Raw genomic sequence first — 129,782 nt, forward strand, 5'->3', positions numbered from 1 at the left:
AACTCATACAGGAGAGCTCCAGCTGGCATCAGGTTGGTGCCCATCTGGGATGAAGCTTCCAGAGGAAGAAGCAGGCAGCAATCTTTACTGTTCTGCAGCCTCCACTGGTGATACTCAGGCAAACAGGATCTGGGGTCTGTGGTGGACTTCCAGCAAACTGCAGTAGACTTACAGAAGCTGGCCCTGACTGTTAGAAGAAAAACTGACAGAAAGTAACAACATCAACATCAACAAAAAGGACCCCCACACGAAAACCCCACCAAAAGGTCATCAGCCTTACAGATCAAAAGTAGATAAATCCATAAATATGAGGAAAAAGCAGCACAAAAGTGCTGAAAATTCCAGAATGCCTCTTTTCCTCCAAATGATCCCAACTCCTCTCCAGCAAGGGCGCAAAACTGGACAGAGTGAGACTGATGAATGGACAGAAGCAGGCTTCAGAAGGTGGGTAAAAACAAACTCCTCTGAGCTAAAGGAGCATGTTCTAACCCAATGCAAGGAAGCTAAAAACCTTGATAAAAGGTTACAGGAACTGCTAACTAGAATAACCAGTTTAGAGAGGAACCTAAATGACCTGATGGAGCTGAAAAACACAGCACAAGAACTTCATGAAGCATAAATAAGTATCAATAGCCAAATGGATCAAGCAGAAGAAAGAATATCAGAGATTGAAGATCAACTTACTGAAATAAGGCATGTAGACAAGATTAGAGGAAAAAGAATGAAAAGCCTCCAAGAAATAAGGGACTATATGAAAAGACCAAACCCACAATTGATTAGTGTACCTGAAAGTGATGAGGAGAATGGAACCAAGTTGGAAAACACACTTCAGGATATTATCCAGGAGAACTTCCCCAACCTAGCAAGACAGACCAACATTCAAATTCAGGAAACACAGAGAACACCACTAAGATACCCCTCAAGAAGAACAACCATAAGACACACGATCGTCAGATTCTCCAAGATTGAAAGGAAGAAAAAAATGTTAAGAACAGCCAGAGAGAAAGGTTAGGTTACCTATAAACTGAAACCCATCAGACTAACAGTGAATCTCTCTGCAAAAACTCTACAGAAGACAGTGGGGACCAATATTCAACATTCTTAAAGAAAAGAATTTTCTTTTTTCTTTTTTTTTTGGGGGGGGGGAGTCTCTGTCACCCAGGCTGGAGTGCAGTGGCATGATCTTGGCTTACTGCAAACTTCACCTCCCAGGTTCAAGCTATTCTTCTTCCTTAGTCATCTGAGTGGCTGGGACTACAGGCATGTGCCACCACACTCTGCTAATTTTTGTATTTTTAGAAGAGATGAGGTTTTGCTATGTTGACCAGTCTGGTCTCGAACTCCTGACCTCGTGATCCATCCGCCTCAGCCTCCCAGAGTGCTGGGATTACAGGCATGAGCCACCATGCCTGGCCAAAGAAAAGAATTTTCAACCCAGAATTTCATATCCAACTAAACTAAGCTTCATAATCAAAGAAGAAATAAAATCCTTTACAGACAAGCAAATGCTGAGGGATTTTGTCACCACCAGGCCTTCCTCACAAGAGCTCCTGAAGGAAGCACTAAATATGGAAAGGAAAAACTGGTACCAGCCACTGCAAAACACACCTAAATATAAAGACCAATGACACTATGAAGAAACTACATCAACGAATGTGCAGAATAACCAGCTGGCATCATGATGACAGGATCACACATAACAATATTAACCTTACATGTAAATGAGCTAAATGCCCCAATTAAAAGACACAGACTGGCAAATTGGATAATGAGTCAAGATCCATCGATATGCTGTATTCAGGAGACCCATCTCATGTGCAAAGACACACATAAGCTCAAAATAAAGGGAGGGAGGAATATTTACCAAACAAATGGAAAGCAAAATAGAGCAGGGGTTGCAATCCTAGTCTTTAATAAAACAGACTTTAAACCAACAAAGATCAAAAAAGACAAAGAAGGACATTACATAATGATAAAGGGATTAATGCAACAAGAAGAGCTAACTATCCTAAATATGTATACACCTAATACAGGAGTATCCAGATTCATAAAACAATTTCTTAGAGACCTACAAAGAGACTTAGACTCCTACACAACAATAGTGGGAGACTGTAACACCCCACTGTCAATATTACACAGATCAATGAGACAGAAAATTAACAAAGACATCCAGGACCTGAACTCACCTCTAGACCAAACAGACCTAATGGAAACCTACAGAATTCTCCACCCCAAATAAACAGAATATACATTTTTTTCAGTGTCACACAGTATATATTCTAAAATTGACCACATAATTGAAAGTAAAATGCTCCTCAGCAAATGCAAATGAATGGAAATCATAACAGCCTCTAAGACCACAGTGCAATCAAATTAGAAATCAGGATTAGAAAACTCATTCAGAACCATACAACTACATGGAAATTGAACAACCTGTTTCTGAGTGACTACTAGGTAAATAACAAAATTAAGGCAGAAATAATGAAGTTCTTTGAAACCAATGAGAACAAAGAGACAACATACCAGAATCTCTGGAACACAGCTAAAGCAGTGTTAAGAAGAAAATTTATGGCACTAAATGCTCACATCAGAAAGCTGGAAAGATCTAAAACTGACATGCTAACATCACAGTTAAAAGAACTAGAGAAGCAACAGCAAACAAATTCAAAAGCTAGCAGAAGACAAGAAATAAGATCAGAGCAGAACTGAAGGAGATAGGGCCATGAAAAACCCTTCAAAAAATCAATGAATCCAGGAGCTGTTTTTTTTTTTTTTTTTTTTTTTTTTTTTAAGATTAACAAAATAGACCGCTAGCTAGACTAATAAAGAAGAAAAGAGAGAAGAATCAAATAGATACAATAAAAAATGATAAAGGGGATATCACCACCAATCCCACAGAAATACAAACTACCATCAGAGAATGCTAGAAAAACTCTACACAAATAAACCAGAAAATCTAAAAGAAATGGATAAATTCCTGGGCACATATACCCTCCCAATACTAAACCAGGAAGAATTCAAATCCCTGAATAGACCAATAACAAGTTCTGAAATTGATGCAGTAATTAATAGCCTACCAACCAAAAAAATCCCAGGACCAAGCAGATTCACAGCTGAATTCTACCAGTGGTACAAAGAGGAGCTGGTACCATTCCTTCTGAAACTATTCTAAACAATAGTAACAAAGGGACTCCTCCCTAACTCATTTTATCAGACCAGCATCATCCTGATACCAAAACCTGGAAGAGACACAACAAAAGAAGAAAATTTCAGTCTGATATCCCTGATGAACATCAGTGCAAAAATCCTCAATAAAATACTGGCAAATTGAGTCCCACAGCACATCAAAAAGTTTATCCACCACGATCAAGTCAGCTTCATCCCTGGGATGCAACACTGTTTCAACATATAGATAACAATAAATGTAATTCATCACATAAACAGAACCAATGACAAAAACCACATGATTATCTCAATAGATGCAGAAAAGGCCTTTGATAAAATTCAACATCCCTTCATGCTAAAAACTCCCAATTCACTAGGTATTGATGGAACACATCTCAAAATAATAAGAGGTATTTATGCCAAACCCATAACCAATATCATAGTGAATGGGCCCAACCTGGAAACATTCCCTTTGAAAACTGGCACAAGACAAGGATGCCCTTTCTCAGCACTCCTATTCAACATAGTATTGGAAATTCTGGCCAGGGCAATCAGGCAAGAGAAAGAAATAAAGAGTATTCAAATAGGAAGAAAGGAAGTCAAACTGTCTCTGTTTGCAGATGACATGATTGTATATTTAGAAAACCCCATCATATCAGCTCAAAAACCCCTTAAGCTGGTAAGCAACTTCAGCGAAGACTCAGGATACAAAATCAATTATGCAAAAATCACAAGCATTCCTATATACCAACAATAGACAAACTATCCAAATTATGAGTGAACTCCCATTCACAATTGCTACAAAGAGAAAAAATACCTAGGAATGCAACTTACAAGAGACACGAAGGATCTCTTCAAGGAGAACTACAAACCACTGCTCAAGGAAATAAGAGAGGACACAAACAAATGGAAAAACACTCAATGCTCATGGATAGGAAGAATTAATATCATGAAAATGGCCATACTGCCCAAAGTAACTTATAGATTCAATGCTATGCCCATCAAGCTACCAGTTTCTTTCTTTGCAGAATTAGAAAAAAACTACTTTAAATTTCATATGGATCCAAAAAAGAGCTTGTATAGCCAAGATAATCTTAAGTAAAAAGAACAAAGCTGAAAGCATCATGCTAACTGACTTCAAACTATACTACAAGGCTACAGTAACCAAAACAGCATGGTACTGGTACCAAAACAGATATATAGACCAATGGAACAGAACAGAGGCCTCAGAAGTAATGCCACACATCTACAACCATCTGATCTTCAACAAACCTGACAAAAACAAGCAATGAAGAAAGGATTCCCTATTTAATAAGTGGTGCTAGGACTAGGCAGTTTTATAAGCAAAAATGGGCAGACACTGAGCTAGCTATATGCAGAAAACAGAAACTGGACCCCTTCCTTACACTGTATACAAAAATTAACTCAAGATAGATTAAAGACTTAAATGTAAAACCCCAAACCATAAAAACCCTAGAAGAAAACCTAGGCAATACCATTCAGGACATAGGCATGGGCAAAGACATAATGATGAAAACTCCAAAAGCAATTGCAACAAAAGCCAAAATTGACAAATGGGATCTAATCAAACTAAAGTGCTTCTGCACAGCAAAAGAAACTATCATCAGAGTGAATAGGCAAAACCTAAGGAATGGGGAAAAATTTTTGCAATCTACCCTTCTGACGAAGGTCTAATATCCAGAATCTACAAGGAACTTAAACAAATTTACAAGACAAAAACAAACAACCCCATCAAAAAAGGTGGGCAAAAGATATAAACAGACACTTTTCAAAAGAAGGTACTTATGTGGCCAACAAACATGTAAAAAAAAAAAAAAAAAAAGCTCATCATCACTCATCATTAGAGAAAGACAAATAAAAACCACAATGAGATACCATCTCATGCCAGTTAGAATGGCAATTATTAAAGTCAGGAAACAACAGATGCTGGTGAGGCTGTGTAGAAATAGAAAGGCTTTTACACTGTTAGTGGGAGTGTAAATTAGTTCAACCATTGTAGAAGACAATGTGACAATTCCTCAAGGATCTAGAACCTGAAATACCATTTGGCACAGCAATCCCATTACTGGGTATATAACCAAAGGATTATAAATCATTCTACTATAAAGACGTGTGCACATGTATATTTATTGCAACACTATTTACAATCGCAAAGACTTGGAACCAACCCAAATATCCATTAATGACAGAAAATGTGGCACATATACACCATGGAATACTATGCAGCCATAAAAAAGACTGAGTTCATGTCCTTTGCAGGGAGATGGATGAAGCTGGAAGCCTTCATTCTCAGCAAACTAACACAGGAACAGAAAACCAAACACCACATGTTCTCACTCATAAGTGGGAGTTGAACAGTGAGAACACATGGACACAGGGAGGGGAACATCACACACCGGGGCCTGTTGTGGGGTGGAGGGCAAGGGAAGGGAGAACATTAGGACAAATACCTAATGCATGCAGGGCTTAAAACCTAGATGACGGGTTAATAGGTTCAAGCAAACCACCATGGCACATGTATACCCATGTAACAAACCTGCACATTCTGCACATGTATCCCAGAACTTAAAGTAAAATTATAAAAAAAGAAAATATATATAGCTCAGTCTGCAAGTTTTAAGACGTTTTGTGGTTGGATGAAATTTAAAGTGTGAAGCATCTATGTGAAAAATATGTCTTGTGTTTTATTCCTGTTTGAGCAAAGTGACTTTTTTTTCTACCGAAGATCTTTTATGACAACAGGAATCAAATTTGACTTTTTTTTCTTTTTTGAGACAGAGCCTTGCTCTTCTATCCAGGCTGGAGTGCAGCGGTGTGATCTTGGCTCACTGCAACCTCCGCCTCCTGGGTTCGAGCGATTCTTGTACCTTAGCCTCCCAAGTAGCTGGGATTACACGCATACGCGACCACGCCTGGCGAATTCATATTTGAATATTATCTGCTTTTATGCTTTGTTATTATTTTATATTAAGTTCGAATAGCGTACTTTATTTTAATTGCCAAAAGAAAGTTACTGTTTAGTTTAAAATACTTCCCTTTTTACTTATAAAAAGTCCAGAAACAAATTGACATCTAAATGAGACAAAATTCATTATCTCATTGTTGTCTGGTGATAGAAATGCAAATGAATATGTAAATTTTGTGGTACTTTACCTTTAAAAATGTTTTTTGAGCTTTAGCTCCCTGGCAGACAGATGAGACGTCGCCTCCCTGCTGCAAGACCAATACAACAGAACACTACGTATACGCACATGCCCTCCCTAGCCCAGAAGACACGTGTTCCTTCAGTACTAAGAGTGCTTGCCAAAGGATTTTTTTTTTTTTTTTTTTTTTTTGAGACGGAGTCTCGCTCTGTCGCCCAGGCTGGAGTGCAGTGGCCGGATCTCAGCTCACTGCAAGCTCCGCCTCCCGGGTTCACGCCATTCTCCTGCCTCAGCCTCCCGAGTAGTTGGGACTACAGGCGCCCGCCACCGCGCCCAACTAGTTTTTTGTATTTTTTAGTAGAGACGGGGTTTCACCGTGTTAGCCAGGATGGTCTCGATCTCCTGACCTCGTGATCCGCCCGTCTCGGCCTCCCAAAGTGCTGGGATTACAGGCTTGAGCCACCGCGCCCGGCCTGCCAAAGGATTTTGAGCATACTGAGACTATGGCAACTAAAAACACAAACAAATGAACTGAAAACAATGACAATATTTATCACATAAACCCTTTTCTACTTGTCTTATCAACATCTCTAGCTTAGTTGTCAGAATTCACTTATAGTACACAAGCATTCACATATCAAAAGATCCATTACTGCAGTAAGTGACTTCCTTTTTACTTCTTCATCACATAAAAATGGGGACATTATGTTGCTTTCTTTAAAAGGTTATGTTATCTATGAATTCCACTGGAAGACAGCAAAGGAGCATTACAAAGTATTTGTTACAGTAGGGGTGCTGGCTCTGAGACAGCTGAAGCTCTGTTTATCCATGCCCTGTTCACAGCGTCACTATTCTCAGGTGGTGGGCATTTTTATCAGGAATCTTCTATTTCTAGTGGGAGCAGTTTTGGAAAACAGGACAGAGAGATTCAGGCTGAACAGAAAACTTCTGGGGTCCTTCCGATCCTACACCGCAGACGGCTCCTGGGAAAGGCTGATTAATCAGCCGGGCCCAGACTTCTTAAGTCTGAAATACGATGATTTGAACTCAAGCAAGGGATTAGAACAGTGGTTCTCAGCCATGGAGGTAATTGCGCCCATCTCACATTCTGGGAAGGGAAGGGAAGGGAATCACTCATCCCTGACGGCTTCCTGGGCTGCCCCCGGGCAGAGGCTGTAAGAGCTTGTGTTCTCTGGGCCACACTGCTAAGATCAATAACATGTGTGGACACAGTGCAGGGCCTGTGGGGTTTTTCACTTACTCTCCACCACTGACAGCCTGAGTTCCGTGTCTGAAGACTGTGTGTCACCCTCCCTGAGTCTGAAGAGCCTTGCGCCGGGTTCACAGGCTCCTGGAGACACTGAAGTCTTACCTGGTCTCCAAGCCACTCCCTGAAGGAGCAGAGTGAGCTCGAGCCCCATTGCCCGTTAGCAAATCGAAGTGGGAAACAAAGACAGCTGCTGGGGGACTTGGGCAAACGCCCTGTTTCTGTCCAGTGTAGTCAGGGTGATCACGCACAGTGGCGACTTTCTTTGCCTTAATCAGTCAGTGGAGCCATCGCTGACGTTCTTGCCTTTTCTTTCTTGCAGGACGTTGACAAAGGAACGCACGCTGACACTCCCACATGAACAGCTGGCTGCTTCCCAGCGTTCTACGGGAGAGCTACCGGCTTCTAGGCAGCGCTGCATGTGCTCTGTGGGGGAGTCCTGGCCACTTCTGGAGGTTCCAAGGTCAAAGAAAGGCATTCCGGATGCAACGGATTTGATCTTGGAAAGCTGCTTTGAAGATAGGGTGGTTATTCTCTATTGTTCACTTTAAGGCAAACAATGTATACATTTTTCTGTATCAGGCTCCTCTGTGAAGTTAGTGAAACGATAGCTTAGTTTGCTCCCATCTCCTGGTTTGCCCTGCTGGTTTGTGATTGAGCATCACTGAATTGCCATCAGAAGTCCAGTCCCGACTGCGTGTGTGAGGCTGGGGAGGGAGGTGAGAGGTGACCTCTCGGACACACTCTGTTGTGATCTCTGATTCAGGAGACACTCTCTTTGTTGATGCTCCCTAAGGACTAAAGAGAGACTCCAGCATCACCCTTTCTCCCGGTGCCCTGTCCATAACTAAGCATCCGGGAATGACCTCTGCAGGCATTTTCTCTTCTCATCCTCACAGCAATCCTGTGAAGGAGACGTTTTCTCCATTCTACAGGAGAGGACTGAGATTCAGAAAACTCAAGTCAGAGAACGCGTGAGCTTGGACTCCATTGCCTGACCCGCGTCGGGATGTAGGCTGCTGCTAGAGCTGTGTGGCTTTGGGTACCTGGCCTGGGTGCTATGTGTTCACCAAACACACTTCCCTTCCATCCTGGGTGCAAGGTGAGCTCCAATCCCAGCATCTCCTGTAGGGCTCAGCAATGGAAATGAGCAGTGGGGCCCTGCACTCCATGCAGGCTGGATCCAGAACCTTCCGAGGACTTGAAGCCCTCGGAGGTGGACAGGATGGGGAGACACAGAGACAGCCTGGGAATGAGCTTGTGGGAAGTGGCTTATCCACCAGGAACTGTGGTGCTGAACTTTTTCTAAGCGAAAGTTAACTTCTCTTGGATTAAACCCCTGAAGATTGGGCTTTAACACCTGTTGTGTTAGCTGTACTCACACCAACCAGGGCTCCTTACTCAGCCCTCGGGAGCTTTGGCGTTCTCATGTCTAAAGCAAGAGGAGTTGTGATACTTGCCTTGAGGCATTTGAGCAAAGTTAAATGACCTGAACTATTTGGGTGCTTCTTGACCAATATCTGACTTTGGGAGGTGCTGGATGAATTTTTATTTCTCTACTTTAAGTCCGCCTTTCTACGTTGTTTGTCACTCTTCTCAGCTGCCTTTCTCTGAGTCTTCTTCATCACTCTGTTCATTTGTGTGAGATAAAGATCATTACAACTGCCTTAATATTTCAGTGCAAGAAGCGCCGAGACCTGACATTGCTCTACCCCGCCTCCTGCCATGATCATTCTTTTGTAGCAATATTCCTCTAGCTTCATTTTGTGTAGAGTCACAACACCAGGGTGGCTGAGCCTGTTGATCGAACCTCCACCTGATGACAGACATGCCTGAGTCCCACAATCACAAGGAGGATGAAGCCTTTCCCTGGCTGGACTCAGATCGCAGTCGCTCTCTAAGAGCTCATCATTCTACGCCTCTGCCAGTGCACGTTCAGTCAGAGACAAGCTGTGGCATTGGCTCCCGGAAGCACAGGAGGACTCCTACCAGGGGTGGGTGGCTGGAGTGGCTGCACACAGCCTTTGCTTCCAAGACAAAGCATCTCCACAGGTCCAGGCCTCTCTGGTGGCCCTCAGAGCAGGACCGTCCAACAAGGTGATAGCAGAAGGGAAGAAACACAGAGGTCTGTCTCAGAGATGAGAGCAACCCCGAAGCTGGGTGCCCCGTTTCAAGGGAGAAACGCGGGGTTTCGCATCAGGAACCTGTTGAGGAAGTTCTCATCAGGCCCCGCAACACACCCAGGACCAAACCCCATCATTGATGACTAAAAAGTGTGTGTTGGGGCTGGGCACAGTGGTTCATGCCTGTCGATCCAGCACTTTGGGAGGCCAAGGAGTGAGGCTCACTCTAGCTCAGGAGTTGGAGACCAGCCTAGGCAGCATAGTCAGGACCTATTTCTACAAAATAGTAGTAGTAGTAATAATAATAATAATAATAATAAAGCTGCATGGCCCAAAGAGTCATGTCCAGCTCTGGATAAACTTGTCTAGTTAGTTCAGGTTTCATGGCGGGCCCGACCGTCCAACACTCATTGCTGTCTCCCCAGTTGGCTGTGGCCTGAAACTGCCGGGATTCAGTCAACACTGTTGCCGTGTTGCATCAGCCATTCAGGGGGTGGGTACCCATGGGAGGGCCTCAGCTGGGACAAGAGTCCACTTCTGTCTAATCAGCGTAACTTTGAAAACAACCCTGTTGTGCAGGGACAGAGTAAATAAACTTTAAATGTGAATTTGCATCAACTGAACACTTACAAGTGTGACACTTTTACCTGCTGGGACCAGGACGAGGCAGCTGCAGGGGCCCCGGTATATGACAGAGGAATGTGTGGGCGGCCGTGGCAAGGCTGAGAGGTGAGCAGGCTGAGAAAACCCAGCAAGGTGAGCGTGGCTGGAGGCCGGGGGAATAGGCAGGCTGTGCAGGGCTTACATGGGTGAGTGAGGCGCCCGTTCTGGCCGAAACATTATGGCTCAGTGCTGAGGGAACCATGGTGAGCAACAGCCAGAGACCCAGTCTTGGATCAGGAGCTATAGTGGATACAGTTGAGGGAGTTTTTTGTAGCGCCTCACTGTTCTGATAAGAAGAAAACATGTACAAGCTACAAACTGCAAATTGAGAAATTTTGGTGATTTTGCAAATGAGATAAATGCTCCTATGTTTGCACTTGAAATTGGCATTGCACAAAATAAGTTGACTAATAATTTTTAATTTTCCTTCTTAGAATGACAATGCGGCAAATAAAGGAACCCCATGAAAAGAGGGGAAAGAGACTGCAGAGGGAAGGAAAAAGCGTTGTATTTCAGTACCATAATGGCACTTTTTCCTGCTTTTTGTATAGGAGGCCCTGCATTTGTGTTTTGTCCTGGGCCCCTAAATTCTGCAGCTGGCCCTGGTTGAAAGCTGAGAAGTCAGAACAAAGGACACCTGCCCAGAGGCCGTACGAGGGGGTGGGCGGCGGTGGCGCTCACATGGTCTGGAGCCCCCACCCCACCGTGTTTATATCTGGCATGGTCTGGAGCACCCATGCATCTCTGTTCATGTCTGGCTGTGGCATTTATTGACCATGGGCTCTCCAAGTCACCTAATCATTTTGCATCTCTCTTTTTTCATGTCTAAGACAGGGATAATGACAGCACATACCTGTTAGTGGCTGTTGTGAAGCTCTGTGTCAAGTTCTTAAGACAGAGCTTGTCACAAGTCAGCCAGGCGTCATAATCACCGATGCCATCTCTTAACAAACTGGCCCGAACTATGAGCAGAGGGTGCAATGCCAAGGGCTGTGGGGTGCCCAGAGGTGAACAAGAGGAGTCTGTTGTCAGGGAGCTTTCAGTGGGATAAGGGAGAAGGGCCCCATCATGAAGGACACAGGGGGTCGGGGGTAGGGGGGCCTTCCGGTGTGGGGGATGTGGACAAACCTTCTGAGGAGAAAGGGTTGTGAGTTGAGTTGCGTCCCCTAGAAAGGTATGTTGAAGCCCTAACCTGGTGCCTGTGAACGAGCCCTTGCTTGCAGAACTGATCGAGTTGATCTGGGGTCATTCTGGAGCAGGGTGAGCCTCGAGTTCCATGTGACCAATGTCCTCATAGGAAGAGAGGGGAGCACGGGGAGAAGGTGGCCATGTGAAGATGAAGGCAGAGGTTGGGGTGACGCATCTACAAACAAGGGTTTCCCCGAACACCAGAGCTAAGAGCAAGGCATGGGCGCCTCCCTGCCGTGGAGCCTGTGGAGGGAGCGTGGCCCTGCTGACACCATGAGTGCAGACTCCTGGCCTCCAGGACTGGGAGACAAGAAGTTCCTGTTGTGGTGACCTCAGGAAATGAACACAAAGGGTTATTTGAGCTCAGTTGGTGAGCAAGATACAGGTGTTGCAGGGATGGGCTGCCACGTGGGCAGCAGCCTGGATGGGAAGGATTGTGCCAGGCGTGGGTTCCCACAATGTGTTCCCCCGGCCGGCAACGTCGCCACACCTGGGAATCATTAGGTGACAAATGAGGGAATTGCAATTCTGGGCAGAGCTCAGCTGTGCAGGTTTTAGGATGTTCTTCAGGTGCTTCTGCTGAGGGCCAGAGTTAAGACAGAGCTTAAGACAGAGAACTTCGTCAGGAGGACTGAAGGAAAGGAGCCAGGCTGCAGCCCTCTGCCTGCCCTTCCGTGCCATCATCGCCAGGATAAAGGAAAGGACCATTCAGGAAGCAGCACAGGTGAGACGTGGGATGGGCTCAGCTCCGTGGCTGCCTGTGTCTCCTGCCTTCTGTCTGTCAACTTCTGATTCAAGGAGGTGGCGTGGCCTCTCAGGGCAGTTGTATTTTTGGTTTACAGGCTCATCAGCCCTCCACTTATCTGTCATAAGCGGGACACTCACAGGGGAGGAAAAATTTCCTTTTCCTTCTACTCATCCTAGGTTCTCTGGCTGAGGTCCTATAAATTAGAATGGCAAAAGACAGGTTGACAAAACAGAAACAAACAAGGTTATTAACACGCTCATTATGCATACACATGGGAGCACTCAGCCATGAGTCACTCCAAGGGGTTACTGGAACTTGGGCTGATAGAGCTTCTAAACAAAATAACAACAAATTTTAGAGAAGTGACAATACAAAGGAAAAGACCTTTGAGCTTCTAGGGCAGCAAATGGCAGCCAGCTAAATACACGGGAAATGAATGGAGGATAAGGGCTTAATAGTCCTTAAGAACTATTAATAGTTCTTAATAGTCAAGTTTGCTAAGTAGATTCCTCCAGTGCTGTCCAGGCTGATAAAGCGTAGACTTATCCCAGTGATTGGCTTCTGTCTTTCCTGGTAGAGATGGGAGTGGGGACACCTTCACTAAATTATTTCCTGCTTTTAGGCAAAGAGGGGCAAGAGAGAGAGCTTCTCTTATATCTACATGTTTTAAATTGTCTTCAGCTCAAAATAATCCTTATGCCAAAGAGGTATCTTTGGGGGTGGCTGACTCTGCTGCTCTTCACTTACCTTGAACTCCCACCATCATGGCTGCCTCAGAATCCCACAGAGCATCGAGAATGTTCTATGCAAATAGAGAGGCTAGAAGCAGTGGCAGACGAGCAGGTGGCACAAATCTCTGCCCTCAGGCACGCTCCCAGTCCCAGTGACTTCACGTTTAGAACACACATTCAAAGGTAAGATGATGAATTTCCAGCTGAGCATTAGGCCCAGCAAGGGGCCTGTCGATGAAGAGTCAAACTCTGTAAAATATTTGAAGAGATTTATTCTGAGCCGAGTATGAGTGACCATGGCCTGTGACACAGACCTCAGGAGGTCTGAGAACATGTGCCCAAGGTGGTGGGATGCAGCTTGGTTGTATACATCTTAGGGAGACATGAGACTTCAATCAAATACATTTAAGAAATACATTGGTTTGGTCCAGTAAGGTGGGACAATGTGAAGTGGGGTGGGGAGGTTTGGGGGACCTGTTGCTATTAATAGCTTATAGATAGATTTAAAAATGTTCTGGTTGACAATCAGTTGAGTTTGTCTAAAGACTTGGAACAAATAGAAAGAAATGTCTGGGTTAGGATAAGAGGTTGTGGAGAACAAAGTTCTTGCTTGCAGAGGAAGCCTTCAGGTAGCAGGCTTCAGAGGGAAGAGATCGCAAATGTTTCTTATCAGATGTAAGGTCTATGTTGATGTTAGTGCTGTAGGATATAATGAGGTCTGTCCGGCCCCCACTTCCCGTCACGGCCTGAACCAGACTCTCAGGTTAAATGTTAAGAGTGCCCTGGCAGAGGAGGAGGTTCATTCAGATGGTTGGGGCCCATAGAATTGTATTTTTGGTTTACAGGCTTGTCTGTCTGTGGGCCCCTTTGTGACTGCCCAGGCGAGCCCCTAACACCAACGTGCTTCTCCTACTGCCTCCTTCTAACCCAGGCGACATCAATCACTTACTCTCTTTCTCCTCTTTGCTCTGGTCCCGGGGAAGCAGGTCCTTTCACTCCTTTCCTTCCCGGGCTTGTGCACGCTGGGTCAGGCCCCGTCTCACTGTGACTGCTCATCTTTTCGGGCACCAGAGCCATGAGGAAGCAGGACTCAGGCCCCCGACTCCTAACTCCAGGTGAAGCCCACCCTGAGCTCAGGAGCAGAGCTGCCTCCATTGGGTGTGGAGAGACGGAGCCTCCTCCCGAGCCAGGCCTCCTCAACGGCCCACGGGAGCTGCTGTGGCTCTGACCCCTGTACCTGGTTCTGTCGACTGGAATAGTCAGTGGGCAGCCAGCACGCCTTTGGGTGCCATGTGTGGTGAGATCCTATCCTGACTTGACATTTTAAAAGGTTGTCAATAAAAAGAGCCAAACTCTGTAAAATACTGGAGGAGATTTATTCTGAGCCAAACGTGAGTGACCATGGCCCATGACACAGTCCTCAGGAGACCCAGAGAACATGTGGCCCAGGTGGTCAGGGCACAGCTAGGCTTCCTGTATTCTATGGGGCATAAAGCATCAGTCAGTACATTTCAGGTGTACATCAGTTCAGACCGGAAAGGTGGGACAACTGGAAGCAGGGGCTTCCAGGTCACAGGCGGATTCACAGATTTTCTGACTGGCAGTTGGTTGAGAGTTCATCTAAAGACCTGGAACCAATAGAAAGGAAATGTCTGGGTAGGAGAAGCGGTTGTGGAGACCAAGGTCCTTACTAAGCTGATGCAGCCTCCAGGTGGCAGGCTTAGAGAGAATCGATGGTAAATGTTTATGAGACTTAAAAGGTGCCAGAAACTTAGTGGACTCTGTCCTGGATCAGGAAAAAGGCCTGGAAAGGGAACAGGATTCTCTACAGAATGGACCCTTTTCCCACAAGAAACAGCTTTGCAGGGACATTTCAAGATATGGCCAAGAAACATATTTAGGGTTAAAATATTTTTATTTTCTTCCTTATCTGTCATGTGAAGTTATGCCAGAGTCAGGTTGGAAAGAGCCGCATTACACAGGGTAGGGCCCCTCCGATGAGACTTTGTGGTTTGTAGGGCGACCTCCCCAGGCCCCTTAGGTAGGAATATGGGCAGGAGAAGAAAAAGGTCAAAGTTTAGTCCTCAAGGCACAGACTTATGTTCTTGACCCTCCTTCCATCTGGTGGTACATTCAGGTTAACAGAAAAATCCTGTGTATTCCACAGTCAGTCTGTCCTCCCTTCTCCTGGCTAAAGGGTTCTAGGTGTGTGTAGGATACAGCGGGGATGGTTATTTCTTCAGGAAGCTTCATCCTGTTCTTCTTGTTTATCTTCCTTCTCCTGCTCAAATTTCTGCTTACCACACTGGGGTCCTTTCATGTTTCATTCATACATTAACCCAAGGCCTGGATCCAGAAGGGTGAATCCTGTTAGTGCCTGTAGAGTTGATGTTTTCTCAGTGACACTCTTAGCTGACCGGCAGCTGTCTAGATGAGGGTTCAAATCCAGACTCCATCACTCACCTGCTACGTGATATGGGTACCTTCTTTAGTCTTGCTGAGCTTTGTTTTCTCATCCTTAAAAACAATACCAACGACAACAACAAGACTACCATGCAGAGCTTCTATGCCCTGCACAGAGACTAGCAAGCAATGAAGTAATAATACAGAGACAGCCCCCATTCCCTATGCAATCGACTTCTCCACGGTCCAAGCTCGCAGTGAAATTGTCCCTGCAAAGCTACTTTGATTAGGTTCATTCCTCGACCTTCTAGACAAATATGTCTCAGACAGGGAGAAAAAATAAGTCCTTCATACATCAACTGGTGTTACCAGACGTGGCACTGAGTCCCGGAGTGTGGTTCTAAGATGGACTGAGTTCTGCTTTTCCAATGGCAGCAACACCACGTGGAAGTGTTGAGGGGGCCTCCTCCCATAGGAGCTGACCGTGGCATCTGTGTGCTCAGGTGTCCAGGCAGTTGCACGTAGGAGACGTGGGCTGGTATGTCACTCTTCTTGCTTCACGCTGAGCTGCCTCGTTGCCTGTGAAACTCTGCAGGGACGTCTGGAACGCCCGGTCTTTGGGTTCCTGTTGGACCGGTTCAGGCTGTTGTTCTGCCACCTTCTCCTCTGGCAGGATGACCACTGGCCCACAGTGCACCAGTCCCAATAGCGAGGCAGGTGGCTTCCTCAGTGGCGTTTGGCAGTGTGGCTTTCTGTCTTTTGGAATACAGGTCAGTCCTCTTCACATCCTCCCGTTTCCCTAATGATTCCCAAGGTTGTCCTGAGAATGCAAATCAGTTTCCAGGAGCTGGCACTCCCGGCATTTGGGCTTTCATGATACCTGGTGGTCAGCTCAGCCACCCCCAAGGGCAGTCAGTGGAGGGATCTTCCAGAGGGAACTCTTGGCCATGAGAGCGGTGACTTCCTGATGTGCCTGCATAAACGCAGTGCGTGTGTTCATTGGCAGCATCCTCACACCCGTGCGGCATCAGCAGGCCTGGCTCTGCGTGAGGCACATGTCCCAGCAGGCTGGCTAAACCAGCAGGTTCCGCCTAGTCGAGTTCCCCGCCACACCAAGCACAGACAGGACGCTGTGTCCACACCCTGCTTTCATCCATGTCCAGCTCTGATGCGACCTTGAGATCCTCATGGATTGTGTGCTCTTGAGTATCCAAGAAGTGAGTCTTTTGATTGGACCTGAGCAATCTCTCTCAGATTGGTGAAAGCGCAATGAGAATGGATGCTGTGTATCACTGTAAACTCTGGTTATCCTGCAGTGGCACGGAACACTGGGACTCCTTCCTCCAGCCTACCTGTGATTTTGTGTCCTTTAACATGTCTCTCCCTATCCCTCTCCTCTCCCTACCCCTCCCCTCCCCATTTCCAGCCTCTAGTATCCTCCATTCTACTTTTTAACTCTGAGATCATTTTTTTTCTTTCTTTTTTTTTTTTTAGTTCACACATATGAGTGAGAACGTGTGGTGTTGAACTTTCTGTTCCCAGCTTACAGCACTTAACATCATGTCCCCAGTTCCATTCGTGTGGCCACAGTGAGAGGGTTTATTCCTTTTTATGGCTGAATAGTATTCCATTGTGTATATATACTGCATTCTTCATCCAGTCATCCAGTGGTGGACACCTCTGTTTGTTCCGTATCTTGGCTATGGTGACAGTATCGGGGTGAATGTGGGGATGCAGGTGTCTCTTTGATATACCGACTTCCTTCTCTCTGGATGAACACCCAGGAGTGGGTTAGCTGGCTCATATCATGATTCTATTTGTGGGTTTTTTTGAGGAATCTCCATACTGTTCTTCATAGTAGCTGTAGTAGTTTACATTCCCACCAATCGTTTTACGAATTTCTAAACCTCATGCAATAGTATTATTCTTCCCACTTTACGGGCAAGGATGTGAGACCCAGGCAGTTTAGGTGACCTGCTCAAGGACACACGCTGTGCACAGTAGCTGAGCTTACGCCTGCCACATCCAGGAGACTTCAGAGTCCTCCTGATCCCAGCTGTGCTGTGCTCCTCCTTCCGCTGTGGGATCCAAGGCATGGTTTATTCCAGGACTCCTCTGTGTTTCAGAAATTGTCACAGGACACTGCTGCTGTTATTTCTCCTCCGTTTCTCAAGTCTAAGACCAAAAAAAATGTATTTATGGGTCGCATTCTTTAGAATTTAGACTTGTCAATGATCGGGAAACCCCAGGAGGCCCAGCCGTCCCGATCATCACACCTGGTTTCTGCTTTGACCTTTGGTGCCGATAAACATGAGCAGCTGCTGCCCCGTGCCCAGTCCCCGGGGTGTACCTGCAGCCCACGCTGGCTGTCTTTGCTGTTCTGTGCCCAGGTGAGATGCGCTGCCGGCAGCAGGGAGCCACGCAGACAACACCCACACTCCTGGGACTTGGCAAACCCAAGGCCATGCACAGGCCACTGCAGACTCCCCTGACATGGGCTCAGCAGGGGAGCCAGTGGGTCGGGGACATGTTACGGCCAGTCAGGTGCATTTGTCTCCAGGAGGATCACCCTCTGTGAAGGTTGCAGCTTGCACCTTGTTGACTGGTCACCAGTGACATGGAGTCGGGCTAAGGAGGCATCCTCACCCTGAGAACTGCACCTGTGCCCCCAGTGTCCCCGCCTGGCTCCTGCTCTGTGCCTTCAAAGCTCGGTTTTGTGCTGGCCCCTCTGCCTTCTGGCCTGTGACCTGCCTTGGTGACCTGCCCTTGGCTGGTGGAGCCTTCCAGCTGGCCTCTGACAATGGGGCTCTCCAGGCCCTGAGTCACTGCTGGCCTGACTAATTCAGGTGTCCTGATTTTGCTGCAGGGCTTCTCTCCTGGGTCTCCTGATGGTCCAGCTCTGGGCCCCCCCTCCACAAATGAGTGGCCCTTCCTGCAAAAGCTCTGGTCGGGGCAAATCCAAGGGCAGAAGAGGCAGATTGCAGGTCAGGCACAGAGTGGACGGGCAGCTGCTGGGCCTCTGTCTCCACCACTCTCTGTCTCTCTCTGTCTCTGACTTTCTCTTTCTCTGTCTCCCTCTGTCTCTCTATCTCTCTGTCTCTGTCTCTGTGACTCTCTCTGGCTGTCTGTCTCTCTGTCTCTGTCTGTCTGTCTCTTTGTATCTTTCTGTCTCTTTCGGTCTCTGTGTCTCTGTCTCCCTATTTCTATGTCTATGTTCTTCTCCCTCTGTCTCTGTCTCTGCCCCTCTCTGTCTCTGCCCCTCTCTGTCTCTGTCCCTCTCTGTCTCTGTCCCTCTCTGTCTCTGCCCACGCTCCCTCTCTCTCTGTCTCTGCCCCTCTCTGTCTCTGTCCCTCTGTCTCTGTCTCCTCTCTGTCTCTGTCTGCCCCCTCTGTCTCTGTCCCTCTCTGTCTCTGTGTCTCTGCCCCCTCTGTCTCTGTCTCTGCCCTCTCTCTGTCTCTGCCCTCTGTCTCTGTCTCTGTCCCTCTCTGTCTCTGCCCCTCTCTGTCTCTCTGTCTCTGTCTCTGTCTCCTCTCTGTCTCTGTCTCTGTCTCTGTCTCTGTCTCTGCCCCTCTCTGTCTCTGTCTCTGTCTCTGTCCCCTCTGTCTCTCTCTGTCTCTGTCTCTGTCTCTGTCTCTGTCTCTGTCTCCTCTCTGTCTCTGTCTCTGTCTCTGTCTGTCTCTGTCTCTGTCTCTGTCTGTCTCTGTCTCTGTCTCTGTCTCTGTCTCTGCCCCTCTCTGTCTCTGTCTCTGTCTCTCTCTGTGTCTCTGTCTCTGTCCCTCTGCCCCTCTCTGTCTGTCTCTGTCTCTGTCTCTGTCTCTGCCCCTCTGTCTCTGTCTCTGTCTCTGTCTCTGTCTCTGCCCTCTCTGTCTCCTCTCTCTGTCTCTGTCTCTGTCTCCCTCTCTGTCTCTGTCTCTGTCCCTCCCTCTCTCTGTCTCTCTCTGCCCCCTCTCTGTCTCTCTCTGTCTCTGTCTCTGTCTCTGTCTCTGCCCCTCTCTGTCTCTGTCTCTCTCTGTCTCTGTCTCTGTCTCTGTCCCTCTCTGTCTCTGTCCCTCTCTGTCTCTGTCTCTGTCTCTCTCTGTCTCTGCCCCTCTCTGTCTCTGTCTCTGTCTCTGTCTCTGCCCCTCTCTGTCTCTGTCTCTGTCTCTGTCTCTGTCTCTGTCTCTGTCCCTCTCTGTCTCTGTCTCTGTCTCTGTCTCTGCCCCTCTCTGTCTCTGTCTCTGTCTCTGTCTCTGTCTCTGTCTCTGTCTCTGTCTCTCTCTGCCCTCTCTGTCTCTGTCTCTGTCTCTGTCTCTCTCTCTGTCTCTGCCCCCTCTCTGTCTCTGTCTCTGTCTCTGCCCCTCTGTCTCTGTCTCTGTCTCTGTCTCTGTCTCTGTCTCTGCCCCTCTCTGCCCCTCTCTGTCTCTGTCTCTGTCTCTGTCTCTGTCTCTCTGCCCCTGTCTCTGTCTCTGCCCCTCTGCCCCTCTCTGTCTCTGTCTCTGTCTCTGTCTCTGTCTCTCTGTCTCTGTCCCTCTCTGTCTCTGTCCCCTCTCTGTCTCTGTCTCTGTCTCTGTCTCTGTCTCTGTCTCTGTCTCTGTCTCTGCCCCTCTCTCTCTGTCTCTCTGTCTCTGTCCCTCTCTGTCTCTGCCCCTCTCTGTCTGCCCCTCTCTGTCTGCCCCTCTCTGTCTCTGCCCCTCTGTCTCTGTCTCTGTCTCTCTGTCTCTCTCTGTCTCTGTCTCTGCCCCCTCTGTCTGTCTCTGTCTCTGTCTCTGTCTCTCTCTGTCTCTGTCTCTGTCTCTGTCTCTGTCTCTCTGTCTCTGTCTCTGCCCCTCTCTGTCTCTGTCTCTGTCTCTGTCTCTGCCCCTCTCTGTCTCTGTGCCCCTCTCTGTCTCTGTCTCTGCCCCCTCTCCTGTCTCTGTCTCTGCCCCTCTCTGTCTCTGTCTCTGCCCCCTCTGTCTCTGTCTCTGTGCCCCTCTCTGTCTCTGCCCCCCTGTCTCTGTCTCTGTCTCTGTCTCTGCCCCTCTCTGTCTCTGCCCCTCTCTGTCTCTGTCTCTCTCTCTGTCTCTGTCTCTCTGTCTCTGTCCCTCTCTGTCTCTGTCCTCTGTCTCTGTCTCTGTCTCTGTCTCTGTCTCTGTCCCCTCCTCTCTCTGTCTCTGTCTCTGCCCCTCTCTGTCTCTGTCCTGTCTCTCTCTGTCTCTGCCCCTCTCTGTCTCTGTCTCTGTCTCTGTCTCTGTCTCTGCCCCTCTCTGTCTCTGTCTCTGTCTCTGTCTCTGCCCCTCTCTGTCTCTGTCTCTGTCCCTCTCTGCCTCTGTCTCCCTGTCTTGGTCCCAGCTGGCAGCTGACTTTGCTGTCCTCCCAGGCCCTGGCAGAGCCACCAGGCAAACTCTCGTTCTGTACTGTCCCGGACCCCTCACCCTTGTTGCTGCTCTGGCTCAGAACGCTTTCTTCTTGAAGAATCCTCTACCCACCCCAGGGACCTGAAAACCGGATTTGAAATGCCAAATAGTTTTAAAATTAGGGCTGCAGAATGTCTTCCTTAGAGCCCAGACTTTCCGGGGGGTCCTGTTGGGCACAGACAGGGCTACCACAAAGGAAAAAAGGACACATTAGATTACATGAACCTCAGTCACTTGTTTTCATTGACATTTACCTGAGTGAGGGCAGGAAGCAAGCCCAGGGTTGGGGAAGGTTTGACAACATGGTGTCTAGAATTTACGCCAATTGCAAGTCAGTAGCTGAAGAGGGAAAGCAACAGAGAAGCAGCCAAAGGCCAGCTCGGGCGTCCCCAGGGCCGGTGTGGCCAGCGTGCATGAGACTGGTGCATCAGTTACCATCAGAGCCGCACGCTGGGTGCATGAGGCTGCAGCACCACACCCCTGTGGCCAAAACAGTGCTGCCAGGATCGCGAGGGCCCATGGCCTACCCTCACCTGCCAATCAGGAAGAATTTAGACTTTGTTAGTCTCAAAGAAGAAAATGATTATAAAATCCATACAGCGTTCCACAGCTATCTGACAAGCAAGAACACCAGTAACTTAGTTCATTAGATGCCTTCCAGCAATAACGTGCTGCTTAGACAAGTTCCCCTGAAACTCAGAGCTGCAAGTGTCTTTAGATTGATTGTCTGCAAATGCAGCCATCTGCTTCCTGCTGTGACACTTCATTCCTCTGCCCCGGCTGCACGGCAGACAGATGCTGCGGAGACCTCACCTTCTCAGGGTGGCACTGTGCGGAAGCCAGGACTCACCCGGCTCTGTTCCCACGGGGCGGCAGGTTTTCATTTTAACAGAGTTACAGAACCATCTACACGGATGTCACCCTGAGAGCTGTAATCTCCAGGGAAAGTCGTCATCCATGTGAGGAGCACAGCTTCCTGTGTGTTCTGTTTTGATTTGGGTTTTGATTTTTAATTAACTTTGGTGAAAATCTTTTAATAAAAATGTTTGCTTCGAATTTTGAAAAGGTAGACAGCAACTGCCTACCTTGATGATGATCAGATGATCAATTATCAATTGATCAATTAAAGGAAGTTAAAAATCATCCTTTTCCTGCAGAGTGGTGCAAATTCATTAGTTAAGATATACTGATTAGATATGTTAAAAAGAATGTGTTTCAATGGAAAGCAATAGCACATACTTTTAGGCTGTTCATTGTCTTTGAACTATTTTACAATTCTTTGCAAATTGCAGGTAACTGATGGAGATATATATATAGAGAGAGAGAGAGAGAGAAAGAGAGAGAGACATTCTGTCCTGTTTAGTAGTGATTTTTACTGGCTTCTTTCTCCTGTAAAAAAACAGCTTTCTCTCCATTTGCAATTCATTTCAAAATTCCTTTATTCCATATAAATGTTTTCAATTTTCCTTTGAACAGGTTCTAACATCTGCCTAGTTCCCTCCTATCATATGTGTAAAATAAAATCTTTAACACTTCTGCATTTTAATATCTTAGTACAAGTCATGATCTTACCTTTTTCTGAAAATTATCTTTCAGATGGTATATAGATATAAAGTAAAGAACATGCTGTACTGTTTAGATTTTTAACCCATTGCTTGTATTTTGTTCTATGTGAGTGAGAATGGGCTTCCAGGAATCAGAAAACATATTCTTTCCTTGATTCAGTCGACTATAACCATAGATGAAGTGTGTAATAGTCATGGAATTTTCCACAGAAAAAATGTGTGTATATTTTGCATCAAACAGAGCAGTGCAACAGAAAAATCAAGGACAAAGCTTCTAGTTTGCACACAGTAGAGGATAACAAAGATGCCAGACCCTTATCCTTGGAGAATAAAAAAAGTTGGCATGTACAAAAGAGAGTAGGACTGCCTGACATATGACACTCAGTTGAATTTAGTTTGAATTTCAGTGGAGTCCTGCTGGGAAAATAAGACTGCATGAATTACCTACAAAACATTACCAGGCAATCCACAATTCACTGAGATTGTGTAATAAATGATGTTCTTAAGGAAGTCCACGAGCACAAGAAGATACTTGCTTTGGGAGAATTCCAGAGCCCTTACTTCCTCTTTAGTTCCTATCACTGGCCTCTTATTGATGCGTATTAGTTTGAGATTTCAAAACCGAATCTCATGTTTCAAGGTACAGATGTCACTCTATATTAGATAGTCAAAAGCCAAGGATGAGGTCTCAGGATCAGCAAAGCTGGCCACCTGCCTTGAAAGTGGCTCCTACCCCCTGCAGGCTCCCCCTGAGCTCAGATGGTGCCCTTAGATCCTTTGTAGAGGCTGGGGGAGGGGAGGGAGGAGCACATGTGTTAATGAGGGGGAAAATGCTGTGTGCTTTCAAGGGGAAATGCTAAATTCATTACAACAGCATCCTAATTTGGCTTGCTGTTAAGGCATAGGCACCCTTCATCTAAATAGACCGTCTTTCAAAGCCTTCAATTCGCTATCCTTGAGGTTTCTCTTCAAAGAGGACTGAGCACATTCACCCAGGCACTAGGAGGCCCTGTGCATTTTTTGTCCTGCTGTTTCCATGGATAATTTAAAAAGAATTATGGATATCTCAGTCCTTAGAGAGTCAGACAGAGACCCCGAGTCTGCTCAGTCTTGGTCACCAGGAGAGGCTTCCTTTGTGGGTCCCTGTGCTGGCTGGAACCTGGCCAGAGCTTGCAGGGGACGGCCTCCTGCCTTATAGGTTCCTCAAATGATTATTGTAGAGACCAATGTATAACCTGCTGACACTGGAGAGGGCACTGTTTTTTTAAGATGAGCCGAAGCATGAAGTTTTACTAATTTGTCTTCATGTGGACATTATTAGCCTGCGTGTCATAATCTGTAACTGATTGTGACCTCTGTGTTGCATCCTCCAAAAAAAAGAAGACAACTCATTTAAACTTTCCTACAAAAACCTTTGGCCTTGTGACAGACTCTGGAACACTCTCAACTCCGTGGGTGTGTCTTCCCAGGTCCAACCTCACATTTGACTTTCAAAGAACTTTGATAAAATTATTTTTGCCTCAACAACCTTAATTTCAGCTGACAATCTCAAGTCCACCAGTGACGGGGGAGCAAAGGACACAATTTGCACAGCATCTTATGGCTATAGGAGGAGAAGTGGCTGCCAGCAGGACCCCAGGACAAAGGGAACGTAGTTGGCTTCAGACAAGAGAAAAAACAAGGCTTCTCATGAACATCTCCACTGAGTTAGGTTTATGGGCTGTGAGCAGGTTGGATTTGATAGGAATATTGAGTATGGGCCCATGATTGAGAACCCACAATTGTTAAAAAAAATTATAATGTAAATTTGCTCTGTGTCAAAGTGATATTGCTAGTAAATTGATATCACGTTTTCAGAGTTTAAAAATATAAACCAAACCGGACTCAGTCATCTCTCTCACCGGTGTGTGAATGATAAACAAAGAAAGAACTGGCGTAACAAACAGTGACTCCACAGAGATCCAACAGCACCGCTTCCCAGGACGTCTAAACCAAAAAGCGCCTGAGGCTGGTCCCAATCAGTGTAGAGGTTTATTTTGTCGAGTTTGAGGATGTGCCTGCCAAAAGGGAACACAAAACCTCAGGAACATCTGAATCTGTGCTTTTTCCTAAGAGCATTTTGGCCCTTCAATGTTTAAAGGGGAAAAGTGAGGAGGAGAGGAAAGAGGGAAGGTAGGGTCACGTTCTTGTGGGGGCTTTGAGTAGACTGACTGAATCCACATGTTGTGTGTGAAAAGCAGTGGATGGGGGAACACTCAATTATGTATTCATGTCATGCACAGTAAGTTGGCACTTTATCTAACATAAGGTGACCACAGAGCAGCTGCCTGTGCAGACACCTGGCCTTCTATCTGAGGCTATCTGCTTAGGAAAAAAAGGAAAAGCAGTTTCTTGCATGAATCAGCTTCTGGCCTTAGCTTTCCCCTTTGGCATAGTGAACGGGTTCCTGAGATTTTATATTCTTTTTACAGAAGGAAGCTGATCTCCTCTGGTCTTGCACAGAAAGGAGAATGGCTGCAGGGTCCAGGATGGGATTTTCACCAAGTCCATTTATAGAGGGTGTCCCTGCAGTGGCCCCAAGGCAATGCCCCCTTGTTCTGCACACTGTTCCTACCCCGTTCCCAAAGATGGGCCTCATGGCCACGTTGGGGGCCTCTGAACACCTCCTACCCCAGGTGAATTAGCCTGGGGGGGATATACAACTCAAACTGATCATAATCTGCCTCTTTGTTTCCTAAGAATTGTGCTTTGGAACTGTCAATGAATTGAGGCAGTTTTTCCTCACACATGAAACTAGGGAAAAAATTGTATGCTTCATTGTTAAGAAAAACAGTATTGAATCAGGTAACTGGTTGGATGAAGGTTGATACTGAAAAAACCCATCAGCAGGCCCTTAACTTGAACTTACTGTGTTGGTTACAAAAAGGAGAACAAATTTATCTCTATCACAACTTAGAATCATCTTCAACAGGAAACCCAAGCCATGCTTGTTTCCCTTAGCAAAACAAACAAGCAAATCAACCTATTTTTCGGAGGTTCCTTCTGAAGTTGAAGTTATCATCATTGCCCAGAAGGATGGCCCACCAAGAGGAGCGTAAGGAGGTCATCCCACTGAGGGGAGTCCCAGGAGGTCATCCCACTGAGAGGCGCCTCAGAAGATCATCCCACTGAAAGGAGACCCGGGGGTCATCCCACCAAGAGAAGCCTAAGGAGGTCATCCCACTGAGAGGAGTCCCAGGAGGAGGATGTCCACCAAGGGGAGACTCAGGCCACATCATTAGCAATTCCTCTTACTCCCAAGCTGCCTGTTTATTCTGAGACCAGGAGGTCATACGTGCCCTCCCTGGCCAGGAGAAAGAATGGATTGGAGTTGAGGACAAGATGAGTTGAGCTGAATACTTCTTGTAGATAAAAGGCAGCCAGGAGGTCCAGCAACAGAGCAGGATTCTAACACTCACTTCTTGGCCTGCAGGGCCCCTCAGAAAGGTGAGTTTTAGATGCATGTGAGTAGTAGAGTGTGTGTGCAGGAGCCAGCAACTCCACAAAACTCCCATTAAATATGTATCTTTTACAACGTAGCCTGTGTGTGGTGAGGGGAGATTCAGGCTCCATGACTAAACTCTGAGTGGATCAGGGACTGTCAAAAAGGTGAGAGGGGCTTCTCGCCTCATGGAGTGGGGACTCTTCATTTGCCAGGAGCTGATGTCCACAAGTCAAGCCAAGCAGTAGGCTGTTCAGAAGCTGGCCCATCCCGGCCAGCCAGCAGCAGTGCCCACATCTGCAGGTGGAGCTTGGCCCATGTAGCTGACTCTCAGGCTCACCCCTTGACTTTCCTTTCAGAGGAGATAAGGACTCTGGTTTCTGAATTAAAGAAAGTGAATAAACAACTCCAAGTCATGGTGACATGTAGATGACTGACCTCTTCTTATTTCCTGGGAAAGTGGACTGAGACTTTATAGTCTTTCCTTAGGATTCATACGGAAATACGTGTGTGGTGTGAGAGATAAAAAGCAAACAGACTAGCAGACTGATTTTTATTGTACCAGGGAGAGCCGCCATAGTAGAATCAGTCTTGGTAGGGTGACTTATCTTAGACTTTCCTGGGATGGTAGACAAGTTTCAGACAGGGTGATGTAGAGCTGGGGAATGCCTCTGTCCATCAGCTAACCAAGAAACATTTTCAATGTGTCTGTATCATTCCAGGGGGTCTAGAGGTTCTACTCTCAGCTAGTCAACCATGAGAGAGAGTGGAGGCCTGCAGGGCGTGGGTCTGGCCTTGTCACAGGTAAACAAGAGGTCATCACGCACCTGATGGGGACAAGAAAAAGTGTGCCTAGGGGGGCCCACCCAGGTCTGTGGGGGAGGGTGATTTTTTGTGCTGATTCTTTCCTGGAACAGAAAAAGGTTGGGGGAGATTTGGGAAAATAAGTGGAGGGATTTTATGACTATCATTGTTTTCTTGGAGCTTGGGTTCAGGTTCACCTGAAAACGTTAACAATACAGCACACACAGCCCACCAGCCCCAGACCCCTGGTGGTATCACGCTGTAAGCACAGAACTCTTACTTGCCTTGTAATCCTCTATAATCTTCTCCAGTTCTCAAAACACATCATCAGCTTGATTTTCTCCTCGGCTGAGCCAGCATGAGGCAACCTGTTTCTTCCCATGCCATCTGGGCCTCGGGCCCTGCCAGGTGGTACCACTGCCAAGGGCAGGACTGAGTGGGACACGTAGGTGTGTGGTTACCTGCCCGAGGGAGGGCGGCTGACCACCTGGGACACCATGCCCAGGCGCACTCCCTGCCACGCAGGCCGGCCCTGAACCATGGCGTTTAGGCCAAGGGGAGGGGCTGTGGCTGGCATTTGTCACACGTCTCCCTGTGTCTAATGTGCAGAATTCGGGAAATACTTCTGAAGGCAGGATTGCCATGTGCTCAGCTGTCCGCCAGGGTTCATCCCAGGACCCAACCCCACCATGTGCTTCTTTACAGCTCATCATAAACCGGTCTGGACAAAAGGAGTTGCCCAGCCAGGAGAGAAAGTAAGCTGGAGCCTAAATGATTGGTGATGAGTGGGGACTCACACTGCAGTGCCCACCTATGCCTTGATGGTGGCCCGACTCGCTTGTGGGGCTGGGGGGGATGAGAGTTAGCCTCTGTCGCAAGCACAGGGCTGGGGTGGTAGAAGCGGCTTCCCTGCAGCTGCAGCTGTCTGGGGTGATGGCATCTGGTACCTGAGCTTGCGTTCACAGTTTCTTTATAACCCACTGGGGCGGGGGTTCTGGAGGGTGGCCCTGGGAAGCAGCTCGACCACAAGAATGGGCAGCCTGGAGGGTAGGTGGGGGCTTGGCTTACCTTGTACAGTTCTTTCTACAATTCCTTTATAAAAATATAGTTTTCTTTAAAAATTGTATTCTTCTTAAATTGGATGTTCTTCTTTAAAATATAGAAGTAGTATATAGGTGCATGAACTAAAAAGAGTAAACATGCCCTGTTCCTCCCACCAATTCTATACCCAGTGGAGAGTTAGATTTCTCTCTCTCTCTCTCTCTCTCTCTCTCTATATATATATATATATATACACTCACACACAATGAGCCTATAATACATTTTGTATATATGCATGTCCATATATACATATCTCTATATTCACATATGTATATGTGAATATATAAATATCTACATATTCGCATATGTATATATGGACATGCATATATACAAAATGTGTATATGCATTTTTAGTCAAAACTTAAGCAATAATCTTCAATGCTTGTCTTTACAAGATGTTCTCCCTTCATCATATCAGGTACCTTTCCAGTCTGTCTGTCTGTAGCTTTCCAGCAAATCCTTTCCAAAGACAGTGGAGAAGTTTCCAGCAGGAGCAGCTGCTGAGAGACCCATCCTGCACACACAGGCCTCGCCGCCCGCTGAGCGGGAAGAAGCGACAGAGTGCCTTCTCAAGGGACCACTGAAAAGAGGCGGTCATTGACCCTAGCTGGAAACAAACGGAGAAAATGTCGCAGCCTCACTGGCTGACACTCGTTGAGATTTTGGAAGCCACGTGCTGTGATAGCGGCTGCAGCAAAGGGATCACAAATGGGGCACGCCACCCAGGGTGGCATTTTCTTGCTTGGAGACAAAGTTCAAATATAATGGATGTCTGTAGTTGTTAGAGCAAAGGCACAAAATGGTCTTTGGAGATTTTTGGACATAATTTACCATCACTGTATCTTTGTCTGTATAGACAAAAATAATTGATAGAAAAAATACATAGAAAATTCAAGCATCAGCCAGGCACTGTGGCTCACGCCTTTAATCCCAGCACTTTGGGAGGCGGAGGCGGGTGGATTGCCTGAGCTCAAGAGTTCGTGACCAGCCTGCGCAACACGGTGAAACCCCGTCTCTACTGAAACACAAAAAATTAGCCCGGAGTGGTGGTGGGTGCCTGTAGTCCCAGCTGCTCGGGAGGCTGAGGCAGAATTGCTTGAACCTGGCACGTGGATGTTGCAGTGAGCCAAGATCATGCCACTGCACTCCAGCCTGGGCGACAGAGCAAGACTCCATCTCAAATAAATAAATATCTTTTTAAAAATTCAACATCGGCCGGGCACGGTGGCTCAAGCCTGTAATCCCAGCACTTTGGGAGGCCGAGACGGGCGGATCACGAGGTCAGGAGATCGAGACCATCCTTGCTAACCCGGTGAAACCCCGTCTCTACTAAAAAGTACAAAAAAAACTAGCCAGGCGAGGTGGCGGGCGCCTGTAGTCCCAGCTGCTTGGGAGGCTGAGGCAGGAGAATGGCGTGAACCTGGGAGGCGGAGCTTGCAGTGAGCTGAGATCCGGCCACTGCACTCCAGCCTGGGCGACAGAGCGAAACTCCGTCTCAAAAAAACAAAACAAAACAAAAAAACAAAAAAAAAATTCAACATCATCAGCACTTTCTCATCCAGGCATAGGAGACATACGTAGTTGGCCCTCGGCTATCCAATCACAGCCTCATTTGGCCCTCAGCAGACCAGTCACAGCCCGGTTTCCTCCACTGATCACTGCACTCAGCTAGATCTTTTCCACCCAAAGTGCCACTTGCTCCAGTTTGTGAGGCTCATAGACACGGCTGCTGAGCTGCAGACCTGGTGATGCCTGGGTCCAGCCGAGCTGCTCTCTCCAAATCCAGGCGCTGCTCTGCCACCTGTGTGGAGATGGGGTGTGGATACCGTGTGTACCTGCCCATACTCCCTATCAGCCCTAATTTTGGGATCGCACTTCTTATCTCCATGGGAATTTCAGTTCTCTATTTTGCTTAGTTGTTCACTGTCTGTTTCCTCCACTAGAACTAGGCTTCTATGAGAATGGAGACCCCCGGCCCTTTTATCAGTGTGGTACCCCGGTACCTTAGGAAGCATGCCTGGCCCAGGGTAGACGCTCAATAGTGTGATGACTTTAGAAGTGGGTGCTCTATCCCAGGCTGCATGGGAAAGGAAAAGGACCTATGAACCTGGAAAATACAAAGGGTGTGTGTGTGTGTGTGCATGCATGTGTGCGTGTGTGTGTGTGTGTGCTGTGCACACAAGTGTGTTCTGAACCAGGACCGCCATGATCCCCCTGACTGTGAGAGTGGGACAGGCCAGATTCTCTGTACTCGGGCTCACCTAGCATTACTGCCCTGACAGGGAGACTGGAAGGTGATCAATCACAGCGCTTCCGCTCTCCTTCACTCTGGTGCAAAATGAGGGTGCCTTAGCCCAATCAGATGCTGTTGGTCAGGGGCCCTGCAGACCCTCGACGGTCTTGGCTGGCTAGTCAGGCCACTCAAATGTCCCAGGTGGAGACGTGGCCTGAGAGAAAGACCCAGAATCCCAGGACATCACCAGTAGCTTCAACTGTGCCATGAAGGCTGGGAGGATTCACAAATGGTGTGAGGATGGGAATATTTCCTTCAGACTTGCTTTCCAGACCCCTCAGTGGGTCTGCCCTCTCTGATGAGTAATGGAAATTAGCTAAGGGTCTTGGCTGAGGGCCTGACACAGCCAACTTGCCCCAAAGCTTTTTCTCTGATTGGCTCTCTGGGTTCGCCTTGAGGGAGGAAGAAGCCAGAGCCCCTAATGCTCTGCTCTGCTCAGCTCAGGAGGTGGCCTGTCTAGCCAGGGGAAGGCGGAGTGGTCAGCCCCTGCCAAGATTTAAATGTTTTGGAACATTTGCTAAGAGAAAACACCCTCAAGCCATGGTTGTGCTAACACAAATTGTTCTTCCTTAAACACCCACACACACACACATACACACAGCATGAGTACCTTTATTTCCAAAGTGTGAAATTCCCTAAAGTAGACAAGAACTCGTTCAACTCCCTATAGATACCTTCTTCATCTTTATGCGGATAAAAATGTGTAAGATACATTTGAATTTATTTGGTGTTGCTTTTATTAGCAAAGATTTCGGATGTAATTGTCAAGGAAATTGATATTAATTTGCTTACATGAGTACGTTCCTTAAAAAAGCAAATTATTGATTAGACTTCCCTTAAATTAATCTTCAGCTTCTTGGCAGGAAGTTTGTTGATCTAAAAGGTGATTCCACAGCACGAAGAACCCAAGGAGCCTGCGGTGAACCCAGTGGTAGCAAAACAGTGCCCTCTAGTGGCTGTTGAAGTCCCGGTTCTGTAGAACAGGCGTGCTCTGAAGTCGGCATCCCCCAGGGTATCTGTCATTTTAATGTCCGATGACTACCTGCCGATTCGAGCAGATCTACAGAATCACCTCTTTTCTCAAGCTGATAGTTTTATTTTATCTCAAGCTGATAATTTTAAGGAGTGGAATGGTTATGGCACCTTTTGAATGCTTTACATGTACGTCTTTGGCTTTGGGAGGTCAGCCCAGGCCCAGGTCATGGCTCCAGTGCACAGGCGGCTCATAACGCCAAAACCAGCTCTGGGTTTCTAGAGATTGCATTCTCTTCTCTCAGGCAACTGCATGTCTGCAGGAATGTGTAGGCTGCAGGAAGACAGGCTCAGGGGTTGGGTAACATAAGAGCGTCCCTTTGCTTATGACGAGACCACTGGGCCACCACGTCTAAGACCTGCCCTGGTCACAGGAACACTGGGCGGTGCTGGGAGCTATCTCCTCTAAGAAGCATTTTATTCTGCTACGGAGAAACGGCAGAGAGTGAAATATACTGTTGATTTTTTTTTAATCCCTTTTAACATAGATAAAGGGGAGGAACTGGGAGGAAAGGGGAGAAAAAGCAGATGAAGCCATGGTTTCAGAAATTCAATCCCAGCAGAAGTGCTGGAGGGACAGGGAGGGTGTGGCTCAGAAGGATGGAAACAGACCAGGTTTATTTGTGCACAATGGGAAGCTCCTCAGGAGACACAGGCTGCAGAGGGGGAGGGGAAGAGCAGTCTCTGGAAACAGCCCCCAGAGCCAGAGAACGAGTCTTAGAGGATGGGGCTGGTGAGTTGAAGCAACCAAGGGAAAAAGACCAGCAGACAATGCAATAAAACATCAGGAAGGTCTTCTAATATCAAAACACAGGTCATTCGTGGGAATTACAGACAGGCCAGAATTGAAGTAAAGTCTTGCCAAAAAATAAAAATAAGGTCCAAGTTGATTCATCGATAACACGGTTAGTGTGAAGAAGTCCATGTTATCCTAATTTCTTTACATATTATTCCAATTTGTATTGTCTCTGAAAGTCAAAATATCATCTTAGTCAATTAACATTTATTGGTGATAACATTTATTGGTGAAGCCCAACTATGTATCTTGAAGTTCACATTTATGCAATGTATCAGGGGCTCTTCCAGAGGCTTTCAAAATTATCCAAATCTTGAACTTTTACATCCCTCCTTTTTAAAGAGGAAACAGGTTCAGCGGGTCATTGACCCACCTGAGATCATCTAGCCAAGAAATTAAGGATTAGGATGTGAACTCATGGAGCTCATCTGTTTCCATGCTCAGAATCCCTTTGCTAGACTGTGTGGCTCTCACGTCTATGTAAGCATTGTCAGGCCTCTGAGCCCAAGCTAAGCCATCATGTCCCCCTGTGACCTGCACCTATGCATCCAGAGGGCCTGAAGCAACTGAAGATCCACAAAAGAAGTGAAAATAGCCTTAACTTATGACATTCCACCATTGTGATTTGTTTCTGCCCCACCCTGACTGATCAATGCACTTTGTAATCTCCCCCACCCTTAAGAAGGTTCTTTGTAATTCTCCCCACCCTTGAGGATGTACTTTGTGAGATCCACCCCCTGCCCATAAAACATTGCTCCTAACTCCACCGCCTATCCCCAGACCTATCAGAACTAATGGTAATCACCACCCTTGGATGACTCCTTTTTCGGACTCAGCTCACCTGCACCCCGGTGAAATAAACAGCCTTGTTGCTCACACAAAGCCTGTTGGGTGGTCTCTTCACATGCACTTGTGAGACATTTGGTGCTGAAGACCCAGGTCAGAGGGACTCCTTCGGGAGACCAGTCCCCTGTCCTCACCCTCACTCTGTGAAGAGATCCACCTATGACCTCGGGTCCTCAGACCAACCAGCCAAGGAACATCTCACCAATTTCAAATCGGGTAAACAGTCTTTTCACTCTCTTCTCCAGCCTCTCTTGCTGCCCTTCAGTCTCCCGGTCCTTCCAATTCCAGTTCTTTTTCCTCTCTAGTCGAGACAAAGGAGACACATTTTATCCGTGGACCCAAAACTCCAGTGCCGGTCATGGACTCAGGAAGGCAGCCTTCCCTTGGTGTTTAATCATTGCGGGGACGTCTGCCTGATTATTCACACACATTCCATTGGTGTCTGATCTCTGCGGGGACGCCTGCCTTGGTCATTCACCCACATTCCCTTGGTGGCAAGTCAATGGCAGGGACGCCTGCTTTGGTTGCTCACCCACATTGCAACCCAGGGTTACTCCCCACCCCCTTTTCCGTGTCTCTACCCTTCTCTTTAAACTTGCCTCCTTCACTATGGGCAACCTTCCATCCTGCATTCCTCCTTCTTCTCCCTTAACCTGTGCTCTCAAGAACTTAAAACCTCTTCAACTCTCAGCTGACTTAAAATCTAAGCGTCTTATTTTCTTTTGCAACACTGCTTGACCTCAATACAAACTTGACAGTGGTTCTCAATAGCCAGAAAACGGCTTTGATTTCTCCATCCTATGAGACATAGATAATTTTTGTCAAAAAATGGGCAAATGGTCTGAGGTGCCTGACGTCCAGGCATTCCTTTACACATTGGTCCCTCCCTAGTCTCTGCTCCCAGTGAGACTCATCTCAAATCTTTCATCTGTCCCTCCTGCCTGTTCCTTCAGTCTCCACCCCAAGCTCTGAGTCCTGTGAATCTTCCTTTTCTACTGACCCATCTGACCTCTCACCTCCTCCCCAGACTGCTCCTCCTCAGGTCGCTCCTGGCCAGGCTGAGTCAAGCTCCAACTCTTCTTAAGCCTCTGCTCCCCCACCCTATGACCTTTCTATTACCTCCCCTTCCCACACCCGGTCTGGCTTACAGTTTCGTTCTGTGACTAGCCCTCCCCCACCTGCCCAACGATTCCCTCTTAGAGAGGTGGCTGGAGCTCTCCAAGGTTAATGCTCCTTTTTTCTTTATCCAACCTCTCCCAAATCAGTTAGCATTTAGGCTCTTTTTCATCAAATATAAAAACCCAGCCCTGTTCGTGGCCCATTTAGCAACAACCCTTAGGCTCTTTACCACCCTAGACCCAGAAGGGCCAGAAGGCCGTCTTATTCTCAATATGCATTTTATTACCTGACCCGCTCCCTACATTAGAAAAAGCTCCAAAAATTAGATTCTGGCCCTCAAACCCCACAACAGGACTTAATGAACCTCGCCTTCAAGGTGTACAATAATAGAGAAGAGGCAGCCAAGTAGCAACATATTTCTGAGTTGCAATTACTTGCCTCCACTGTGAGAGAAACCCCAGCCACATCTCCAGCACACAAGAACTTTCAAATGCCTCAACCACAGCAGCCAGGGGTTCCTCCAGGACTACCTCCCCCAGGAGCTTGCTTCAAGTGCTGGAAATCTGGCCACTGGGCCAAGGAACACCCGCAGCCCGGGATTCCTCCTATGTCATGTCCCATCTGTGCGGGACCCACTAGAAATCGGACTGTCCGACTCGCCCGGCAGCCACTCACAGAGTCCCTGGAACTCTGGCCCAAGGCTCTCTGACTGTCTCCTTCCCAGAGCTTCTCAGCTTAGCGGCTGAAGACTGACGCTGCCCGACTGCCTCAGAAGTGCCCTAGACCATCACGGACGCCGAGCTTCAGGTAACTCTTACGGTGGAGGGTAAGTCTGTCCCCTTCTTAATTAATATGGAGGCTACTCCACATTACCTTCTTCTCAAGGGCCTGTTTCCCTTGCCTCCATAACTGTTGTGGGTATTGACAGCCAGGCTTCTAAACCTCTGAAAACTCCCCAACTCTGGTGCCAAGTTGGGCAGTATTCTTTTGTGCACTCCTTTTTAGTTATCCCCACCTGCCCAGCTCCCTTATTAGGTTGAGGCATTTTAACTAAATTATCTGCTTCCCTGACTATTCCTGGGCTACAGCCACACCTCATTGCTGCCTTTTCCTCAGTTCAAAGCCTCCTTCGCATCCTCCCCTTGTATCTCCCCACCTTAAACCACAGGTATAGGATGCCTCTACTCCCTCCTTGGTGACCAATCACACACCACTTACCATCCCATTAAAACCGAATCACACTTACCCCGCTCAATGCCAATATCCCATCCCATAGCATGCTTTAAAAGGATTAAAGCCTGTTATCTCTCTCCTGCTACAGCATGGCCTTTTAAAGCCTATTAACTCTCCTTACAATTCCCCCATTTTACCTGTCCAAAAACCAGATAAGCTTTACAGGTTAGTTCAGGATCTACACCTTATCAACCAAATTGTCTTGCCTATCCACCCCGTGGTGCCAAAGTCATATACTCTCCTATCCTCAGTACCTCCCTCCACAACCCCTCCATAACCCATTATTCTGTTCTGGATCTCAAACTTGCTTTACTATTCCTTTGCACCCTTCATCCCAGCCTCTCTTCATTTCACTTGGACTGACCCTGACACCCATCAGGCTCAGCAAATTACCTGGGCTGTACTGCCGCAAGGCTCCACAGACAGCCCCCATTACTTCAGTGAAGCCCAAATTTCTTCCTCATCTGTTACCTATCTCAGCATAATTCTTCATGAAAACACACGTGCTTTCCCTGCTGATCGTGTCCGGCTAATCTCCCAAATCCCAACCCTTTTTTCATTACACACAGCCAAAGTGCAGGGCTGTGTGGTAGGAATTCTTACACAAGAACTGGGACCATGCTCTGTGGCCTTTTAATCCAAACAACTTGACCTTACTGTTTTAGCCTAGCCCTCATGTCTGCGTGCGGTGGCTGCTGCTGCTTTAATACTATTAGAGGCCCTCAAAATCACAAACTATGTTCAACTCACCCTCTACAGTTCTCATAACTTCCAAAATCTATTTTCTTCCTCAAAGGAGGCTTTGAACTGGGGAAAAGGGCAGCAATGAGGTGTGGCTGTAGCCCAGGAATAGTCAGGGAAGCAGATAATTTAGTTAAAATGCCTTGACCTAATAAGGGAACTGGGCAGGTGGGGATAACTAAGAAGGAGTGCTTAAAAGAGTATTGTCCAAGTTGGCACCAGATTTGGGGAGTTTTCAGAAGTTTAGAAGCCTGGCTGCCAATACCCACAACAGTTATGGAGGCAAAAGCCCTTGAAAAGAAGGTAATGTGGAGTGGGTAGCCTCCATATTGATTAAGAAGGGGACAGACTTACCCTCCACTGAAAGAGTTACCCAAAGCGTCTGTGATGGTCCTTAGGCTTCCGAGGTGATTGGGCAGTGTCAGTCTTCAGCCGCTAAGCCGAGCAGATCTGGGAAGGAGACAGTCAGAGAACCTAGGGCCAGAGTTCCAGGGGCTCTGTGAGTGGCTGCCAGGCGAGTTGGACGGTCCAATTTCTAGTGGGGTCCCGCACAGATGGGACATGACTTAGGAGGAATCTCTGGCTGTGGGCATTCATTGACCCAGTGGCCAGATTTCCAGCACTTGAAGCAAGCTCCTGGGGGAGGCGGTCCTGGAGGAAACCCTGGCCACTGCGGTTGAGGTGTTTGGAAGTTCTTGTGTGCTGGAGATGTGGCTGGGGTTTCTCTCACAGTGGAGGCAAGTAATTGCAACTCGGAAATACGTTTCTACTTGGTTGTCTCTACTCTATTATTGTACATCTTGAAGGCGAGGTTCATTAAGTCCTGTTGTGGGGTTTGAGGGCCGGATTTTAATTTTTGAAGCATTTTTTTAGTGTCAGGAGCTGACTGGGTGATGAAATGCATGTTTAGAATGAGATTGCCTTTTGACCCTTCAGGGTCTAGGGTTGTAAAACGTCTCAGGGTTGCTGCTAAGTGGGCCATGAACTGGGCTGGGTTTTCGTCTTTACCTTGGGTAGTTTATTTAAGCTTGTCATAATTAATAGCTTTGTAAGCTGCCTTTTTAAGCCCTTCAGCTAGGCAGGAAATCATGTGATCTCGCATAGCTATACCTGGGGAATCTGCCTGATAGTTCCATTGGGGATCCTCTTGGGGAACTTCTCTAACGCCTTCCTGGAGGTCTGGCTCGTGAAGCTGGTGGTTGTCAGTGTGATATTGGGCTACAGAAAAAAACTCATTCCCGTTCATCTGGGGACAGGGCAGAGGTCAGGATGACATTAAGTCACTCCAGGTTAAATTGTAGGACAGAGTAACATATTTGAATTCCTGTATATATTTAGTGGGGTCTGATGAGAAAGAGCCTAAATGCTGACTGATCTGAGAGAGGTCTGATAGAGAAAAAGGCACATGTACCCTGACTATGCCTTCAGCTCCAGCCACCTCTCTAAGAGGAAATTGTTGGGCAGGTGGGGAAGAGCTAGTCATGGAACTAAACTGTAAGCCGGACCGGGCGTGAGGAGGGGAGGTGATAGAAGGATTATAGGGTGGAGGAGCGGAGGCTGAGGAAGAATTGAGACCTGACTCGGCCTGGCGACTAACAGCCTGGGGAGGAGGGGAGAGGTCAGATGGGTCTGTAGGAAAGGAAGATTGGAAAGACTCAGTGATGCCTGGGGTTGGGACTGAGAGGACAGGTGGGATGGAGAGAAGGAGGATTTGGGAGGAATTGCATTGGGAACAGAGACTAGGGAGGGAACGAAGTGTGAAAAATGTCTGGATGTAAGGCACCTGAGACCCTTTGCCCATTTTTCGACAAAAATTATTTAGGTCTTGTAGGATGGAGAAATCGAAAGTGCTGTTTTCTGGCCATTTGGAGCCATCGTCAAGTTTGTATTGGGGCCAAATGGTGTTGCAGAAGAAAATAAGGCATTTAGGTTTTAGGTCAGTTGTGAGTTGAAGAGGTTTTAAGTTTTTGAGAACACAGGCTAAGGGAGAAGAGGGAGGAATGGAGGGTGGAAGGTTACCCATAGTGAAGGAGGCAAACCCAGAGAAAAGAGAGGGTAGAGACACGGAGAGAAGGGGTTGGGGGTTCTTGTCCCCCAGAAAAGTGGTACTTGCTGCTAAGGGTGAAGGACCAAGGCAGGCATCCCCGCATGGTCAGACACCTCTGAAACGTGGGTGAATAATCAGGCAGGTGATTAAACACCAAGGGAAGACTGTCTTCCTGAGTCCGTGACCAGCGCCAGAGTTTTGGGTTCACAGATAAAACACATCTCCTTTGCCTCTACCAGAAAAGGAAAGGAACTGAAATTAAGAGAAGGGAGAGATTGAAGTGTGGTGCCAAGATTGAAAGGAGAAAGGTTGAGGGATAGTGAGAGAGGTTGGAGAAGAGAGTAAAGAAAGGCTGCTTTCCGGATTTAAAATTGGTGAGATGTTCCTTGGGCTGGTTGTTCTGAGGACCCGAGGTCATAGATGGATCTTTCTCATAGAACAAAGAGCAGGAGGATGGGATTGATCTCCCAAAGGAGGTCCCCCAGTCCGAGTCACGGCACCAAATTTCACTCACGTTCATGTGAAGAGACCACCAAACAGGCTTTGTGTGAGCAATAAAGCTTTTTAATCACCTGGGTGCAGGGGGGTTGAGTCTGAAAAGAGTCAGTGAAGGCAGATGGGGTGGGGCTGTTTTGTAGGATTTGGGTAGGTAAAGTAAAATTACAGTCAAAGGGGGGTTGTTCTCTGTCGGGCAGGGGTGGAGGTAACAAGGTGCTCAGTGGGGGAGCCTTTGAGCCAGGATGAGCCAGGATGAGCCAGGATGAGCCAGGAGAAGGAATTTCACAATGTAATGTCATCAGTTAAGGTGAGGACTGGCCATTTTCGCTTCTTTTGTGGGGGAACGTCATCAGTTAAGGCAGGAACAGGCCATTTTCACTTCTTTTGTGATTCTTTACCTGCTTTGGGCCATCTGGACGTATATGTGCAGGTCACAGGGGATATGAGGGCTTAGCTTGGGCTCAGAGGCCTGACAACTACCATACTGGACAACACTTCCCCAGACCAAAATGCTAAATCACTTAAGTTTTCCAAGCTCAGTTTCCTGTCTTATAACAGGTCTAATATTTCTAATGATATTAGCATAGCACTGTTGTTGGTAACATGAAATAATGCATGAAATACTTTGCCTATGGTAAAGTACCAGCCTTGTAGCAGGACTGTTGTGGGAAGTCAGGGACCCCAAGTGGAGGGACCAACTGAAGCTGTGGCAGAAGAACATAAATTGTGAAGATTTCATGGACATTTATTAGTTCCCCAAATTAATACTTTTATAATTTCTTACACCTGTCTTCACTGTAATCTCTGAACATAAATTGTGAAGATTTCATGGACACGTCACTTCCCCAATGAATATCTTTGTGATTTCCTATGCCTGTCTTTACTTTAATCTCTTAATCATATCATCTTCTTTGTAAGCTGAGGAGGATGAATGTCACCTCAGGACCCTGTGATTGTATCAACTGCACAAATTGTTTGTAGAGCATGTGAGTTTGAACAATATGAAATCTGGGCATCTTTAAAAAAGAACGGGATAACAGTGATGTTCAGGGAACAATAAAGGTAACTTTGAACTGGCCGCCGGTCAGCCAGACAAAACAGAGCTATATTTCTCCTCTTTCATAAGCAAATAGGAGAAATATTGCTGAATTCTTTTTCTCAGCAAGGAACATCCCTGAGAAAGAGAATGCGCCCTGAAGGTAGGCCTATAGATGGCCCCTTTTTAAGGGGTCCTGTCTTTTACGGTCGAAGCTGAAGGGATGAAATAAGCCCCGATCTCCTATAGTGCTCCCAGGCTTATCAGGTGGAGGAAATTTCCCACCTAATAAATTGTGGTCAGGTAGGTTATCTGCTCTCAAACCCTGTTTCCTGATAGGATGTTATCAATGACAATGCATGCCCGAAACTTCATTAGCAATTTTAATTTCTCCTCATCCAGTGGTCCTGTGATCTCACCCTGCCTCCATTTGCTTTGTGATATTTTATTATCTTGTGAAGTAAGTGATCTCTGTGACCCACACCCTGTTCGTGCACTCCCTCCCCTTTTGAAAATCGCTAATAAAAACTTGCTGGTTTTATGGCTCAGGGAACATCACGGATCCTGTCGACGTGACGTCTCCCCTGGACACCCAGCTTTAAATTTCTCTCTCTTGTGTCCACTGAGACACTTAGGAAATAGAAAAGAACCCATGTTAAACATTGGGAGCAGGTTCTCCCGATACAGGACAAGCCTCAGACAAAACTCCTCAGACACCGAGTTAAAGAAGGAAGGGGTTTATTCAACCAGGGACATCGGCAAGACTTCTGTCTCAAGAGCCAAGCTCCCTGAGTGGACAATTCCTGTCCCTTTTAGGGGCTCACAACTCTAAGGGGGTGCATGTGAGAGGGTCATGATTGATTGAGCAAGCAGGAGGTACGTGACTGGGGGCTGCATGCACCAGTAATTAGATTAGAAAAAAACAAGATAGGGATTTTATAGTGCATTTCTCTACAATGCCTGTAATCTATAGATAACAGAACCAATTAGGTCAGGGGTCGATCTTTAACTACCAGGCCCAGGGTGCGGTGCTGGGCTGTCTGCCTGTGGATTTCAGTTCTGCCTTTTAGTTTTTACTTCTTCTTTCTTTGGAGGTAGAAATTGGGCATACGACGATACGAGGGGTGGTCTCCTCCATTATTCCCCCCTTTTGAGACTCTCACTCATTTTATTAGTAGGAGTTCTCACTTTAATTTTCACTACCCATGTCTTCTTGCAAGACAGATCGATAGTGATTCATATGGTACACTTGTGCATTATGGTGAACTAAGGTGGCGCTGAAGCTTTTTATCATTCGAAGAAGTACAGGTAGCAAACAAGGGAGCAGTAAGTAGGTTCCTGTTACTATTATAACTCTTATTATAGGAATTTTAAATTCTCCTAGTGCTGGGAGCCATTTTCTAAACATGGACCTAGAATCAAATCTATGCCACACTTGCACAGGCACATGGGCCAGTTTTGTCATATCTCTAACCATGTCTTCAACTACTTGCCCTTGATTATCTATGTGTAGGCAGCAATTAGTAAGGTTAAGTTTCCTACAGATCTCTCCTTCAGCTGCTAGCAAGTAGTTGAGAGCTAATCTATTTTGATAGATAGCATTTCTCATCTGAGTTTCTTGCTGGGCCAGAATAGTCAAGACTCTGCCAGTTTTATTAGTGATTATTTTTAAGATAGCTTGTAACTATATGATTCGGTTGATCATGTAAATGGGGGTCTGGTATCCCTGTGAGCCATCTTGTGCTTACCCTGTGAGCCATCTTGTGCCTAAGTAGCAGGCCTATAATATTGTATGATTCTCTCTGGGGGCCATTTATCATTTTTTCAATTTCTTATGGCTATGCTTCTCTTTTCGTGGGAAGCATAGACAGGGAAGCACAGGAGTTCACCTGCTTTTATGGGCAGTAGGAAGAAAGATGGTATAATAGTGCCAATAACACAACTACCTGCCCACTGGTCAGGTAATTTGGCATAAGCTTTATGCCCACATATCCAGTATAATCCACTGGGGAATGTCCAGTCCCAGTGGGACTCTGGGTGGGTCCACATGGTTTGCAACTTGGGGAATTATGACTGTTTTTGTGGTACCATTGTACAGTTTCTGTCTCAGACAACTAAGTCGTCCTACGGGGTGAGTGAGTTCTTTTCTTTCTCTAGCTATGCAATATTGTCCAATAATTGAGGCTTTTAGGACCCAGAAATTATCAGGGTGATTCTTTTGAGCTGGGAATTCATCAGGAACTGGGTCTGTAGGTACTAATTCTCAGGCTTCCTATGGCCATTGTTCTCTTATTACAGTTCTGCCACATACATAACATGAAGTGACATTGAGAGACTGGGCTACATGCTCGGCTAATTGCAAAAACAATTCTTGTTTATCCTGGAATTTCTGGTACTGGCACATTTAGTTCATCATAGAAAGTTTGAAACACTGGCTCAGGAGAGCGTTTGTAAACTTCTCCTCGAACCAAGATATTTATTCGAGGAGCCAGTCTGGCTCCGTCAATTCCTAAGGTCACACACTGCTCTTTTTTTCTAGCAAGGATCAAGGGGATTGGTTATTACTAGCTCTAAGGGGTTACATTGTCCCTTAGTACAGGAAGGGCCATTTTTTCCATTCTGAAGGTGGACTGGATCCTTTTCATTATTTTTTTTTCTTTTATCCAAGTGGCCTAAATGACACAAGACCAGTATTTACATTTATTTCCACACAGTCTTAATTTATGACAGATGTACTTATTTTCTGCCATACACCCTCTTTTCTAATTAAGAAAAACACAACTTATTCCTAACTTATTACTATTAATGACAGCACAGGCATCAAATTTTAAGGTGACTTGTTTGGGCACCCCTTTTTCTTCTGTTTTGGCTAACACTTTACTTGTATCGTTTATGAGCCCCCACCAGTCCTCAGTCCTTAATCTTATTTTAAAAACTGTGGTCATGGGAGGCTCAGATGGGTCATAACACACATCAGGTTGGTCCTTTCCTGGGCTACATACCTTGTATAGAATAAGATTATACAAACAAGTTCTTTTTAGAGTTCCAGTATACTTATAATAACCGTAAAATAATAGGACCGTAGCAACCTTTTGTCCTATCTCAGTGACTTGATGTATACACTGAGAACAGCCCTCAGTCTGAGGAAGGTCAGCTGAAGTCCTTACTGTACAAGTCCAAATTTTAAGGAAAATGAGTCCTGTGATGAGTTTCCTCATGCTTCAGTTGTGTGTGGACCAGTCAGCTTCCGGGTGAGACTGGAGAAGGGCTTGTTGTCTTCTTCAGAGTCACTTGGCAGGGGTTGGTGAAGCTGCTCCCGTCCACATACCGCTCACAGTCTACTGATGTTTAAGGATGGTCTCGGAGGTTGGGCCTGCTAGAAAAAACTGAGTCCAACACCTCTACACAGTTATGTTCAACTGGGCTCTCTGATACCAGGAGCAAGGTGGTAAGGTTTAGGGTTTTGCAAACTTCAGTGGTTATGTGGAGATTTTCACATAGCAAGCTTTGGTACTTGGTTGATCTAACATTTGTTAACCAATGATGTCCTTTGGTATTTATTAAAGTTACCACAGCATGGGGGGCCTTTATATTCAGGTTTTGCCTAAGGGTTAGTTTATCTGCTTCTTGTGCTAACAGGGCCATTACCGCTAGGTCCCTTAGACCTGGGGGCCGACCTTTGGAAACCCTGTCTAGTTGTTTTGGAAGATAGGCCACTGTCCTTGGCCAGGCCCCACAGTCTGGGTTAAAACTCCAACTGCCATTTTTTCTCTTTCTGACACACAGAGTGTGAAGAGTTTTGTCAGGTCAGGTAGCCTCAGGGCTGGGGCCGACATGAGTTTTTCTTTTAACTCATGAAAATCTCATTGCTGTTGGTTATAACAGATGTAGTTTGTCTAATCTACATTTTTATTAACTGTCACCTACTAAAATATTGACTCAAATCCTGCAGCTATTTGATTTCAAGCTTTAAATTGATCTGGTATTCTACGTGGGGCTCCAATTGCATCTAAAGAGACATGAGAGTTGAAAGACCCATAAGGGGCTTCTCTCACTTTATGATGTCTAATTATTTTTTTCCTTCTGGTTGATGAAATGCCAGGGTGAAAGGGATAGTCAATTGGACTGAAGTACAAGTGTCACTCCAGCTATTCAGCAGAGTGCCTAGTAAAGGTCCACCATAATACCACCACACATCCGCTCAGGGATGAACAAGGGCTGACTGATTGATAAGCTCTTAAAAATTCTTAAGCTCATCGCATCCTTTCAGGTCTCCAAGGAACGCTAAGTTTCCTCCCTGCTGTGAGAGACATGAAGTGAACTTAGTGTTGGGAGATGGAAGATGGATGGCCCTCGGGGGCTGACCCGCAGGGACTTTGGGATATAGCAGAGAGAGCTTGGCATGACTTATTACTCCAGGCAGTAGAATCCTGGAAAAGAGCTATCATGCAGCCTACGCCTGGTCGACTGGAGGACCACCTTAGTGGAAGGGGGACAAAATGTGCACAAGCATAACAATTGCTTTTGTTTAATGTGCAGATGGAATATTTGATCCATTTTAACCAGGCATTTGCATCTTGGTATCCTGTCTTAATGGCTAAAGTTTGTTTTAAGTCTTTAACTTCTATGATCCTCTAGTAAAATGAATGTATGGTTTTAGGGAAATTACAAAAACCAGTTGGGGTAGTCCATCCTTGCTCTGTAGTGGTCCACAGAACGTTGGACCAACTAAGGTATGAAAGCTCTACATCGGGGGGCAACACTCCTGGTTGGCATTGGGGTCTTTATCAAAATGTCCCCGGATTAAATTGTCCTAGTTTACTAATGTCTAGTCTGAGGAGAGTCAGGAAGGACAGAAGTACTTTTCTGAAGTAGAAAGCTGTCTTTGACTTGGCAAGTCCTCACAGGGTATAACAAGGCAAGCATTAAATTCAATAGTTTGAGAGGAAATTGACTTGGTTATATTAATAACTAGATGGTCAGCAACAGAACAAGGAAAGAAGAAAGAGTAATAGAACAGATTAAAAGAGTTAAATTTTTCTTAGCTTAGGTTGGTAGGGTTTTCCCTTGGGACTGTGGCCCACGACTCTGGAGTGGGTGGTGCTTCTGGTTGTATTAATAACTAGATGGCCAGCAGTAGAACAAGGAAAGAAGAAAGAGTAATAGAATAGATTAAAAGAGTTAAATTTTTCTTAGCTTTAGTTTGGTAGGGTTTTCCCTTGGGACTATGACCCACGACTCTGGAGGAGGTGGCACTTTCTTGACACAGGTGTGATGAGTCCATCCCTTTTTTGCTGTGTGAACAGCAGTCTTGGTGGTTAGCAGCACAAGGTAAGGTCCTTCCCAGGCTGGCTCAAGTTTTTCTTCTTTCCACCTTTCGATGAGAACGTGATCTTCAGGCTGGTGCTGGTTTACTGGAAATTCTCGGGGTGGTACATGTGCTAAAGACTTCAACTTTTTTTTTTTTTTTTTTTTTTTGCGAGAAAGCAAAGTGGAAGAAAAACCAAGTATATAATTTTTAGAAATTGACCTTTTGTTTTAAATGTGGAGACATTGGCAGTGAACTTTATAGTCTTTAGTGCCTTTTTACTGAGAAATTTCCTTTAGCACCTGTTTTTATTAGTTTTTAAACCAAAGAAAGCCAAGTACCATTTTACATTTAACAATGCTTCTCGTATGATTTTTATACCAGATAAGCTAAATTTTATCTTTATATTAGTGTTATTAATGTTAAACCTAATTTTAATAAAACCTTGTAGACATATTTACTTAATTTTTAACGTTTGACCATAAGGTAAGATTTTATAGAGTCTTTTTAACCTTTTATAATTTTTGCTAAAAAGCAGGTTGGTGCCTTAAGAAAAACCTGTTATGTTTTAATGTCCAGTTCACAGAAAAACTGAATGATACTTCTGTAACTTTAGCCAATATGTTTACACAAAGAATGTTCTTTACCATTAACATTTTAAAACTTGCTTAAACCTTCAAAACAATAATTTTTTTTAACTTTTTAATGTAGGTAAAAAATGTACATTCTTATGCCTCCTTATAATCCTTTCACCAAAGGTATACTTATCTTTTCTTATACCTCTTGCACATAAATTGTTTTTTTTTCAATAGTTTTACATTCAGGAGGCCTAGTTACTTTTAAATTATACAATATTTTTTACATAAATTCTTTTTTTAACACACTTTTTTTTTTTCTCTCATGACTTTTACAGGCAATTTTTTGACATGCCTTAACTTTCTGACTTATTACAAACATTTCTTTCTTTAAATAACCAGTTAATTTATTTCAGGACAAGAATTTACCATATAACACTCTTTCTATATAAATTCCTCCCCCTTTTTTCCCTTTCTTTTTCGAAGATGAGAATCATTTTTTTTTCCAAGGTGAACTTTTTTTGTGTGTGTCTGTGGACTAGACTATCTAAAGGCCACAAGAATAGAATTACTATAATATATGTTACGCTGTTAACTTTTGCCAACTTTACTTTTGTTGAAAACCTTGTAAGTTTGGGATTTTAATTATCCTTTGCTATTCATAAGGCCTTGTTTTTTCCAATTTAGAATTGGTATAATGGCTTTTAAAGGAATAGGGTACACTTTTTTTTTTCTTAACTACTTGTGTATCTCTCTCTCTCTCTTTCTTTCTTTCTCTTTTTGACTTTGTCTCTCTCTCTTTGACTTTCCTTTTGCCTCTGTCTCTTCCTCTCTCTCTCTGCCTCTGTCTTTCTCTCTCTCACTCCTTGACTCCCTCTTTGTCTGTCTCTTCCTCTCTGTCTCTTCGTCTCTCTCTCTCTTTGCCTCTTTTCCTCTCTGTCTCTTTCCTTTCTCTCCCTCTGCTGGTCTTTCCTTGCCTCTGCTGGCCGCTTACGCTGCTGATCTCTCAACCACCGTGTGTTAGGGGCAGGGGATCTAAAACAAGCTGGTCTGGGTTCCCTGGCTTACAGGTTACCTCGTGCCATATCTTCGAAACAAGGGACCTGCCCAGGCTTCCTTCTAATGGCCAACCTACCTCTAATGCTGGCCAGTCTATCTTACACAAAGTTTTAAGTTTTCCTGGTGTCATAGTACTCCATAGTCTCCCTTAAATCCTTTTTTTGAAAATTTTCAACATAGTTCCTAGTGGGGTGGGCTTACTTTGTGCCTCACCCATGTTTCCTCTAGACAAAACACCACGCTCACACCACATGCACACCACAAAACAAAGAATGGGTAAAAAGGGTGCACACACACTTTTGTAGTTTACACCAAACCAAAATCAGAGTATCAAGAAATCCAAACCAGGTCAAAACCAAAACCAAAGTATCAAGCAATCCAAGTCAAGTCAAAAACAAAAACCAAAGTGCCAGTACAGGCACACCATGGGTGATCAGGCCACGCTTCCACTCAAATGGAGTGGGCAAGTTCCCAAGCCCAATCCTGTCAAGCAATTCAAACCAAGTCAAAACCAAAACCCAAGTGCCAATAAAGGCATGCTGTGGGTGATCAGGCCACGCTTCCACTCAAATGGAGTGGGCAAGTTTCAAAGACTAGTCTTACCAAGTTTTAGATGTCCAGACTCCAAATGTGTGTTCCTTCCCGGTGTTCAGCCACTGCGTTGATCCTCCATGGGGGCCTGCCACACACTGCTCTGGCGAGGCGTCCCACTGGGGCAAATGCCTACCGGGGAGCAACTCTCAGGATCCGTGTCACTTGGGCTGGTTGGAGTCCCCCGCAGGGATGTTCCACAGGGCAGGCTTGAGCTGCCTCGACCATCTGCCATTCACCTCGCTTCCCAGTCAGGGAACCAAGAAATGTAGCAGGACAAGCCACAGACAAAACTCCTCGGACACCGAGTTAAAGAAGGAAGGGGTTTATTCAGCTGGGGGCATCGGCAAGACTTCTGTCTCAAGAGCCGAGCTCCTCGGATGAGCAATTCCTGTCCCTTTTAAGAGCTCACAACTCTAAGGGGGTGCGTGTGAGAGGGTTGTGATTGATTGAGCAAACAGGGGATACGTGACTGGGGGCTGCATGCACTGGTAATTAGATCGGAACAAAGCAGGATAGGGATTTTCACAGTGCCTTTCTATGCAATGCCTGTAATCTATAGATAACATAACCAATTAGGTCAGGGGTCAACCTTTAACTACCAGGCCCAGGATGTGGCGCCGGGCTGTCTGCCTGTGGATTTCATTTCTGCCTTTAGGTTTTACTTCTTTCTTTGGAGGCAGAAATTGGGCACAAGATGGTATGAGGGGTGGTCTCCTCCCTTATCCTCATGTAAGTTTTTTTTCTTTTAATAATTGCTGTACAGTGTTGTGAAACCATACAGTCTTTGCAATACGAAGACTTTGGCCCCAGGATCTTATAATCACATTAGCACTTCTTCAGAAGTCGAACTATGTATCTTGAAGTTGACATTTATGCCTTGTTCTTTAAGACTGAAGTTCACATTCTGCACCACTGACAATTTCTGACAGTTTCTTGTACTGTGAAATGTTCTATCTATTCTATACATGTATAAAAAGTGAAATGTATCACTTTACCATCTGGACCATGTCTGTTAGAATTTAACAGGAAAAAAGCACCATTACCTAGAGGCTGGTAAGAGTCATGATCTTTTGCCCCATAGAAAGTGGATGTTGCGGATCACAGAGAAGGTGAATGAGTAGCAGCGCTCCCTTGTGCTTCATGGGGTCAGTGATAACCAAGTTCATTAACGAGTGACAGGCTTAATGACTAACACACCTCTAACATTCTCCTCTAGCTCAGATGAAAGAGAGAATGGGACTTCTTGGTACTGACTGTTTTTCCTGTTCCTCAATTGGTTTCTTTTAGGGAGCTACACATTTACTTGCCCACTGATGATTGATGTTTTCAGCCAGCACGATGGACAGAAGTCTAAGGAACGTCCTTGTTGTTTCCTTTGGGTTCCTGCTTCTCTTTACAGCCTATGGAGGTCTGCAGAGCCTGCAGGTATGTGTCCAGTCAAGTTACCTGAACTTCTTGGCCTCCAAGAATCCCCATGGTCACAGACAATAATGAATTGGAAATTTGAAAAATCTAATTCACCTGGTGTTTCTTTTTCACTGCACACCAAATCCTCTAAAACAAACAGTGGTTCTCAGATGCAGTCCTCCAGTGAGCAGTTCCCACTCTCATCTCAATAGGATGGGACAACAATGAAGTGTGCGTTGCTCTTGGAGAGCTCTGGACAGCAGGGGTCTTGGGATCGTGATTTGTTGGGACATTCTTTGCCTTTGGGTGGTTAAAAGGAGACACAGGAAAAGTCATTGTGAATATGATTGCATGCCCTTGGCTTTGTGGTTAGGGGCAGCCATGTGAATTTATCAAATATCACTAGACCTTATAGATTCCAAGCTTACTCTAAGCAAAACTGTGAACTTTGACAACATGGTCTCTCTATACTTTGAGCTCTTTACGTCATACTCTCCGGGACAGCTGTCTCTGCTAGTCAGGACTGGCGTGAGCAACACAGAGTGTTCAGATAGAAGTGACTCAGGAATGACTGTGCCCCAGCATGCCTAGGAGCTCAACCCACCTCTCTCCAAGAACCCCAAGGCTTCCACGCGGTTGGCTTCGCTCTCAGGCCCCAACAAGGCACATGCATCCCCAGACTCCCTCCTCAGAGCTCAGCAGCCCCAGTGAGAAGACAGGGCCTCATTCCAGAGAGTTCTCATGAGTCCTCACCCTGGTCTGGACTAGGTCCCCTCATCCAAGGACCAAGGATGCTCTTTTGTGGCACCTCCCCTGCAGCTGCCACCTCCTCTCACCCTTTCTGGCTGCAGGCCTCCAAGTTCTCATTCAGCTCTCATCTTGGAGGTCACCTCCTCCCCACCCTGCCCTGGAGCCGAGGTTGGGGTGGGGCACCCAGCACCCTCATGGCAGCGTGTGCCTGCCCATGTCATCTCCACCAGTGGCAGCAGCCTGCAGTTTCCAGGACACAAGGGCCACGTCTCTGGTCCATCCTCGAACCTCAGACAGTGACAGGCACTCAGAGGTGGGCGATGGATATTTGTTGAAGGGAGAAATCATTCATGCACACTCACTTGCTTCATATCCTTGGGGCCTCCCCATGGGCTGAAGGACCCCTTCCATTCCCTGGGAGCATGCAGGCCCCTCACAGACCGATTCTGGCAGAGTCTCCAGCCCCGTCCTGCCACACTGTCCTGTTCTCAGCTGAGATTCAGGTAGGCGTCCACAGAGGTGTGAGCAGCTCTCACAGCCATCCAGCCTCAGCACAAGCACTCACAGGGGTGCTGGGCCTTCCCTCCCTGATGTTTAGACACACTAACTGCTTTATTCCAAATTCACCTGTACTTTCCTCCCACCAGCTGCAGAGGAGGCTCCCAGGGCAGCAAGCCTGTGGCTGGCGGTTCCTGGGAGCTGTGGCGGCCTCTAGCCTGGGGGACACTGAGGACCTGCTGGTGCCTCATCCCACTGTGTCCATCCCGTGCTCTGACAGGGCTGGCTTTGTTCCCACAGAGCAGCCTGTACAGCGAGGAGGGCCTGGGTGTGACAGCGCTCAGCACCCTCTATGGAGGCATGCTCCTGTCTTCCATGTTCCTCCCACCGCTCCTCATTGAGAGGCTGGGCTGCAAGGGGACCATCATCCTCTCCATGTGTGGCTACGTGGCCTTCTCCGTGGGCAACTTTTTCGCCAGCTGGTACGCAGCCCCCACCCCCTGCCCACCCCACCCTGGCCGTTCCCCACGCTAGGGACGTTCACTCTGCACACGACTTGCATTTGCGCCTGATTACTGTTCACTGCAGGCATTTTAAAATGAGCTCTGCTGCCCCCGCACCCCCACCTCGCTTTGGTAACAGACGGTGCTGGGCTTCCTTACTGTTTTCTCACCAAGGCTCCTCTGTGCCCCTCACTGCTTCCATCTCCTCCTTCCAATCCCTGATGCTGGCCTCTCCCTGGGATCTGTTCTGATCCTCAGCTCCCCTGGCTGGGCGAGGGTTCCAGTAACACAGGGGACTCTAACTCCAATGCAGAGGGTGAGTCTTGTGGGCACCTAGGCAGATGTCACCAATGGACCAAAAGCTGCACCTTGCCCACCATTAGGAAGTGGGTATGGCCAGGGCAGGTCACAGGGATGGGAGGTCACCCTGCTCCCTGGTGACTTGGACCACAGAGACCGAGCTCTGAGGGCTTTGGACTGCACCCCAGGCCCCAGGAACACAGCCATGGAGCATCTTCCAGGGATGCTGGTTGTGACCCAGGACATGCTGCTGATGACGGCTGCATGTCCTTCTTCCCGGTAGCTGCAGAGTCTCACACAGCACCCTGCCACCAAGGCCTGAGCCGGTCACTTGGGCTTTTTAACTGAGGCTGTCCCTCGGCCTTCTTTGTTCTCCTCATCTTGTTGTTTGTGGTTGCATCCAATACAAGGAGCCTCACTGGCCTTCAATTTCACTTTTGCAAATCAATCTGAGCTGGAAAATGCACTGATTTTGCTCATTTATCTGAGTCTAATGGTGAATCCATCCATCCAACCAGCAACACCCATTACCATGCTTGCAATGGACCAGGCGGTTTTTCCTTCTCCCAGAAAGACTAAAGAACCGCAGGGACATGGGTGCAATGGGCTTGTGTCTCCTGTCACAGGCGGTGTTGTGGGTCGGCCTTTTACCCACAGGTACACTTTGATCCCCACCTCCATACTGCTAGGGCTCGGGGCCGCCCCGCTGTGGTCTGCGCAGAGCACATACCTCACGATCATGGGAAACACACATGCAAAGAAGGCGGGAAAGCACGGCAAAGATGTGGTGAACCAGTATTTTGGCATCTTCTTCCTCGTATTCCAGTCATCTGGTGTGTGGGGCAACTTGATCTCATCGCTGGTATTTGGCCAGACTCCCAGCCAAGGTAAAATTCTAATTCAAATTCTATTCTTTTAAGAGATCACAGAACTAACATTAGTTTTCAAAAACAGAAAAGTTGTGAAATCACCTGTCCGAAGTCATGGAGTTGGTAACGGATAAATCTGAAAGAGAATCCAACATTCATGGCACCCAATCTCATGTACTTTTTTCTTTTTGACTAGTTTTGAAAACTTGAAAAATTTTAATTGTGTCAGAAAAGTAGTATAACAGGTAAGCAGCACTTTTCCAAGTTTATTCTTCCCTGAATCTTTGCGGAACACTAATAGGATTTTCCACCTCCCAAAGTGTCTTAAATGGAGTCTAGGGTCATGTGCTTAGGGGTAAATCTATTTTGACACACTGGGTCTTTCCACGTGACCTGTAGTGATGCCTCCCTGCAGGTGTCCATCCTTTCCACCGTCACTTTCATTCCTCAAGAACCTACATCTCATCATATTTGCGGTCATCTCATGCCTCCCATCTGCTCTGACTTCACAGAGGCCCTCCCAGAAGAGCAGCTCATGTCCTGTGGGGCCAGTGACTGCCTGATGGCCACCACAACCACCAACAGCACCCAGAGGCCCTCCCAGCAGCTGGTCTACACCCTGCTGGGCATCTACACCGGTACGTGCTCCACCAGCCCAGGGCAGGGTCCCCAGCAAAGCAGAGCCACACCTCCTTCCTGGGCTGACAAAGACCATCTCCCCCAATATAGAAGGAATCTCTCTTCTTCTGAAACATCCTTGCAAAATGTATTGGTCTGGATTACATGCAGGCAGTGTTCTTATGAATCAAATGCAGTACACCCGTGCTGTCTAACAGAGGATCCTGGGGTGATGAGATTGTTATACATCTCCAGAGCCCAACACAGTAGCCGTTAACCACTGTGGTTGTTTACATCTTAACTGATTAAAGTCTCAGTTCCTAAGTCTCCCAGCCACACTGCAAGTGCCCAGCAGTACAGGGGGCTGGTGGCTACTATAACAGAGAACTTGGTGGCCGGCTAGGGCACTGGGGTTGACTGTTTGTGTTTCAGCTGTGGCCAAGGGACCCTGAACATCCATAATTGCTATAAACCACCTTTTTTTTTTTCTGAGAAATGTACTGAATACCTTCTGTGGAAAGGCTAGAGGGGCAAGTGCTCCCAAGTGCTGGTTGCATCTTAGCTGGAGACGTTGCAAGCTCATGGTGAAACGGCTGCCCAGAGGAAGTTAATTGTCATGACAAGGCTCATTCTTAGAAGTTCATTTTAATAGAGAATGTTATGTTAATAGTTTCATATGTGACTTTAGTGTTATAGTGAAAGGTTTATTACAACTTTGAAGGAGACACATTTAGAGAGTTTTAAAAACTATTTTGTAAAGAATTTAAATATATTCTTTTTTTGGCCAGGCATGGTGGCTCACACCTGTAATCTCAGCACTTTTGGAGGCTGAGGCGGGCAGATCACTTGAGGTCAGGAGTTCGAGACCAGCCTGGCCAATACGGTGAAACCCCATTTGCACTAAAAACACAAAATTTAGCTGAGTGAGCATGGTGGCATGCACCTGTTATCCCAGCTACTCGGGAGGCTGAGGCAGGAGAATTGCTTGAACCCGGGAGGAGGAGGTTGCGGTGAGCTGAGATCATGCTGCTGCACTCCAGCCTAGGCAACAGAGAAGACTCTGTCTCAAAATATGTGTGTATATATATATATACACACACATGTATTTATATATGTGTGTGTATATATATACGTGTATATATATATATAAATACACGTGTGTGTATATATATTCTTTTATATATATATTTATATATAATATATTATATATATTATAACATATATATGTGTATATATATTATAACATGTACTTATATATGTGTATGTATATATATATTCTTTGTCATTCTTGGATTTGGGGATTCATAAAGCCCTTGGAATGGGTCCTCCTTAAAGATCAAAGGTCTAGTACCTGTGAGCTCTGGGAACACCAAGTCCCGCACTCTGCCGGGGTCATAGGTGAGGAGGGTTCGTGGGCACTGTAGAGCTTTTCCTTGTGCTGAGATGATGTGCGGCACCACCCCTCAGGTCCCCTCAGGCCACTTCCACATCAGAGGCTCTGAGTGAGCACTTGCAAAGCAATGGCTGGAAGTGGACACAGCATACGGAAGCCATGCTAGGCCTTCTTGGTCCAGACATTCAGATGACTAGAAGCTCGCTTTTAGTAAGACGAGAGCCTAGTGAAGGAAACAGACACACACCCAACTAACCGAGACTCAGTCCAACGGTGTTCTGAGCACAGTTCCCAGCTGAATTGCAGCTGCATCTCCCTGGAGCACCAAGTTTCAGGAAAGCCTCCAAGGGTGGGTGGTCCCTACACTGAGTCTGGACAATGAGCAAGATTGGCCAAGCAGGGAAGTGATGCTAGAGGGCCCTGGAGGCGAGAAGTCCAGGAGGAGCCCTCAGGGCTGGGGACAAGGTGGAGGGGCAGAGATGGGGCACAGGACTAGCTGTGGCCCTCGATGTTGTGCCAAAGGGTCTGGATGAAGGCAGACTTGCCTCCTAGACAGACCCTCTGCCAGCGTGACTTAGAGATGCAGAGGGACAGCAGGCAGAGACCCACTAAGGACGGAGTGCTGAGTCCAGAGGAGGGAGCAGGGAGGGGGAGGCAGAGGGGGAGGGGCTGAGAGAGAGGCCAGCAGGGTCTGTGTGGGTTGGACATGGTGTGGGAAAGAGCAAGACAGTCCTGGGGTTGAGAGGACGATGAGCTCAGGCCGGGAACACCTGGCTTGAGGACACAGAGGGACTCTCGCGTAGTGTCCAATGGCCAGTCTGACGCTGTGCAGGGCTCAGGCCAGAGGCTGATGCAAGTGTGGACGTGGAGGCATCTTCTGAGGTGGTGACTGGAATCGTGACAGGCATGAGGTTCTTAGGGAGAAAAAGCAGAGAAAATTGTTACAAAGAAGGGAGTGCAGCCGGACCCCTGGTTCAGCAACACTGAGGGCCAGGCGGACAACTGGAGCCTTGGAAGGAGACAGAAAACCAAACCAGGGTCATGGAGCACACCCAGGGTTGCAGAATCAGCTGGGGAGGGGGTTTGAGAGTGTTGAGTGTGGCAGGGCCCCCAGGAGGCTCAGGGAGGCGGCTGGACCAGGCTCTTAGCCAGTGAGCGGCTATTGACGTCTATCACGAGAGCAACCTGGGGAGGGTGCTGGTGTGCAAGGCCCAGATTGAGGGCTTTAGAAGTAAGTGGAAGTTGTGGACAGGGAGTCAGGAGGAGCTACGGTTTGCTCTGGTCTGCAAAGCTCTGCTGACTTGGAATCGTGGTCATGTTTTCCCAGCAGGCCTCTACGTTCCCATCAACATGGTCCCGAGGACCAGCCAGGCCTGTGCTTCCCCCACATTTCCGCTCACCACCTCTTCTACATAGCTGGGAGGCTGGGGGACTCGGGGACATTGAGCTGAGTCAAGACCCTCAGGTCTCCTTCCAGCTCCACCAGTTCCAGTCATGCAGCCACCAACAAAGACATCTCCTATCTATAAAACAATAGAATTTTGGAGTAGGGGCTGGCAGCCTTCCTCTGTGAAGGGCTGACAGCAAATATTTCTACATGTGAAGATCTTTCTGAGGATCATATGGTCCTTGTTGCAACTGCTCAACATTGTCTTTGTAGTGAGAAAAAGCCATAGACCACATGTAAGCAAATGAGCGTGCCTGCGTGCCAATAAAACTTTATTTTCAAAAGCAGGCCATGGGCAGGCTTTGGCTCACACACCATAGTTTGCTGGCCCCTGCTATAGAGGAACAGCACAGGCTTCTCCGTGGCTTCCAGGCCCTTCATTGCCCTCTGTCCTCCGCAGGTGGCTGCTCCCTGCAGCACCTCCCCTGCAGGGGCACCCCCAGGGTGCTGTCTTGTCACAGCCCCAGCCATTTATGCATCACAGACAGTTCTCGGGTCATGGAATCCCACAGCCTAAGGGAGTCCAAGTCTAGAAGTTACGTATAGCAGAGATCACACACATATAAATGAAGAAGTGGTCTTACTATTGTGATCTTAACAGTCCTGCAGGACCCTATATGTGTCCTTTTCTATAAAGCAAGGCCATATCACCATAAAGAAAAACAAAGCAAGAAAGAAAAATGGACCTAAAAGAACAAGAACACCGTCTCCCTGGGTAACTTTCCCGGGTTTCTGAGCATTCCACTCACAGTCAAATTTCTTGCAAAGAGCCGTTCTCTTTAGAATGTAGGACACAGCTGTGCAGTATCCCCCAATTCATGCCCCACAGAAGGCTCTGAGTCACATGACATCTGGACACACATAATTCTGAACAAAGGGGTGTGGCTTCTGTGTCCATGACCTGCCTCTCCTCCTCCCAAGAGGCTTTTGGGGAGATTGGAGGTCATGTCCTACTGGGCTGCTTGACACTGAAGTCCTGGCCCACAAGATGAGATCGTGGAGAAGGCTCTGCCTTCAGTGAGTGGAGGAAAAATGTGCCTTTTCCACATGGTCTACACACAGTCAGCTCAGGAGGTCGGCTTGGAAGGGGGCCCTGACAGTTGTAAATACCCTATGGACTCCCGTGCAGGCGTGACAACCCGCCAGACCGCATGGTGGCCAGGACAACGCAGAGGAAAATGAAGGGTGACCCAGAAACAACCGTGGCAACAGGAGTCCCGCTTTCATACGGAATTTCACAAACTTCATGAGAATGTGGAATTATCATGAAATGGGAAGGGGAATATGTTTAGCCAAGATGGAAAGTAGGCAGATAACAGAAAGTAAAGCCTAGAAATAAATCTGTGCATTTCTGGGTGGAATCGGGTTAACAATGGTGCTTTCTGAGACAGGTGCTAGGATTCCGCTGTTTCTGCACACAGCTTGGAAGACAGCTGGCTTTGCAAAACCTCCCAGTTTCAGGAACGCTCAGCTGCCGGGGCACAGTGCTGCAGCAAGCCCACTGCACGGGTCACACGAGGACCCTGATGCTGAGAGAGACAGAAAGCGCTGGATAAGGTTAGTCAGACACAGTAAGATGAGATCATTCCCATCGTCTTCAGAGGAGCAGGGGTCTAAGCTCTTGGAGGTAGAAATGAACCAATCTGAAAGATTCTGGCCCAGAGAGAAGGGAAGGATGGTCGCCAATCTTGAGCAATCTGTGATGCCCCAAATACTGTGTATCATGACCACTGCCAGGTGGGAAAGAAACAGTGGAGATGTAACGATATCACAGAAGGAACTTAGAATCATTAAGGGAATGAAAAGGCTTCTATGTAAAGTGAGAAACAGCTAAATAAATATCAGTTCTCCATTGACAGAAATTAAGGAAGATCAGATAATAAAGTGGTGGACAGAAATGATGGAAATTTAGTCATCACATTTTGGAATTATGAGAAAGTACAGGATGTTTCCTCATGGATGAAACGAATAGTTAAAATATTTTTTGCATAGATAACCCATTTATATAGTTGAAAATGCAAATCCAGGAGTCTCGCTTGTCCCCATTTCATTTTGTGTGACTTCAGTGACCTGAGGCCAGCTGCAGTCCGAGAACCTTAAGTGGAAAATTCCAGAAATAAATAATTCATAAGGTTTAAGTTGCAGTTGTTCTGAGTAGTGTGATGAAATCTCTTGCTGTCCTGCCCACCATCCCAGGCTGTGACCCTTCCCTCTGTCCAGCATGTCCGCACCATAGACGCTCCCCAGGCTGTAGACTCTCAGTAGCTGCCTCTGTTGTCAGAGTGAAAATATGTGGTGCATGTAGTCTGACACCGCCCATGGTTTCAGGCATCCACTGGGGGCTTGGAATGAACCCCTTTGGGTGGGCAACCACTGCACTGTGAAAGGGCGTGTGGTGGGGAGTCTCCCTCCCACTGCCGTCCTCAGACCCAGTTCTGCACCCATAGAAAGTCCATGTCTGCTTTATTTCCTAGACATATTTAATGCACATTTGAACAAGCACATCTATCTGTCCTTTCTTACTTAATTCAAGTGGTAGCACACTCTACACAAAGTTCTGACTCGTGGTTGTTTTTTCTCTTTTTACCATTTATGATGGGGATTTTCCCATCCATGTATAAAGAGCTTCTTTTTTATTTTCTTCAAATGCACAACATTCCATCGCAGTTGGGATACCCCTTAATATCTTTAACCAGTTCCTGTTGGAGGACTTTTACACAAAATTGTTTATTTGAAATAAAAGCGTAGCACATGGTACCCTTGTGGGAATCATTATCCTAAAAATCACTAAAAAGCTGGCTGCTGTTAGAAATTGCTTTGGGGATTAGAATGAGAAGCAGAGTCAATGGTTAAGGACACTCAGATGTCTGAGGTCTCTCCGGAATTTTTTGTATTTTATGCCGGTGAGGACAATACTGACCGATTGTGGCAGGCTTCATGTGAAAGCCGGTAAGTCGTGAGCTAATCAGAGAATCAGCACAATCAAGTGCAACCAAACACCTGAGATCCTTAAGTGTGTCGTGTCTATTGTCACCTGAAATCTAGATCTCAATTAGCCCTCTCTCTCTAGAGGAGGATGAGCGACTGAAAGAAATCCTTGCCAGGCACCCTGCCTCTGGGCCCCCGTGAAAGCTGAAGCCTTTGCTATTTCCTTTCAGGGAGTGGTGTCCTGGCTGTCCTGATGATAGCTGCATTCCTCAAACCCATACGAGATGTTCAACAGGAAAGTGAAGGAGAGAAGAAATCACCACCTTTCTGGTCCACTTTACTGTCGACTTTCAAGCTATATAGGGATAAACGTCTGTGCCTCTTAATTCTACTGCCTCTGTATAGCGGATTGCAGCAAGGATTCCTCTCCAGCGAGTACACAAGGGTATGAATGAAAGTGAGGGCCGGTGGCTCAGGCCATGCGTGGCATGACTGCTTCACCTGTGTCTGTACCTGCAGGACTGCAGTGTGCCAGGCCACCTGCCCAGGGCTGGGGCTGGGGGGAATGGGGTCCTGTGCTCCCAGTGCTACCATAGCTGAGTTTCTGATTCAAGGTCTCGACCTCCAAGTAACTTTCAACTCACTTCTTGTCTCAAGGGAGAACTTCTTGCTTGAACCGTGTCTTCCTGGGGAAGGAGCCAGAGCAAGTGGATGGGCAGCTGCCGCTGACTCACCCCGCAGACACTCATTCGTGTTATCCCTGCCTGGGCCTTACCCTGCACCCTTACTTTAGAGTTTACGTATAGGAAAAGCATTAGGTCCATGAATATCACTGAAATTCCTTATCCCTTTAGTTTTCTTTTTTTTTTTCTTTCTTTCCTTTTTCTTTTTTTGAGATGGAGTAATGATCTTGTTGCCCAGGCTAGAGTGCAGTAGTGCCATCTTGGCTCACTGCAACCTCTGCCTCCCAGGTTCAAGTGATTCTCATGCCTCAGCCTCCTAAGTAGCTGGGATTACAGGCATATGCCACCACGCCCGGGTAATTTGTATTTTTAGTAGAGACAGGATTTCTCCATGTCGGTCAGGTTGGTCTCGAACTCCCAACCTCAGGTGATCCGCCTGCCTCGGCCTCCCAAAGTGCTGGGATTACAGGTGTGAGCCACTGCGTCTGTCACCTCTAGTTTTCAAATCATGCTTCACAATCTAAAAATCGATGTGGCTCTCCAGGCTTCTGCTCCATCCACTCAGGCCACCTTCTCCCCTCAAGGTGAGAGAGGCGGTGCCCCACCTCAGGGCGGGTAAAGAAAGGAGCCTCTTTTGGGAGCTGTTAAGAGCTGGTGGCCAGAGCTGAACCAGCGTGGGCCTGTGTCTGGCAGAGGCTCTCCTTCCGGCGGAGCCTTCCCTGCTCTGTCCCCACCCCAGATCCCTCCCTGGCAAAGGCTGACAACTTAAGATAAAAAGCACCTCTGCAGGTAGAATTTGAATTTCAGATAAACCACAAATGTCTCTCCGGGAGTATGCCTAGGCAATAGTGGGTGTCCTCAATTTTATCTGGCAATGCTACTTTCAGGACAGCCTTGATGGAGAATCTTAGGGGCTTAAAAGAGTAGAAACAGGATAACAGAAAGGTCCACTTGGCATTTTGGGGACAGCCCCTCCTGCTCCTCCACTGGACTTGTCCTTGTCACCCCTGATGTGGCTGTGGCTGGTCTTCTCGTCTCAGCCTCTGTTCTGTGTGCCCGCCCTCGAGGCCGCCCGTGATGGGAGTGTGATGTGGTAGGTGTGAGAGCACGTGTGCAGCCAGCTGCTGGGCTGCTGAGGCCCCGGAAGAGGTGGCAGAGCGACCTCGTCAGTTTCTCTCTCTTTTTTTTTTTTTTTTAAACTCTCTTTAGACCTCACAGGCAATGATTGGCCCCAGCAAGGACAGGGTGTATTGGCTTCCATATAAAATAATGCACATTTCACAGAAAATAGCAAGAAATATATGAGAAAAAATTTTGTCCAGAGTTGTCCAAACTGCCTCCTTTTAGTTCTTTCCCAAAGAGGATTTTCGTACCAACACCAGCTTTTCTCCTGCCTGGGAGCCACAGAGCCTAGAGGAAGGCGTTGGCCACACTGGCCTGCCGGCCGTCTCAGAGCAGATGTTCAAAGCACCCGACTGCAGCTTCAGCTTGAGTGCGGGAGGCCTGGGAGCGTCCGTGACGTGGCTCTGCATCCCTCTCCCCAGTCCTACGTCACCTGCGCCCTGGGCATCCAGTTCGTTGGCTACGTGATGATCTGCTTCTCGGCCACCAACGCGCTGTGCTCCGTGTTGTACGGAAAGGTCTCGCAGTACACGGGCAGGGTTGTGCTCTACGCGCTGGGTAGGTAGCAGTGTGCGTCCCAATCCCAGCCGTCATAACGGTTTGCAGTAGCAAAAGCGTGCAGCTCACAGTCAGGACGGGGCTGGAAAAGTGCCCCTGAAACTGCTTTGAAATCAGTGACGCCCTGTAAGATGCATTCATTCTTTCAGTCCTTCCTTCGCCCCCTCCTTCACCCCCTCAACAAGCAGGAATCAGATCTCTCTCCAAGCTGGCACTGGGCAGGCACTATGCTCGGCATAAGACCACACAGCAAGTGCCTGCTCTGAGTGGGCACTCAGTGTGGTGACTAGGCCAGGGTGGGGCGGGGCGGGGTCTCTGCAGGTGCAAATGAGGGACACGAAGCCAGTGGTGAGGCCATGGGTGTCACAGAAGGTCACACTGGGGTTGGGGTGGCTCTGTTCCACATCTGTTCACACAGTGGATAAGGACAAGACTTCTAAGGCCACAGATTCCTCCCTAAACACACAGCGCCTTCCATTTTCCTTGGGAAGAGAAGGAAAGGGATGAGTCAGAGATCACATGAACAATGGGGAATGTGGGCACTAAGAAAAACGGCGCCTGGCATGTCAATGCCCCAGGCAGGGCTGGGTGTGGGGGCGCAGGCAGAGGAAGGGCACACAGCGAGCATCTGCCAGGGCCATGGAGCCCAAAGGTACTGCCTGGGGTTTCCTATCCATCTTCACAGCCGCCCTGTGAAGCAGACAGTGTCCCCTTACAGAGAGGAAATCATGGAGCGGAGAAGTGGAGGGACTTGCCCAAGGTGGTGCAGCCCCGGGGGCACGCGGTGCGGACCTGCCTTTCTGTTGCCAGAGACCCTGCTCTTCCTCTGTGGCATCTTGAGCATCACTGGGCAGCCTCGTTACTGCATCCTGGAGATGCCACAGCCTGTGGAAATGGGGGTCCCAAATCTGTGACCTGCTGGGACGAGTCACAAGGAGAGGCCCACAGATACCACCTGTCTGGGAGGTCTGTGGCCTCCTCCCTTTTTTCCCCACGGCCCCCACTTGGAAGGCTCAGATGAAACCATGGGCACACTTTGTCCTATCCCCTGGCCACTCAGAAAGGGACTGGGATCCTTCGACTTATACCTAATGAGGAGGCCCTTCTCTTTCTGACTTGAAGCCCTCTTAGCTTAGGGGCAACCTCAGGCCCAGACAGGGTGACCTTCCTTCCCAATATGATGCCAGACCACACCCAAGGCCCTCCAGGCTGAGGCTGCGGGTCACACAGCAGGTATGTGTTGCAGACCATTGACTTAGAGCTGGCAGCACGCATACACACCAGCTCACAAATTAAATGTCAAGGTTCCAACTAAAAAGATGACTTCCAGAGCATTAAGGGAGCACTGAGCATGAAGCAAACATTGAGACGGTTCCAGAGGATGGTTGAGAAGGTTGAGATGGTTGAGACGATTGAGATGGTTGAGACAGTTCCAGAGGATGGTTGAGAAGGTTGAGATGGTTGAGACGATTGAGATGGTTGAGACGGTTCCAGAGGATGGTTGAGAAGGTTGAGATGGTTGAGACGATTGAGATGGTTGAGACGGTTCCAGAGGATGGTTGAGATGGTTGAGACGATTGAGATGGTTGAGACGGTTCCAGTGGACAGTTCCAGGGGACGGTTCCAGAGGACAGTTGAGACAGTTGCTCTAGTGCTGACCCACCTACGGGCCCCTCCAGGCCATGATGATGACCCTCATTGCCTGGCGGTTTCCTCTCTGCACCCCCAGGCACGGTGACCCATCTGTCCTGTATGATCGCCCTCCTGCTGTGGAGACCTGGTGCTGACCAGCTGGCGGTGTTCTTCGTATTCTCAGGCCTGTGGGGCATGGCAGATGCTGTCTGGCAGACACAGAACAACGGTGAGTCCCCAGCCCAGGCCCCTTCCTGGCAGCAGGGGGGCAGTCCCTGGCCAAGGCAACTGTGGGGGCTCATTAGCTGCCAATGGGCCAGAGCCAGGAGAGGTGAGTTGGGAGAGATGGGAGGGCCAAGAGGGCTGTGATGTCGCCTCTGGGTCTGATGTATTTTCTCTGAGCATTTATTCAGATTCATGATGCAAAAGTGGAAAACCACCCGGGGTTCTTTCTGGGCACCATTCCCTTGGGATGATGTGGTTTTGCTTAAGTCAGGTCGCCCATCCGAGCCTGGGTGTGAGACTGTCTACCCCTAGGACAGCAGTCTCTTCATGACTGAAAACCTTCATTCAGACGTGCTTGTGATCAGAGGCACCCTCTCCGCGTCCCTGGGCCTGGGGTGTAAACACGCAGGGCCATCCAAGGAGCCCTGGGCAATGGGAGGTGGGAGTGTGAACCAAGGAGCCCATGAAAGATGGGAGGTGGCGGTGTGAACCACAAGCCACACATGTCACAGGTCACTAGGGTCAGTGTCTGTGGAGGGGGCTTTGGGGCTTCCTGGGCAGTGGTGGGTTTTCTGTGAGCAGGTGGGGACCCTGTGTATATCGGGGAGCAGGGGAGGCCAGGGTGGGCTTCGTCCTAGAGACCACATCTGCATCACGTCTAGGCTGACTGCTGTCCAGATGGGGTGGGGTGCAGGAGGAACCAGGGCAGGAGGCGGCGGGGGGCTCCAACGCCTTGCTGGGGCTGGGGTCCCCGAGAAGGCGGCCTAGGGGGAGTGCAGAGGGGTGGGGTGGAGTGGCTGTTCGGGTCCCCATGTGTGGGGCCAGCATGCGGGGGAGGGTCAGATGCGCCTGGGTCACTGGAAGCAGCAGAAAGCGCTGACACCCAGGAGTGACCGGGAGCTATGTGGAGTCTGTACCGTGTCACAACAATCAATTCCAAAAGGCAGGTGACAAGGTCCAAGGTGCGGTCCTAGGGGGAGCCGGGAAGCCTGGTTGTCAGATGGAAGATGATATCCCGTGATGATGGCAGGAGCCAAATGCCAAAGTCCTCACAGAATAGGGTGGCCTGGCCAGGAGGTCAGGCAGAACAGTGAGGGCATGGGTGGGAGAGGAGCAGGAGCCAAGGAGGAGCCAGGGAGGAAGGGGCCCCAGGCTCAGGCAGCGGCACCAGAAAGGTTCCAGAGAGGCCTGAGGGCAGGCAAACTGGGAGGGGATGCCGCAGTTGCACCTGTTATTCCAGCTACTCAGGAGGCTGAGGCAGGAGAATCCCTTGAACTCCGGAGCAGAGGTCGCAGTGAGCCAAGATTGTACCACTGCACTCGTGCCAGGCTCTGCTGAGCTCCGAGGTGCTTTGTGCTGGCTGGTCGTGTTTTCCACAAGGAGACGTGTGAGAGGGTTTTGGAGGAAGGTCACTAGGAAGAGAAGGAAGCTGGGTCAGTGTGTGTGGCCACTGGTTGGAGGGTGTGCGTTCTGGGTGGTGTTGAAAATAACACAGATGAGGGCTTGGGGTAGGAACCCTGAGTTTCCCCAAAACCCCATCTAAGGTCCCGAGGGGTGTCAGAGGCCCAAAGAGGCAAGACTGCGTGTCTAAGAGATGCCGATGAGGCAAGATGAAGGGTCCTCTTGGAGGTGAGCATGGCTCACATGAGACCCTCTTCCCTCCAGGAGAGACATCAACATTCTGCCTTTATCTGGCAAACACTCGGGGCTTAGAAATTGGAAAAAGCAAACCCACGAAGGAAGTACAGGCCAATGTTTCTGAGATGACGGACCTGGCTGCTGTCCCGCACTGAGGATAAAGAGCACATGTGACCTCAGATCACGGACCGAACACTCCAGCCATGTCCTTTCTGTCTTCCTGGTGGATTGCCATCCACAGGACAGCTGAGAATCATCTTTGAACAAACCCGCACTGTTGGATTTAAGGAGCCGTGTTTCACAGTCCTTTCTGCTGCCCCAGTAATGCAGGTGGACGTAGTGAAGCTCTTCACCAAAATGAGCGTGTACTTGGCCCAGCGCCATGCTCTGGCTTGTCGGGATCAAGGCCGGGAGCCTGGAAGGGGTAGATTGGACCCGAGGCCAGGCCAGGGCATTGCTTAACAGAACTAATACTGATTTAATGGAGGGGAGTAAACAGCAACTCACTTTGGTGTTTTTGGCAGTGCAGAATTATAAGCTAGCGGCGTGTCATGTCGCCTGCAGGGCTCCTAGCTACGTTACCAATAAGCATCACACAGCATTTGTTTAAACCATCCCCTGGACGTATGGCAGAGCCAGTGTTTTATGGAGGTCCCCAAATGCACATCCCATTACGAGAAGTGCACAGTGACTTATCTGAACTTACTTGATTTAAAAATGTATTTACACATTAAATTAAAAGAAAAACACTGGGACAAATATCCCCACAATATTTCATAAGATAATTCTCTAAATGCTCCCAATGAATGTGATCATTCGTATTTGGTTTTTGTTCTTCCTGAGCTATGTGAATAGTGGACTTAACTCTCCTTTTCCTTACATGGACACACGGTACTCTCAGGGAAAGTCTTGTTGAACTGTGCAAACAAAGTTACCTAAGGACAAAGAGTATGAATGTCCAAGTCCAGTGAATGACTGGAATAAAGACTCCTTTTAATAAGGGATGCTAACTTAAATTGAAATTATTTATGTCTTTCTGTACAGGAAAAAGTAATTTTTTTCAAAAATAAACCAAATTGGCCGGGTGTGGTGGCTCACCCCTGTAATCCCACCACTTTGGGAGGCTGAGCCAGGCAGATCACTTGAGCTCAGGAGTTCGAGACCAGCCTGGTCAACATGGTAAAACCTCATCTCTACTAAAAATACAAAAATTAGCCTGGCGTGGTGGCACATGCCTGTAGTCTCAGCTACTAGGGAGGCTGAAGCTGGAGAATCACTTGAACCCAGGAGGCAGAGGTTGCAGTGAACTGAGATCACGTCATTGCACTGCAGCCTGGGTGACAGAGCAAGACTCTGTCTCACAAAAAAAAAATGTTGGGGAAAATATTTTCACATACTTGAGAAGCTCCTGTGGACTTTACTCTAGCAATCGTCATGCGCGAGTGGCATTTTAGTACCGTCTTTGTGCACTCCTGGCAGGCTGGCTCTCCATGCAGCACAGCACACACACAAGGTCTCTGTTCTCTATTTTTTGAAAAAAATGGAAATTTTATGTAGCTTTGGCTACATCTCAAAAACAGCTCTTTCTCATTTTTGTTTTTCTAAATAGCAAGTTAGATTTCTAATCCTATTCTCCCCAAATGTGTGCTTTCTTTTAAGAACATATGTGGGCCACATGTGTTCCTAATTAACGACACTGAATAAAACCCAATGAACTTTGTCCTCACTTTTTAGTCATCACTGCTCAGTTTAAAGACAGGTCCTTACAGTCTCCCACTTAGAAGCAGGTCAGAGGACTTCACCATTCGAGCCCCTCCTTCCTGGGCCAGAATTGAGAATCCCCGGCTCACTGTCCCACTGGGCTCCAGCGATCCCCCGGCCTCTGCAAGGGGAGATCTGTGCCAGGCACTCCTCTCTGCTTATTCCCTCTGACAGCAAATGAAAGATGGGTGTGGTTGCCAGGGCAACTCTTCCTCACCAATGCACTGCCATGAAGATATGGAATGTCTATTCTAAAAATACTCTTTTGCTCTGTTGGCTGTTTTTAGGCCGATAAACCCAGAAAATATGACTTCTTCAATGCCCTATTCACTTAACCTGTCTTCTCTGACCAAACAAGATTGCCGAACTTCTCATCCCCATCCCAGTGTTTGAGGACAGGAGCCACATCCTGGTCTCTTTAACCCTGGGCCATCTGGGAAGAGGAAGCTGACAGGCCAGGCTGAGAGCAATGCTTTGTCTTTTTAAATACATTTTTTATTTTGAAATAGTTTTAGATTTACAGAAAAGTTGCAAATGTAGAGAGTCCCCTTGAAAGGTACCAACCTAGAGACCCAACTCATTTACCCCATAGGCCTATGCCAGCTTCCCCAAATGCTGAGCATCTCACACAGCCACGGCACATTGGTACAGCTAGGAAGTAACGCTGCCATGTGACAGTTAGTGGAGGGACAGCCTTTATTCGGGTTCCTCCAGGTTTCCCACGAGCGTTCTTTTTTCTGTGCCAGGATCCTGTCCTGGACTCCCTGTTGGACTCAGTCATCATATCTTCTGGCTGCTCTGTGGCAGCTTTTCATTTTCCTTGTTTTTCATGACCTGGACCCTTTGGAAGAGCACTGTAGTTTGTAGGCTGTCCCTTAACTTTGGTTTGTTTGCTGTTTTCTCATGATGAGGCTGGGGCTGAGGGTTTGGGGAGGACAATCCCCTGGTGAGGTGCTTCCCTGTCCCATCATATGGGGGATATAGAAGAGGGACAGGCCTCCTCACCAGCGATGTTAACCTTGATCCCGTGGGCACCGTGGTGCCAGCCACATCTCTCCACTGCAAACTCTCCACCTTCCCTTTCCACATGCGGTTCTGCAGGAGCGACTGCCCAGGGAGCCAGCAGTCAAGGAGAGAGCAGCTAATCTCCACCCTGAGGAACGTCTATGTGTACACTGTAATTCTTCCACAAAAAATACCTGTCCCTTCTCCCCGATGTATTTGCTGACTCAATCATTGAGCTGCATCAGCATGGGCTCGTATATTTACTTTGCACTTTGGGTCACCATCCAACGCCACATTATTTCTTTATTAAGGTGGACAGTAGGCCACGGGGCTTATTCTGGCCCCCACTGCGTAGCTGTCACTCCTTTCTCTGGCAGCCAGAAGGCTGGTTCCCACTAGGTATGACCGCTTCCTTGTGTGTTCAATCTTGTACACGTGTACAGTTATTTCAGGATTGTTGAAATACCGTTTTCAGTCTACTTTCCTTTTTAAAAAATGTCTTTCCCCACTATGTCCTTAGCTGTGGGTAGTTCCATGCAATTTGAAACAATAAATGCATTGCTTTCTTTATGTTTAGATTAAAATAGGCACCAAATCTTGAGTAATTCCCTGAAAAGCCTGACTTTAATTATCTCTGGTGTTGGCCTCTCCTCCCCTAGACTGGGCTGATGTCATTCACACACGTGGCTTCCCCTTCCCCGAGTGGGGCAGACGGTTTCCCCTGATTCTTCCTCCGAGTTTCTTAAAGGCAGTTCCGGCGGCATCATCTGGGTCCTTGGCATCTCCCTCTGTAGGCGTGGACCCTGCTTCTGTGGGTAGAGATGTGTTAGGAGACAGGTGGGAATGATGGTGTCACCTCTGTCTGGGGCCACTCCCGTCTTATTCGGCCTCCTCAGTTCTGTTTTGTGGCCAGGGGACAGCCCACTTTCCAGCCACCTTCTGGGTCCCAGATCCTCCATGCTGGGGGCTCCTCCTGTCTCCCAAACACATCTAGGCGATTTTGAACACAAGTATGTGAGCCAGCAGACAGTCTAGCTCTTTCTCTCTTTGTTGTGGATCTCCTCTCTACGTTCAGATTTTGGAACCAGAGTCAGCGAATGTCAAGTTCTTCATGTGACATGTGAGGCATTAAGGGCCCGGAAAGTTTACGTTTATGGAAAAACTCAGAGGGCTGAGGAGAACACGGCTACTTATGAAGAAGCTGAATTGGCCTTGAACCAACCAGAACTTGATGAAGGGAGATGATGGGGGAGCGGGGTGAGTCCCTTTCTTGGAGGACAGCAATTTCTAATCATGGCAGCACAATATAAACTTCATCTTGAAATGCTTGAATGACATCAACCCATATTCCCAAAAAGCTTAAAATTAGAGTTGCCTGTGTTACTAGAATATTTATAATCTGGGTCCATTGGCTTTGGTTTTGCGACCTGCCCAGGGTGCAGCTGGGAGCTTTTAGCCACAGAACATAGCATGATCTACCACTTATAGCCATGGTGTCTCAACTTGGATTTTCTTCCCTAGAACCTTGGTTTTGGATCCAGTGCTAAGAGTCACCCTCAAAAAACAGGCAAGAGGTGTTTAGAATAGTCTCAGAAGCCAACTAAATCTAAACTTGGTTATTCAATTCTCTTCGGTCATTACTTTTATTAAGGTGGACAGTGTGCAGACTGTGGGACGAGAAGGGCGCCTTGTCCTGAGGGTTCCAAAGAACTTCTTGTTTCCCGAACATTCCTAAGCTGTTTACAATGTGAATCTTAGGGCAAGGGCTGTAGACAAGGTACTCCCCTGCTGTAAGCGCATCTGCATTGGTCTTCAGCAGTAGAGGAACATTCACGATGTGAGTTGTTTTGTATAAAACCAGCTGGCAAACCCTGGGGCGAGCTGTTTTTCATCACTTTCTTTAAATCCAGAGGAAAAAAAAGCACCCCTTTGGATGGGAGTGGAAGGTCCCTGGGGTCAAGTTCACGGACATCTGTCACGTTGCTGTGGAAATGAGCAGGCCGGCCCCAGGAAGGACAGCGCCTGTGCTTCTGGGTGTTTATCTGGACACTTTCCTTCTTGGAGGGAATCCCTCTCTCAGTGACATCATCTGTTGCCTGGGAGGGACAGGGCCTCGTCCCTCCCAGGCCATCCCAGGGCGGCTGCTGGGGACGGTGGCTTCAAAGACTGTGTTTCACAGCCCTTGTCATTGCCCTCCCTGGAGCCACACAGCCAGGCAGGCGCCCTCCCAAACACAGCGGTGCTGGGCCTCCCTGAACATGGTATCATCTCCAGCACTAAGGAGTGGTGGGTAGAGCGAATCTTCGGGAAGATGGTTCTCTCCGCACTCAGTGTGTATCTTGCGCTGAACCAGGTGCCATGGAGTTTACGAAATTAAACACCATCCTCCCTCCCTCAAGGACCCCAGCACTGGCAGTCTGGAATCCGCCTGGGGAACCACATGCTTCTGCCCCTGGTTTCAGGCCCTGCTGCCTGTAGTTAAGGCCACAGCACACCCTGCCCCACCGGAGCTCAGGCTGCCTCTGTCCCTGCACCTGTCCCTGCCCCTCACCTGCCCACTTGGCTTCAGCCTGTGGAGGGTTTTCCCGGGTCTCGTGGCCAGCAACCTGGGCGGAGCCCCAAAGGGGCCGCTGTGTTTAAATCACAAGCAGGAAAATCCTGGGGCTCAAAAATCACTCAGCTAAAGGGAAAAGTCAAGCTGGGATCTGCTTGGGGCCAACCTGCCTGCCATTCTATTCGAAGTCATCCCTCTGCTCACTGATCTGAATGTCTCCTTTGGAGAGGCTCATCAGAAACGCAGAAGAATGCGACCATTTGTCTCATCTACCCATGACCGGGAAGCCCCCTCCCTGCTTCCAGTCTTCCCACCTTTGCTTGGAGTTGTCTTGCCTTTCTGGACCAAACCAATGCTCGTCTTCACCAAACCAATGCTCATCTTATCTATGTTGATTGATGTCTCATGTCTCCCTAGAATGTGCCCCAACCACCTTGGGCACATCTCGTCAGGACCTCCTGAGGCTGTGTCATGAGCACCCATCCTCAACCTGGGCAAAATAAACATTCTAAATTAACTGAGACCTGCCTCAGATTTCCGGGGTTCATGCTATCATCTGCCATGTAAAATCATTCTGTTGTGAGAAAAGAAAAATGTCCTGATTTTGTTGAGAAAATGGGGCAGTGGGAAAGCCGTTGTGCTCTTTTCATGAACAGGGTCACCATGGGGCCCAGGGCAGAGCTCTCACTCCGCTCTCTCCTCCGCAGCTCTCTACGGCGTTCTGTTTGAGAAGAGCAAGGAAGCTGCCTTTGCCAATTACCGCCTGTGGGAGGCCCTGGGATACGTCATTGCCTTTGGGTACAGCACATTTTTGTGTGTGCGAGTCAAGCTCTACATTCTGCTGGGGGTCCTGAGCCTGACCATGGTGGCCTATGGGCTTGTGGAGTGTGTGGAATCCAAGAACCCGATCAGACCCCACGCTGCAGGACAGGCGAACCAGGCAGAAGATGAAGAAATAGAAACAAAAATGTGAGAGCAGCGAGGTCCGAGGAGGATGAACTCAGAAAGCACCAGCCAGAAAGTTTTCTTAGAAGATGCCTTAGGACATGGAGCGACTCATCGTCACCATCTCAGTACAATTTGGCCACTGTGAAGATACCATATTATTTCACTCTTTATGTATTTTTTTCTATTCTAACAATTTTTTAGTCCACCATCTTATCAACAGAGATCAAGTGTATACGTGAAGGTATCAGTTAATTTAATTTTAGATACAAAAGAAAAAAGTACAATCAGCCAATTAGAATTTGCCTGAAATCATAGGCTCACCCTAGTTTTATTGCTGTAGTTGTTTTTCAGAATTGAAAGACGGCTTAAAACAATGTAGACTAACCCCACAATTTTACAAATGGGCAAACTTTCTTTCTTTTTTTTTTTTCGAGACAGAGTCTCGCTCGGTCGCCCAGGCTGCAGTGCAGTGGTGCCATCTCGGCTCACTGCAAGCTCCGCCTCCTGGGTTCACGCCATTCTCCTGCCTCAGCCTCCGGAGGAGCTGGGACTACAGGCGCCGCCACCACGCCAGGCTAATTTTTTGTATTTTTAGTAGAGACAGGGTTTCACCGTGTTAGCCAGGATGGTCTCCATCTCGTGACCTCACGATCCACCTGCCTCGGCCTCCCAAAGTGCTGGGATTACAGGCGTGAGCCACCACGCCTGGCCACACATGGATAAACTTTTAAGCTTCTAACTCTACTTGGATTAAAACCCCATACATTTTGCAAAGGGGCCCTGACAAGTCAACTCACTCACCCCACAGAGTCAGGGGGTGACAAAGTCAGACTGGGGCTCAGGATTCCAGAAACGTGTGGGGTCTGTGTTTCTAAATAAAAGCAGTTGTTCAGCGGACTCACCTCCTGCCCAAGTACTGTTGTGCTAAATACTCACGCGGACACACACACACGCTTCATCGCATCAGTGCTTTAGCATGCTGTGGCCTTCACAGACCTTTGAGAGCATTTCACACTGAGATGCTACACGTGTCTGTTAACGTGGAAAACAGCAGCGGGCATGGGTTGGGTGATATTTGCCCGTCTCAGTCACCATCTGGTCCCTTGACACCTGGTCTCCTCTCTCACTTGTTCTTCCTAGCAGCGCTGTCGACTGCCCATCTCCAAGGCTGCTTTCTTGTCCACTGCACTCGGGTCCTCAGGCCTTCCCCAGCCCTCCCCTATCACTAGCACCCACCTTGCCCAGCCCCCTCCAGCCTTCCCCCTCCTCCTCCCCTACAACCCACCCTCCACGGACCTGTCCCTGCCCCCCCACCCCTCCCCAGACCCCTTCCTGGCCCCTTCCCAACCCTCCTTGGCACCCCCTGCCCTCCCACCACTCCTGGACCCTCCCTGCTCCACCCACCCTCCCCCTACTCCCGGGCCCTCCCTGCCCCCCCAACTGCCCTCTCCCCACTGCCTGCCCTCCCTGGACCTGCCTCGCCCTCCCTGGACCCTCCCCAACCCCTCACTCCTAGGACCTCCCTGGCCTGTGTGCCTGGAGCTTAGGTTCTCTTTTGTCCTTTAACCCTAAGCTGCTTCCTTCCCCTTCCCCTTCCTCTTCCTCCCCTTCCTCTTTGGTTCACACCGCGGCTTCTTCTAGACCTTCTGGGTCCTGTCTGTGGCTCTCCCACCTGCATGTTGTTCGTTTATTGTTTCCACGAGCGTCTCCTCCTCCTGGAACTTCAGCTTTCCAGCGTCTAGTACACAGCACTAGCAGGTGCTTCATATGTGCGGAAGGAAATGGGCCTCTCTGTGAAATTCCAAATGCTTCCTTCACTCACTCTCATTCATTAGGACGCTGGCCGCCTCTGGCCGTGGGAGGGGAAGTCAATGCCTCCTGGCCCTTTCTCCTTCCAGTCAGTGTCAGCCAGGTGCCCAGATGGGCAATGATCAAAGGCAGAGAAAGTGCAGCTGCCACAAGCTAATGTTTCCTGGCCTCTTGAATGTCACCTCTCAAGCTGCCCCACATCGAGCTGCACATTTTCTCCTACCTGTTAGAATTTCCCCGGTAGCCCAGTGTCTCTGACCACCAGCAGCCACCTTCTTGTCACCCAGACTCACGTTCCCTTCACGTGCCACTCTCTCCCCTGCCTGGCTGATCAGGGAGGAGGCCCTGCCGTTCCTCCCCCAGTCTTCAGATCCTCCGCCTCCATTCCATTCCCTCTCGGTTGCTTCCTGGTTCACTGTCCTCCCTGCAGGGCTCGTTCTCGCCTCCATCAGGGCTATTGAGAAAGGGATTTTGCTAAACACAGGACACTTCACTCTCCAGCGTCCATCTAAAGAGCACAATCTTACCCCCTGGCTGGGACAGTCCAGGCCTCCGTGAGTTAATTCCAGCTGCCTCTCTAGCCTTCTGTCCATTTCACAAGACTTCTCTATCCAATGCTTCTGTTAAACACCGAGGTCCTTCCCTTGTGGGCCCTTAGCTCATGCTGCTCCTGTGTCTCTATGAAAACCACGTTTACCCTCCCAGACCCACTGGAATGCTGTTAACTCTTTGCAGATTTCAACCATCTTCCTAAAGCTGGGCCTCTGCGCTCTCTAATCCCTGCCCTGCTTTGCCCTCCCCTTTCCCCCAATGTGCCATGGGCTGCCTGGCGCCATCCCTGTCTGTGGGATCCATGGCCTTCTTGCCTGGCGCCATCCCTGTCTGTGGGATCCCATGGCTGCCATGCCTATTTGTGGGATCCATGATGGTCTTTGCAGCTCCCACAATAGGGTCATGTCAAAAGGAATCAAGCCTGGTGAGGGTGTTTGTGTAGAGGGCATTCACTGAGGGCGAGGTGACATGTCATGTCTTCTCCATTTGGAGGTTTAGGATTTTGTAAATTGATTGGGCACTCCTGGTGCTCCTCAGGATAAGTCTTATTTGGAACTGGTCTTTGGTTTCTCAATCTGCTCAGAGCATTTTTAACCCTATAGACCCTAAGTCAGTAGGAGCTCCTTAGACCTGTGGGGGTAGTAAGGCCTTTGCAGAATGTCTTGGAGACAATGAACTAGGCCTGCTCATGAGGTGTGTGGGGCACTAAGGAGTGAGCTCTGGGCCAAAGGCTAGAGGGAAGGACCTGGAGCTGAGAGGAGTTGGAGAGTGCGTGTGCACGTGTCCAAACCAGTGTGCATCTGCGTAGCTCCAGCCAGCCGTTCAGAAGTGTAGTGGAGCAGGGCAGCCTCTCCAAGTGCTCCTGGGACAGAGAGCTTTGCTAGTTTGCAGGATCATCAGAATTCTGCTCAGAGACTGAGCCATGATCGGGTTCTGCTGCTGTCGATGCTTACAGGAAAGTGCCAGGCTCTGTGTGACAGGAGCCCAAGCCTCCTCCGAGTCACTGGAGCGGTTCAGTCGAGCTCGACGGAGGGTCCGGTTGTTGGGTGTCCATGAGGAGCGGCCGGCTGGAGCTACGCAGACATCGTCAGCATACAGCACTTCCCCACTGCTGTGCACCTGACCAGTGACTTGTCTGGACAGCCAGGCTCTCCCTGAAGGTGGCCGGTGGCATTCGGGACTTTTCTGATTTCTTCATCCTTTGCATTTTGGAACTGAAGCATTTGTGGATGTGCCTAAGTGCCCTGGTGAGAGCCTAGAGAAAGAGAGCAAACCAGATTCCGATCTCTTCCTGGTCCCGGGGGGAAGGATGTATGGCTGGGTCCCTGGGTCATATCAGTATTGCCAGCCTAGGACATGTTTAGTTGGAAAGCTGCACAGTAATGGGACTTCAGAGTAAATTTTTGGGGTCTCCAGATAGCATTTATTTCAATCAGATCACCTAAACACCACAGAAAAAAAAGTTTCTCTCTCCAGTTTTCACGTGACTGCTAGTGCGTCCAGGTCACTTTGATCACAAAACCTGTAACCAGTCTCCAGGTTAAGGGTCCAATTTGTGAAACTCTTAATAGGAGCCTCCCTTTCCATTGTGTCAAAGCAAATTAGTTAACCTCGCTCTTTTTCAGTATTCAGTGTATAAAATGGGAATATTCTTACTTCACAATAATTAAAACTGTGTGTATCATAAAATGCTATCAAGAGCTATACAATGGAGCAATAAGAACAGCCATTCCCTAGACCAACCTTAAAATGCAGTGCTTTTTAGTCAACCCCTAAATGCAATGAGCTCTTCTAGGCTTTCATAACATGCCATTCATCAGTCTTAAGTTTCCATGGCCCAGCTCCCAGGACTCAGAGACAAATACGCACTGTTTTTACTTGATCAGAGATTTAATGAAGGCAAGATTTTAAAAAAATATAATGTATGCCACAATATATTATATAGAATTTTCTAAAATCTAAAAACTTATCTATAAGAAAGCCCTTAAATATAGAAATTGAAAAGTTAAGAGCATACAATGAAGAGACAGGGAGGGTGCCGCTGACCCAGACCTGTTTCCCGTCTGTGGTTACTATCGCATTCTAAGATTAGAGCTTGCTGAGCTTCCTGGCAGCCATGGCAGAAAAATAAATGCAAATTATAAAATAGTCAGTTTTGATAAAAAGAGGCCTGCCAGCATCAGCAGAGAGATTTGTTTTCTAGGTGCCAAAATGTAAGGGGATTTTCATGTGGGTCCCCAGCCAAAAAGCATGGAGCGAGTGTAGTGGACACTCTTCTCCAATGGGTTGTTATGACTGATTGTGATTGTGATCTTTGATAACAGCAGTGCTCCCATTGGAACGTGATTCTCTGAACGTGTGTGAGCGAGGTCTGCTAATGAGACCAGGAGTGTGCACCCTCCTGAGATGAGAGCCTTCCACGCCTGGGCTCAGGGCCTCTGTAGCACCCGCCCAGTCTGGGTCTGTTTAGTCAGTGAGGCAGAGCCATTGCTACCTTACCCCAGTGAAAGCCATGACACCGAGATAGGTAACCCACAGGAGAGCTCCAGCGCACTGAGGTGTCTGGCCTTTGTAAAGGTACTTGAGTCTGTTCCAGCTTCACAGTCAAATAAGAGACAGGCATTACTTTTTCTTCCCAAGTTCATTTCCAGGCCCAAGTCAAAACTGCCTGAGTCCCCAGGATCCCACTCCAGTCCCTCCGGAATGTTCTTTCTCTCAGAAGTTCCCGACCCACCTTCTCCTAGGGTCCCCAGGGCAGATCACACCCGCTGAAAGAAGGTCTGAGTCTGGGGCAAGAATCAGGAAGCTTTGTCTTCCTTCCTCCTTCTTCCTTTCCTCCCATGGGGTCAGCGCCCTGGAAGGGGCAGGAAATCCAGAAGGAAGCGCGTGTGCGGTGGGAATGGCGCTTGAGAGAGCTGCAGGTGCCACGGGGCCAGCCACACTCCTTCTCCGAGACCGCCTGCCCAGGCCCCTGCTCAGCCAGACCAGCACATAAAGGAGCAGTGGCCGGGGACGTGGTGCCCTGGTGGACAGGGGCTGTCACCGTGGCCTCAAGGAACGTGCATGCGCAGAGAACAGTCTCTATGGGGAAAGACAGATGCCTCCGTGGGATTCCCCTGGTGACTGTAAAGCCCGATCCTACCCACGTTGCAAATGTCCCATTCCCTGCTCCCTCCGGCCTGTGCCTGATTCACCATCTTTGTCCGGAGAGCGTCCGTCTGACTCCCAACGCAAGGGTCCCTCCCTGAGTCCCTGACTCCCTCCCTTTTCCTTAGTCCTCTGACTCCCAACGCGACGGTCCCTCCCTGAGTCCCTGACTCCCTCCCTTTTCCTTAGTCCTCTGACTCCCAATGCGACGGTCCCTCCCTGAGTCCCTGACTCCCTCCCTTTCCTTAGTCCTCTGACTCCCAACGCAAGGGTCCCTCCCTGAGTCCCTGACTCCCTCCCTTTTCCTTAGTCCTCTGACTCCCAACGCGACGGTCCCTCCCTGAGTCCCTGACTCCCTCCCTTTTCCTTAGTCATTCTGTTTGCAAAAATAAGACAAAACAAAAATCTACAGAGGCGTTCCACCAGTCTGCTTTGGAAGGTAAAGTCTCACACCAGGAACGCAAAGCAAGTTATTTATCTCCCATGACGCCTCCGTCTGCCTGTCCTGATGCGTGTGGGCAACAGGAAGCCTCCTTCCTCAGGGAATGCTTCTTTCCCGCCCACTGCTGGCAGTGCGGGCTTTGCTTCATCTCCAGCCATGGCCCTACAAGGCCACCGATGACAGGGTGGGCCTTTGAAAATACGACCCTGCAACCCAGAGGGTTTACCTGTTCAACTTGGAAGTGTGCCCGTGGGCACCAGTGTGTTTGTGGGCACATCCGATGAGCTGCACAGTCCACACACTCCGCTCCGAGGAGAGCACAGCGGCCTTGAAGAGAAGGAGATTCGGGCACATCACACTCTGTACGGAGCCATGGATCTCACTTGGCCTCCAAGCGGGGAGGAAAGCCCCACTCAGCATCCCTGTCCCTCCTTCCCAGGCCTTCCCGCCAGGCCAGCCCCCTTGGAGGGCCCTCCCCTCACTCCTCCCTCACCTGCCCAGTCCTGCAGAAGGCAATTGTGATTTCTGTTCTTGCAGCAACCTTTCCTGAGACCTCATCTATCTGTTCAACTTCCATCCTTAACCCTGACAAATTCCAAGTAGGTCTCATTCTCATCACACGAGAAAATTATCTAATAAGCAAATTAGGATATTTATTCATTCATCCAACAAGTATGTACTTAATATCAAGCATTTGCTAAGTGCCACACATTGACATAGATATAGTCAATGAAGCAGGCATTAAACAGCAATGTTTTGTTCTCAATAAGTTTCTATTCTACAGAAAAAATGTAAAATCAGTTTGTGGGTGGCCAGAAGCAGGACGAGCAATGGAATAGGGCGAGGGTGTGAGGACAAGCACGGCGCAGCTGTTTGCAGAGTAGATACAGCACTTCGTCTGGCAAGGTGGTGGGAGAGGCTGGAGCGCCCAGCAGGAAAGCCAGGGAGGTAAAGGGGGCTAGGGTCCGAGAGGAGGCCCACGGAGGGGCCCAGATTGCACAGGGCCCAGCACCAAGGTAAGGCCCTTAAGCTTTATTCTGAGCCACATGGGAACCCATATTCGTTTCCTGGGCTGTAATAATAAAGCACCACACATTTGGGTGGCAAAAACAGCAGGAATTCATTCATTTTCCCACAGTTTAGAGGCCAGAAGTCTATCAAGGTGGCACCAGGGCCAGGCCTTTCTGAAACCCTCAGGGAGCATCCTTCTTGGTTCTGCAGCTTCCGGAGCTGCGAGCCATCCCCAGTGTTCCTTGGCCTGTAGATGGACCCCTCCAATCTCTGCTGCCATCTCCACGCGGCTTCTTCCCCGTGTGTCTGTGACTTTGCTCAGCCTCCTCCTCTCTGTGCCTAGTTCCTCTAAGAACAGGAACTTCATGTCACTGGTGTCCACAGAAGGACTCTAGTCGTATTGGATTAACCACATCTGCAACAACCCCATTTCCAAAGGTCACAGCCCGAGGTTCTGGGAAGACATGAATTTTGGGGGACACTATTGAGCCCAGTACAGAACCCACTGGAAGGGGTTAATCAGAGGAGTGGCATGAAGTGACTTCTTTATAAAAAGATCATTCTGGCTACAAGGAGCATTTTAAGAAGAACACACTTGTGTAACCAGCACCCAGAGCAGGTCATGAAATGCCACCAGCACCAGCTGAGACTCTGGGGACCCATCGCCACCGCTTCCCCCGAGGCAACACCTTCCAAAACTGCACGCTCAGTTAATGTACTTAATTTGATGTATCTCTGTCTTGATTCACATTTATTATGAAAGTATCATGTTCATTATAGTCCTTCAAACAGTACTGAAGTAAAGATAGTAATAAAAGTCCTTTCTCAGTTAATATTTACTGTCTCCCCCAGTGAATCAGGTACTGTGCTCCTTGTGGGGTTCTTGGGGAATGCTAACTGGAAAAAAGTCTAGGGTTTGGCCCCCGGTTGGGAAGATCATTGGGAGGAACAGAAGACCCCCCGAGTTCCCTTAAGCCACACTGTTTTTCACTCTTTCTCCCTCAGGTTCGGTAGAGGGTAGACGGGGTTCTCCTTCCATCAACCACCTGGGATGCAAGTCTTGGTGCTCAGTTGAGGGATAGAATAGGGGTGTCATAAAACGGAGAAAATTCTATGTATTGGTACAGAGTTTTCTTGCACTTTGCCAAAATTATAGATGTAAACATCATAGTGAATCTAACTTCCTGTTGATCCCATCAGGAGGGCACATAAAATAAGTGTGTTCTGGTGCCAACAGTGGGAAGCTGGGGAGAGATTTGTGCCATAATAGTGGGCATTTGTGAGGTCCACACAACAGAACATAGCCCCCAAGCACGTTGACTGCAGCATGAAGCCAGGGCAGGAGGAGACACTGGACCAACCCTGTGGTGGGATGCAGGGCTCCTCTGGGTTGGGTCTCTGACATCAAAATCCAGAATCTGTGTGGTCAGTCACCAGAAGGTGCAAAGCCCATCTCCAAGCCTTTCTATGTCTGGTAACCAGGAGTCTCATGGAGAACTGAAGCCAAGGAGGGAACTGAGCCCCATGTGAAATCAGGGAAGTAATCAAAGGGAACGACAAATGGTTTGGGGAAATGTGTTTGCTCCTAGTGCTCACTTCAGAAAAAAATACATTTTTATAAAAAATGCACACTGCATATTTTTCTTGCCGAAGTGCCCTTAGCAGTCTCCTCTCGTCTGGATAGCTTTGCCCTTCTTCTGCCAGATTGCCAAGCGGAGAGTTAGCATGAAGTCTCGGAGGTGCAGGTGCAACATCTCCAGTGGAAGGGACAGACGAAACATGGCTGAGTAAATGCAGGATTTACAAATCCACACACCAGTGATCCGAGCCCAGGTGCTCTTGCCTGTGCCAGGACTGCCTTTCCTGGGAGTGCAGGAAGCCCGGATAAAATAACCCCACCCACCCACTCTCCCTCACATGACGCTCAGGAAGACAGTCCTGGTGGAAGAACCTCATTTCACTTCATTTTTACTAAATTTACCCCCACATGTGCTGGGAGGAAAACAATGAATAATTAACAACGCATGAACGTGTCAAACGGAAAAAGAAAAATGCCTTTGAGATCACATCTTATGATTGACTTTTGTTCTTGGTGTGAGGATAAGGAAATTAACCACGTTTCCCTGTGCTTGACAGAATGTAAGCAACCTCTTCAGCGGCTTGGTGTGCCGTTTTTATAGAGTTACATGAAGCAATTGATGGTTCCTGGAAGATAGTGGTGATGCCTGTAATCGAATAGATGGCAATAAAGCATTCAACTGTCATCCACAGAGTCAGTCACTTGCCAGAGCCAACATGGGCCGAGGGTACAGAGTTTACGGCTCTGAGACACCTGGCAAGGCCTCTCCAGTTCCAGCAATCCTGAACCTCAGGGGTGGCGGGGAGGCCGTTAGATTAGCGAGGACACAGCCTGAGCTGGAATGAGGGTTCCAACTGGGATCTCTGACACAAGCATGGCTTAAACAAAAAGATACATAGTTCATTTTGGAAACTCAACTGCTTTTGTGTAGACATAACGGTTGTTTTTTTTTTTGTTTTTTTTTTTTTTTTTTTTTTTTTTTGAGACGGAGTCTTGATCTGTTGCCGGGCTGGAGTGCAGTGGTGCAATCTTGGCTCACTGCAATGTCCACCTCCTGGGTTCAAGCGATTCTCCTGCCTCAGCTTCCCGAGCAGCTTGGTATAACAGGCACCCGCCACCGTGACCAGCTAATTTTTGTATTTTTTTTTTTTAGTAGAGACGGGGTTTCAACTTGATCATGTCCATCTCCTGACCTTGTGATCCACCTGCCTCGGCCTCACAAAGTGCTGGAATTACAAACATGAGCCACCACGCCCGGCCCACATTAAATGTTTTAAGATTCCATGCAGGTGATGCAACAGGAGAACCCAGCAAGAACAGACACCTCACCGCCAGGCAGCCCACCCAGCCTGCCTCCGTGCACTGGCCTCTGAGGCCTCAGGCATGGGTACTGGCAGGAGGCCCACTGGGGCGGAGAGAGAACGCTGAAGCTTGGAGAAAGGAAGGTGTGATGAAGCCTGGGTCCCTGTCCCTAAGGGGTCCTGACACTCTGGGCCCCGCCCTGAGTCCATGACTGGCCTCCCCTTTGTGAGGAGAGCAGGCCCTGCATCACCAGACAACCAGCGCTCCCTCCAGCCTCCCGCTCATTTCAGTTGGGCGTGGCAGCTGCTACACAGAGACCCACAGAAGCCACCCTCGGAACCAGCGCCCGATGAGAAGGCCTGACCTGTGTTCCTCCACACCAACCCAGGTGCCGGGGTAAGTCTAGGAGGTAACATGCAGGATGGGAGGGTGGCCCCACACACACCATTGTCTCAGGACCAGCCCCTTCCCGAGAGCACAGGGGCCGGGGTCGCTAGGAGCGGTGAGTGTGCACTGGGACCCCCGGGGCAATTGGTAGTCAGCCCTTCATACTCCCTCAAAGGAAAAGCAGTCCAGGGTTGTATGAAGTCAGGTAATTTTCAATCCAAAAAGTTCGTATGGTGTCCAGTGCCTCCTGCGGGCTGAAGTGCCAGTTATATAAGAGGGCATGAAGTAGACCCAATTCTGAGACTGAAGTTACCAAAGGAGGGGAGTGTAAGTTAAACACATCCCATAGTGGGTACAGGAAATTCAACTGAATTCAAAGTCGATTGAATGGCTGCTGTGTTCTGGGAGCTGTGACAGATGCTGGGGTTATGAGACTGAATTGGATCATCTACGAAACACACATGGCTGTAATTTAAGGCCGAGCATAATTGTTTCCACAGGGTAAGTGTGAAGTGGTGTGGACCCCCCGGGGGAAAAGAGAACCCCCCAGTGGGGGAAAGGAAGGGCTCCGAGGAGGAGGGACATTCATGCTGGGCTTCCTGGGAGAGGCGGCCTCCATCGGCAGAAACTCAGGGGCTCTGGGGGCCTTTGAGGCTGAGGAGGGTGGGCTGAAGCACTGGGCTCCTGTTGTCACACGTGAGTGGGAAGCGGGATGTGACAGGCCGAACAGTGGCCGAGGATGGGTGTAAGGCCCTGAGTGCATGCCGGCCTGTGGCCTCCACACCACAGGCAGAGGTCACGGTGAGGGAAGAGACCACACCTGCCCATCTCCCGTCTGCAAAGGGGCAAAGTCAGCTCTCCCAACTTCGGCTAGTGATGGCGTTTGCGTTTCAAGCAGCTCAGTCTACCCCAGGTTTGTTGGAAAGGAGGCTACTCTGGGTGTCTCGGGGCTGGGCATACACATGGGACGGTTTGACCTCTGTGACCTTAGAACTTTCTTGAGAAAACAGAACTTTCCTGATAATTAACAGAAAAAATAGTGCATAGTCTCTGGTTTGATAATAAAATATTTTGTGTTTCAAGTGATACAAATTTTTATTCAAAAGAACATTTATGTAGGAAGTTTTTTTAAGTTGGTCAACTCAAAAAACAGGACTGTCTCATCTATAATTGGGGTGAGAAGCATTCTACATTCCATATAAACCGTAAGCCACAGCTGTCAACTATGCATCAGGATAGGTAACCGGCAGGATGTTGACCATTTACAGTCCAAGTGCTTGAGGGCGATTGATGTCCACAAATTTCTTCACTGACCTAGAACAATCCTGCACAAGCCTTGCAGCTACTGCTTGTTCCCACCCAATGAGGTGGAATATTTTGTATGTCTGCACCAAGCTTGTCCAACCCGAAGCCCTCAAGTCTCCTACAACCCAGGAGAGCTTTGAATGTGACCCAACCCAAATTTGTAAACTTTCTTAAAACATCATGAGTTTTTTGTGATTATGTTTTTTGTTTTTAGCTCATCAGCTGTTGTTAGTGTGAGTGTATTTTATGTGTGGCCCAAGACAATTCTTCTTCCAATGTGGCCAGAGAAGCCAAAAGCCTGGACACCCCTGGTAGACAATGTAAATCAAAGAAATTGGCCAAGGCAAATCTAAATCATTTAAGAAGTTTATGTGTCAAGGTTAAGGACGCACCCAGGAAAAAGAACACAGAACCACAGGAAAAGGCCGTGGCTTATGCTTTTTCCCCTGAAGAGGGCCTGGGGACCTTAATAAGTAAAGGGAAAAGAGTGGGTATTGTCGGAAAGAGGAAGAAAAAAAAAAGGAGAGTCGATAAGAGGGAAGCGGTTGCAATTTTTTGAATCTTTGGTCAGCATTCACTGAATACACATTTTATAAGTGGGACGGGTAGAGGAGCAGTCGCTTAGCATTTGTCTTGCTCAGTGAAACTTCATTTGTATATAAAATGAAATAAACATAGGACAGGGGATGCCATCAGCTATGCATTTGCCTCAGATAAGCGGAGGGATGACTTTGAGTTCTTTCCTTTGTCCCGTGCCTGTGAAGATGAGTTATCATTTTACATTGCCAGGGTGAAATTCAGCAGAGCTGTTCTTGGGTAAAGACATTGGAGCCCACCAGGAATTCCCTTGTGAGGGAGGTCTCTATGTAGCTTTTTCATCTTTGCAACCATCTTATTTAGGAGTAAAATAGGAGGCAGGTTTGCCTGATGCACTTCCCAGCTTGACTTTTCCCTTTGGGTTAGTGGGTTTGTGGTCCCGAGATTTATTTTCCTTTTACAACAACTCACTTCTAAATGTGGAACTCACTGTGCTAAGCCGTGTAGAACAACAGCTGTGTGTATGAATTTTACATTCACACCAAGATGACATATAGGTTTTTACATATTTATGGCTTGGCTACATGGGTGGCTACTAACAGTTAAAAAGTGAAGGAAACCATATTTGCACAAGAGAAATGGAAACATACAGGTTATGTATGGTGAATCTCCAGGAATTCCAAGTAAAGCAGGGAAATGCTTTTATGATTAATCTCTGAAATCCTAAAAGTATAGGTCTTTTTATATAAAAATGTACAGTTTTCTTTCTATCTCTTGCACACAAAAGAGGCAAAGAGCAGCATCGCCTATTCATTGGCCAATGTTTTCTTTGGTTCTCTACGGTGGTGAAACTCCTTTTACAGCATCTGGTATCAAGGTCACTTAAGAAGGGCCCCTCTCCTTGACCCCAGAATATTTTCTGCTCATTTCAGTTCAATGACAACTGAAATTCCTGGTGTTGAATCACGTGGTTTAACACTTCAGCTGGATCCTGGGTCAAATGGAAAGTGGCTCTGGGGCTGTCTGTTCTTTAAGTAGTGAATGTGCCAAAAAGATAAAATGTGAAGAAAAAGACTCTTAGTTATTTTTGTAGAGTCTGTCTTGGATGGAAGAAAGCACCAAAACTAGGAGCTGTTGGCTAAGGAGGCTGCCGTCCCTGGGAGCCGCTCTCTCCTACTGCATCCTGTTGTCCCTCAGTCTTCCGGGCAAACCAGTGGGACCTCATCTAGAGATCAGGATTCCCGCAGTGATGGAATACATTATTTTTGGCTGACTTCCTTGCCATGGGGCCCCATACACCCGGGAATATCATCAAGGTATGGAAAAGGGGGGCTCTTCCCCCTTCCTATGCCAGGAGGCTGTGGCCCCTAAGAAATTGGGTTGCTCCCGGTCATTCTGTCTGTGCCCTGATGACACTGACGGGTGTTCTAGCCCTTGAAGAGGGAAGAGCTGTGCTGGCTTCAAAGTGACTGTTGGCTGCATGGTGGAAGATGCCGTATGTGTTTCCTTGTTCTAGGTGCACATGCAGTTGGGTTAAATGGTGGCTCAGCACTGAATGGTGAGTGGTATTTTCCTTCCAGGTGAGGACTCTGACCTTAGAAGTTTTCAGCAGGTAGCATTTCACAGTAACGGAGTCTGACCTACACAAACAGAACGTTCACCTATATTGCCTGCTCTTGTAGGCTGTGATGTGGCAACGAATCTCCAGGATCCCAGAGTTTACATCCTCTGAGCTTGGTACTGGGTGCTTCACCAGTGATAGTGAGATTCTGGGCAGGGCTTTCCCTACCTATGGAAACAGGCACAAGGGCCTCCACTGTCTGGGTGTGCACTCCCACCTCCCTTCCAGGACACTGGTTGGGGGGAATAGCTCAGATGTACTCTACTTTCCTTCTGGAAGCTTCTATGTGGAGGTCTGACCGCACTCTCCTGGGATTCCCAGGCAGGGACTCTTTATGTACTAGGCCTCATTGACAAAAAAGCACTTTCAGTGTCTGCAGTTCAAAGGACCCAACCCTCCCACTGTGGCCCCAGCCTCGTTAAGGATCTGCTCGCAGAACCCCTCCCACGGACCACACCTGAAACCCAGCCTCCCACCTCGGGAAGCTTTTGGCGGTGCAAGGTGGAGATCATGACATTGCTGATATAATCAGAAAGTTTCTTGGTAGTTTACATATTATTAGCAAAATTACACTTTTACCACTTGAGAGACAATCATGACTCAACAGTGTGACTTCCCAGTGAGGCTGAAAACCCTCACTGAGGCCCTGAAAACCCAAATACAGTTTGTCAAAATTTTGAGATTATGTTGGATGACTTCTTTTCAGATAAAGCTTGTAGGCCCGGAGAGCTGTTTTAATTGGGCTGTTCTGTCTATGCTCAGGGTTAAGACTGGGTTGGTTAAATTGACATGTGTTCCAGCTTCTGCCCCAAATAAGTGGCAAATACTGTGAAATAATTCATAATTTTATGTTACATTTTTGTTGTAATATATTTGTATATTTGTATAGTAATTTGTATCATATTACATGTCCCTTTGTCTTTTAAATCTGAGTACTGTGAACCTAATTTAATATTCTCTAGATAATTTTAATTATTGATTATAAGCCTTGGCTAATATAAATGGATGCCTTCAGGGCCTAGCCAGGACCCAGCCTCTGCAATCAAGTGCCCCAGACCACTGTGGTTTTATTTGTTATTTGTATCTTTCGTGAATTTTATTATGCTAGTGGTCGTTCTTGTCTGGTTCAGCACCATCTCACCAATTTCCCACCAGCACATCTGATGGATCATAGGCTAGAAGACCAAATATTCAAAGGCATATTTTATATTATATAAATGTTTCCATGTATATATATGCACATACACTCAGATGTCATATGCACACATGTGCACATGTGCACACACACACTGATTTAAGCACTGAGAGAAAAAGTGTAGAACTTACTCTATTTGGTCAAATGTCAGGTTAGCGATGTTTGTTTTCATTGGGAGTAGATATTCCACTGAATTTTGGGTTCAGAGCCAAGAGGGTTAAGTTAGCCATAAATCTCCTGGCTTCCAACCTAGAAAAAAGATGTTATAAAAATGGAGGAAGAATTTTAGGCAGAAATGAGCAATGGAATGGGAATTGTGTATCTATATGACTTATACTCAGTATAGTTTTTCAATGGTTGAAATAAAAACAATGTACTGGCCAGGTGCGGTGGCTCATTCCTGTAGTCCCTGCACTTTGGGAGGCTGAGGCAGGTGGATCACCTGAGGTCAGGAGCTTGAGACCAGTCTGACTGACATGGTGAAGCCCCGTCTCTACTAAAAATACAAAACAAATTATCGAGGCATGGTGGTGCCCACCTGTAATACCAGTTACTTGAGAGGCTGAGGCAGGAGAATTGCTTGAACCAGGGAGGCAGAGGTTGCAGTGCGCCATTGTACTCCAGCCTGGGGGACAAGAGCAAAAATCCATCACACACACACACACACACACACACACACACACACAAAGAAAGAAAGAAAAGAAAACAATATACAAAATGTTTTATTCCATTAATGTGAAGGAAAAGATGTAGGCCCTTGTTACCCTCCCTCCCTACACTCTGGTGTGTTAGTTCATTCATTTATTCCACAAACATGAGGGCACCATGTCCAGGAACACAGATTAAAGAGACAGCCCTGGCCTGGTATTTCAGCCAGCAAGGCAGCCAATGGACATTTCCCAAATCACACAGGCCTCAGGACCAAAATGGGCAGTGAGGGAGGACGTTTGGGATGGAGGCTCAGCCAGAGACCCAGGAGGGCAGCAGAGGCATTCCCATGATCGTTTCTGCAGTGCGCAACACTGCAGCACAAGCTCGACAGCACCCCACTAGGCAAGCCTGCAGCTCAACTCCTTGTCCAGCCGGACCCAGTCGCTCCCCGGGTGTGCTGGGAGAACACAGGATGAGGCTGTTGTGCACCAGCGCCCTTCCCGTTCCTGCACAAGTTCGCTTTCTAAGAGCTATTCAGTACAATTGAGTGTCATTTTCTCTTTATTTTCATTATTTTATTTTCTTAACTGAAAAATAATTGTATATATTCATAGGGTACCTAGTGAAGTTTTGTTACATATAATGTACAGCGATCAGATCACAGTAATTAGCGTATCCATTGTCTCAAATATTTATCATTTCCTGTGGTGGGGATGTTCAATATCCTTCTTCCAGCTATTTGAAACTATTATGTATAATACTACTGTTAACCCTGGTCACCCTGCAGTGGCATAGAGCATTAGGACTCCTTCCTCCTGTGTGACTGTGATTTTGTGTGCTTTAAAACATGGCTCCCTATGCCCCCTTCTACTAGCCTTCCCAGCCTCTAGAATCCTCTGTTGTGCTTATTACTTCAATTAGATACACTGTTTTTTTAGCTTCTATATAGGAGTAAGAACATGCGGTGTTTAACTTTCTGTTCTCAGCTTATTTTACTTTACATAATGTTCTCCAGTTCCATCCATGATGACATGAATGACAGGATTTCATGCTGTTTTGTGGCTGAATAGTGATAAAGTGAAGTAAATATGGCCTGAGAAGGGCTCTGTACTTCTATATTTGAGTCCTTGTGGATGAACCGTAACCCAACTTAATAGGTAGACAAGATTGAAACCCCAACTTAGAAGTATGCACCTGTAACAATCACTGAGTCCTAGCCAATCCCAGCAGCCGTACTTCAACCACTCATACACTGCTGAGTGTTCAAACCATGTTCAAATAAGGCAAACACCAACCTGTAACCAATCCAGCTGTTTCTGTACCTCACTCCTGATTTCTATACATTGCTTTACTTTTTATATCTCTAAATTTGTTCTGATGACTAGGCACCCCTGGTGTCTGTCTGAATCTGCTGTGATTCTGAAAGCTGTGCGATTCGTGAATCATTCGTTGCTCAACTAAACTCCTTTAAATTTAATTTGGCTGAAGTTTTTCTTTTAACAATAGTATTCCATTGTTAAAAGAAAAACCTTAGATAACCTAATGTAACAGAGTTTAACTAAGCAAGAACTATTCACGAATTTGGCAGTCACCAAACCAGAATAGGTTCAAAGACCCCTTACTGTGTCCGGGTGGATGAGAATTCATGGACAGAAAAAGGAAAGTGAGGCGTGGAAAATGGAAGTGAGGTACAGGACCTCCTGGTCGTTACAGCACCAGGTTTGCCTTTTTTGAACATGGTTTGAGCAGTTGACCACCTGCGATTGGCTGATTAGTAGTGTGCTAGTCACTGCTTTTTGATTAGTACAAGAGTGGGTTACAGTCTGTTTACCCTCCCCTTAGCTGACGGCTCCCTGTGTATGAAGAATCCTTTAGACCCAACTTATAAGGAGGCAGCATGAGACTAAACTGAATAGAGCAGATACCACATTTCCCGTATGCATCTGTCCCTGAATGGACCCCTGGGCAGATTCCAGATCTTGGCTGTTGTGACTGTACTGCAGTAAACATGGGGTGCGGATGCCTCTCGGATGAACTGTTTCCTTTCCTTCCGACAGAGGCCCGTGTGGGGGGAGCTGCAGGACCATGGGGGGTTCTGTCTGTAATTTTATGAGGAGGCTCCGTGCTGCTCTCCGCAGCGGCCGTACTGGTTTTCCTTCCCACCAACAGTGTATGAGTCCCCTTTTGTCCACATCCTCGCCAGCCAGCCCCCTTCACTGAAAGAAGAAATAATCATATATAATTACGATATAATATTAATATATCTCATTAACTGTTATCACTGTGTTCTGTATTTATTTCGTGTGGTATATATTATTGTTGTATACTAATCTGTATTTGGTATTAATAATATACTATTTAGCATATAAATTAAGCACATAATTAAATCAATTCCCTGTCATGGGTCGTGGGTGACGTTGCTCATCCCCATCCTCCTTCCCAGCGATGGGGACTTGGTCCCCTCAGCGCAGACCAGGGAAGAAAATCTGCAGGGAGAGCTGTCCTGTTACCATAGGGACGAGAGTCCCTCTGAGACAAGACAGTGGCTTTGCTCATTGGCTCAGCTGCCCTGTTCCAGAACAGGGCCTCGGCCTCACCCTTGCAGAGCTAAAGATTGCACTGAAGAGGTTGTGGTCTTGTTTGTTCCAAACAGGCAGTCTCTACCCCACAGGCAGACTCCACCACTACAGCTGGGGTGATGGAACATCCTCAGGCAGCTTTAAAAACAGCATTTGCTTCCTTCAGAAGTGGGAGGTGGAGCCATTTAACTGAAAAGAAGCATTTCCTCCCCTTTGTGTGGGCCTCGGGGGTCTCCTCCCCACCTCTGTCCCCCACCCTGGGATGATGGCCAAGCAGGCCACACACTGAGCCACACCCCAGCCTGCACCCCGGCCCTCTTCACAGCCACAGGACAAGGTCCTGGCTCTCCCTCTCATGCCAGGGCCTGCAGATGTGTCCCAGCGGACTTTAACAAACTGCACATGCTTCCCCCACACACAATCAAACCAACCACTGGCTGTGGTCAGCATCTTCACGTCTGAGAAAGGCAGGATACAAGACATCTGCGGTAGTTCCAAAAGGACTCTGAGAAGAAAAAGCTCTTGAGTATGCGTTGCTCTCTGGAGGACACTCCAATGGGAAGGCGGATGTGTAGTCAAAATGGGGTCCCCAACCTGGCATGGCTTACCTGGGCAGCCCCGGGAAGGGGCAAAGCCTCATGAACCGCTCCAGGGAGGGCCGGCCACTCCTCTTGCTGCTGTGCGGAGAAGGAACTGAGGTTTGCAGACCTCCTCTGTCTCGGATCAGCACTCACTGACCAGGCACCATGGAACCTGGAGGGGCCGGGCCGGGCCCCAGGAGCCAATTCCAGGGGAAGCAGGGCTCAGGCCAGGGCGCGCCAGGTCTCTAGAGCCTCTGATGCGACGTTCTCAAGGATAGGAAAAGGTGGGGGTGCCAGAGACTGCACGACATTCAGTCTGCAGCCTGGCGCGGTGTCCCCACATTGATTTGTGAAATGGCGACTGAGCTTCCACAAGATTCGAGAGGGAGCTGTGATCAGATAAGTCTGGAAAACAGCGTATTTCTTGGCGATAGAAAAAATACATTTTTAACTTTGTTTAATCCAATATCCATGGTTATTCCACTCTGGATTTCCTCCTACCCACACATGCCCACACATACACACACAGCACACACAAAACACATACACACAGATAACACACACAACATACAACACACAGACATGCAACACACCACACACACAACACATGCATAACATGCACACAGTACATACCCACAACACACACACAACACAAAACATACACACAATATAAGCAGCATACGCACAACACACACAACATACACACACAGCACATACAACACACACAACACATGAAACACAACACATGTACATACCACATATAACACAGAATACACATTCACATATACACACACAGCAGACATAGCACATACAACACACCACATGCAATACAACACACTCATACACAACATAAAACATACAACAAATAGCACAAACATAACACACACCACATACAACACATGACACACACACGATGCATACAACACAATACACAATACACACACAACATAAACACACAGCACATACAACACACAAGCCTATGCATACCATATGCAACACACAACACACACAACATACATACATCACAAGCAACACACACTACTCATACAACATACACACAACACAAAGCACACATACATGCTAGATGCAACACAACACACGACACACATGCATGCCATATACAACACACAATACACTCACAACACACAACATACAACACATACCACATGTGACACATAATACACACAACAAGCACACAAAACACACAATACACACAACATGCACAGACAATACAGAAACAACAAACACACTCAACAGGCACAACATAGTCACATACACACACACACTCTGCTTGAAACACTTATTAATAGCATGGAAAAGAGTTTGAAAGCATTACTGTAAACTGGGACGATTGAATTTTAATAACCATGATGGATTGATCAATTCTGTATGTTCCTTGTCAAAGCAACAGCAACACTGGAGAACTGTGTGTTCATTGTTGATGCTGCTTTGTTCACAGATCTTTGAGAACCACCACCCCAGCCTGTACCCTTAACGTTCCATCCGAGGCAAACTACACTGAGCAGCTGCCTGCAGGCCTGGGAGCAAGGTTACAGGAAGCAGGTGTCTCCATCCCTCCCTGGCGAGGCCGCCCAACATCAACACTGGAGAAAAAGGTGGGTGCGCAAGCCAGGTAGTTCCTTCCTTCCTTCCTCCCTTCCTTCCTTCCTTCCTTCCCTCCCTTCCTCCTTCCTTTCCTCCTTTTTTCCCCTCCCCTCTTCCTTTTTCTTTTTCTTTCCTCCTCTCCTTCCTTCCCTCCCTCCTTCCTGCCCTCCATCCTTCCTCCTTTTCTACTCTTTCCTTCCCTCATATCCTCCTTCCTTCCTTCCCTTCCTCCCTCCTTCCTTTCTTGTGAAACCTTCACTGAAAGTACAGCATCTGTCAAAACATGCTTTTTATATCAATCAGAAATTTTCAAATACTATAGAATTTCCGCCAAGTAAGTTATTTATATCATTATGTGATCAATTTTGCATGAACAGTACAAATCAAAATCACCTTAACTTGAAAATTTCGATGAGCACATTGTCTCAGGACTTTGAAATACGTACATTTTTACCAAGAGGCTTTGACATTTTTTACCTTTTCTCTAGATCTTAATGAAACATCACACTTCATCATCAGTTATGATCTTCTTAAGAATTATTCTGCTTTCCTTCTTCGAAGTTCAAAAGAATATTTCAAATCTGCGTTTTATCTTTTAAAATGTGAGGCAAAATCTCCACATTATTATTTTAACTGAATAGGTTTTAAAAACTTAAGTTGTTCTTTTTGACTCTCCTTCTCACTAATGACCACTTATTTGAGTGACGCAAGCCTCTGCGCACTGAAACCCCTCCAGTGGGCCTGACGGGTCAGGAGGGTACTTGGGGAACTACGGCAGATGCCTGGCCTTCTTAAATTTCTCAGGCTAATAGAACTCTTACTAATGTTATGATGTCATTGTTTCACACCTCTTGTAACGTACTTGAATTCATTTAACTAAATAAAAGTTGACATTCGTGTTTTGTTCTTAATCATCCTCACTTTTTAGGCCAACAGGATATGCCACAGATATGGGTCTGCAGGGACTCAGTGCTCAAAAGTCTGATGGAGTATTTGCAAACATTTTTAACATGTTACTAACACAATGCAATAGCAGGGTAAAATCTGAAGAATACAGATTTTATTGTTTGCATAGATTATAAGATATTATTGTTGGCTGGGTGCGGTGGCTCAAGCCTGTAATCCCAGCACTTTGGGAGGCCGAGAGGGGCGGATCATGAGGTCAGGAGATCAAGACCATCCTGGCTGACACAGTGAAACCCCGTCTCCACTAAAAAATACAAAAAACTAGCCGGGCGAGGTGGTGGGAGCCTGTAGTCCCAGCTACTCGGGAGGCTGAGGCAGGAGAACGGCGTGAACCCGGGAGGCGGAGCTTGCAGTGAGCTGAGATCGGGCCACTGTACTCCGGCCTGGGCGACAGAGCGAGACTCCGTCTCAAAAAAAAAAAAAAAAGATATTATTGTTGTATACAATACTATGTATACAATATGTTGTATACAGGACAAGATGGATTTAGTCTAATAAAGGGAGCAGAGATGGGTGCATTGGTGAAGAGACGTGGGTGTCCAGTGAGACTGCACAGTGGAGGGTGGGCAGGCAGGACAGCTGGCAGCACTAGGTGCATGCTTTCATCAGAAAAATCTACTGGGTTATGGTCTTGACCACTCTCCTAACTTTTCTCAATGATTCATTTTTAGAAAAGAAAACCTCAATTGATGGAGGAAGATGAATCTTCAGGGGCCCTCTTGAAGCCACTGGTTTTTCGTGTTGACGAGACCACCCCGCCTGTGGTGCAAAGCGTCCTCCTGGAGCGGGGGTGGAATAAGTTTGACGAGCAGGAGCAGAATGCGGAGGACTGGAACCTGTACTGGAGGACGTCCTCTTTCCGAATGACCGAACACATCAATGTTAAACCGTGGCAGCAGCTAAACCACCACCCTGGAACCACCAAGCTTACCAGGAAAGACTGTTTGGCCAAACACCTGAAGCATATGAGGAGGATGTACGGCACTTCCCTGTACCAGTTCATCCCCCTGACCTTCGTCATGCCCAATGACTACACCAAGTTTGTGGCTGAATACTTTCAGGAGAGGCAGATGCTGGGCACCAAGCGTAGCTATTGGATTTGCAAGCCTGCTGAGTTATCTCGTGGGAGGGGGATACTAATTTTCAGTGACTTCAAAGACTTCATCGTTGATGATATGTACATAGTGCAGAAATATATCTCCAACCCTTTACTGATTGGCAGATATAAGTGTGATCTCCGCATCTACGTTTGTGTTACCGGCTTTAAGCCTTTGACCATTTATGTTTATCAGGAAGGGTTGGTTCGGTTTGCTACGGAAAAGTTTGACCTCAGTAACCTGCAAAACAATTACGCCCATTTGACCAACAGCAGCATTAATAAATCCGGGGCCTCTTATGAGAAGATCAAAGAAGTGATTGGTCATGGTTGTAAGTGGACGCTCAGCAGATTTTTTTCCTACCTCCGTAGCTGGGATGTGGACGATCTGCTTTTGTGGAAGAAAATCCACCGCATGGTTATTCTCACCATTCTCGCCATTGCGCCCTCCGTCCCCTCTGCTGCCAATTGCTTTGAGCTCTTTGGGTTTGATATTTTGATTGACGACAGCTTGAAACCATGGCTTTTAGAGGTCAACTGCAGCCCAGCCTTGACCTTGGATTGTTCAACAGATGTGTTGAAGAGAAAACTTGTCCACGATATTATTGACCTGATTTACTTAAACGGTCTAAGAAATGAGGGGAGAGAAGCCAGTAACACCACACATAGAAATTCCAACATCGACGCTGCAAAAAGTGACAGAGGTGGGCTTGATGCTCATGACTGTCTTCCTTATGAGTCTCTTTCATTCACAAGCAGAATGTACAACAAGGATGACTCTGTGGTGGAGAAAGCTGTGAGTGTGCATCCTAAAGCTGCACCTGCCTCCCAGCTGGAAGGAGAGATGAGTGGGCAGGAGGATTTTCATCTGTCAACAAAGGAGATGGCACAAAGCAAGCCCAAGAGACGGAGCAGACACACGCCTCACAAGACACTCATGCCCTACGCGTCCCTCTTCCAGTCGCACTCCTGCAAGACCAAGACCTCCCCGCGTGTCCTCTCAGACCACGGCAAAGCTCCAGATCCCCAAGCAGGCAACTTTGTTCTTGTTTTTCCTTTCAATGAAGCGACTCTCGGAGCTTCCAGAAATGGATTAAATGTCAAAAGAATAATCCAAGAGCTCCAGAAACTAATGAATAAGCAACATTCCTAAGTGGTAAAAAATAAAATCAAGGAAAAGTGACATGGATTTTTAAAAACCAAGGATTCCTATCCTAGAGAAAGCAATAGTTCAAGTTCCTAACCTGTGCCACCAGCATGTTAACTATGTCATTGGAACTGAAGATGTGGCTGTATGTATAAATATAACAGCTCTGACAAAGCACAATATGTTCAAGTGGTGATTAAACTACACTACATCACATGTTTATTTGCTCAGGTGTCTTGAAAGAATTCTACAAATGCCACACAGCCTCCTACCGGTAATTGAATATGCTACGCTACGATTATGCTATGTATGTATTTAAACAGGAGAAAAAGATTATTCTAATATTTTTAAAGGATTATTAGGTGAAAACAGTACAAAAGAGGCCAGGAGTTAACTTTCTGTGTTTTTTTTAATCAACCATTTATTTGTGAAAATTATTTCGTTAACTTAAAGATCAGACAATCATTCAGAGTGAGATAAATCACTGAAAGCCCTAATGACCCTGTTGTTTACAAATCCTGGGCTCTAAATCAGGCTTGGTACCAAAGAGCTCCCTGTGGGGGCATCCTTCCGCTGTATTTAAATAGTGGCCCCCTTGGCCTTGTCACCATTTGGTTACCATCACAGCATGCGAGGTCACAGCCTCCCCGATCAAAGTATGCTGTAATTCCTGCCACATACATAAAAATTCCAGTAGGTTACTTGAAAACATTATTCTAGTGAAAGTAGTCAGACACAAAGGTCACATGTTGTATGACTCCGTTGATATGGAATGTCAGAATTGGCAAATCCATCGAAAGCAGATTGGTGGTTTAAGGGAGGGGTAATGAGGAGTGCCTGCTAATGGGTAGGGGGCTTCCCTTTGGGGTGATGAAAATGTTTTGGGACTATATAGAGGTGATGGTTGTACAATATGGGGAATTCACTAAATGTCACTAATGGTACATTTTATGTTGTGTGTGTTTTACCACAATAAAAAAGTTAAAAGTTGGCCGTGGTGGCTCATACCTTTGATCCCAGCATTTTAGAAGGACAAGGTGGGAGGATCTCTTGAGCCCAGGTGTTTAAGACCAGTTTGGGCAACATAACAAGAATCTTCTTACTTAAAAAAAAAAAAAAAGAAAACAATTTTTTTTTAAATAAAAAAAAAAAGTGGGGATGGGGAAGCGCAGACAGGCGTATCTCCCGGCAGGTTCCTGGGTGCGCAGGCCTGCTCGCAGGTCATAGCTGAGAAGAGCCATTTGAGGAGACCCACCGTGGACCAAGGTCAGAAGTCAGCCTGCAGGGGCACTGCTGGATGCATGCCTCCAGAGTCCCCAGGTGGACAGAACCATTCTCAGTCTGCAGGCAGGAGGGGCCAGGACCAAGGTCCAGGGTCCTTTGAGGATCTACCGTAGGACAGAGGTTGGCAAGCCTACTCCGGGGACGGAATGGTGTGTCTCCTGGCAGAACCCTGGCTGGGCAGAACTCTCCCAGACCATAGCCTGGAAGGAATGGCTAGACCTAAGCCCCAGGGCTGTGTCAGGATCTGCAAGGGTTCAAGTTCATTAAGCTCCACCCAGGGGCACTGGTGGGTGAGACTCCAGCAGTTGCCTATGTGACTGGAACTTCTCCTGGGTGGCAGTAGAGTGGGGCTGGAGTCAGCATTCAGGGCTTGTTCAGGCTCTGCAATGGGATGGAGGCCAGCAACCCTATCCTGGGTGGCCTAGACCGGCGAGTCTCCCAGCAGGCCCCTGTGTTGGTAAGAGGGCTCCTGGGTCACAGCTGAGAGGGCCTAGAGCCAAGAGAGGGTCCCGTCAACATCTGCTGTGGAACAACACCCTCTGCAAGCCTCTGGGTGTTTCAGATGGGTGAGTCTGTCTCTGGGTCCTCATGGGAGCAGAATTAACGTGGAACCACAGCTGATGGGGACTGATGCCAAGGCATAGGGTAATTTTCAGGTCCACAGCTGGGACCATGTTGGTGGACCTGCCTGCTGAGGCACTGCTGTGCATGACTTCTCCTGGACTCCTTGGCAGATGGTTTAGGTAGACTGGAAGTGAAGGGATGGAAAAAGATATTTCAGGCAAATGGAAACAAAAGAGAGCAAAAATGGCTCTTCTTATATCTGACAAAACAGACTTTAAGTCAGTAACTGTAAAAAGAGACAAAGGTGGTCCTTACGTAATAATAAAAGGGTCTATTCATCAAGAGCATGTTACAATTTTAAAGTCTATGCACCCAACTTTGGGCCACCTAAATATGTAAAGCCAATAATAATCAATCTGAAGGGAGACATAGAATGCAATATGGTAGCAGCAGGAGGGCTTCAATACCTGGCTTTCAACAGCAGACAGATCATCCAGACAGAAAATCAATAAGGAAACATTGGGCTTGGACCTCACATTGGACCTAACAGTCATGTACAGAACATTCTCCAGGATAGATCATAGGTTAGGCCACAAAGCAAGTCTTGGCAACTTTTAGAAGACTGGATTCATATCAGGTTTCTTTTCTGACCACAGTGGAATAAAAATAGACATCAAAAACAGGATGAATTTTTTTTTTAAAATCACAAATATGTGGAAATTAAGCAATATGCTCCTGAACAACCACTGAGTCAAAGAAGAAATTAAGAAGGAAATTTAAGAATATCTTGAGACAAATGAAAATGGAAACACAATGTAACAAAATTTATGGGATGCAGCAAAAGAAGTTATGAAAGAAAAGTTTATACCATTAAATGCCCATATAAAAAAAATCTCAAATAAACATCTGAACAATGTATTTCAGGGAACTAGAAGAATAAACTCAACCCAAAGTCAGGAGAAGAAAGGAAATAAAAACCAGAGCAGAAATAAATGAAATAGACACTAGAAAAACAATAGAAAAGAACAATGAAACTACTTGGATTTTTAAAACCATAAAAAGATTGTTAAACCTTTCACCAAATGAGGAAAAAAAAAAGATGACAATAAAATCAGAAATGAAAGAGGAGACATTGCAATTGACACCATAGAAATACAAATAATCATAAGAGACTATTGTGAATAATTATATTCCAAATAATTGGATAATCTAAGAGAAATGGATAAATTTCTAGACACATACAACCTACCAAGACTTAATCATGAAGAAATGGAAAGCCTGAATAGACCAATAAGTAAGGAGATTGAATCCATAATAGAAAGTCACTCATTAAAGAAAAGTCCAGGACCTGATGACTTCACTTCTAAATTCTACCAAATATTTAGAGAAGAACAATTACCAGTGCTCCTCAATTATTCCAAAAACCTGAGGAAAAGAAAATACTTCCAAACTCATTTTACAAGGCCAGATAAGGACACTACAAGAAAGAAAATTATAGCCCAATATCTCTGATGAACAGATGCAAAAATCCTCAACAAAATACTAGCAAACTGAATTCAACAGCTCTTCAAAGGATCAGAATCAAGTAGATTTTCCCCTGGGATCTGAGGATGGTTCAACATAGGCAAATTAATAAATATAATACCCCATATTAACAGAACGAAGGGCAAAAATCATTTGGTCATCTTGATAGACACACGCAAAAGGATTTGACAAATTCAAAAACCTTTCATGATAAAAATTCTCAGCAAAGTAGAATCAAAGCAGGTACCTCAACACAATAAAGACCGCATATGGCAAGACTGTGGCTCACATCATACTCAATAGTGAAATGTTGAAAGCTTTTCCTCTAAGGTCAGGAACAACATGAGGATACCTGCTTTCACCACTTCTGCTCAACATAATACTGGAAGTCCTAGCCAGTATTAAGAAAAGAAAACAAAGCATACAAATAAGAAAGAAAGAAATGAAATTGTCTCTGTTTGTTGATGACATAATCGTATACATAGAAAACACTAGCGATCCCACCCCAGACTGTTGCAAACTCAAATTCAGTAAAGTTGCAGGATATAAAATCAACAAGCAAAAAGCAGTTGCATTTCTACACACTAACAACACACCATATAAAAAAGAAGTTAAGAAAACAATCCCATTAACAATAACATCAAAACAATAAAAATACTTAGCAGTAAATTTAACCAGAGGTGAAAAATATGTATAGGGAAAACTATAAAATGTGATGCAAGAAATTGAATATGACACATATTAAAAGATTATCCTGTGTTCAAAAACTGTAAGAATGAACATTGTTAAAATGTCTGTACTATCCAAAGCAATCTACAGATTCAACACAATTCCTATCGAAAAATCCCAATATCATTTTTCATAGAAATAGAAAACACAATCCTAAAGTTTGTATGGAACCACAAAAGACCCCAAATAACCACAGCAATCCTGAACATAGAGAACAGAGCTAGAAGCATAGCACTATTTGTTTTCAAAACAGATTACAAAGCTAGACTAACCAAACCAGCATAGTGTTCGCATGAACACATACACATCGACCAGTGGGACAGGATAGAGAGGCCAGAAATCAAGCCACGTATTTACGGGGAATTGATCTTTGACTGAGGTGTCAAGAACACACAATAGGAAAGAGCAGTCTCTTCAGTAACTGGTGCTGGGAAAACTAAGTGCAGAAAGATGAGACTGGATCTTTTATTCACACCATATACAAAAATCAACTCAAAATGGATTAGAGGCCCAAACAAAAGACCTGAAACTGTGCAACTACTAGAACAAAACATAAGGAAGAAGCTGCACAACACTGGTCTGGCAATGATTTCTTGGATATCACCCCAAAAGCCTAGGGAAGAAAAGCAAAAATAAATGGGATTAGATCCAACTAAAAAGCGCCTACACAGCAAAGGAAACAACAGAGGGGAGACGCAACCCATAGGCTGGGAGGAAATATTTGTAAACTCTGTATGTGATAAGGAGCTAGTTTCAAAAATACATTTAAAAATTCAGATACCAGCAAAGGACCTGAATAGACATTCTCAAAAGAAAACATACGTATGGCCAAGAGACACATGAAAAAATGCTCAATATCACGAAGCACCAGGGAAATGCAAATTAAAACTACAAGAGCACTTCATACCTGTTAGAATGGATATTATTAAAAAGATGATCCATTATAATATCCATTACAATATCCCTTCTAACAGGTATGAAGTGATATCACACTTGGTGTTTTGCTGGGGATATGGAGAAAAGGAAGCCTTTGTAATTATGTAATGTAAATTAATACAGCCATTGTTTTAAAAAGTGTGGATGTTCCTCAAGAAACAAAAAATGGAATTACCATATGATCCAGCAATCCCACTTCTGGGAACATTTCCAAGAGAAATGAAATCAACATGTCAAAGAGATGTCTGCACCCCCATGTTCCTGGCATCATTATTTCCCATAAGATACAGAAGCAACCGAAGTGTCCAACCACAGATGAGTGGATAAAGAAAGGCTGGTGTGTATCTACAATGAAACACTATTCAGCCTTTAAAAAAGAAGGACACCCTGTCATTTGTGACAACATGGGTAAACCTGGAACACATTATGCTAAGTGAAGTAAGCCGGGGCAGAAAAATAAATATCACAGGGCTTCCCTTGTACGTGTAATCTAAAAATGTTAAATTCATTGAAGTAGAGAGTAGAATGCTGGTTACCAGAGGCTGAGGAAGGGGGTGGGCGTGACAAATGAAGAAATGCTAGTCAAAGGGTACAAAGTTTCAGCGAGGTGGAAGAACTAAGTTCTAGGAAGCCGTGGTGGGGAGATGCTGTGGGAGGGGCTGGGGGAAGCGGCTGTGCTCTTGGTTGGCCAAGTGGAAGCCGATATATCTTGGTCTGTGGGCCTGGCCGAGGCGATGCAGCTCTCCCGGGAGCAGAGAATCACCCTGGCAGGAACGTGGAATCCTGTCCGAGTTCTTCCCATTTGGTATCAACAGCATTTTATTTCAGCACAGCACATACTCATCTGAAGCCTTCACTGGAGTGCAGAGTACAGACTCACCTTGCTTGTAACTACTGATCCTATGCTCATACAGTACCTAAACAATGTGCTCGAACAACCAAAGGATTGGCTATACAAATGTTCAGTTCATAAACAGGCCACAGTCCTTGCAAATATTGAAAGTCGTGATGTCCTTGAAGGAAGGCACTTTGATACTGAGTGTGACAAGACTGCAAAAGATGACGGTGCACCTAAAGAACAGACAGCACACCCAGAAAAAGGAGGACAGGTAACCCAGAGAAAAGATGACAGTGAACCCAGAGAAAAGACGACAGTGCACCCAGAGAAAGGAGGACAGTGAACCCAGAGAAAAGCCTCAGAAAGCTATCCAGGACAAAATTCATCCAGTGATCAGATGAAGCACAGTTAGTGACATTTCTGCAACTGTTGAATTTTCTTGTTCATTTGATCTATGATTTATGCAAAGATCTGGTTGTACCTGGAAGATGGGAAAGAGTGGGGACCACAGTTCATGACCAGTGCGAGGAAGTTTGCCTTCATTCATTTACTGCTACATCCACACAGCTCACAGCATGGTGGCCCACAAAATCTTGTCAATGACTACGGATGACATGAGGAAGATAATGTAATTTTCAAATGTGGTTTTCCTGAAACCAAGTCAATTATAGCTGATACGTTTTATTTCACTGCTTAATGTTTACATTAGAAAAACTAGTATTTTACTTTACTGAACTATGTGTAATTGTTCCATGTTTTTTGATACCTGTTTGACTTACCATGGGGTTGACATAATGAATTTATTGCACATTGTTCAAAAGGAACCAGGAGGTTTTTGTCAGCACCGTAATGTAAATTCCATTGTAGATGGTAACTGTAGATGGAAAAACTTTTGCTATAAAATGAAATGCTTCCCTAAATCAGACATTTTGGTCCAGTAGCTTGACTCAGTATAGATAGAGAGATATTTAAGTATAAAATACAATGAAAGCAGTCTAAATATTTAGAATCTTGGTTTAGATCCTGAAAGTAACTAATAATCCATAAGCAATGCAGTATTGCTCTACTGGGTCCTTTTCAAATTTATTTCATCATCTAGCTTTCCATATTGAATAAATTTACAGATTTAATTTATATAACTTGAATCTGTGAAGGAACAGATATTTCTACTGTTTAATGTCCTGTGATGCAGAACTCTTGAAAAAATTTTACGTTTTATATAATCAAACTTTAAGCAAAAAATGAAGAAGTAAAGTTAAACACGTTATTATTATTTTTTTTTTGAGGCAGAGTCTCGCTCTGTCGCCAGGCTGGAGTGCAGTGGCACCATCTCGGCTCACTGCAACTTCCATCTCATGGGTTCAAGCCATTCTCCTGCCTCAGCCTCCTGAGTGGCTGGCACTACAGGCACATGCCACCACACCCAGCTAATTTTTGCATTTTTAGTAGAGATGGGATTTCACCACGTTGGCTAGGATGGTCTTGAACTCCTGACCTCGTGATCTGCCTGCCTCGGCCTCCCAAAGAGCTGGAATAAAAGAAGCTCTAGTGATCTATTGCATAGCATGGTGATGACAGTCAATAATAATGTAGTATATATTTCAAAATTGCTAAAATAATAGATTTTCAATGTTTTCTTCACACAAAAAAAATGATGCCTGTAAAGTAATGGATAAGTTATTTATCTTGATTCAGTCATTCCACAATGCAAACTTACATCAAAACTCCACATTGTACCTAATAAATATATACAATTACTGTTGGTTGAAATTATTTTGAAAGAGGCAAGATTAAGCTGTTGCAAATAGGGATGCAGAGTGGACGGCACAACTGCGAACAGCAAGGGTCACTGTCAGGGTCAAGAGAGCGACAGCTAACCGTGGCTGGGTGCACAGGGAGACTGCGGGTACAGCTGACAAAGCCTATGATCTCAGCCAGGCTTGGGGGTGTGCGCCTGTGATCCCAGGTACTCGAGAGGCTGATGCAGGAGAATTGCTTGAACCTGGGAGGCAGAGGTTGCAGTGAGCTGAGATCGCACCACCCTGGCCGATAGAGTGAGAGTCTGTCTTAAAAAAAAGAAGGCTGTGACTTAATGACTTAACATGCATGGAGTTCAGAGAAAAGGCAAGAGACAAAACATGGTCCAGGGAATTTAGACCTGAGACTTTCATGCATTTGTACATTTATACGCTCTCAACCCTGTTCCAGGAAAGATTTAAAGGACATAAGTAAGAATGCAAGCCCGTCAAGGCTATTCTGATTTTAAATGTCAGTTCAGCTCCTACTTTCTGGGGTTTGGCAAATCGAGTTAAGGGCCTTTTCCTCAAATGCTCAAACATTCCGATCAGACTAAAGCAAGCAACTGGAATCACTTGAAACCCAGAGACCAGATTCCATTCTCCCTCCGTTTTTTGAAATCGTCACTTCTTTATCACCAGCTGGGTTTTGATGACTCTTCAGGTGTAAAGGTCAACCTCATAGAAATGGGAAAACCTGTGTTGTTAGGAAGGATGGTTTTAAGTGAGCATTTGAAGTTTTAGGGCAAGAATAGCCTCGGGCCATCTGTCAGGAAAAGCTGCCACATCTGGGCAGTGTCTCTCCTAGGGTGAAACGTGCGCAGATTAAACTGAAGTAATAACGAGCTCACCTAGAGTCTGGGACGAGACAGGAAATTTATAGGCACGGCACGTGCCTTCGGTGCCTGGGCTATGGAGGAAAGAACACAGACGGTCTTTCTGAGGCGGGGCAGACAAAACCACTGAAAGTGAAGGAGAATTAAGGCAATATACGGTGGCCATTCAAAAAGCCTCAGATTTCCACTCCTAGGAAGATGGAACAGGCGAGCGTTTTCCTCCTTCCCGCAGGTGCAACCGGAAACCTCGGGCAGGGCCAGTCAAACAAACGCAGGAAGACCAGGGGCGGAGAGAGGAAGCCCCGGGGATTCGGGGGACCATGAGAAGGACAGGATGGGGCGTTCCTGGGTTTTCTTTTTGACTCTTCCACCCCAAACTGGGTGTTCACGAGGACGCAAAGGAAGACAGCCCCCGCTGCTGTCTCCAGCCAGAGCACTGGGAGAGGCGCGGCTCCAGGAAATATTTCAAGGACCCTGGGAAATGGGTGATCTCGGAATGTGAAAAATCTTCAGGAGACTGGAAGTGTTTTGAAGTTGAAGGTTATGGTTCTTTCTCATTTTGTTTCAAAACAGGACCCCCATTTCCCTTACTGTAGGATTCGAGGAGACAACAAGAGGAGGAAAGGGGTGTCAGGGTCAGAGCCGCCTCGAAGGCGACGAGAAGCAGAAGCGCAGGCCTGCGAGGTGCTCTTCAGAGTGACTTCGCTGTGGGCTGCGGGAGGCAACAGAAGGAACTCGGCTTCCACTGGCCACGTTCCCCTCCCCGGAGCGGAGGACACAGCCCAGTTTCTTCAGGCGGCGGCTCCAGCCAGCTCCGCCCCACAGGGAAGGAGCGCGCAGCTCCCACACCCCGCAGGCGGCGCTGACAGACTCCGCCTTCCCGGAGCGCAGGCGTGTGGGGGGCGCCGCCCTCGTCGCCGTCGGGAGCCCCGCAGGCCCGTGACCTTCTGCCTGGTTCTCCCGCCTCTGCAAGCCTCGCCTTCAGGACTCCGCCTCGCCGTCCTCTTTTCTGTCGGGAGACTCACGGGGCCGTCTGTCTGGACGACGTGTGCACATTTCTCACCACGATTCCTCTGCACACCAGGTCCCGGCACCGCCGCGCTGGGGTCGGCACAGCTGAATTGTGCGGGCAGCGAAGGGGCCTCAGGGGGACCGCTCAGCTCCCTGAGGGCGCAGCCCGCCTGGTCCGGTGCGAAGAATGAACTTCCGCGGTTTTCAGTGACCCAGTTTGTGGCCCGGCACATGCTGAAAAGGTAGATCTGACCGCGTTACCTCAGAGATGGGCCGTGAGCGGCTTTGTGCCTCCAAATGACCTGTTTACCCAACAGCGCCCCCTGTAGCCCGGTGCTCAGAACGGGCTTTTCCATGATGTTCCTACATTGTGTTTTCAGCCCTCTGTAAGGGATTTGCACGCACAGGCCGACCTCGTTTTATTGTGCCTTGCTCTGTTGTGCCTCGCAGATACTGCACTGGTGAAACCCCGTCTCTACTAAAAAATACAAAAAAAAAAAAAAAAAAAAAAAGTCTGTGGCAGCACCGTTGGGGCACATCAATGGGTCCCATTTTCAAACAGCTTGTGCTCACTTCATCTCTCTATGTCACATTTTGGTAATTCTTGTAATAGTTCGAATTTTTTCATTATAATTATGTCTGTCATGGTGATCTGCACCTAGTGATCTTCGATTTTACTTTGTAATTGTTTTGTAACCAACAACCACACCCAGGTAAGACGGAAAACATAATAAATGTCACCTGTGTTCCATGTGCTCCACTGACCAGCTGCCTCCATCTCTCTCCCTCCCCTCAGACCTCCCTAGTCCCTGAGACACAATTGTGGAATTACACCATTAATAACCTACAACAGCCTCTAAGTGTTCAAGTAAAAGGAAGAGACACACATCCCTCATTTTAAGTCGAAAGCTAGAGATGATTAAGCTTAGTGCGGAAGGCCTGTTCAAAGTTGAGATAGGCTGAAAGCAAGGCCTTTAGCACCCAGGAGTTAGCCCAGTTGTGAATGCAAAGAAAAACAAAGGAAATTAAAAGTGCTGCTTTAGTGAACACATGAATGACAAGAAAGTGAAACAGCTTTATTGCTGATTCAAAAAAGGCTGAGAGGAGTGAGAAAACTATGGAAGAAAAGTTTGAAAGTGGCAGAGGTTGGTTCATGAGTTTTAAGGAAATAAACATGTCCATAACTTAAAAGTGCAAGATGAAGTAACAAGTGCTGATGGAGAAGCTGCAGCAAGTTATCCAGAGACCTAGCTAAGGTAAGTGATGGAGGTGGCTACACCAAACCACAGGTCGTCAGTGTAGATGAAACAGCCTTTTGTTGAAAGAAGATGCCATCTAGGACTTTCATAGCTAGAGAGGAGAAGTCAATGCCTGTCTTCAAAGCTTCAAAGGACAGGATGTCTGTTGTTAATAGCTAATGCATCTGGTGACTTAAAATTGCAGCCAATCTCACTTACCATTCCAAAAATCCTAGGGCCCTTAAGAATTATGCTTAATAGGGAGGCTGAGGTGGGTGGATCTCCAGAAGTCAGGAGTTTGAGACCAGCCTGACCCATATGGAGAAACCCTGTCTCTACTAAAGAAAAAATACAAAAAAATTAGCCAGGCATGGTGGTGGGTGCCTGTAATCTCAGCTACTTGGGAGGCTGAGGCAGGAAAATCACTTGAACCCAGGAGGTGGAGGTTGTGATGAGCCAAGATCATGCCATTGCACTCCAGCCTGGGCAACAAGAGTGGAACTCTGTCTCAAAAAAAAAAAAAAAAAAAAAAAAAAAAAAAGAATTATGCTAAATCTACTCTGTCTTTGCTCTATAAGTAGAATAAAAAAGCCAGGATGGCAGCACATCTGTTTACAGAGTGGCTTACTGAATATTTTGAGCCCATTACCAAGACCTACTGCTCAGAAAAAAAGACTATTTTCAAAATATTACTGTTCATTGGCAATGCACCCAAGGGCTCTGTTGGAGATGTGCGAGGAGAGTAATGTTGCTTTCATGCCTGCTAACACCACATCCATTCTGCAGCCCATGCATCAAGGAGAAATTTCAACTTTCAAGTCTTGTTACTTAAGAAATACATCTCATAAGGCTATAACTGCCATAGATAGTGATTCCTCTGATGGATCTGGGCAAAGTTAATTATAAACCATCTAGAAAGGATTTACCATTCTAGATGCCATTAAAAACATTCATGATTCATGGGAGGAGAAACAATATCAACATTAACAGGAGTTTAGAAGAAGTTGATTTCATTCCTCATGGATGATTTTAAGGGGTTCAAGCCTTCAGTGCAGGAAGTAACTGCAGATGAGGTGGGAATAACAAGAGGACTAGAATTAGAAGTGGGGCCTAAAAATGTGGCTGAATTGCTGCAATCTCAGGATAAAATTTGAACAGATTAGGAGTGGCTTCTTATGGTTGAGCAAAGAAAGTGGTTTCTTGAGATAGAATTGACTCCTGGTGAAGATGCTGTGAACATTATTGATACGACAACAAAGGATTTACAATAGTCCGTAAACTTAGTTGATGAGGCAGTGGGTAAGGTTTGAGGGGATTGACTCCAATTTTGAAAGAAGTCATACTGTGGGTAAAATGCTATCAAACAGCATCGCATGCTACAGAGAAACCTTTCATGAGAGGAAGATTCAATCAATGCAGTCAACTTCATTGTGGTCTTGTTTCAGATACTGCCACAGTCACCCCAACCTTCAGCAACTTCCACCCCGATCAGTCAGCAGCCATCAACATCCAGGCAAAGCCCTCCACCAGCAAAATAATTGTAACTCACTGAGGGCTCAGATGATCATTAGCATTTTTTAAAACAATACAGTATTTTAAAATTGAGATATGTTCATGTTTTAGACATAATGCTATTGCACTCTTAATAGACTACAGTATAACATAAACCAAACTTTTATAGGCACTGGGAAAATGAAATATTTGTGTGACTTGTTCTGTTGCAATATGAGCTTTATTGTGGTGGCCTGGAACCAAATCCACAGTATCCCCAAGGTCTGCCTGTAAGGTGAGGCAGCAGCCCCAGAAACTAATGCAGCCTGCCAGGTGCTCTGTGTTCCCAGCAAGCAAGGACACTTCCCTAGATATCAGGGGAAGTGATACAAAGACAGAAAGTTGTGGTCATTTGAGAATCAACTCATAATAAAAAATAATGAAATATGGTTAATTGAAGTAAGTTGATTACAAATTGAAAATGATATTAGAAGAAAGAAGTATTATACAAAGATGGTTGTGATACAAAAGAATATAATGACACATTTAATTTTATTGCCTTGAATAAATGAGGAATGTGGTTTTATTCCTTCCATTGTCTGCTTCTAAAGTATAGATATAAACTTTGTCTATCTGCAGTTGCAGATAAGAAACCTGGGAAGCCACAAGAAAGCCAAGTAGCCTAGGAAAAAGTGAGCATTGAGCCACAAGCAAAAAATAACAGTCGATCCTGTTGGTGCCACCTGACAGCAGAGACAGCTGAGGACCCCCGAGCGTGAGTCCAGAGAGCTGCCCGGCAGCCCCACCCTGCCTTTCCAGGATGAGTCTTCTCTGGGAAGCCACTGCTCATTCGGAAGGTGAAGAATGCCAGAGTTTCCAACACCAACCCCAGCTCTGCTGACCTCTCAGAACGGCAGGACCACGCGTGACGGAACACCAGGCAGGGGAGAGTCAAATATACAAGGTGGGACGCCAGGCAGGGCCAGCATCTCCATCAGGCACATGAGGGCCCACGATACTTTTAGGAGCCCATGAAAATGTTTTAATTTCTCTTAAAAATCGGAAGGAAACAAATGAACTCTTAGGTGTAAGAAAATGTTTTAATATACACGATTGATATATCCACCTTCATACAAATGCAGTAACAAAACTTACATGTTTAAATTTTTTAATGGAAAAAAGCTCCCACAAAGGCAATGACAGTCATGATGTGGCCTGATCCCAGGTTGCAAAAAACTAAAACTTCTGTGAATGGCGTTCATTAGAAACACAAGAATGCTAATGTAGCATGTCAGGTTTAACCATAAAGGTTGAGTATGATGTCCAGTGCCTTGAGTTTAAAATGCCGGAGGAGGAATAACCAGTGAGTAACACAGTTCCCGCTGTCACACTCACACCCATAGCAAGATGAACCACAGGATTTCTGTTTTTCTTTTTAAAGCAGGGAAACAAGTAAAATACAATATAGTAATTATAGTAATAATTATAGTAATAATTGTACAATTATAGTAATAATTGTAGGAAAATGTAAAAAATATAGAATAATGAGAAAATGGTTAATACTGTAGAGTAGGTTCAAATTGGAGGTCTGTAAGAAGTCGGTGATAATCTGAATTGTTTGGTTCTGTCTCTTGTATAAAGTATTTGTTCAAAAATATCAACCATTCTAAACCTATAATTGCAGTATTAAGAAAACTTAATTAGAATCAATCTTTAAGTGCTCAAGAAAAGGTAGTTTCAAAGGTGAATTTGATAAACTGAGCATCAGACAGAGTCGTCAGTTTTGGGAGTCAGCCTCTATGTTGAAATCCCTTTCACTTTAGCACCAATAATCAGAGTTCACGAGGCCACTCTCCACATTCTCACCTCTTCGTTTACTCCAGAGCCTCCGAGGCTCCACTCTCCACTCTAGCTGCTGGGGAGCGAAGGTGAAGGTGACTGAGCTCCATCCTCAATGTGTTGTCTAGGTGGGGACAGGCAGGTCTGCAGGTCATCGGGATACAGTGTGAGGAGGACATGAGGAGTGCAAGGTTCAGTGAGCACTTGGGGGCCTTAGCCTGGGGGTGGGGGAGGGTGAGCCAAGGAATGTTTGCGGAAGGAACGATGAGTCGGAAGAAGTCGGGTTAACCTAAGGGAGGGCCTTCTGCATGATGTGGGCTGTGGGGAGCAGGAGAGAAGAGGCGGGAGGGGCTGCACCTGATGGCGATGAAACTTGGGGCCCATGCTCTGAGAGGACCTGTGCTCCTTAGGAAAACATGGAGCCCTGCAGGACTCCACGTGCAGAGAGAGGAGGGCTCCATCCAAGACTCCCTTCAGGAGCAGCACCTGGGTGGAATGGACGGGACGCCTCTGTCCTGCTCCCTTCTCATCCATCCCCACAACATCCCTGAGCCGTGCAGGGGATGAAATGTCACCCACTTAGGGAAAAGGAAGTGGGGGACAGCTGAAGATTTTTTCCAAGGTGGCAGTAGACAGTGGCCCAGATGGGTGTGACTCACCCCATCTCCCAGCCCTTTATACTCTGTCATTGTTTTGTGATGGTCTTAATGCTACCTTTTTGAACAAGTAAATGTGCTTGTTTACAATTTGTGCATAAATGTGCCTGCAAATAGGTTAATAGAGACCCCTCCTCAAAATTAATGTAATAAATATAATCAGATTGTACATCTAATAAGAAGCCTTCGGGAGATTGTTAAGAACTAAAAGTAAATTCTGACTTTTTGCAAATCAGTATGAAATGTTGTTTTAATAAGCTTGTACTGATTTCCAATATTGCAGAATGTATATTCCATGAAGGGCTTCCCGCACATGGAATGTATTAATTCCATGTGCACACTGAATTAATCTTATTTGGATGACAGATTTTGCACCCGTCACTACTGGAGAGTGTACTGCAAGATGATATTTAATGAAAACTTCCAGTCAGGCAGGTGATCTGATGCCTGCGCACGGCTTCCTGATAAAATTGCATGTTTGATTCTTCCCTGATCTCCCACAGATAATGAGAAGTGCATTTTTTCAGTACAGCCGTGTATCGTTTTGTTTGCTTCAGTGACAATTTTTAGTATAAGCTGATTTAAAACAATCAAAGCAACAGGCAAGTCCATTCTTTCAGCCAAACCCAAAATAGCTTTTTAATAATGGATTTGTTTTGCCGGTTATGCCTGACAAATGCCTCGCATTGCTTTAGCATTCATCTGAAAACAAAAGGCCTCCATCCACTGCAATCGTAGTAGACTTCCTTTTTTTCCTTCAAAGCCAGATAGCACATGGTTCTTGAGTTACTATAAATAGCATTACCAAATATTGAGGACTACGATGATGCGTGCACAGTATTAAGGTTAAAATAATCCCTGGCACTAAAATATGGTGTTGTAGTCCATAAAAACATGAGTACATACTTGAAAAAATTAAAAAACTATGCATCTTCTGATAAGATTTTCAAGAAATTATCTCTTTCCAAAATCATGTTTGGGGGCATCCACATTTCAGTATAAAAATTAGATGAATGCCAGTCTGCTTTTATATTTCTAGGTGGCCTGCAAAACAACAAAAGAAGTAAGTAACTGGTTATCATTTTATATCAGGATTTAAAAAATCTCAAGTTTCAGGAGGCAACATGCTCCCCAGGCTGTGACAGGCCATGATAACTGCACTATTGGAGCCCTGACCTGACTTGGACGCCACTTGAGTATCCTTGTAGTGACTAGAATTGTCTCCCTCTTGTCCCAGTGAGGACAGGGGTGTCGGTGAGCAGAGGTGAACTGTCCAGGCTGAGCTTCTGTAATGCTGGAGATATGAGCCGTGCTTGGGGTGGGCCATAAAGGGGAGAGGGGCTCAGCACTTTGTGAATCAGCTGGTCCAAGGGCACTTGCTCTGCAGAGACCTCCTGGGTCCATCACAAGGCAGAAATGGCCCCTGTGATGATCAAAGAGGGTGCAGTGTTGCTGGGGGCATGGAAATCTTTCTTTTGTGAGCCTTCTGTTATCTGATGGGTGCTGCTCTAACCGTATTTCCTAAATAGAGAAGAGAATGTCCTTTTCTTTGCAATTTCTAGATAACTTGGGTAGTCCTAAAGGTTTAGTGGCTCTCCAAGATCATTTGGGACAGCTAATACATTATTAGTTTTTGTCTGTTTTAGCAAAAAACTGCAATTGGCATTTCCCATGTGACGCTGCATGTTGAGGGCTCATCTGCTTCTCATCCAGGATGATGTTTCCAGCTTCATCTTTGATCTTAACCCTCCCGGAGGCGTACTTGGTTTCCTGACAGCCGCTGCAATACACAGTCTTGATGGTGCCATCTGGGTACTCCCTTCTCTTGAACTGGGCCGTGTGGATTTCTTTCTGCCCGTTGCTGAGCACAATGGTTTTGTCGCTATTCCTGAGAAGAGAAACACGTGGAAGGGCAGTGTGCGCCAGGGCCAATGCTGCTAGTGTGGAGGCCAGTAGGGGGTGGGGGAGTACCGAATAATGGCCCCACCTGGGGCCCTTCTTCCAAAGCTCGTTAGATGAGGGTGCAGAAGGCCACGGGCAGTGGCAGGAAGGGTGCACGGTGGGCTCAGGGCATCAGCAGAAACTTGGTGTGGGTGAGAGAGGGCAAGTGTGGAGGACCAGGAGGCAGGGCGGGAGGTCAGCCGTGTCTGCTCACCTGCAGGCTGAAGCCTGTGCTGACAGCTGGCTCTGACGGTGAGAGGGACGGTAGGGTTAACACAGGGAGTGACAGGGACACACATAGAATCATTTCAGAAAAGTGGCCCCGGAGGTGACAGGGAAGATTCTGACTGCTGTGAGGAAGCTGGGGGAGTCTGTTGTAATTGCCCAGGAGAGAAATGGTGAGAGCGGGAGACTGCAGAACTCAGAGAAAGGTTGGAGGTGGGGCAGCAAGGAGACACAGCCCACAGTGCTCACTCAGTGGTCACTTGAATATCAGGAAAGAAAGGGAAGGTCTAAAACAACATCCCGTGCCCTCCCTTGGGCAGCTGGGTGGATCTTTACTTTCTGCACAAACTAGCATTGAAATAGCAGCTCTGATGAGCTCTTCCTTGTTGTGCCTTAAACATTTGCTTGCACGTGTTCTGCAATGGACTTGGGCTTCTAGACCACGTGGTCTGAGGTGAGCACTGAAGACGAGTGTATTTTTACGGTTATAATTCAAACACAGCTAATGTCACTAAAGTAAATACCTGAAAGTCCATTTGAAACTCACAGTCTCTATAAAGGGATTCAAATCAAGGCCATAAGACAAAACTGGAGTCAATGACATTATTATTATTTTTTTTAATACAAGCACTTAAATGTTTGCAAAAATCTAAATTAATATAAGGAAATTATTAAATACACAAACAAAAACTGGGGATGTTTCGGGTTCGCATTGTCTGACATTACTGACCTTTCCACCCTTACGATTGTCCCATCAGGAAATAAGGTCTCTTCCTGTCCATCCTTGAGATGTTTCACTGTCCCGTCGGGAAACACAATTTCTTTGGAGCCATCGGGGTAGAATTTTTCTGCAGAATGCAGTTTTTAAGTGTATGTTACATTGAATCTGTTTAGAAACATGTTCTATCCAAATAATCTATAAAATATTCATGAGATTTGTAGAGTATTTTCTAATCATCTGGCTTTATAACTAGGGTTGCCAGGTATAATTGAATTTTAGATAAACGATGAACCATAAATAATTTATTTTTATTGTTATTTTTTTGAGACAGAATCTCACTCTGTTGCCCAGGCTGGAGTGCAATGGCACAATCTTGGCTCACTGCAACCTCCATCTCCCCAGTTCAAGCGATTCTCCTGCCTCAGCCTCCTGAGTAGCTGGGATTACAGGCATGCGTCACCACGCCCGACTAATTTTTGTATTTTTAGGAGAGACAGGGTTTCGCCATGTTGGCCAGATACTCTCAAACTCCTGACCTCAGATGATCTGCCTGCCTCAGCCTCCCAGGGTGCTGGGATTACAGGCATGAGCCACTACACCTGGCCAAATGATGAATAATTTTTAACGTAAGTATATTTCAAATATTGCATGGAACATACTTTTATATCAAAAATTACTTGCTGTGTATCTGATATTTCAAATTCAGTGAGGGACTTGAATCAATATATTTGTTAAATCTGGCAACCCTACTTATAATAAAAGTTTAAGGACTTCAATACTATATGAAGATACTCAAGAAGAAAAACTGTGTGAACATCTGCGAGCGCATTTACTGTGTTCCGCTGTTTCAACCAGGATGTAAACAACATACACACCTATCTTTGCAAATTCAGTAGATTTGTATTTGTAAACCAGGACACTTGTGTGTCACTTAGCTGCTTAAATATATTTGGTGCCGATCTGCCTACTACGGGCTGAATGCTGTGCCCTCCCCAAATTCCTGTGTTGAAACCTAATCCCCAAAGCAATGGTGTTGGGAGATGAGGCCTTTGAGCAGTGATGTGGTCATGAGGGTGGAGCCCCATGAATGGGATTAGCGCCTTTACTAAAGGGACCCCAGAGAGCTGTCTCGTCCCTTCCACCATGTGAGGCTGCAATGAGAAGATGCCACCTGTGAACCAGGTAGCAGCCCTCACCAGACAGTGCAGCTGCCGGCACCTTCATTATGGACTTCCAGCCCCCAACACCGTTGTTGGCAAGCCAGCCAGTCTGTGGCATTTTGCTATGGCAGCCTGAACAGGATAAGGCACACGCCATAAAGAACCGATATTCAACATGCAGTTTTGTACCTGCTCTATCATTTTTTATTTACACTTTTTTTTTTTTTTTTTGAGACGGAGTCTTGCTCTGTTGCCCAGGCTGGAGTGCAGTGGCCGGATCTCAGCTCACTGCAAGCTCCGCCTCCCGGGTTCCCGCCATTCTCCTGCCTCAGCCTCCCGAGTAGCTGGGACCACAGGCGCCGCCACCTCGCCTGGCTAATTTTTTTTGTGTTTTTAGTAGAGACGGGGTTTCGCCGTGTTAGCCAGGATGGTCTCGATCTCCTGACCTTGTGATCCGCCCGTCTCGGCCTCCCAAAGTGCTGGGATTACAGGCTTGAGCCACCGCGCCCGGCCTTTACTTACACTTGAACGTCTTGCTCGAGGCAGAATGATCTTGGTCTCATTAAAACACAAAATTTAGATTCTCCCAACTTTGCTAAGTGATCTCTGGCTGAAATTTTCCTTTCCCTCCCATATGCTGTCTGACTCCCTGAGTCCCTGTGTTTGAGGTCAAAGGTCCATTATTAACCGCACAGTCAGTGCCCTCTGCTTCTGAATGCTTTTGACTCACTATGGTAAACATTCAACTTTACATTTTCATATTGATTTGCAGTTTTCAGCTGGATAATAAATCGTAAGAAAGGGCCATAATTCACCCTCTGCGGCATCCTCCAGGGATGATTAGCAGTGACTTTCACCTTGCACTGGAGACAGAACCCTTGACGCAGAGGAACTCGCTGTGGAGCCTGCTGAAATACTGCTGCACTGTGCCTATTTCATTATAGGAACAGGAACGTGATTACAGTGCCTGCATGTGGGGTACACACACAGCTGCTTGATGTGTTTGTGAAAAAAGGAAAGCTGCCAAATTAAACTTAATTGATGAGTTTCCATTTGTTCTGTTTTTCATTGAGATGGAGTCTCCCTCTGTCGCCCAGGCTGGAGTGCAGTGGTGTGATCTCAGCTCACTGCAGCCTCCACCTCTGAGGTTCAAGCAATTCTCCTGCCTTGGCCTCCTGAGTAGCTTGGGTTACAGGCATGTGCCACCACACCCGGCTGATTTTTGTATTTTTAGTAGAGACAGGGTTTCACCATATGGGCAAGCTGGTCTGGAACTCCTGACTTCAAGTTATTTGCCCGCCTCTGCTTCCCAAAGTTCTGAGATTACAAGCGTGAGCCACCACACACGGACTCCATTTGTTCTTTTACTATCCATTTGCTTCTTTTTTATTTGTATTGTCAACTGTTAGCAGTTTCTGACAGATAAGGGGCAGCACACACACACACACACACACACGTGTGTGTGTCTGTCTCTGCGTGTGTGTATTTAGAGTCAAGGCCTCACTCTGTCACTTAGCCTGGCATGCAGTGGTGTGATCATGGCTCACTGCAGCCTCAGACGCAGAGCTCAAGTGATCCTCCTGCCTCAGCCTCCCGAGTAGCTGGGACTACAAGAGCATGCCACGATGCCCAGCTAATTTTTTATTTTTTTGCAGGACCAGGGTCTTGTTTATGTTTCCCAGGTGGTCTCTAACTCCTGGCCTCAAGAGACCCTCCCACTGTGGCCTCCCAAAGCACCAGGATAACTAGTGTGAGCACCATGCCCAGCCCACAAAATATATTTAAGAAAAATAAATACAGTGAAGAACCTGACAACTGAGGAAATATTCTACCCCTTAAAATGATTTTTAGCACAAAATTGTAAAAGATTGTTTTCCTGTTGTGTATTAATGGACCACCCTGGAGAAACGGGGGGCTCTTCTTTGGGTCAACAGCTGAGAGCAAATGAATTCACTCACTGTCTGGTACATATCAATGCACGATTCTTGGCTGATTTGTATTAATGTATAAGAACCATGCACGTCACACACAATTGCACCTATAAAATGGAAGGAGTGGAAACTGGCACGTCTGCTTCACTCTGTTCTGGAAATGTCAGCCATAGGCAGAACTGTTGAATGTATGACAAATATATCCAAGAATAGTAACAGAACTTAGAATTCCTGCTGGAAAATGAACTGAGACCTTCTACATGGACCAGCTGAGAGTCAAAGTTTTAGGCCTTTTAAACAAAAATAAAATACAGACCTGTAAATACTTTTCTTTTTCAAAAGACTGGCGTTAATATTAATCGCTCAGCATGACCTTCACAAACTAGCAAGTGTAATTTTTCTTTTGTCAAATGTTTGCTGGAGGTCACTCAAGAGAACAATTGCTCTAGTGCCCAATTTGCTGCTACATGCCCAGTGAGAGCCTAAATGACAGCCTGTGAAGGTGAACATTCTAACAAGACACACAGCTGCGCTGGCTGAAATATTAGGACAAAAAGAAAAAGGGTTGGGAACCAGGAACTCGTAGGACAGCCTGAGTCTCAGCAGCTTCAAGGGCCCATCTGGAGGTCCGTTGTGTCACGGAGGAGCAGATGCCCCACAGAGGCCTTGATTCTGCCATGGCAATAGGCAGATCAGACATCCCACCCACACATCCACTACAAATACTGAGGAATGCTCAAGTAAATCACAAAAACCCTGGGAAATGAACATGCAAGTTCGTGGAAGGAGCCACAAATCCCAGAGGGTGCTGGAACGCAGACCCGAACCTGACCTGCGACTGCCCTGTTGTCCTCTGCAGTCTCCAGGAGGTTTGGCCCTTAGTCGCTCTGCTGGGATAGGATGAAGGGCTTTGTCTGGGAATTGAAACTGCATCCATGCTTAAAGAGGACACTCTCTGAAGGTTAGAGCCCCAAGGAAAGAGGGAACTAGAAAATATCTCCTTGCTGGCAGATGGAGAGCACCAAGGAGTGTGGCTGTCTATCTCTGAGCTATTTCCAAAGAATGTGTCACTACCGGGTGACCCTCATTTACCCTTAGCAATTGCAATTCTGCTACCTGTACCTGGGACACCTTAAACTAAGAAGCTAACATGAAGTGATCCCAGGCTGGTCGTGCCCTGGAACACCTGGCAGAAACAAAGTTTTCTGGATAGTATCTCCCAGACTGGGCCCCATATGATTGCCACCAACACAAGCCACTAGCACAAATATAAAATAGGTGAGGGAACGCAACACCATGAGGAAGTACCAGCAGAGACAAGCCAGCTGCAGCCAGCGCCACGCAGAGCTCTGAGATGGCAAGCATCCTGCTACCAGAAACAGATGACAAGGCAAATGTTTGTAGAATATTTTAAAAATTAAAGTAGGGAATTGAAAATGAAAACGAGAAAAAATTCTAGGTGGATTTGAAAAAGAACAAACGAAATGAATATAATCTTCAAAATTAAAGCCAAAATGATGTATTCAATAGCACATAATATTCAGCTGAAGAGAATACTGAGGAAATAGATAAATAATTTACCCAGATGATCACAAGAAAATATAATATGTGAAGATGGAAAGAGGCTAGAATGAGGTGGTGTCATGCAGCTATAATTGGAGGTGGAGGAAAGGTAAGATTGATAAAGATAATAGCTGTGAATTTCCCTGAACTTGATAGTGTTCCCAGATAAAATATAGGACACCCAGTTAAATCTGAATTTTCACATAAACTACAAATGACTTTTTGGTGTAAATATGTCCCACATACTCAATGAAACCTACTCATAACAAAAACAAATTCATTTATTGTTTACCTGAAATTCAAATTCAACTGGGCATCCTGCATTTTTATTTGCTAAATCTGGCAACCCTAGCTTATGAAAGACACGGTGATTATATTTAAGATGCACAACAGGCTGGCTGCAGTGGCTCACACCTGTAATCCCAGCACTTTGGGAGGCTGAGGCGGGCAGATCACAAGATCAGGAGATCGAGACCATCCTGGCTAACATGGTGAAACTCCATCTCTACTAAAAATACAAAAAATTAGTCAGGCATGGTGGCATGCACCTGTCGTCTCAGCTACTTGGGAGGCTGAGGCAGAAGAATCACTTGAACTGGGGAGGCAGAAATTGCAGTGAGCTGAGATCACGCCACTACACTCCAGCCTGGGTGACAGAGAGAGACTGCGTCTCAAAAAAAAAAAAAAAAGGCACAACAAATCCCTAATACAATGAACAAAGTTAAATCCATAACTAGACAGATCATAATGTAGCTGGAGATAGAACAGCTCTTAAATGCAGCAAGGGAAAAAAATCACAGTTGAAGGGAGAAATTAGACCACCATCAGATCCTCCAGCAGACACCGTGTGGGCCTGGAATAAAGTCCTCAACATGCTGAGAAAAATCACTGTCATTCCCTTGCTCAAGATTCTCCAACAGCTTCTCCACAATGGTCTACACAGCCTGGTCCTGGCCCTTTGACCTCATCTCCTCTACCCCTGCCACACCGGCCTCCTTGCTCTTCCTCAGACACACCACACTTTTCACGGCTCTTTCTCACTCTAGAATGTTCTTCCTGACATGCACACAGCTCCCTCTCTCACATCACTCATGGCTCCCTGAAATGTCACCTCTCAGTGAGGCCCTCCTCAACGGCCCCTAAGACAGCAGCCCAGCACACTCCCTGTCCGCTTTCTACCCTCTTGTTTGTCTTGGTAGCTTTTCATGCAGACTGATATTTTATATTGATTTTTATTTTTACCTGATTATTTTATGCTTCCCTCCAATAAAATGTCATGAAATAAGAACTTTTCACAGATTTGCTCACTGCTGAATCCCTAGCCCTAAAACAATGCCTGCTGCACAGTGGCCATGGAATAGCTACGGGATGAGGAGTCAGAAGGTGCATCAGGACGAACGACCATTCGTGAACAAGGCAAAACAAAGGACATTTTCAGGTGAGCCAAAATTGATAGGGTTGATTGCCCCCATCTCTTCATGCTCGTCAAGTAGAAGGAAGTGGTGCAGAGAAGAAAAGCCCAAGATACAAGAAAGAAAAGCCCCAAATTCTGCATACATTTAAAAAGTTTAAAGTAAACACTGGCCACATAAACACCACAGTGATAATCATAACTAATACTGGAGGTGAAAACAACTTAGAGTAAAAATCCTGGCAGAAGCCAACACAATGGCATGAAAGACTGGGGAGGAGAATTAGAACTAAAAGACTCTTGATTTGGTTGTAGAGGACAGTTAGGATACTGATACATTTTCAGTTCATGCAATAAAACCTCAGGTTAAAAGGAAAGTTATTTTCAGATTATATATTTTTCTAAATGTCTGTTTCTTATAAGATCATATTTAAAGGTAAAGATTTAGAAGTAGCAAAAGAAAGAATAGATATAGATATACCAGGCATATGTTAACTAACTGAAAGAAAGCTGCTGTACCTATTAGATTTAATAGACTTAAAGCAGAAAGCATTAAAGGTATAAAAATATGTGTCACTGGTTAAGGATTTTTAAAAAGAAACAAATTCCTAATAAAGAGAAAAATTACAAATAAATATTAGTAAGTTCATCACCAAACTAGAATTTTTTATTTTTATTTTTTGAGATGGAGTCTCACTCTGCATCCAGGCCAGAGTGTAGTGGCATGATATAGGATCACTGCAGCCTCCACCTTCAGTGTTCAAGAGATTGTCCAACCTCAGTCTCCTGAGTAGCTGGGATGACAGGTGCACGACACCGCATCCGGCTAATTTTTGTATTTTTAGTAGAGATGGGGTTTCACCATGTTGGCCAGGCTGATCTCGAACTCCTGACATCAGGTGATCCCCCCACCTCAGCCCTCCAAAGTACTGGGATTACAGGCGTGAGCCACTGCGCCTGGCCCAAACAGTTCTCTCATCTAATGCAGTGGTCCCCAACCTTTTTGGCACTAGGGACCAGTTTCGTGGAAGACAATTTTTCCATGGACTGGCATGGGTGTGGGTTGTGCGAATGTTGGATGATTCAAGTGCACTAAATTTACTGTGCACTTTATTTCTATTATTATTACATTATAATGAAATAATCATACAACTCACCGCAATGTAGAACAAGTAGCAGTCCTGAGCTTTTTTTTTTTTTTTTTTTTTTTTTTTTTGAGACGAAGTCTCACACTGTAACCCAGGCTGGAGTGCAAAGGCATGATATCAGCTCACTGCAACCTCTGCCTCCCAGATTCAGGCAATTCTCCTGCCTCAGCCTCCCGAGTAGCTAAGATTACAGGCGCCTGCTACCATGCCTGGCTAATTTTTGTATTTTTTTTTTTTTTTTTTAAGAAGAGATAGGGTTTCACTATGTTGGCCAGGCTGGTCTCAAACTCCTGACCTTGTGATCTGCCTGCCTCAGCCGTCCAAAGTGCTGGGATTACAGGCATGAGCCACTGTGCCCGGCTGCCCTGAGCTTCTTTTCCTGCAACTAGAGGGTCTCATCTGAGGGGGTGAAGGGAGACAGTGATGGATCATCAGGCATTAGATTCTCACAAGGAGCACGCAACCTAGATCCCTCACGTGCACAGTTCACAGTAGGATTCGCGCTCCTGTGAGGATGGAATGCTGCCACTGATCTGAAGGAGGCGGAGCTCAGGCCTAACAGAGCATGGGGAGTGGCTGTAAATACAGATAAAGCTTCCCTGGCTTGCTCACCTCCTGCTGTGCAGCCCAGTTCCCAAGAGACCCAGGGATTACCCAGAGGATGGCATTTTAGAGTCCAGGCGAGACTTCGGGAAAGAACGTGGTGGCTTTTAGGACAATAAGCTGGCTGCACTGTGCGAATAAGTAACATTTATCTCGGTTGTTGCTCGAGCCATGTAGCCAGGCCCACCCAGAAAAGCTGAAACACAAGCCCCCAACTGAGGTCTGAGGGCGTTTACAGAGGCGTCCAGACCTGGGTGCACTTACACACCCGCACGGAAGCTGCAGGCTCACAGCTCTTGGATAAGAACCAGGAAAACATGCATGAAGCAAGGTAAGCCCCAAATTATCTGGACAGCTGCTGCTGTGGGGAACTTGCCTACAGGGCTCAAGTGTCTGCTAACCTGCAAGTCTCCACACCTCTACACACTCACATGCAAAGGCACCTACCCATGCGGGTTCCTGGTGATGTCACTCACCTGTCTGCTTGTTAGGAAACTGCACAACTTCCAAACCATCAGGGTAGGTCGTGCGCGTCATCTGAGCATTTGCATGATAGTAAATCTGTAAGCACCAGAAACACCTATGCTGGGAGGCAGTCTGTGTTATCATTTTGAACCTGGATTTAATCTAGTAAAGTCATTCCTGCAGGTGGGTAAAAGCACTGTCCCAGCAGGTGGGAGTGGGCTGACCTTGTCCATGGACACCCTCCACGGCAAGGGGACATGGGGAGAGGGCTTGTCACCCAAGCCCAGAAGTCAAGACACTGTGGCTCTAGGCTAGTGGGAGAGAGGACTGGACCGAGGTGGAGTTCCCAGTCCTTCACCTGGTGGGTTCTGAGCTAGAGTTTGCTGGACCTGGCAACCTTGGGGGCCCGCAGGAGATCCAGGTCCAGCATAGTGAATATGAGTGGGGAGCCCCAAGACCCAAACCTCACAGCTCGCAGACCAAGGGTCTCCCAGCAGCTCCAAACAGCAGAAATGCTCCAGTCATCAACTGTCCCTGGGTTATGCCTCTTGAATTGTCATGTTACTGTGAAGTTTCCCATCATTGTGACACCCTCTGGTTTCCAATAAAGTGGGGGAAAAGAAGAGGGGAAGAGCTGCTTTGGAAGAGGACAGTCATCTGTGTCAAGTGAGCCTTGACCATAAGTAGGGAAGGGGGAATTATTAAAAAATTAAGGATCCAGGCCTGGCGTGGTGGCTCATGCCTGTAATCCCAGCACTTTGGAAGGCAAAGGCGGGCGGATCACCAGGTCAGGAGATTGAGACCATCCTGGCTAACATGATGAAACCCCGTCTCTACTAAAAATACAAAAAATTAGCCGAGCATGGTGGCAGGCGCCTGTAGTCCCAGCTACTCTGGAGGCTGAGGCAGGAGAATGGCGTGAACCCGGGAGGCGGAGCTTGCAGTGAGCCAAGATCGCGCCACTGCACTCCAGCCCGGGCGACAGAGTGAGACTCCGTCTCAAAAAAAAAAAAAAAAAAAAAATTAAGGATCCAGAAGTAGACATCAGTGAGATGTACATGTTCATTTTGCAGTGGGACCACGGACAGGCATCCACTCTCTCCCGAGCTCTGGGACCTGGCAGGTCACTGCGTGTCTGCATCTATCATGGCAAGAGCATCGCTGCCCGTCACAGAAAGGCTGAGAGAAGGCAGGAGAGAATAGGAGAGGTGACTTATTTAGAAAAACCACCACACTGAAGTCGAAGGGACTATTTCTGTGCCATTATTTAAAAGGCATTTTTCTCACATGGGAAATTTGTCCAAATGTCAGAAGAAAGCCACAAATGCTCAATTCTGCATCATTCCAATAATGATCAAGTCCAAGCTCTGGCTCCTCGCTGGGGTCGGGGTTCCCTTTGGAGACCAGAGAGGTTCGAAGGGAACGGAGGTGCCCTCAGGAGACCTGGGGAGGTGCACACTCACTAGCCTGCAGTGGCCATTACCTCTGACCACGCAAAAGGTCAGAACAGGAGGATGTCCTTCCAAGGCCTGTGCCAGGCCCTGTTCTCTCCCGCTGACTCATCCTCACCTCATCAATTCTTATATTGTCACACTCTGCCTCTCTACACCTGCATGTCTGGCTAAGAAACAGCTATTTCCTACTCCAAAGTGACGGAAACCCAGACCTCACAATGAAAGGCTGGGGCAGGCTATGAGATCAGTATCACAGATTCCCCCACTGGCAGTGACGTAACACAGGCCACCGTCTAAAGGGGGTCATCCAAGCTCTCCTTGTTTGCATTTCCCCGTGAGAAAAAAAGGGAGCATGCGAGTTAGTTCAGGTAGGTGGAAGAGCACGTGATGGGCACACCACGCCTGTGTCCACACTCAGGGCTTCTAACATCCACCCTCAGGAAGGGTCAAGAGGCTTAGGTGGGATAAAATCACAGAGCCACAAGTAGGCGCCTCTCATTAAAGCAAGTAACACAAAAACCAGAGATGCGCTCTGCAGTCTCTCAGAACTCCTGGACCCTGTGCCTCTAAATTTGTACCCAAAGCTTGGCTAACAACAGGGAAATTGATCATTCTAAAGAAGGAAATGTTTAGAATACAATTTGGTAGTGTGTGGGTACGAAGAGACTATTCACAATGCACTACAAGCCCTGCCCTAACCTCCCTTATCTCATCTTATTTACAATCTGTTTTGTAAATTACCCAGGTTTTCTTCAGTGAGAATCAAGTTATACCCTGGATTATCTGGACAAAAGTATTGCCACCCTGGAGACATTGCCTGGAAACCCTCCAGACTCCTCAGCATCTGTGTTTTCTGTCTGTGATCCCTGGACACACAGAGACATGTAGTGTGAACCAGGGGGTCACAGCCCTGAATCTCACCTCCCTGAATCTCACCTCCAGCTTGTACCAGGGATTAGCTCCTGACTCTAACTTTGTTGCAATACTAATGCTAGTTCTACAATCAATGCACATTTACTAAGTGTTTACCATTGTGTTTCTAGAGAGTTCTGCAGAAGAGACATTATTTAATGGACTGTTACTTAACTTTCATAACCGTCTGTTGAGTTAGGTTGTAATTATCAACCACATTTTGCAGAGGTTTAGAAAAGCTGAAAATACTGACTGAACTCAGAGCCAGGAGGGGTGCTGGTGCACTCTTGTGTCACCATGCAGATAGGAGGGTCTTGATGACAGAGTCTCACTTGCCTGAGTGCACCGAGGAAGCAGAACAGCCAGGCTAACACACAGGTTCACCCGACTGCACAGCCTGTGCTCTGCCCATTCCCCCCCCACCCCATCCTGAACACACAGAGGAGATGGGGTATGGATGTGCAGAGTCATTCCTAATAACTGAGTTAGTTTTGATTTCTTTTAAAAAAAGACAGATCTTTAAAAAACAAGATCCATTGTACACACCACTCTCTGATCGGGTTTGACCTTCTTCACGTCGCCGTTAGAAAACCGGATGACGGTCATCTTCTTATCTGCGCTCGGCTCCTTCTGGCTGGTGTCGGGGAAGGTGGTGATGGCACAACTTTCGCTCGGTGCCCGTCCTACCTTTATGGAAACACAAAAACTCCAAGATGAAAAATGATGTAAAGTCTGATTATTGTGGTTTCATTATTTTTCTTCTATTCAGAATTGTTATATGATTATCGCCTACATGGTATTCTAGACACCAGCTGTGATATTTCCCCCCAGATTGTACTAACCGAATAGATCAGGTCCAAATTCCCATCCCTGAGTTGGTTATCAGTAGTGAATAAGTGCTACGATCTGTCCCACAAATATCCGTCTTTCATGAGCTCGTGCACACAGTGGCCATCAGTCTCGATCATCCATGGCTGGTGACTTGGTGAGTTTAGAATCCTGGGCCATAGGAATTGTGGTAATTACTATGTAAAAATTACTCTTGGCACCTTTTTCTTTCCTTTTCATCCCATTCTTCTGATCTATACGCTTCTACGGCCCATCCCAAAGATGTATTGATTTTCATTAACTATCAGCAAATATTATATAACCTCATATGCATAATGCTGGACAAGGAATGTAGAAAGAATATCTTTGTCTTCGCATTTAAAATATTACTCATGTGAAAATTAGCAAAAGAAAATATATGAGAGAAATAGTCTCAAGATCTGGGGAGTTAAGATAAGTGCATTTGAAAATTCCAAATGACAAAATGTGTTTTCGTTATTTATATCGCACTGTCACTCTTAACCATAGCTCAGAAATATAGGCGTCAATTCAGCTGAGAAAATACAAAGGGAATAAAAGCGAATGCTTGGCTGCTTTAACTGTCTTCAACCATCCACCAAACAAACCTTGACGGTGTGCGCCACCTGCTGGCCGGGACAGCAGCCTCCTATTTGATGGGGTTTGAACCAAGATGACTCCTTCGCCTACTCCCAAACCAACTCGGTGAATGAAGCAAGGATGTGTTCAGTTCTGTATCCAAAGGTGAATTTTTAACCAACACTAAAAACCCCAGCAACGTTTAAAGAATCAATTACTCTCAGAAGTAATAAAGCACAAATAATTTTTAAAACGTTCCACATGAAAAGAATCATACAATCTATTTTGGAGTTTATATCATTAAAAGAAACAAAATACAAAAAGGGAAAGAATTTTGGCATATCCAATGCAAGATACACAAGAAGTAGATGCAAGATGAGTCATGAGAAGAGGAACATGATGAAGACCTGGGAGGGAGGGTGGGGCAGCCATGGACGTGGGGGCAGGCAGAGGTGGGTGACCGTTGGTTGTGGGGAGAAAGGAAGGATGGCACTAGTAGAGGGCACAGCGTGTTACCTAGGTCTTGTGTCCTCACCTTTACAGTTTCATGAGCTTGAGTGATTGATTCCTCCATGCACTTAGCCAAGGAGGAACATCACTTATGTCTCATGGACCTACCTATGGAGACGGCAAGATCAGGTACTCAAATGATGTGGGTTTCCTTCTCCCCTGACGAACCACTACAGCCACTGCACTAAAGACAAAAGCATTTCAGGGAATTCAAACTGTTACTGCAAGTAGCATTCCCTGTTGCTCACTTGTCCAAATGCTTTATGCACTTGCAGGACATAAACTCGCCTTTACCGAGGCAGAGTTCACTCGGCAAAGCAAGCATGAGGCCGACTTCCAGTTTCTAACAGGCCAACAAGAGGTGTTAGATGAACCACCTGTTGAGCTGAAGAAGAAGCGATGATGTGCTGCCCCAAGCAGGACTGGGTCTCCTCGAAACTCACAAAACACCGTGGCTGCAGCTGCAGCCGGTGCCTCTTCTGACCCCTTCCTGAGTCAATGCTGACCACCGCCACCTTGACGTGTCCTTCCGGAACTGAGCTCTCCTCAAGGGCTAAAATGTGGTGGCTGGAAGATACTTGAGGCCATAGTTTTGGGGAATTTTTAAGTATTTAAAACAAACAAATTTTCCTCCTGAAAAGTGTATTGCTTTATTTACTGGAAATAAACTGGCAGTCAACAATGCTGGAAACGTCTGGCCTCCAGGTCAGTGCCCCGTGGCCTGTCTGGAGGGAGCGGCATGCAGAGCTCCTGGAAATTGACTCAGGGAAACTGGACCCTTGCCATTTGGATGTCGTTTTTCTTCCTGTACTTCCTCCTTTTTCATCTTAGTGTCCATGGGCTGTGCTGTTTCTAGGGAAGGTGGTGGGTTTACAGGAAGATTCTGCAGAAAGAGCATAATCCTAGTCTCCCGTGGTCTCTATGAACACTGCAGTATGAGGTGGGAGAAATGCACCTTGCCCTGGCATTTTGCAGCCTCTGCCTCTAAGTCGGTGGGCGTGGCTGAGCCCCAGACAGTCAGCACCAGGACTTTCGACCATGTTTTGTGTTTTATTAAAGTGCTTGTCTCCTACTTGTATGTTTGCCCTGGGGTCAGGGTGGCCACAGTTACAACTGCCCCATTCAACACCTGATACAAACAACACACAGACACCACCTGCTGTGGCTGCGCGCTTTCTAAATGCAGATCATTGGCCCTGAGGCTTCCAGGTGAACTCATTAGCTGGATCCCCAAACAAAACAAAAAGATGTTCATACTCGTCCCCCAACTGAAGATGTCGGAAAGGGCAGAACAGAATGTGGGCTTTTCACAGGAGAATAGAAAACAAGCGGGACCTGTGTTCTGAGACTTCCCCGCCAGGTGCCTACTTTTACATCACATGTAAGTTCACAGCCCAATTTCCTGCCGTAGAGAAAATAATTTTATTGTGTTGACTTTTTTTTGGTAAAGTATAGCATGTTACAAGTAGACCACTAGCTAGGGCTTAGAAGTATGCTTGCTATTCTTGCCTTCGGGTCTATTAATGTCAACTGAGAACTGTAAATCAAAATGATAAAAAATCAAATTTTGACACGGGGAACTCATAAGTCATGAAAAATATTCATCTTGTTTGATTATGTGCTAAACGCAACCAACTTAAAGCTTTAAAAAATAGTCTGTCTTTGAAAGGCTGAACCTCAGGAAATAGACATTTGGAATCAACTTAATTTTCTGTTCTTGTCGAGAAGATGGGAAGATGCAACCTTCTCTTGACACCCGCTCCGAATCTCACTTCCCCAGGATGAAAAGGTCACCTTCTCAGGTGTCCCTGAGGGGAGCTGGGCCGGCCACCCTCGCAGAAGCCACTCAGCTCACCTACCGGCAGCTCTTCAATGTTTGGGGAAGAACCGGTCAACTCGTCAGCTTCAACGTGGCTGAGAAATCTGCCTTCAGAACTCTCTAAGACTGATGAGCTTCCGTCTAAAATGCAAAAAGTTAAATTTAGAAGGCCAGTGCATATACATTGTGGAAATATCATTATTCTAATGCGATTGCTAAATCCAATTTAAGTGAATGGGTGAACAGGCTCTCTCTTGTTCATGAGATCACCATACACATGTCAGGTCAGTTCAACAACAGGTGATCCTGTAAGGAACATTACTTCTTTAATGAATACACTCAGTCAGTATTTCTTGGGCCTCGCTCTCTTTCGAGTATTCTGATGGATCAGGTGATTCATGGATGGAAAGGCGCTGCCTAGGCCCTGAAGCTTCTCCCGGTCCTGCGGGAGGCAGACACAGGAGAGAAAAGCCGGATCCCTGCGCCACTGGCTTACGGGACCTGTGAAGGGACAGGGCCGTGGTGAAGGAGAATCACAGGCTTCCAGGAGAGCCAGGGATCAGCGGGGGCTTCCCCAGGGTGGCCTCACTGGCAGCTGAGATGATGCCTGGAGGTTGCGGAGGTGCCAGCAGGTATGTGGGAGACAAGGCCTCCCGTTCTGCCCGGCACCTGCAAGTAAACTGACATCTTGTCCGGGGGCCTGAAGGGAAAGGGGCAGCAGGAACAAGGTGGCCAGGCTGGTGCAGACCCAATGGGAAGGGCTTCCCTGCCCCGCAGAGGAGCGCAGAGGGCACTGTGAGGGCACGCAGAGCCTGGGGTGGTCTGAAGCGGACAGATGGCACCAGCCTCACCTCTGCGAAGCTCCCTGCAGAGGCCATGAAGCAGCCTGGGGGACAGGAGGCCTGGGGAGCAGACCCAGAAGGAAAACAGGGTTGGGCTCTGCCCTGCAGGGCCACACAGGCCTGGGCCAAGGATGGGAAGGAGTCCAGGTGCCAGGCAGCCCAGGGGGAGTTGTGCCCACGGGGTTGGGCTGTGTTGTGCATAAGGACCACACCTGAGGCTTGCCCACTACGAGGCCTCTGTTTCTTTACCAAGATAGGTTCCTGCGGGATTCATGAAGCTGCTATGGCCATTTTCTGGCAGCAACGTGAGGAAGGAATTCTTTCCCGACTCTCCCAGAGGCACTCTTGGCTCCTCCTGCTGGGACCCCTGATGCAGAAAGCACCCACGGCTGCATGGACAGAGCTGGGGCTTGGGAAAGGGGCCAGGCAGGTGCCAGATGAGAGGGCACTCCATCAGGGTGGCAGCAATGCCATGCACAGGCAATCGGAGAAAAGGGAACAAAGCCCCTGAGGCCTCCCAGGCCCAGCCTTCTGCTAGGAGTGTGCTCAGGGGGAAGCGGCCAGTAGGATTCGGAATCTCCAGCCACAGGCCCTGGAGACCAGCACGTGGGCTGTGTGTGGGGTGAAGTTGGGGGTTTCGGCAAGACTCCCAGGTGAGGACCCAATGAGGGAATCAGACAAAAGGTGGCCAGAAATTAGGCAGCTCCAAGAAGGACATGTCCTTGCTGTGGTAGGATGTTCTACTCACGCGGATCAACAAGAAAGCCCTGCGTTTTACAGGAAGCATGGAAACAGTTAGGAGTCCCCGACCCTGCTCACCAGCTCCTCCAGCTGCTGCCGTCTGCTCCTGCAGTGTGGCGGCCTGGGAAGCCTGCACTGGTGATTTTCTGCCACTGGAGTTCTGTGGACTTCGGGAAGATGGGTGCATTACCTGGGCAATGACAGTCAGAGGCCCCCCTTGTTACAAGGTCCCTGCAGCCAGCAATGCCTCCAACCCAAAGGCTGGGAGCATGAAGCCATCTTCAGCCATCCACAATTTCCAGCAAGAACCCCAGGGCTCACCCAACAGCCCTGCACTCCACACTACAAGGTAGGTCAATTATTATTATTATTATTTTTTGAGATGGAGTCTTGCTCTGTTGCCCAGGCTGGAGTGCAGTGGCCGGATCTCGGCTCACTGCAAGCTCCACCTCCTGGGCTTACGCCATTCTCCTGCCTCCACCTCCCGAGTAGCTGGGACTACAGGCGCCCGCCACCTCACCTGGCTAGTTTTTTGTATTTTTTAGTAGAGACGGGGTTTCACTGTGTTAGCCAGGGTGGTCTCGATCTCCTGACCTCATGATCCACCCGTCTCGGCCTCCCAAAGTGCTGGGATTACAGACTTGAGCCACCGCGCCCGGCCAATTATTTTAAAGACTCTGCAGAAATATACCTATTCCAGAGCTCGGGAAAGCAATTGTTTTTTAAACCCAATTCAAGTTGTTCAGTTTTTTAGCATTAAAGACATGTCTGAAGAAATTCAAGGTTTTATCTACAGAAACATATTTAGGTTAATAAATAATGTTATTTATTTATTTATTAATAAATTTATATTAATACGTAAATAAAAACATAATTAGGTTAATACTAGGTCTATTTTGAATAACAAATTGAGTACTCTTAATAGACCTAAGTGGAAGTTTATCTGAATCTGAATTTTCCATGCAGCCAGTGTAGAGGGACCCAGGTTTCCGAGGTCACCTTTCCATCTTCAGACACCCCCCATCTTTCTGCACCGGAAGTCGGCCTTCCAGTGGGTGTCGGACTTCCGTCTTGATGTCTCCCAGGAGGACCTTTCTGTCTATCTTCCTGTGGTGGTGTTTTCCCCAAGTTAATTCTTTCTGTCTTTAAACTCATTGGCTGAAAATAAATGTGGGAATATTTTTGCATTAGTAATCATCATATTATTTTAAAATGTTAAGCAACACATCACACCAGCTACCACAGAATCTAGATGATTCTACCCCCGTTTCCTACAGAAGGACACATGAGGCATCCACGCTTGGTGTCTCTCATTCCCCATTTTACGTTTTACACTTTACCTTCCACGCTCCTGAGGAATTCAGGAACTGTATGGCTGATATTGTAGAATAAAGTCAACAGTGAAATAAAGTGTTTGAAACTCAATTCAAAAATGCATAATGAAAATAATGTTCTACCTTTTCTGCTGTTTAAAAATTCATGGTTTCGAGGCGTGGATAAGCCACCCATTCAGTTATCTATTTACTCGTACATTGCCCGGCACACGTGTGATTAACTCAGGTCAATGAGGGAGTGTGAGAGGAGTCCACATCTCACAGGAGGCTGGACATATGCAGTCCATCCTGAGACTTTCGACGTTTTGTACTCTTAGGATCTGAAAAGGCTATTTTCCTACTTGTGACAAATGCTTGGAGTAGATTTCTGATCTTCCTTCAGGGAATAAAGTATTATCTGCTCAGCAGTTGCTTTGGGAAAGAATGCGAGGGGATAAATCATCTTCAGGAGTTGGGGGGCCGTCTTCTCCATCCACATCAACCCAGTTTCAGCTGCTGGCTGAGGACTCACGAGTTTGCCTCCCGAGTGTGAGGGTGACACAAAGCTGGGACAAGAAGAGACACAATGGCCACCAGCAGAATGTTCTAAAGAGGAGCTAATTTTAACAAGGAAAAATGTGATAGAGACAAAATAGCATCCTGCACTGTGGCCCCCAAGCAAGCAGCACAGCTCCCGTTCCCAGGGGTCCACACTGACAAGCAGCAGGTGCAAGACCGCAGTGCAGAAGCAGGGAGTGTGGGGTGCTGTGAGCCCCAAGACACATGGGCCATGGCGTGTGGAGAGAGCACCATGCATGTCACCTCAATGGGTGGCATCCACGGAAACAAAGCTCCGAGTCCACTTGGCCCCAGCCAGACACTTGCTGCTGTGAGCGCTCAGAGGGAAGCCGCTGGGAGGACTTGGAATGTGCTCTACAGCGGAAGTGCTGTGGGTTAGGATCTTGTTTGAAAGGCACGCACCCGGGTCCTTGGAAGAACGCGGGACTCCAGGGAGCACCATGCTCGCCCAGGGAGGTGAGGTTGTGTGGTGAGGAGCTGACAGGGTGTGTGTGTTTGCGTCCAGAACCTCTGCTGCTCTTTATAGATGATAAGCACCAAGGGTCACCTTTGGAGGAGTTAAGTTGTTAGATGACGACCTTTGTCCCAGGACAGTGGCACTCTGACTCTTGTGGCAAATGTATTTGGGCATTGTCTCCTCATCAACTGGCAGAGGTGAAATTTTTCCAAAAGCGAGTTCCCATGCCTAAAAGACAAAATGCAGGGAAAATGTTCACATTTTCAAAGGGAAAATAAATTCAAATTTTAATATAATCAAAAATAATTGGAATGTCCTAGAAAATATTAGGGTACAAGGTGGGGGGACTTGGACTGCGTTTTCCCCCTAACATGTTGATAAGAACACAAACCCTCACCCAGCGTTTGTGAAGGAACCTTTGCGGAGCCCATGTTTGCCTTGTGTTTCTTATTGTGGTTCCCTGTTTCAAAATGATCACAGGCTCCCAAAGGCCACAGAATCAACAATACCCAACGTA

The 129,782-nt window shown here is 46.8% G+C and overlaps 3 protein-coding genes and 1 long non-coding RNA gene across 11 annotated transcripts in view; 3 read left to right on the forward strand and 1 right to left on the reverse strand.

Moving 5' to 3' along the window:
- Positions 1-11,499: 11,499 nt before the first annotated feature.
- UNC93A (unc-93 homolog A) lies at positions 11,500-70,741 on the forward strand. Of its 2 annotated transcripts, none has more exons than XM_050787095.1 (9): positions 11,500-12,294; positions 48,240-48,377; positions 49,908-50,089; positions 51,068-51,297; positions 51,792-51,917; positions 57,896-58,110; positions 59,893-60,028; positions 61,758-61,889; positions 69,551-70,741. In XM_050787095.1, the coding sequence occupies exons 2-9, from the start codon at positions 48,273-48,275 to the stop codon at positions 69,814-69,816; spliced, it is 1,392 nt and encodes a 463-aa protein (XP_050643052.1). In that variant the 5' UTR covers positions 11,500-12,294; positions 48,240-48,272; the 3' UTR covers positions 69,817-70,741. The 2 variants fall into 2 exon arrangements, with proteins under 2 accessions (XP_050643052.1, XP_050643053.1); XM_050787096.1 differs by having other exon boundaries at positions 51,100-51,297.
- Positions 70,742-79,833: 9,092 nt separating this feature from the next.
- TTLL2 (tubulin tyrosine ligase like 2) lies at positions 79,834-93,516 on the forward strand. Its single transcript, XM_050787083.1, has 3 exons — positions 79,834-80,029; positions 89,949-90,105; positions 91,732-93,516. The coding sequence occupies exons 1-3, from the start codon at positions 79,983-79,985 to the stop codon at positions 93,307-93,309; spliced, it is 1,782 nt and encodes a 593-aa protein (XP_050643040.1). The 5' UTR covers positions 79,834-79,982; the 3' UTR covers positions 93,310-93,516.
- Positions 93,517-109,445: 15,929 nt separating this feature from the next.
- The window catches only part of LOC126952450 (putative T-complex protein 10A homolog), a 26,703-nt gene continuing 6,366 nt past the window's right edge, over positions 109,446-129,782 (reverse strand). For 3 of the 7 annotated variants that reach the window (XM_050787089.1, XM_050787088.1, XM_050787091.1), the window contains exons 4-11: positions 129,356-129,493; positions 127,916-128,074; positions 126,995-127,106; positions 125,370-125,474; positions 122,126-122,262; positions 119,225-119,309; positions 110,942-111,059; positions 109,446-109,933 (exon numbers count right to left, since the gene is read on the reverse strand). In XM_050787089.1, the coding sequence (XP_050643046.1) occupies positions 109,672-109,933; positions 110,942-111,059; positions 119,225-119,309; positions 122,126-122,262; positions 125,370-125,474; positions 126,995-127,106; positions 127,916-128,074; positions 129,356-129,493 (1,116 nt within the window). In that variant the 3' untranslated portion in view covers positions 109,446-109,671. Of the gene's footprint in view, positions 109,934-110,903; positions 111,060-119,224; positions 119,310-122,125; positions 122,263-123,987; positions 124,398-125,369; positions 125,475-126,994; positions 127,107-127,915; positions 128,075-129,355; positions 129,494-129,782 lie in introns of those variants that run through there. The other 4 variants (XR_007724883.1, XM_050787092.1, XM_050787093.1 and 1 more) reach the window with 4 other exon arrangements.
- Positions 111,025-113,130, forward strand: LOC126952456 (uncharacterized). The gene is made up of 3 exons (XR_007724894.1): positions 111,025-111,081; positions 111,264-111,558; positions 112,865-113,130. It is a non-coding gene; the product is annotated as an uncharacterized LOC126952456 (long non-coding RNA).

The sequence above is a fragment of the Macaca thibetana genome, chromosome 4 (assembly GCF_024542745.1).
Source record: "Macaca thibetana thibetana isolate TM-01 chromosome 4, ASM2454274v1, whole genome shotgun sequence".
NCBI classification, from domain to species: Eukaryota; Metazoa; Chordata; class Mammalia; order Primates; family Cercopithecidae; genus Macaca; species Macaca thibetana.

What these genes read in the sequence shown, in the direction of transcription:
- TTLL2 (XM_050787083.1), top strand. Translation starts at nt 79,983, where the DNA reads ATGAGAAGGCCTGACCTGTGTTCCTCCACACCAACCCAGGTGCCGGG. An exon ending in ACACCAACCCAGGTGCCGGG is followed by an intron (nt 80,030 to 89,948) that starts GTAAGTCTAGGA and finishes CTTTGTTCACAG; the next exon opens with ATCTTTGAGAACCACCACCC. An exon ending in CATCAACACTGGAGAAAAAG is followed by an intron (nt 90,106 to 91,731) that starts GTGGGTGCGCAA and finishes ATTCATTTTTAG; the next exon opens with AAAAGAAAACCTCAATTGAT.
- UNC93A (XM_050787095.1), top strand. Translation starts at nt 48,273, where the DNA reads ATGTTTTCAGCCAGCACGATGGACAGAAGTCTAAGGAACGTCCTTGTT. An exon ending in TGGCCAGACTCCCAGCCAAG is followed by an intron (nt 51,298 to 51,791) that starts GTAAAATTCTAA and finishes CTGACTTCACAG; the next exon opens with AGGCCCTCCCAGAAGAGCAG. An exon ending in CCTGCTGGGCATCTACACCG is followed by an intron (nt 51,918 to 57,895) that starts GTACGTGCTCCA and finishes ATTTCCTTTCAG; the next exon opens with GGAGTGGTGTCCTGGCTGTC.